At 43.5% G+C, this 142,734-nt stretch overlaps 8 protein-coding genes and 1 long non-coding RNA gene across 18 annotated transcripts; 5 read left to right on the top strand and 4 right to left on the bottom strand.

Annotated features, from left to right (window-relative positions):
- Positions 1-43,113: 43,113 nt before the first annotated feature.
- LOC125540056 (uncharacterized) lies at positions 43,114-46,542 on the bottom strand. 3 transcript variants are annotated; one of them, XR_015617527.1, is made up of 3 exons: positions 45,960-46,529; positions 43,634-45,862; positions 43,114-43,375 (listed from the first exon to the last, which is right to left on the bottom strand). It is a non-coding gene; the product is annotated as an uncharacterized LOC125540056 (long non-coding RNA). The 3 variants fall into 3 exon arrangements; XR_015617528.1 differs by having other exon boundaries at positions 43,114-43,633; positions 44,674-45,862; XR_015617526.1 differs by having other exon boundaries at positions 43,114-45,862; positions 45,960-46,542.
- Positions 46,543-86,119: 39,577 nt separating this feature from the next.
- MOT2 (sulfate transmembrane transporter) lies at positions 86,120-87,849 on the top strand. The gene has a single exon (XM_048703630.2). It carries the CDS (start codon positions 86,198-86,200, stop codon positions 87,560-87,562), a length of 1,365 nt encoding a protein of 454 aa, XP_048559587.2. The 5' UTR covers positions 86,120-86,197; the 3' UTR covers positions 87,563-87,849.
- Positions 87,850-88,266: 417 nt separating this feature from the next.
- Positions 88,267-95,673, bottom strand: LOC125540053 (uncharacterized). 4 transcript variants are annotated; one of them, XM_048703625.2, is made up of 14 exons: positions 95,245-95,673; positions 94,550-94,592; positions 93,720-93,974; positions 93,544-93,636; positions 92,521-92,855; positions 92,305-92,454; positions 92,023-92,217; positions 91,341-91,415; positions 91,154-91,220; positions 90,812-91,087; positions 89,946-90,711; positions 89,790-89,846; positions 89,276-89,344; positions 88,267-88,713 (listed from the first exon to the last, which is right to left on the bottom strand). In XM_048703625.2, the coding sequence occupies exons 1-14, from the start codon at positions 95,584-95,586 to the stop codon at positions 88,671-88,673; spliced, it is 2,766 nt and encodes a 921-aa protein (XP_048559582.1). In that variant the 5' UTR covers positions 95,587-95,673; the 3' UTR covers positions 88,267-88,670. The 4 variants fall into 4 exon arrangements, with proteins under 4 accessions (XP_048559582.1, XP_048559583.1, XP_048559585.1 ...); XM_048703626.2 differs by having other exon boundaries at positions 90,875-91,087; XM_048703628.2 differs by lacking the exon at positions 93,720-93,974.
- A 2,503-nt stretch (positions 95,674-98,176) lies between these two features.
- LOC125540050 (uncharacterized) lies at positions 98,177-102,734 on the top strand. Of its 2 annotated transcripts, XM_087545053.1 has the most exons (4): positions 98,177-98,320; positions 98,794-98,835; positions 98,927-101,633; positions 101,760-101,928. In XM_087545053.1, the coding sequence occupies exons 3-4, from the start codon at positions 98,954-98,956 to the stop codon at positions 101,774-101,776; spliced, it is 2,697 nt and encodes an 898-aa protein (XP_087401179.1). In that variant the 5' UTR covers positions 98,177-98,320; positions 98,794-98,835; positions 98,927-98,953; the 3' UTR covers positions 101,777-101,928. The 2 variants fall into 2 exon arrangements, with proteins under 2 accessions (XP_087401179.1, XP_087401180.1); XM_087545054.1 differs by lacking the exons at positions 98,177-98,320; positions 98,794-98,835 and adding an exon at positions 102,244-102,734 and having other exon boundaries at positions 98,933-101,638; positions 101,760-102,108.
- A 274-nt stretch (positions 102,735-103,008) lies between these two features.
- On the bottom strand, positions 103,009-105,418 carry LOC125540051 (mediator of RNA polymerase II transcription subunit 7a). Its single transcript, XM_048703623.2, has 6 exons — positions 105,273-105,418; positions 104,974-105,131; positions 104,827-104,896; positions 104,293-104,459; positions 104,138-104,211; positions 103,009-103,376 (listed from the first exon to the last, which is right to left on the bottom strand). Exons 2-6 carry the CDS (start codon positions 105,115-105,117, stop codon positions 103,292-103,294), a joined length of 540 nt encoding a protein of 179 aa, XP_048559580.1. The 5' UTR covers positions 105,118-105,131; positions 105,273-105,418; the 3' UTR covers positions 103,009-103,291.
- A 123-nt stretch (positions 105,419-105,541) lies between these two features.
- On the top strand, positions 105,542-109,990 carry LOC125540052 (26S proteasome non-ATPase regulatory subunit 7 homolog A). The gene is made up of 10 exons (XM_087545055.1): positions 105,542-105,868; positions 106,115-106,207; positions 106,295-106,376; positions 107,273-107,369; positions 107,450-107,525; positions 107,875-107,933; positions 108,009-108,131; positions 109,237-109,294; positions 109,399-109,484; positions 109,638-109,990. The coding sequence occupies exons 1-10, from the start codon at positions 105,682-105,684 to the stop codon at positions 109,707-109,709; spliced, it is 933 nt and encodes a 310-aa protein (XP_087401181.1). The 5' UTR covers positions 105,542-105,681; the 3' UTR covers positions 109,710-109,990.
- A 527-nt stretch (positions 109,991-110,517) lies between these two features.
- Positions 110,518-113,010, top strand: LOC125540049 (uncharacterized). 3 transcript variants are annotated; one of them, XM_048703620.2, is made up of 5 exons: positions 110,587-110,960; positions 111,048-111,124; positions 111,207-111,304; positions 112,197-112,380; positions 112,480-113,010. In XM_048703620.2, the coding sequence occupies exons 1-4, from the start codon at positions 110,783-110,785 to the stop codon at positions 112,354-112,356; spliced, it is 513 nt and encodes a 170-aa protein (XP_048559577.1). In that variant the 5' UTR covers positions 110,587-110,782; the 3' UTR covers positions 112,357-112,380; positions 112,480-113,010. The 3 variants fall into 3 exon arrangements, with proteins under 3 accessions (XP_087401183.1, XP_087401182.1, XP_048559577.1); XM_087545057.1 differs by having other exon boundaries at positions 110,518-111,124; positions 112,458-113,010; XM_087545056.1 differs by having other exon boundaries at positions 110,581-111,124.
- Positions 113,011-114,755: 1,745 nt separating this feature from the next.
- On the top strand, positions 114,756-121,138 carry LOC125540048 (putative disease resistance protein RGA1). Of its 2 annotated transcripts, none has more exons than XM_087545052.1 (4): positions 114,756-114,986; positions 116,521-117,570; positions 118,477-120,603; positions 120,690-121,138. In XM_087545052.1, the coding sequence occupies exons 1-4, from the start codon at positions 114,771-114,773 to the stop codon at positions 120,735-120,737; spliced, it is 3,441 nt and encodes a 1,146-aa protein (XP_087401178.1). In that variant the 5' UTR covers positions 114,756-114,770; the 3' UTR covers positions 120,738-121,138. The 2 variants fall into 2 exon arrangements, with proteins under 2 accessions (XP_087401178.1, XP_087401177.1); XM_087545051.1 differs by having other exon boundaries at positions 116,518-117,570.
- A 793-nt stretch (positions 121,139-121,931) lies between these two features.
- On the bottom strand, positions 121,932-129,097 carry LOC125540047 (Alpha-L RNA-binding motif/Ribosomal protein S4 family protein). The gene is made up of 4 exons (XM_048703618.2): positions 128,789-129,097; positions 128,505-128,612; positions 127,643-127,717; positions 121,932-122,339 (listed from the first exon to the last, which is right to left on the bottom strand). The coding sequence occupies exons 1-4, from the start codon at positions 128,920-128,922 to the stop codon at positions 122,108-122,110; spliced, it is 549 nt and encodes a 182-aa protein (XP_048559575.1). The 5' UTR covers positions 128,923-129,097; the 3' UTR covers positions 121,932-122,107.
- Between the last annotated feature and the right edge of the window lie 13,637 nt (positions 129,098-142,734).

Below are 142,734 nucleotides of genomic sequence, written 5' to 3'. Positions count from 1 at the left end.
ATAAAAAATCAAATAAGACTTTATTTGGTTTTATTTGCTATTTTATTTGAATTTAGGAAAAATGCGCGTTTTTCAAAATTGCATTTAGGGCCCAAATAAATGTTCATCATGTGCGGCTTGATTTTAGAAGCCGGGGAAAATTTATTTCGGGATTTTTGGAGTCCGTTTAGTATTTCTTTTATTTGTTTTTCTGCGCGTTATTATTTTAAAAAACGCGAACCGACTCCGGGCCGAACCCGAGCGGGACTCCGCCCGGGGCAGCCTTTATAAGGCGCCCGCCCGAGCCGGCCAGCCCACCAGCGCCCCAGCCCGCCTCGAGCCCCGCGTCGCTCCCTAACCCTAACCCTAGGCCGCTGCCGCCGCCGCCCCGCGTCGCCCCGCCGCCTCGCCGCCCCGCGCCGCCTCGCCGGAGCCGCCCTGCTGCCCGCCGGACCCGCTGCCGAGATAGGCATCGCCGGCGGTTTTCTTTAGAAAACCGCACGGTTTTTTTTATAAGTCGCGGTTTATTTTTATTAGATTCGCTTTCTTTATTAGATCGGTTTTATTTCGGTTTAGTCTATTTAGCGAACGTTCGCTCGATTCGTTCGTTTTAACGAACGTGTTCATCGTTTAGATCCAGTTAACGAACGTTCGTTCGTTAAACTGTTCGTCGTTCTTCTTTTCCTCGGATTAAATCCGTGATTTTTCTCATCGCGATTTCTGATCCGATTTTCGTTTTAGTATAAATTTTTTCTCGTTTATCGGAATCAGGCGATTCAAGCGCCTGGAGTTTCGTCTCGAAACCCTCTTTCCGTTTAACCTACTCAAACAAGTTTTTGCCACTGTAAAAATTGCCCTAGATCCAGAATAGTAATCGAAGCCTGTTTCTTTTGCCGTTTGTCTTTCGTTGCTTCGTTCGATTTGATTCTTTTTGCCAACCGGAGTTCTTAAGTTGAACTTTCTGGTTAGATCTCTTATTTGAGTTTTACCTGTGCATTAGTTGAGTACTTATTGTATGCTTGTTTGTTTGCGATAGAGTACCCGGAGTGCGCCGCTTGTTACTTCGAATCACTAGGTTTCCCGGATCATCAGCAAGGCAAGTAACACCTTGATCATACCTTCTAATACCCAGTTTTATTGCATTAGATCAACCCTTACACATTGCGTGATTAGGATCTAATTAAATTGTGGGTTTGGGAAGTAGTTGAGGTAGTACCTATTACCTGTTTATTATCAAACCTTTGGAAGTTACTTCTACGTTTGCTTATTATTGCTATGCTATGCTAGTAGACGTGGATTGGGTGAGTGATATCCATGACAGATGTGAGATTTTTAAATCAATGGTTTATCTAAGGTGGCAACTTAAATACACATCTGGGTGGATTGAGGTACCTGGGTATTCCAGGACTGCCTGTTTTCTTTTGGACCGCCACCCAGGATCAAAGGGATCATGAGATTTTCATGCTAGAAACTTCCGTGTGCAGCCACAAGCTATTATGGGCTCTATCATAGTTGACTAAGTCGTGCGAACTCTTACAGTGGTAGACTACCAGATGTAGGGGATGTAGGTGGTACGGTCTACCCATCGTAAGGTGCTAGCGCTTCTGAAAGACTATGTCTCGGTCATCCGTTTCTCAAACACCATGTAGTGCGAGAAACCAAACGGAGGCGATCGAGTCTTGTGGGGAAAAGTGCGTAAACCTCTGCAGAGTGTATAAACTAATCATGATTAGCCGTGTCCCTAGTTATGGACGTCTTGAGTATCTAGTACCTGGATTATCATGTGAATCTCAACATGTTACTAAAAAATTTAATTTGATGGGTTTGTTTAATGATGATGCTTAATTGGGATTGAGGATGCTGTCAACCATTCTCAATGTTCAACAACCACCATAATAGTTAAATAAAATTTATTCCTTTGTAGTAGGGAAAAATTGGCTTTTCACAAAACTGTAACCATAGAGCTTTCCACCAGCCAAATATGCATATAGTATAGTTGTTTCATTCCATTACTCTCTATGTGTTACATTGCCAACATATTCCATGTGCTGACCCGTTTTCGGGCTGCAACGTTAATGTTGCAAACTTTTCAGACGATGATTAAGGAGTTTTAGGTCGTGGTTCTATACTCAGTGATGCCGTTGGAGTTGATGGACTCACTTATCTTCCAAGCCTTCCGCTGTTATCGTTATTAGATGGCCTTAAGCCATATTTATTGTAATAAGATCTCTATTGAGACACTCGATGTAATAAGTGTGTGATTGCTACTCTGTTATAAATCCTTCAAGTACTATGTGGTGTCGGCATTACTGATCCAGGGATGACACCGGAGCACAGAGATTGGACCATTTGAGGTCTGGTCTCTACATATCATGTGGTGAATAAAAATATAGCTCCAAGTAAAGTTACCGATAGAAGTAGACAAAAGAGGGGATGCCTTCCGGGGCATCCCCAAGCTTTGGCTTTTAGGTGTACTTAGATTATCTTGGGGGTGCCATGGGCATCCCCAAGCTTAGGCTCTTGCCACTCCTTGTTCCATAATCCATCAAATCTTTACCCAAAACTTGAAAACTTCACAACACAAAACTCAAAGTAGAAAATCTCGTGAGCTCCGTTAGCGAAAGAAAACAAACGACCACTTCAAGGTACTGTAATGAACTCATTCTTTATTTATATTGGTGTTAAACCTACTGTATTCCAACTTATCTATGATTTATAAACTATTTTACTAGCCATAGATTCATCAAAATAAGCAAACAACACACGAAAACAGAATCTGTCAAAAACAGAACAGTCTGTAGTAATCTGTAGCTAGCGCAAGATATGGAACCCCAAAAATTCTTAAACAAATTTCTGGACGTGAGGAATTTATCTATTAATCATCTTCAAAAATAATTAACTAAATAGCACATTCCAAATAAAAATGGAAGCAGTTCTCGTGAGCGCTAAAGTTTCTGTTTTTTACAGCAAGTGTAACAAGACTTTCCCCAAGTCTTCCCAACGGTTCTACTTGGCACAAACACTAATTAAACACAAAAAAACACAATCTAAACAGAGTCTAGATAAATTATTTATTACTAAACAGGAGCAAAAAGCAAGGAACAAAAATAAAATTGGGTTGCCTCCCAACAAGCGCTATCGTTTAACGCCCCTAGCTAGGCATAACAAGCAAGGATAGATCTAGGTATTGCCATCTTTGGTAGGCAATCCATAAGTGGCTCTCATAATAGATTCATAAGGTAATCTAATTTTCTTTCTAGGAAAGTGTTCCATGCCTTTCCTTAATGGAAATTGGAATCTAATATTTCCTTCCTTCATATCAATAATTGCACCAATCGTTCTAAGGAAAGGTCTACCAAGAATAATAGGACATGAAGGATTGAAATCTATGTCAAGAACAATAAAATCTACGGGCAAGTAATTCCTATTTTCATCAACAATAAGAACATCATTAATTCTTCCCATAGGTTTATTAATAGTGGAATCCGCAAGGTGCAAGTTTAGAGAGCAATCATCAAAATCATGGAAACCTAGCAAATCACACAAAGTCTTTGGAATTGTGGAAACACTAGCACCCAAATCACATAAAGCATAGAATTCATGATCTTTAATTTTAATTTTAATAGTTGGTTCCCACTCATCATAGAGTTTTCTAGGGATAGAAACTTCCAATTCAAGTTTTTCTTCATAAGATTGCATCAAGGCATCAACGATATGTTTAGTAAACGCTTTATTTTGACTATAAGCGTGAGGAGAATTTAGCACGGATTGCAACAAGGAAATACAATCAATCAAAGAGAAATTTTCATAATTAAATTCCTTGAAATCCAAAATAGTGGGTTTAGCAACATCAAGGGTTATCCCACTTTCATCAATTTTAGCATCAAGATCTAAAAACTCTGAATTCTTGGAACGCCTTCTAGGTAAAGGTGGATCATATTCAGTCCCATCATTATTAAGATTCATATTGCAAAACAAAGATTTAATAGGAGACACATCAATAACTTTTAGATCTTCATCTTTATTTTCATAGCAACTAGAAGAACACGCTCTGATAAAGGCATCTTTCTTAGCATGTATCCTAGCGGTTCTTTCTTTGCACTCATAAATGGAAATTCTCATGGCTTTGAGAGACTCATTGATATCATGCTTAGGTGGAATAGATCTAAGTTTCAAAGAATCAACATCAAGAGAAATCATATCAACGTTCCTAGCCAACTCATCAATCTTAAGCAATTTTTCTTCAATCATAGCATTGAAACTCTTTTGCGAAGTAATAAATTCTTTAATATTAGATTCAAAATAAGAGGGCATCTTATTATAATTTACATAAGAATTTTTTTAGGAATTACCATAATTATTAGAGGGATTACTAGGATAAGGCCTAGGATTAAAATTTCCTCTATACGCGTTCTTACCAAAATTGTTCCTACCAACAAAATTCACATCCATAGATTCATTATTATTATCAATAAAAGTAGACAAGGGCATATCATTAGGATCAGAAGAAACACTCTTACTAGCAAATAATTTCATAAGTTCATCCATCTTTCCACTCAAAACATTAATTTCTTCTATCGCATGCACCTTTTTATTAGTAGATCTTTGAGTATGCCATTGAGAATAATTAACCATAATATTATCTAGGAGTTTAGTAGCTTCTCCTAAAGTGATTTCCATAAAAGTGCCTCCCGCGGCCGAATCTAAAAGATTTCTAGAAGAAAAATTCAATCCGGCATAAAAAAATTGTATAATCATCCACAAATTTAAACCATGAGTAGGGCAATTACGTATCATTAGTTTCATTCTCTCCCAACCTTGTGCAACATGTTCATGATCAAGTTTCTTAAAATTCATAATATCGTTTCTAAGAGAGATGATCTTAGCGGGAGGAAAATACTTAGAGATAAAAGCATCTTTGCACTTGTTCCATGAATCAATACTATTTTTAGGCGAAGACGAAAACCAAGCTTTAGCATGATCTCTAAGCGAAAAAGGAAATAGCTTCAATTTAACAATATCATTATCCACATCTTCTTCTTTTGCATATCACACAAATCAACGAAGCGGCATATTCACTAGGAAGGCCGGAAAACGGATCTTTCATGACAAGATTCAGCAAAGCAGTATTAATTTCACAAGATTCAGCATCGGTAAGAGGAGCAATCGGAGTGCTAATAAAATCATTATTGTTGGTATTGGTGAAGTCACACAATTTAGTGTTATCTTGAGCCATCGTGACAAGCAAGCAAACTAACACACAAGCAAACAAAAAGCAAGCGAGCAAAAAGAGGCAAATAGAGAAAGAGAGGGAGGATAGAGAGAGAGGGCAAATAAAACGGCAAGGGTTAAGTGGGGGAGAGGAAACTGAGAGGCAAATGGCAAATAATGTAATGCGGGGGATAAGGGTATGTGATGGGTACTTGGTATATTGACTTTTGCATAGACCTCCCCGGCAACGGTGCCAGAAATGGCTCGTTGTCGGGAGTCAAATCTTGACTTGCGCGAACCTCCCCGGCAATGGCGCCAAAAATCCTTCTTGCTACCTCTTGAGCACTGCGTTGTTTTCCCTGAAGAGGAAGGGATGATGCAGCAAAGTAGCGTAAGTATTTCCCTCTGTTTTTGAGAACGAAGGTATCAATCCAGTAGGAGGCTACGCGCGAGTCCCATGCACCTGCACAAAACAAATAAATTCTCGCAACCAACGCGATAAGGGGTTGTCAATCCCTACACGGCCACTTACGAGAGTGAGATCTGATAGATATGATAAGATAGTATTTTTGGTATTTTTGTGATAAAGATGCAAAGTAAAATAAAAGAAAATTAAAAATCAAAGGAAATAACTAAGTATTGGGAGATTAATATAATGAATATAGACCCGGGGACATAGGTTTCACTTGTGGCTTCTCTCGAGAGCATAAGTATTCTACGGTGGGTGAACAAATTACTATTGAGCAACTTACAGAATTGAGCACAGTTATGAGAATATCTAGGTATGATCATGTATATAGGCATCACGTCCGAGACAAGTAGACCAACTCCTGCCTACATCTACTACTATTACTCCACTCATCGACCGCTATCCAGCATGCATCTAGAGTATTAAGTTAATGAAAACAGCGTAACGCCTTAAGCAAGATGACATGATGTAGAGGGATAAACTCATGCAATATGATGAAAACCCCATCTTGTTATCCTCGATGGCAACAATACAATACGTGCCTTGCTACCCCTACTGTCATTGGGAAAGGACACCGCAAGATTGAACCCAAAGCTAAGCACTTCTCCCATTACAAGAAAGATCAAACTAGTAGGCCAAACCAAACTGATAATTCAAAGAGACTTGCAAAGATAACCAATCATACATAAAAGAATTCAGAGAAGATTCAAATATTGTTCATAGATAGACTTGATCATAAACCCACAATTCATTGGTCTCAACAAACACACCGCAAAAAGAAGATTACATCGAATAGATCTCCACAAGAGAGGGGGGGAACATTGTATTGAGATCCAAAAAGAGAGAAGAAGCCATCAAGCTACTAACTATGGACCCGTAGGTCTGAGGTGAACTACACACACTTCATCGGAGGGGCTATGGTGTTGATGTAGAAGCCCTCTGTGATCGATGCCCCCTTCGGCGGAGCTCCGGAACAGGCCCCAAGATGGGATCTCGTGGATACAGAAAGTTGCGGCGGTGGAATTAGGGTTTTGGTTACGTATCTGATCGTTTGGGGGTACGTAGGTATATATAGGAGGAAGGAGTACGTCGGTAGAGCAACAGGGGGCCCACGAGGGTGGAGGGCGCGCTTGGGGGGTAGGTGCGCCCCCTACCTCGTGGCCTCCTCTTTTGTGTCTTGACATAGGGTCCAAGTCTCTTGGGTCTTGTTCGTTGAGAAAATCACGTTACCGAAGGTTTCATTCCGTTTAGACTCCGTTTGATATTCCTTTTCTTCGAAACCGTAAAACAGGCAAAACACAGCAATTCTGGGTTGGGCCTCCGGTTAATAGGTTAGTCCCAAAAAATAATATAAAAGTGGATAATAAAGCCCAATAATGTCCAAAACAGTAGATAATATAGCATGGAGCAATCAAAAATTATAGATACGTTGGAGAAGTATCAATTGCCTACTTTCAAATTCAAAACATGTGATTTTTAAATTAGGGATTACACTGCACATGGTTTGCGAAAGTGAAACGTCTGCAATAGACGTGGAGATCAGTAAAATTTCTAGGATCCACTACGTGTGGGATAAATCTCCACTGCACACACACGACACCCTCTTGAAAACTGTTTGCTCTAAGCCATCTTGCGCAAACGTTTACCACATAAAAACTCTGTGTGATAGACAGCCTTTGCCACACAGTTTCTTCTATGCACCGTGTGTGATGCATTCAATAATGCAAACGATAAAATTGTTAATATCGTGTGCAATGGCAACACTATCACAAACGATTTAACAGGGAAAATTGTGTGTGATGTACCTGTGAACGGAAACATTTTCCTTGGAGCGACTGTGTGGGATGTACATACGAATGGAAACATATAGCGGGACTGACTGTGTGGGATGTACTTGCGACCGGAAACAATTTTGCCTGTATAATTGTTATTTTTTTAGCTCTACTATACGTATTTCCGTATTTGAGCGCTCGTCGGTCGCACACGACCGCATTTTGCCTAGTGTGTGTGCCAGGAGGGCATATCCCTGATGGTTTCTGGGTCGTGTGCGAAGGACCCCCCTATCGCCATCACTCACTAGGCGACGGTTCCAAATGCCATCGCAGAAAGGGGTTAAAACCGTTTGTATAGCACCAACGCGTACCATGGAAGTAGGAGCCCACCACATCTATGATGATACCGGGTTTTGTCACAATTATCGTCATAGAAGTGTCATAAGCATGACAAAAAAAATTGTTCGGCCCAAAATGTCACAGATGTGTCTTTTTTAGTGAGTTGGATGCAGAAACCGTCTATGATTGGGGACGCAACAGGCACGATTTGTCCAGACTACCCGTGTGCTACGCCCATGCCCCTGCAGTCACTCACATCAGCATAGTAGACTAGGCTCCACAAGGCTAACCTCCCGCTCTCGAAAAAATCTACTGCCTCATAATCTCGAAAATATCTACTTCCTGGAAGGGTTTTATGTTTGATAGCACGCGATTAGTCTGTGTGGACCGTGTGTGAAGTCTGTTACTCCCACTCTGCTTCAATTCCTTGATTAAAAATTTTAGTAGCCCCGTCTTGTTACTCCCGTCTCTACATCCCTCGCAATCTCAAAAATATCTGCGCCCTTGATCCAAATTTTTAGTGGCCTCAGCATTTTACTCCCGCCTCTGCATGCCTCGCAATCTCAAATTTTTAGTAGCCCGGCATTTTACTCTCGCCTAGTAAAATTTTCACTTGCCACGGTATTTCCTCAAAACCTCCTCTCACACATACACACACCACCCCTCCCTCGCTTGAAACCATCACCGCCGCCACCTCCATCCTCAACTTCTGTATGTGTGTCAGGGAGCTCAAGGAGTCAATGGCCCAAAAGAGGTTTATCATGGCCTCTTCGCCCGACACTCGCGAGGGGGGCGCCGAGGTGTCCCCGTCATCCTCCGTGGGCTCTTTATCGATCCACCATCGCCGGTCACCCGATCCACCCGCCGCCACGCCCTACGCTGGTTTGAGGACTTCTCTGTCCTCCCTCGGGCCCGGCTACTGATGAGGTCCTACCTCGGGGTCCGGCAGTGGCGGTGGGGGACGTGGGTCGCCGAGATTACGGATCGGGAGACCCACACCCGCCGGTGGCTCGGTAGTTTCCACACGACCGAGCTTGCGGCCATGGAGTACGACCGCTGGCAGGTCCGGTACCACGGCATGGCAACTAGGCTCAATTTCTCCTTCGGCGCACATTGGGTCAACCTCGTCCCACTGGAGCCAGGGTGGTGAGCTCGGCTATGGTGCAGGAGGACAGCCAGGTGTGGGAGCGCCTCGAGGCCGAGGCCACCGACGAGGCCTACATGCAAGAGCTCCGCCGCAGCACCCGAAGCTCGTGCAGGTGGAGCGGATGATCTTTGCCAGCGCGGAGGGCGGCGAGGTTATCGTGCTCTCCTCTGATGACGAGGTCGAAGGCGGCGAGGAGGGCGGCGCGGAGGGCATCGAGGTGGGCGGCGAGGACGATGATGTCATCGTCGACGAGTGGAGGAGTGTCTTCCCCAACGACCCCGACGAAGGCACTGGCCCAGACCCGGCTCGCGGCACATCGTACCTGATGAGGAAGGATTGGCTCAAACTTCACTTCAATCGAAGTAGTTTAGTTTAGTTTAAATTTATGTTTTATGTTTGGTTATGCAAAACTATTTATGTTTATGTTTAAATGCATGCTACTTTCGGTTGAACTTGATCAAATTGAAGTTTACAATGTTAAGTTTAGGGGATCGACTAGAAACAGCCAAAAATTGATGGAGTATATATATATAGTGTTACTATTCATCACCCAGGATGCAGAATAAGTTATTCTTCACCCGAGGTAATCTTATGATCATTTCATAATTAAATTACGTTTCGAATTCAAATAGTTACATTCCTATTGATTCACTACGTAAAATTTGACATAAGAAAATAAAAATATAGGTCATAAGACAAGAAATTTTGCAGTTTATGTGTATTTTAGACTACGTTTTTACGTTTGTAATTTTACATAACATAAAATATTTTTTACGGCGATTATATATTTTCTTACGGTCCCTTTTTGCATCAGAAATAAGACAAAACTTACGGAACGTAAAATTACGGTGCATTGATGGTAAAATAGAGGGGGGTGAAGAATAACTATTCCTCACCCAGGGTGACGAATAGCGCGACCCTATATATATACACAAAGGGTTTTAGTCTGTTAACTTTTAAAGGATTTGCTAGAGATGGCCTTATGCCTTGTTTATTTTAGTTCTTCACAATGTGATGCTCTATATGTGCAACTATTTGCCGTGCAGTTCAATTTCTTCAATAACAGTTTCAACAATACCACTATGAATTACGATATTTGGTTGTTGTTAAGGATGTTGCAGTTAACATGCCTTTTTGTTTTTTTACAATGAGTAGTGTACTTTAGGCCTGCACAATAGCAGTTTGAATGACTATATTTGCTTCTTTTTAAATGTTATGCCTGTTGCAGTTAACACACCTTTCCACTTCTTGTTTTGCTTAACTAGCATGCTTAAACTTGCACACTGAAGCTATCATTTGTAGATTATGTGTTCTACCATGGATATATTTGGTTGATGTTTAGCCTGTTGTGCTTAACATGCCTTTATATGTACTCATACAGGACAATATTTTGAACAGTGTTGTTTTCCATTGAGGTTAGTTTCATCGCATTGCTTATATGTACTCACTGTTCAGGATATCGGTAGCTGGTACCATGTAGCTTGGGGGCTGATAAGGGATTTATCATCGAATCGGACATTTCACTGAATATATCTGTAACCTATTTGTCGGTAGGTTAACTAGGGTCATATTTAATATATCTGAGGCTACATAGCAACATGCATTGTACTGAATGACTAAATATGCAATCTCAGGCTACATGGCAACAAGGAAGAGTGTTACCTTGATGTTTTGATGATGTCTAGATATACATGTAATAAGATCTTATATAATGGGATGGAGGGAGTGTTGTACTACATTACTTTGCAATTGTTGTTTAGCTTCTAATATTAAATTGGTGCTCTTAGGTACATTCTCATTTCCAAAGATCCATGCTTCGACCCTTTATGCGTATGGGGCAATGAGATATGCATGAACCAGCATCAAGTGAGGACACTGATAAAGATTTTTTTAATGGGTCAAAAGGTGCCAATCGAACTATTTGTTTACACTTTATGCAAGACAATAGTGAACTGTAGAATGGTAAGTAAGAACTCTGTAGCCTTCTTTTTACTTCCTGTAATGAGTTGTGTTAGATGACAATCTCTGAATCTTTTTCCTTTGCAGTGGGTCCTAAAGCAGTTTACTCAAGATTACCTCTCAAACTACATGATTGGCGGTCGGCCATCCCAAGGGGTTGGACTAGAGTTGTGCGTGCCTTCTGCATCAAGGAGAGCACAATAGATGAAGGAAATAGAGGCAATAATAAAGTTGTTATTTATATTTCCTTATATCATGATAAATGTTTATTATTCATGCTAGAATTGTATTAACCGGAAACTTAGTACATGTGTGAATACATAGACAAACAAAGTGTCCCTAGTATGCCTCCACTTGACTAGCTCGTTAATCAAAGATGGTTATGTTTCCTGACCATAGACATGTTGTCATTTGATGGACGAGGTCACATCATTAGAGAATGATGTGATGGACAAGACCCATCCGTTAGCTTAGCATAATGATCGTTCAGTTTTATTGCTACTGCTTTCTTCATGACTTATACATGTTCCTCTGACTATGAGATTATGCAACTCCCGAATACCGGAGGAACACCTTGTGTGCTATCAAACATCACAACGTAACTGGGTGATTATAAAGATGCTCTACAGGTGTCGCCAATGGTGTTCATTGAGTTGGCATAGATCGAGATTGGGATTTGTCACTCCGTCTATCGGAGAGGTATCTCTGGGCCCTCTCGGTAATGCACATCACTATAAGCCTTGCAAGCAATGTGACTAATGAGTTAGTTACGGGATGATGCATTACAGAACGAGTAAAGAGACTTGCCGGTAATGAGATTGAAATAGGTATGAGGATACCGACGATCGAATCTCGGGCAAGTAACATACCGATGACAAAGGGAACAATGTATGTTGTTATGCGGTTTGACCGATAAAGATCTTCATAGAATATGTAGGAACCAATATGAGAATCCAGGTTCCGCTATTGGTTATTGACCGGAGATGAGTCTCGGTCATGTCTACATAGTTCTCAAACCCGTAGGGTCAGCACGCTTAACGTTCTGTGACGATTTGTATTATGAGTTATGTGATTTGATAACCGAAGTTTGTTCGGAGTCCCGGATGAGATCGGGGACATGACGAGGAGTCTCGAAATGGTTGAGATGTAAAGATCAATATATTGGAAGGCTATATTCGGACATCGGAAAGGTTCCGAGTGATTCGGGTATTTCTTGGAGTACCGGAGAGTTATGGGAATTCTTATTGGGCCTTAATGGCCATACGGGAAAGGAGAGAAAGGCCTCAAGGGTGGCCGTGCCCCTTCCCCATGTACTGGTCCGAATTGGACTAGGGAAAGGAGGAGCCCCCTTCCTTCCTTCTCCTTCTCCCTTCCCTTTTTCCTATTCCATGTGGGAGGTGGAATACTACTAGGACTAGGGAGTCCTAGTAGGACTCCACACTTTGGGCGCGCCCTATGAGGGCCGGCCTCCTCCTCCCTCCATCCTTATACACGTGGCCAGGGGCACCCCATAGACACACAAGTTGATCATTGATCTCGTAGCCGTGTGCGGTGCCCCCCTCCACCATAATCCACCTCGGTCATATCGTCATAGTGCTTAGGCGAAGCCCTGCGCCGGTAGCTTCATCATCACCATCATCATGCCGTCGTGTTGACGAAGCTCTCCCTCGACACTCTGCTGGATCATGAGTTCGTGGGATGTCACCGAGCCGAACGTGTGCAGATCGCGGAGGTGCCATACTTCCGGTGCTAGGATCGGTCGATCGTGAAGACGTACGACTACATCAACCGTGTTGTCATAACACTTCCGCTTATGATCTACGAGGGTACGTAGACAACACTCTCCCTCTCGTTGCTATGCATCACCATGATCTTGCGTGTGCGTAGGAAAATTTTGAAATTACTGCGTTCCCCAATAATAGGGCCATTCCGCTTCACCTTGTTCAGCAACCAGAATGTCTCTCGCCTCTTTCTTTACCATCTGTAATAGTAGAAGTATACAATCCTGGTTCATCATTCTTTATTTGGTGCATATGTAATTCTTGAACATATGTATCTATGAATCGAATAATGCATTGGTTGTTTGAACCTAATGGATATGAATAAAGCTATAGCTTACACTGGTGCGCGTTGGTCCTAAACAAATGGTGTTTTACCCCTTTACGCGATGGCATTTGGAACCATCGCCAAGTGAGTGTGGGCGATAGGGGGTCCTTCCCACATGACCCAGAAACCGTCGGGGATAGGGAGCCTTGATGCATACAGTTGTCCCTATATAACCGTTTCCGATATCTCAAATATCCCAAACGCTTCATCCTTGCTATTCGTTTGTGCTCGCATTGCCATCGCAGTCGGAGTTTTGTGGTTCTGCCTAAAACTAGGCAGATTCTAGGCACGGGAGCTTTCTAGGCAGATTCCAGGCATGGGATATTTACAATGTCTGGCAAATCACAAACAGTTCATGATTATAAACCGTGTACGATAGGTAGACAATCACACACATTTAGTTTTCCCGCACCGTATGTGATAGTGTCTGACATCACACACGCTTTGCGAATGGCAACTCTGTGCATGCTTGCACACGTTTCCTCTCTGTGAACCATCTTGGATTATGTTGTATATCGCAAACATTTGTGTTTTACCAACCGTGTGTGCCATAATGACCTGCACAACATAATTTTCCCCTAATTTAATTGCTGCTATTTAAAATTATACCTAATTTAAACTTGAAAGTAGGCTATAGCTTTATTCATATCCATCTGGTTCAAACAACCAATGCATTATTCGATTCACAGGTACATATGTTTAAGAATTACAGAAGCACCAAATAAAGAATGATGTACCATTCTATACTTGTACTATTATAGATGGTAAACAAAGAGGCGACACACATTCCAGTTGCTGAACAAGGTGAAGCGGAATGGCCCTATTGTGCTCTCCTGGATGCAGAAGGCATGCAGGACTCTAGTCCAACCCCTTGTGATGGCCGGCCGCCAATCATGTAGTTTGAGAGGTAATCTTGAGTAAATTGCTTCAGGATCCACTGCAAAAGAAAAAAGATTCAGATATTGTCATCTAACACAACTCACTACGGGCGGTAAAAAGAAGGCTACAGGGCTCTTACTTACCATCCTGCAGTTCACTTTGTCTTGCATAAAGTGTAAACAAATAGTTCGATTGACATCTTTTGACCCATTTTAGTAACAATCTTTATCAGTTTCCTCACTTGATGCTGGTTCATGAATATCTCATTGCCCCATGTGCAGAAAGGGTCAAAGTGTGGATCTTTGGCAATGATATATGTACCTAAAAGCACCAAGTTAATATTAGAAGCTAAACAACAATTGAAAAATGATGTAGTACAACATTCCATCCATCCCATTATATAAGATTGTATTACATGTATATCTAGACACCATCAGAATATTAAGGTAACACTCTTCCTTGTTGCTATGTAGCCTGGGATTGCATATTTAGTCATTCAATACAATGCATGTTGCTAAACAATAATTGGAAAACGAAAAGACATGTTAACTGCAATATCCTTAACAACAACCAAATATCGTAATTCATAGTGGTATTCTTGAAACTGTTATTGATGAAATTGAATTGCATAGCAAATAGTTGCACATATAGAGCATCACATTGTGAAGAACTAAAATAAACAAGTCATAAGGACTTCTCTAGGTGATCCTTAAAAAGTTAAAGGACTAAAACCCTCACCGCCCTCCGCACCGCTGTCCTTGCCGCCTTCGACCTTGTCATCGAAGGAGCGCGTGATAACCTCGCCGCCCTCCGCGCCGACAAAGATCGCCCGCTCCGCCTCCACGAGCTCCGGGTGCTGCCGGCGGAGCTTTTGCATGTAGGCCTCGTCGGCGGCCTCGGCCTCGAGACGCTCCCACGCCTCGCAGTCCTCCCGCGCCATAGTCGAGCTCACCACCCCTGGCTCCGGCGGAACGAGGTGGACCGGACATGTGCCGAAGGGGAGATTGAGCCTAGTCACCGCGCCATGGTAGCGGACCTGCAAACGGTCGTACTCCATGGCCGCGAGCTCGGCCGTGTGGAAGCTACCGAGCCACCGGCGGGTGTGGGTCTCTCGATCTGTAATCTCGACGACCCACGTCCCCCACCGTCGCTGTCGGACCCCGAGGTAGGACTTCTTCGGCTGCCGGATCCGGGGGAAGTCCTCGAACCGGCATAGGGGCGTGGCGACAGGTGGATCGGGGGACCAGCGACAGTGGATCGGGCCAGCGGAGGACGAGGGGACACCTCGGCGGCCACCTCGCCGGCGTCGGGCGAAAAGGCCGCGATAAACCTCTTTTTGGCCATTGTCTACTCGAGCTCCCCGGCACACAGGCAGAGGTTGAGGGTGGAGGCTCCGGCGATGGCGGCGACCTACCGATGGTTTCGAGGGTTGTGTATGTCTGCGTGAGCGAAGGTTGTGTTTGAGGAAACACTGCGGCAACTGAAAATTTTACTAGGCGGGAGTAACAAGGTGGGGCTACTGAAAATTTGGATCAAGGGCGAGCAAATATTTTTGAGATTGCGAGGGATGCAGAGGCGGGAGTGAAATGTCGGGGCTACTGAAAATTTGAATCAAGGGACTGAAGCAGAGAGGGATGCAGAGGCGGGAGTTTTGGGGGAGCGAGCTAGTGTGCTTGACACGCCGGCTGTGGACTGTAGCCGACGCACCTTCTCGCGTAAGCCATAGGCGTACTATACAGCGACGGTGCTCCAAGATATTTTGTACTACATCTCACACGATTGGTGAGAATAAACTGTGTGGGATCTACTTGATTTGAATTACAAAATTGGGTCACAGTGGCAATGGACGGTGTTTGAATTGCTAGACCTTGTATCTACAATGAACATGCAACTGTATGTGTGTCGTAAAAGAATTGGAATTGTTTAGGGTTCGTTTGGACATTTCATACATTAAACTGGTTTTCTAGCCATTTCAGGTGCACAATTGAAAATTAAACTACATGCACATGCTCCGGTGCATACAAATTGGTTGAAAAAACAAATTTGTGTCCTTCGGTGCATGCTTAGGTTGCATGGAAGAAATGGGCATGATTTTTCGGGGTTCGTTTGGCCTTTTTTATACATTAACTGGGTTTTCTAGGCATTTCATGTGCATAATTCGAATTTGAACTACAAGCACATGCTCCAATGCACTAAAGTTGGTTGAACAATCACATGTGTGTCCTTGGGTCAATTTCTAGGTCACATGCAAGAGATGGGAATGAATTTCAAACACCAGGGCACTGTTGATTGCTGGCAAAACATTGAGATACCTGGTTTTTAAATTCTAGTAAATCCAAAACTCGTCTGAAATTCATGAAACTTGGCATGCTATCATGGAGCGGAATCAACATGCCGTGGCGAAAATTTTGTCCCATTTGGGGCAGGTTTGGGTATGAGCTTCTCAAAAATCAGACCTTCTCACAACAAGCATGATGGTTTCAATAGGGAACGTACCGCCTTTGGGGACGAGACGATATTCGCTGCCTCTTATTGCTTTCAAAAAAATTATAGTGTCAACATAGAACAACAGGAGTGTTATGTTCAATCTTGGAATTTTTGGGGGTTCGTTTGGCCTTTTTATACATTAACTGGGTTTTCTAGGCATTTTATGTGCATAATTCAAATTTGAACTACAAGCACATGCTCCAATGCACCAAAGTTGGTTGAAAAATCACATGTGTGTCCTTGGGTGAATTTCTATGTCCCATGCAAGAGATGGGAATGAATTTCAAACACCGGGGCACTGTTGATTGCCGGCAAAACATTGAGATGCCTGGTTTTTAAATTCTAGTAAATCCAAAACTCGTCTGAAATTCATGAAACTTGGCATGCTATCATGGAGCGGCATCAACATGCCGTGGTGAAAATTTTGTCCCATTTGGGGCAGGTTTGGGTATAAGCTTCTCACAAATCAGAGCTTCTCACAACAAGCATGATGGTTTCGATAGGGAACGTACCACCTTTGGGTACGAGTCGATATCCGTTGCCTCTTATTGCTTTTAAAAAAATTCTAGTGTCAACATAGAACAACAGGAGTGTTGTGTTCAATCTTGGAATTTTCCGGGGTTCGTTTGGACTTTTTTTATACATTAACTGGGTTTTCTAGGAATTTTATGTGCATAATTCAAATTTGAACTACAAGCACATGCTCCAATGCACCAAAGTTGGTTAAAAAAATCACATGTGTGTCCTTGGGTGAATTTCTAGGTCTGATGCAAGAGATGGGAATGAAATTCAAACACCATGGCACTGTTGATTGCTGGCAAAACGTTGAGATGCCTAGTTTTTAAATTCTAGTAAATCCAAAACTCGTCAGAAATTCATGAAAGTTGGCATGCTATCATGGAGTGGCATTAACATGCCGTGGTAAAAATTTTGTCCCATTTGGGGCAGGTTCGGGTATAAGCTTCTCACAAACCAGAGCTTCTCACAACAAGCATGATGGTTTCGATAGGGAATGTACCACCTTTGGTGACGGGACGGTACCCGTTGCCTCTTATTGCTTTCAAAAAATTTCTAGTGTCAACATAAAACAACATGAGTGTTGTATTCAATCTTGGAATTTTTCGGGGTTCGTTTGCCCTTTTTATACATTAACTGGGTTTTCTAGGCATTTTATGTGCATAATTCAAATTTGAACTACAAGCACATGCTCGAATGCACTAAAGTTGGTTGAAAAATCACATATGTGTCCTTGGGTGAATTTCTTGGTCCCATGCAAGAGATGGGAATGAAATTCAAACACCGGGGCACTGTTGATTGCCGGCAAAACATTGAGATGCGTGGTTTTTAAATTCTAGTAAATCCAAAACTCATCTGAAATTCATGAAACTTGGCATGCTATCATGGAGCGGCATCAACCTGCCATGGTGAAAATTTGTCCCGTTTGGGGCAGGTTCGGGTATAAGCTTCTCACAAATCAGAGCTTCTCACAACAAGCATGATGGTTTCGATAGGGAACGTCCCACCTTTGGGGACGAAACGATATCCATTGCCTCTTATTGCTTTCAAATATTTTCTAGTGTCAACATAGAACAACAGGAGTGTTGTGTCAATTTCTGTTATTTTTCGGGGTTCGTTTGGACATTTTTATGCATTAAGTGGGTTTTCTAGGCATTTTATGTGCATAATTCAAATTTGAACTACAAGCACATGCTCCAACGCACTAAGGTTGGTTGAAAAATCTAATATGTGTCCTTGGGTGAATTTCTAGGTCCCATGCAAGAGATGGGAATGAAATTCACACACCATGGCACTGTTGATTGCCGACACAACATTGAGATACCTGGTTTTTAAATTCTAGTAATCCAAAACTCGTCTAAAGTTCATGAAACTTGGCATGCTGTCATGGAGCGGCATCAACATGCCATGTTAAAAAAATTGTCCCATTTGGGGCAGGTTCGGGTATATGCTTCTCACAAACCAGAGCTTCTCACAACAAGCATGATGGTTTCGGTAGGAAACATCCCACCTTTGGGGACGAAACGATATCCATTGCCTCTTATTGCTTTCAAAAAAATTCTCGTGTCAACATAGAACAACAGGAGTGTTGTGTCAATTTTTGGGATTTTTGGGGGTTCGTTTGGACATTTTTATGCATTAACTGAGTTTTCAATGCATTTATGTGCATAATTATAATTTAAACTACATGCACATGCTCCAGTGCATATAAATTGGTTGAAAAAACAAATTTAGTGAAGTTGACTCCGAGCCAGAGGAGATAGAAAATAAGGAGGAATGGGGCCTCATGGACATGGCCTAGAACGAGCTGGCCGCGGCAGTTGCTGCCCTAGCTCCCGTCCCAGCGACCATCCCCATAGCATTGACGGGCTGGCCGTCTAGCACTATCGCAGAGCTGGAAGCCGCGGGCGTCAGCGAGATCTCCGCGGACCCGCGCGAGCTCGTGTACATGCCAGCGGCAGCGCCCGTGCTCATGCTCGTGTGCGTCCCTCCACCCATCGTGTCGCCGGCCCCCATATGTTTGGTTGCATCCACCGCGCCCGTGCGTGCCCCTCCACCCACCGCGGCACCGGTCCCCGTGCGTTTGCATTTGGCTGCACCCGCCGCGCCCGTGCCCGTGCCGCCCCTCCCCCCCCCCCCCCCCCGCGGCGGCATGGGACGCTGCCGTCGACCGCTACCTCTCAGTGGCGCCAGTTGCCGTCCTCCCGCGTCCCGCCCATTGATCGCGTGATGACATGATGTTTGATTTACAAGTGAAGAACATTTTATGCTGCCTTGAAGACTTCAACAACGGTGTCCTGGAGGACGACAACGACAACGATGGCGCAGCACGCCGCCTCCGCCGCTGTCGAAAATAGTTTTTTGGGGGCTTAATACTGTATCTCGAATTCTCGATCATATGAATATAAATTCGCAGTGTGACTAAATGAAAGATATGGTTTGAACGAACTTGTGTTTTTCTCTCTTAATGTACAGACTTATCAAATGGTTTTCTTTTGAAAAAAGTGTCGGCGGTTTTTATATATAAAACACTCATCGCAAACATTTTAGTTAGAACACCCGTATGCAAACCGACAGCTTCCCCAGGAAGCCAAGGGAAAATGTGCCGAGCAGGATTTCTGCATCCCTTCAACGCAAACGGTTGTTTTGCATGACCTGTGTGCAACCACGTACAAACAATTGGGTAAGATTTGCATATCTGTCATTTTATGTATGTTGCCATTTCTCAAACTGAAAAGATTGACATTTTTTATCTAGTAATATTGCCATTTGTCAACCTTGTAACACTGCGATTTGTCAAAATATGCAGCTACAAATCACTAGCACTATCTAATTTTTGCAACTAAAATCACTAGCACTATTCATATGGACACCACTAGCAGGCGTGAGTTCATGGACGCATATGCAAATGTACCATTGATTACATACAACAAGTCATCAACCCACAACGACAACGAGGATACACGTTGGATTATAGATCATTTCCAACAAAACATTCTAGTAAAGTTTTTCTCACACAAAAAATAACAAAGCGATGAAATGAACTTCAGCTCAACCACTCGTCGGCGTTGGAAACACTTGCTTTGAACCAGAAGTGATTCTCTGGGAAGGGCCAGCTACTGTCAATCTTGAGACCAACGCAGGACTGATCATCCAGGCTGAAGCGGCCTATTTCAATACCCATATTGGGACGGTAGGGAAGCATAGTAATGTCCAAGGTATAGATAAAGTTGCTTCTCATAAATGGTAGTAACGTTGTGTCAACAGCAGCTGGATCGCCTTCCACCATCATTGGATAGTTTTGTCCAAGGAAAAGCGAGTTTCCTCCAAGATTTTCAATACTGAACCAGGGAGAAGGTGTTGGCGCTAGTACACCAGTATCCATCTCGAATACCCTGCAATGGATGTTGGAATAGGTCCGGAGAGTGCGACCATACGAGACAACACCTACTTCCTTGTAACATCAGCAGTGCTACATATGTAGACAAGAAGAGGTGATCCATCGGAATAAGTTGCCAGGTGCCACTGAGTATATGGGTCCTGCTCGTCCTCATGCTCGTGAATAAAATTTTCAAGTATAGGTGGTGGAATGTTCACAGGACCTGGGAAACACAAGAAGGTTAATTAGTAAAGGGAAACTAGCTAACCCGCATGCATGTGGATGAAACAATTATAATTACGGTGGAAGAAAACGTACCGAAATCATGAGGATTCCATGCAAAAACAGTGCCATGAGTGGTGGCAGCAAACACAAGACCCTCGTATTGAATTGCATCACAATACTCATACGTGTATAGAAACTGATTTTTGAGCAATATCCATTGAGTCGAACCATGAAGGACAGCAACAAGCTTGTCGAAGATAGTGACAACATAAGCATTCCTATAACCCCAAGAGCGGTTGGGAACTCGACAAATTGCTATCTTCCATAGACGACAATCAGCATGATTGTATTTGAGCTCACGTAGAATACCGGTGTACTCAACCTCTGGGCAGTCGTCTGAGATTTTTTTGAAGTGGAACCCGGTGACGAGTGTACACATTCACAAGTTCCCACTCGCAGTTATACCCAATATAAACAACCCAATCTCCATTTGCGCCTACCCAAGCCTTGCCCTCAAGCGATGGCATCTTAACATCATATGTATCATTATCAAGCGGCATCAACTTACACAAGGCGAGGCTTCCCTCGTCCCCGCGCCAGTAAGCAAGGTCACGACGAATAAGATAGGGGAGATCAAACCGCTCCTGAACCCTTGGGTTCCTTGTAATGATGTTATTAGTTGAGTCGAGAATGGTCTTGAACGAACCTGCCATGCTAGCCGAGGTGATGACATCGCACCGACCAATGAGTTCCTCCACTGTGTCATCATTTAGATGGGGGCAAGAATAACGGGGTCATTTCTGGCTTGTTCCCTCCATGGAGAAGATGATCAAATAATGGCAGAAGGAAGGGTGAAGGCAAATGGAGGAGGGAGGAAGAGCTAGCGTGCGACAATAGTTCCAAATCAAGAGGGAAAGGCGAAGAGTCGGTGGACGGTTGCCACGGTACACGAAGAGGTGCCTGGGGAGCGAACGGTTGCCACAGAGGTCACACACTGACGACAAGGGCCGAGTGAACCGCATGCAATCCCATTGCACAACACACACGTCTTGTTAAGTTGAACCATTTATGTACTCTTGTGTCAATGCAAACAGTTCATCCGAGTGAACCGCATGCCGTATATCACACACACCTTGATCTGGCTGACCGTTTCTTTTGTGTTGCCTAATCACAAACAGTTCATCCGAGTGAACCGTATGTTGTATATCGCACACACCTTCATCTGGCTGCCTGTTTCTTTTGTGTTGCCTAATCACAAACAGTTCATCCGAGTGAACCGTATGTTATGTATTGCACACGCCTTCATCTGGCTGCCCGTTTCTTTTGTTCTTCCTCATTGCAAATAGTTAATTGAACTAAACCGTATGCCCTTCATCGCATACGCAACTAAAACCTGAACCGTGTTTGATGCATCCGTCATCGCAAACGTTTTATACATTTCTGACGGTCTTCATACAGCACTGTTTGCGATTATGGCATCGCACACAGTTTCTCGAAGGGTCTCTGATTGTAGTGTCGCGTTAGCAACATCCTGCAGTAGTGTTACTTTCAAATTTAAATTAGCTACAATTTTAAATAGCAGAAATTAAATTAGGGTTAAATTACGGTCTATAGGTCATTACGGCGCACACCGTCTATAAAGTACAGCGTGTGCGATATACATCATAATCCAACATGGTTCACGGAGAGAAAACATGTGTAACTATACACACAATTGCCATTTGCAAAGTGTGTGATGTCAGACAATATAACAAACGGTGCGGGAAAACTAAATGTGTGTGATTGTCGACCTATTGTACACGGTTTACAATCATGAACTGTTTGTGATGTGCCAGGCATCGTAAACGTAGAGCCAGTTTGGTACGTGCCTGGAATGCGCCTGGACTGCGTCTGGTTTTAGGTAAAACCACAGAACTCCGACTGCGATGGCAATGCGAGCACAAACGAGTAGCAAGGATGAAGCGTTTGGGATATTCGAGATATCAGAAACAGTTTTATAGGGAATACTGTATGCATCAAGGCTCCCTATCCCCGACAGTTTCTGGGTCGTGTGGGAAGGACCCCCCCCCTATCGCAGTCACTCACTTGGCGACGGTTCAATACGCCATCACGAAATGGGGTTAAAAACCGTTTGTATAGCACCTCGTTGTACCAGTGTGAATGTCTCCCTCTCGACTACAACTAGCTTGGTGTTTTTGTTGGAGGGCGGTGGGAGAAGGGGGTAATTGTATGTTGTCCGACAATGGGCTTGCAACTGCAAGTGTCGCCCTCGAGTGCAACTGCATGTCCATACATCCCGACCGCAACAAACCTTTTATTATGGTGGGCGGCGGGACAGGCGGGTAGTTGGATGTCCGGCACTAGGCTTGCAACAGCAAGCCTCGCCCTCGACTGCAACTGCATGCCTACACACTCGACTGCAACTGACCCCTTTTTTGCAAATAAGCGGCGAGAGAGGTGGGAAATTGCATGTCCAACACTAGGCATACAACTGCAAGTGTCACCCGACTACAACTTCATGCCTCCCAACATGGCTGCACCTGCAAGTATCGCCCTCAAATGCAATTTCATGCCTCCGTCCTGACTACAATTGGCCTTGCGTTTTTGTTTGAGGGTGGAGGGAGAGAGGGGCAGTTGCATGCCAGACACTAGGCTTGTAACTCAAATGTTTCCCTCAACTGCAACCGCATGTTCACACACCCAACTGCAACCAACCTTTTGTTTAGTCGATGGGCGGCGCGAGGGGGCAGTTGTATGTCCGGCACTAGGCTTGCAACTCCATGTGTTGCCCTCGAATGCAATTGCATGCCTCCCTCCGAACTGCAACTGTCCTTTGTGTTTTTGTTGGAGAGAAGAGGAGGGGGTAGTTGCATCCCGACACTAGGCATGCAATTGCAAGTGTTGCCCCACACTGCAATTGCATGTCTTCGGCGCAATTGCAACTTTGTGTTGTTTTGTTGGGGAGGGAGAAGTTGCATGTCTGACACTTGGCATGCAACTGCATGTGTCGCCCATGACTGCAACTCCATGGTATTTTGTCGGGAGATGGACAATTGCATGCCTGCCATTAGACCTGCAACTGAAAGTGTCGCCTCAGGCTACAACTACATGCCGCCATGATGCCAGCTGACTAAGAGCTATTTTTAAGTCTCAATCGACCGAGCCATATCCACATCCTATTATTAGTTTATTTATTTTATATTTAATATTTTAGTTTTTTGGTGTTTTTCTCTGAAAAGAGATGTTTGGATGTTTTTTAAAACATGCCATGCCAACCTAGTTGCACGTCCGCATCGCATGTGAAACAACATACGATGACCTCTCTTATTTTTGTTAGTGCCATTTTTCAATTTGTGGATGGTAGAGAAATTACAAACAAACAAGTAAACAATGCCCAACTCAACCCAATGCAATAAAGAAAATGCAAGAAAAAACCAGCGCTAATTAATGTTGAACATTTTTCTAATAGCATGATGAATATTTGTAAATAATATTGAACATTTTCTAGTGGCATGTTAGATATTTTTCAAATACACGATGAGTATTTATGGAAATGCACGAACACATTTTATAAAAAAATAGTGACTAATGCTTACAATTTTTAGAAACAAAATATGAAAATGTAAATAAAAATGAAAAAGAAATCTGGACAACACGAAAGAAATAGCATGTTAAGAAAATTGTAGGAACAACAACTAATATAGCTGGCTGGTGCACCACACAGGTAATATATTCGAACAATAGCTAAAAGTTTCGGTAAAAATGCTCGAACAATAGCTAAAGCTTACATCTATACTACTATTAAACAATCAAACAAGAACTTCTTTAAGCACACCCCACAAAGTGTACACAGATCCAATACCACCGCACGATTAGGCCCACTAAAATCAATCTAACGGTTAGCCTTAACCTAAACCATTTTCTGTGTGCACTTAGCAATTTACATTGACTGACCGTACTCCACCGTGGAGGAAAATATGAAACTCCACGCCTGAGCAATTAGGAAACTAATAATCACGGGTGCATCCATCCTATTAGGAAACTAATCTCAGACAAATCCATCCTATTAAAAAACTTATCTCGGACACATCCATCCTATTAGGAAGCTAATCGCGAGCCTCCTGCCGCCATCATGCACGCTAGCCACGATGGGGGAAGCGCGAGGAGCTTCGTCTTCCTCTGGGAACACATGTGCTATCGCCGCCATCGTCTTCTGTTTGGAGGCCAGACGCTCTTCTGCCGCTACTGCGACGACTCCATCCACGTCCAGGGCATGCTCTCTGGCAACCATCGGCATCCGCGTTGACTTCAGCTCTGTTCGCAGCACCCACGCCGACAAAGTGTCTGTTCAGTGGGTGCACATGCATTACATATTAAATAAGAATCGTGTGGCTTCAAGCAATCTAGAATTATAGATTTGGGATTATCTTAGGTTGCCGATTTTTGTACTGAAAATGTGTAATTATATATTGCACGTACATAAGAATGCAGCAATCTTGTCTTACAAAGTAGGATCGGGAGGGATACTGAAGAAGTCAAGATGCAGAGTCTATTTCCCATGATTACTTCTCATGTTCATGTCGGCTTCTTTGGGCTTTACTTCGTACCGCCATATGCATTAAACTGGACCATATCAAGAGGTAACGTCATCCCCTTGATTAGAATTGCCTTATTTGTGCTATTTGATCAGTGTGTGTTTTACGTATGATGTTGCTTTACCTGGAATTAAGGTGGGTTGCACCTGCCTAGGCACTATCTCTAGGGATAGGTTGGAAATCAGAATATATGATTCATTCTTAGAGAAAATTTTACACGCGTCACTTTAACATAATTGCATAGCAATTCTGTAAATTATGTAAGATTCAGTAGGAGGCAAGATATTGAAGATGTACTACTATTTCAGTTACACTAGTAGAAAAGGGGGCTTTGGTCCAGGCCGGGTAAGCCCATTAGTCCCGGTTCAGTCCAGAACCGGAACCAATGGGTGCATTTATCCCGGTTCGTGCGGCTAAAGCATTAGTCCCGGTTCACCTGGGCCCTTTAGTCCCGGTTCATGCCACGAACCGGGACTAAAGGGTGCGATGCCCATTAGTCCCGGTTGGTGGCACCAACCAGTACTAAAGGTTAGACCTTTAGTCCCGATTGGTGCCACCAACCGGGACTAATAGGCTTTGAGGCATTAGTACCGGTTCATGGCACGGACCGGTACTAAAGGTCCCATTTTCAAACTCCCCCCCCCCCTAGTGGACCGCCTTTTTAGTTTTAGAAAAAACAAAAGAAAATGATGGAAATGTCAAAAAAATAAAATAAAATAAGTTTTCCATGTGATATGTGGTCTAGTTATTGCGAAAATTTACAAATATGAATTTCGACTTTATTTACAAAATCTCTCTGGAATTTGTAAAATGGGTATAACTTTTGCATACGAACTCGGATTAAAAAGTTTTTTATATGAAAAATCATCTACTCGAAAAGTTACATCCGATGGAGACGGCCTATGGCCTGTTTGCAAATTTGTAGAATCCTCAAATTCCAAAAGGAAAAAAAGTTATGCTCAAATTTCAGTTTTTTTAAATTTTCATTAAATCTGGTCAAGCTATGGTCAAACTACTTATTCAAGAAGTATTAGTGTTACTAAATAATTATTAAAGAATATTAGTGTTACTAAATAATTATTTCAATTTTTTTGAATTTTGGTCAAATCTGGTCAAACTATGGTCAAACAGTGGTCAAACTACTTATTTAAGAAATATTAGTGTTACTAAAAAATTATTGTTTTTTAGAACAATAGTTTCAAACTCAAACAGTGAAATGTGTGACTTCATGCTCAAGCTAAACTCCTTAGGGTTAATAGGATTGACATCACTATTGTCAGGAAAACAACGAGTGCAGACTTGGAAACGAGGGAGAATAGAACCCGGAAGTTAAGCGTGCTCAGGCTGGGGGAGTGGGAGGATGGGTGACCGTCCGGGAAGTTAGATGATTTGGAATGATGAGGGGTGATTAGAGATTAAATTGAGCAGTGATGAGGGGTGATTAGAAATTAGAGGTTAAAATAATTCAAAATTTTGAAGAAAAAAATTTGGAAAAAAATTCAAAAAAATTTCAAAAAAAATCAGAAAATTTCCTTTAGTCCCGACCCTTTAGTCCCGGTTCAAGAACCGGAACTAAAGGCCCTTACGAACCGGGACAATGGGCCCTTTTTCTACCAGTGTTACATGATTCTATACATCTAAAACGGGTCACATGCTGTTTAAGGCCTTATTTGCACCGCCTCTCTTTCTTTGTCTGCGCGCCTCTTTCCTCCAATAATAATAATGAACAACTTTTCCGGATCAGGTATTACACAGTTACAAATGTATGCTGAAGCTACTCCTTACAACAAGGAAAAAGAGGATAAATGCTTTCTATCTTCACCAGTTTTGTAGCATGTTGCAAATTGTTGGCTTTTTCTTATTTGAGGATTCATCATTTTTTTGTAATTTAGAAGCTGACCTGAAAGCTTGATAAGGTTAAGCTTGACAAATACTCTAGAATACTTTTCTTTCCATCTTTATTTTTCTTCATAACTCATTTCAGTTTCTATACGTATAAAGCGCCTTACATCATTGTAAGTTAGTATGGTTGCCAACGCATAAACACATACAAAACCGGATAAATATTTTCTATCATGATAATTATTGGATTTCTTTTAGCTCTTTTACATTTCAATTAGTTCTTGTAAATCATCTTTATTTCATATAGAAGTCGTTGTAGTCACATATCATCTTCTATTTCCTATTATCCATAGTAGGTAGCTATATAATTTTGGCAGTCCACACAACCAAAAAATATATATAATTTGATCCAAATTAGTACAAATATATATTTTGCTATGCAGATTAGTAGAATAAAATAAGATTCGAGAATTAAGCATCTTCAACAACATAATTGCACCGTAAGGCAGTTTATACTTTTTTTCCTGGCTACACTCGAAGAGAAGACTATACTACATGCCTATATTACTACATTAATAAATAATTGTTGATTTTATTTAAATGAGAATATTTTCCTGCTATTACTCTATGCAGCAACATAACCACTATTGTGTCTCGCTTTTGAAAATACAATTTGAGCGACATCAAACATTGTGTATCCATTTGATTTATATTTTGAAAAATGTTTATTTTTTATATATTATGTGAATTCATATGTTTTACATTTGAGACGTGCGTTGCACGTGCATGTTTACTACTAATCAACAAGCAGCAGCACCGAGCAGAAAAACTGCCCAAAATATCTGACCCAGCACTACTCAGAAAACGCACAATGCAAAGACAAAAGAAGGGCCAGCCCAGAAAGCCACAAGAGGCAACGACGGGGATATGGGCTGGACATAAACAAACAAAAAAGTAAACAGGTGGCGTCAGCCGACTGAGGCTCTCAGTCGACTGAGATCTAGAGAGACCCTTGTACTAATTATTGCTCTTCTATCAATAAAAAGATACGCAAACTTTGCATATTCGTGAAAAAAAATGAAGACTATGCAACCACATGTTGAATAGGTATTATTATAGTTATACTTTACATATATTACATTGCTATATGTAAGGTATTATTATCTATATATTATTGTACTCCCTCTGTTCACTTTTATAAGACCTTGAAGACATTTCAGACAATGTGCAAAACAGTCCATTTTGAGCTGTCTGAAACGACTTACAAAAGTGGATGAAGGGAGTAGTTCTAATTATGTAATTTATTTTATTTTAATATGCAAGATATTATTATCTACATATTATTATAGTTCTATTTAATATAATTTTATAATGAGATATGCCCATTTTAGAGTTTGGCACATGGGCTCGAATTTTGCCGGCTCGACCGTGCTTTGCACGTACGTACTCCCTCCGTCTGAAAATACTTGTCATAGAAATGGATACAAATGGATGTATTTAAAATTAAAATACATCTAGATACATCCATTTCTCGGACAAGTATTTTCGGATGGAGGGAGTACATGTGTATAACACACTGAGAATCAAACTTTGAATGTTGTCACAAATATCAAAGATTTGTTTTCCTTCGAGGGAGTCACAAATATCTTAGATAGTGTCACACGTGAGATCAAACAAGTGGATTTGTTTTGGATCTAGTTTTTGTTCGTCTTCGTTCGTGCGCTGATAAGTTGGATTCTTTTGATCTATACTTCTTTTCATCGGCGATGATTTGTGTTCTGATACGCTGATCCTATGAAGTCTTAGTACAAATGATTTCTAACTGTCTACTACAACAAGTTTGATCGGCTCCGGTGAGGGAGGGGTGAAGATGGCAGCATGCATTCGGGTTGCTCCAGTGCTTGTAGTCGCCGTTTTGTGGTCTGTCAATACGGATGTAATTTTTGTGTTCTTTGTTTGAAGGGCAGCACTCTACGTCGGCGCACCGGCCGAAAGTTTTGGCCGGTCTGGCCAGATCCGTTCGATCTACACGCGCAACCGTTAGATCTCTCTCTCCCGCCTTCTCCAGCACCCATCGTCAACCTCCCGCACGGGGAAAAGGAGAAGGAAGGAGAGCGCCGCCCCCGCACCCGACAGCGAGCCGCACCACTAGCCTTCCCGCACTGCGCTTGCAACCTCGTCGCCGCCGTTCGCATCCCTCATCACCGTCCGTCGTGTTCTTTGCAGATCCTCGCCATGGCGGGTCGCTGCTTCGACATCACGCCTATGTAGCACCGGCCAATGGTGGTTGCACCTCGCCGCCCCCATGGTTGCAACACCAGGTGCGCGCCCAGGCGCCCTCGCCGACCCTCGCCGCCAGGTGCATGCCGCTCGCATCGGCGCTGTATCCCTGGTCGCCACTTCCATCTGTCGCCATTGAAGCAAAAAAACTCACAGGTGGAAGCTTTGCAGGTTGCCGGTTGCAACAAAATCAGAGCTACGGGGGTTGGTTGAAGCAAAATCGACAAACGCTTCCAGCAAAATTGAACACCCGTTCCAGCTTTTGTTTGGTCGGTTGTAACATTTTACAGCATCGCCGGCGAGGGTGTCAAGAGCTCCGGGAGGTGGTTGAAGCAAAATCGAAAAACGCTTCCAGCAAACGTGAATGCCCGTTCCAGCTTTTGTTTTCGCCGGTTGCAACATTTTACACTTGAAAACATCTGGTTGTAGCAAAAGTCGGGCGCCATCGCCGCCGGCGACGCTCGTCGTCGTCCTGGTTGCAACAAAATCGAGCGTCGGTGCTAGCTTCCTCAAGACCAGTTGCAACAAAAACGCAGCATCGTTGTCGGCGGAGGAGCGGGGTGGGGGTGGGGACGGAGCGCGGGGAGGCGGCGGTGGAGGCACGCAGCTTGGCAGTGGCGAACGGAGGGTGAGCTCGCGGCATTGAGGTGAAAAGGGGGAGATTGGATCAGGGGAGGAGGAAGGATGGTTACATGGGCCCACAAAAAAAGGAGGTGTGGCCCACTACGCTCGCTGGGCGCGTGATGAGGCGTGCGACCGGCTGAAGATTCCCTTGTTTGAATGGATCGGAAGTTTTTTTTTTCTTTTGAAAGAAGATGAATTGTTGCCCGTGTGCGTGTATAGTGCCAATTTCTATTACTTTTGCAGGAAGGAATCCCACATCGATGCCGACAGAAACAATCCTGTCACCCAACAAACAAGTGTCACGCAGTCCCCTGGTCACTCCCAACAGCCACTTGACCCTGTCCTGACGTCCACGTCGACGCAGAATCGTTATCCTTGGATGTGCAGTTCGCCACGCAACTTCAAAAGTCCTTGCGCCACGCAACTTCAAAAGTCCTTGCGCATACGTGCAACGAAACGATATTCTGATATCGACCCCGGGAGCACCAGCATATAGGCTGTCTATTTTCGTTCATGTTCTCGCCTGGATATTTCAGATACTTTTTTAATAACTCTCCTAGAGAATCTGTGAGTTTGTTTCGTCCCTACATCGCCCGAAAGGTCAAACCAGCATACCCTGCTAGCCCCGATTTTATTCATGTTGCGTTTTATGGTATGTTTTTTTCTCAAAGGCCAAATATTACTCGCTCCGTTCAAAATTATTTGTCATGGAAATATATAAGAATGAATATATCTAAAATTAAAATACATCTTTGATAAATAATTTCAGACGGAGAAAGTATATTTTTTTGGCGGGTAAGTATGTACTTCCTCCATTCTATAATATAAAAGCATTTTTAACACTAGTAATGTAGTGTCAAAAACGCTCTTATATTATAGAAAGAAGAGAGTAGTATGTACCCTTAAAGAAACTTAAAGAACATTTCCAAAATTAAAAATACATTTAAATTATTGAAAGTGTGGAAGTCTTGCTCCGGCTGCATCGATCGGCGGCATGCCGTGAATAAAGCTCGTTATCTCCTCTGAAACTTCATCTCGACGGAGCAAACTTATTGTGGCCGAAAAGTTGTGGATGTATATTAGTAGAAAATAACGATTTTGTAAATCTCAAGATGATATGTCAGCTCAGTCTTTTGAAGGTGCTCATAGGAATGTTGGAATTTTGCTAGTAGGCCTTTGGCCCAAAGCCAAAATAAAATTCTGAAATTCTCTTGGCCCATTCATGCACACATGTGAGTGGAGTGAGTGAGGCTAAAGTTTAGTCCCACCCCGAAAGTTGGAAGAGAGTTGCACCTCTTTATAAGGTGAGCTCTTCTACCACTTGTATGAGCATGAGAAGAGAAGACCTACACGCGCGCTCCTCCTCCTCGCTCGCCACGCCACGCCTCGCCTCGCCTCGCCTCGCCTCGCCTCGTCACGACGCGCCGCGGGTTGCGGGATTGAGCCGAGGACAGAGCTATGCACGTTGTCTATATTTTTACTGCTCGGGAAAATTAATGAGTCATTAATTAATAATTAACGGACGCGTTAATTACTGAACCGTTTCCGATTCTTTTGGATTGTGACGACTCGGACGTGGGGTTTATTCCCACGACCTACCCGGCCCACACTATATAGTCAGGCAGACGTCTACCCTAGCCATCGCTGCTTCGTATGGTTTCTCACCACCATTCCAGATCATTGGGCCGCCAAGCAAGTCTTCTCCATCCCTCCTTTCGGCGTGCACCGGGAGAAGGGACAGCAGGCCTCCGGAACCCCGCCTCTCGTGATCCTGTACGGGAGAGGGGCGATCAGATTTTTGGGGAGCGCACTCGCGCGACTGCTGGCAGCGACGACTTCGCGAACGACGACTTCTTCCCCGACCTCGGCAACCTCGTCCTCGACGACATGGGTGACAACGTCAACGCCGGCGGTGTTGCTCCCGCTGCACCGTATGTGATTCTATCCTTCCTGTTCGAGATCGTGGTAGAATTCATGTTTCTAGTATGTGCCCTGGATGTGATCTGTTCATCTGCTATGCTAGTTCACATGATTAGTTTAATCTATGTTGCTGTAGTCATGATTTATCTTCTGTTTATTCGGATTAAATCTCGTAGTAATTTTCTCATATTTCCAACAATCCAAAAACCTGATTATAGGCAATTTAATCCGAGTGGTTTTGCTGCGCATCTGAAGCCGCCTGCCTTTAAGGGGGCGCAATATAAGAGGTGGCGCACGAGAGCAGTCTACTGGTTTCACACCATGGGCTGCTATGACGCCACCAAGGGCAAGCCTGAGGGCGATCTTAATCCAGCACAGCTGGAAGCTTTTGAGAAGATCGATACCCTCTTTAAAGGCGCTCTTCTGAGTGTTCTTGATGACTCAATTGTGGATTCGTATATGTCCTTTGACAACGGCAAGGACATGTGGGCTACGCTCGAGGCCAAGTTTGGTGCCTCGGACGCCGGCAGCGAGTTGTATGTCATGGAGCAATTCTATGACTACAAGATGACTGATGAGCACGCTGTTGTACAGCAGGCTCATGAGATACAGTCGCTCGCAAAAGAACTTGAGTACTTCAAGTGTGTGTTGCCGGACAAATTTGTTGCCGGGGGCATCATTGCCAAGCTTCCACCTTCGTGGAACAATTTTGCTACTTCCCTGAAACACAAGAGACAGGAGTTTTCCGTTGCGGATCTCATTGGTACTCTTGATGTTGAAGAGAAGGCGAGAGCAAAGGACACACGTGCTCGAGTTGCTGAGGGAGGTTCTAGTGCCCACATGGTACAGAAGAAGAACTTCCAGCCCAACAAGTTCAAAAACAACAAGAACAAAACTCAGGGCAAAGGCAAGTTTGATACAAAGAACAAGCCATCACATTCTACCAACTTCAAGAAGAATTCTCATAAGAAGGGGAAGGGACTTTGCCATATCTATGGTGATCCTAATCACTGGGCTCCGAAGTGTCCTAACCGCTTTGAGGAGCGCGAACATGAGAAGAGCGGCAAGTCCGCTAATGTCGTCATCGGTGATACTGATATGAAGGAATCAGGGTACGGTATTTTTCCTACCATCCTTTCAGTATTTCAATCCCCTGATTGGTTAATTGACACCAGTGCCAACGTACATGTTTGTGCTGACGCCTTCATGTTTTCTTCTTACCAGGCCACTAGGACTTCTCCCGTGCTGATGGGGAATGGGTCACATGCCATCGTTCGAGGTGTTGGTACGGTCGATCTGAAGTTTACTTCGGGGAAGACCTGAAGGAAATATGCCCTAGAGGCAATAATAAAGTTATTATTTATTTCCTTATATCATGATAAAAGTTTATTATTCATGCTAGAATTGTATTAACCGGAAACATAATACATGTGTGAATACATAGACAAACAGAATGTCACTAGTATGCCTCTACTTGACTAGCTCATTAATCAAAGATGGTTATGTTTCCTAACCATTGACAAAGATTTGTCATTTGATTAACGGGATCACATCATTAGTTGAATGATCTGATTGACATGACCCATTCCATTAGCTTAGCATCCGATCGTTTAGTATGTTGCTATTGCTTTCTTCATGACTTATACATGTTCCTATGACTATGAGATTATGTAACTCCCGTGTGCCGGAGGAACACTTTGTGTGCTACCAAACGTCACAACGTAACCGGGTGATTATAAAGGTACTCTACAGGTGTCTCCAAAGGTACATGTTGGGTTGACGTATTTCGAGATTAGGATTTGTCACTCCGATCGTCGGAGAGGTATCTCTGGGCCATCTCGGTAATGCACATCACTTAAGCCTTGCAAGCAATGCAACTAATGAGTTAGTTGCGAGATGATGTATTACAGAACGAGTAGAGAGACTTGCCGGTAACGAGATTGAACTAGGTATTGGATACCGACGATCGAATCTCGGGCAAGTAACATACCGATGACAAAGGGAACAACGTATGTTGTTATGCGGTCTGACCGATAAAGATCTTCGTAGAGTATGTGGGAGCCAATATGGGCATCCAGGTCCCGCTATTGGTTATTGACCGGAGACATGTCTCGGTCATGTCTACATTGTTCTCGAACCCGTAGGGTCCGCACGCTTAAGGTTTCGATGACAGTTATATTATGAGTTTATACGTTTTGATGTACCGAAGGTTGTTCGGAGTCCCGGATGTGATCACGGACATGACGAGGAGGCTCGAAATGGTCGAGACATAAAGATTGATATATTGGACGGCTATATTCGGACACCGGAAGTGTTCTGGGTGATTTCGGAGAAAACCGGAAAGCCGGAGGGTTACCGGAACCCCCCCGGGAGAAGTAATGGGCCATATGGGCCTTAGTGGAGAGAGAGAGGGGCAGCCAAAGGTGGGCCGCGCGCCTCCTCCTCCCTGGTCTGAATTGGACTAGGAGGGGGGCGGCACCCCCCTTTCCTTCTCCCTCCCCACTTCTTTCCCCCTCCTAGTAGGAGTCCTACTCCTACTAGGAGGAGGACTCCTCCTTGGCGCGCCATAGGGGCCGGCCGGCCTCCTCCTCTCTTGAACCTTTATATACGGAGGCAGGGGCACCCCAGAAACAGACAAGTTGATCCACGTGATCATATTCTTAGCCGTGTGCGGTGCCCCCTTCCACCATAATCCTCGATAATATTGTAGCGGTGCTTAGGCGAAGCCCTGCGACGGTAGTACATCAAGATCGTCACCACGCCGTCGTGCTGACGGAACTCTTCCCCGAAACTTTGCTGGATCGGAGTCCGGGGATCGTCATCGAGCTGAACGTGTGCTAAAACTCGGAGGTGCCGTAGTTTCGGTGCTTGATCGGTCGGGCCGTGAAGACGTACGACTACATCAACCGCGTTGTGCTAACGCTTCCGCTGTCGATTTACAAGGGTACGTAGATCACACTCTCCCCTCTCGTTGCTATGCATCACCATGATCTTGCGTGTGCGTAGGAAATTTTTTGAAATTACTACGTTCCCCAACAGTGGCATCCGAGCCTAGGTTTTATGTGTTGATGTTATATGCACGAGTAGAACACAAGTGAGTTGTGGGCAATATAAGTCATACTTCTTACCAGCATGTCATACTTTGGTTCGGCGGTATTGTTGGACGAAGCGGCCCGGACCGACATTACGCGTACGCTTACGCGAGACTGGTTCTCCCGACGTGCTTTGCACATAGGTGGCTTGCGGGTGACAGTTTCTCCAACTTTAGTTGAACCGAGTGTGGCTACGCCCGGTCCTTGCGAAGGTTAAAACAGCACCAACTTGACAAACTATCGTTGTGGTTTTGATGCGTAGGTAAGATTGGTTCTTGCTTAAGCCCGTAGCAGCCACGTAAAACTTGCAACAACAAAGTAGAGGACGTCTAACTTGTTTTTGCAGGGCATGTTGTGATGTGATATGGTCAAGACATGATGCTGAATTTTATTGTATGAGATGATCATGTTTTGTAACCGAGTTATCGGCAACTGGCAGGAGCCATATGGTTGTCGCTTTATTGTATGCAATGCAATCGTGCTGTAATGCTTTACTTTATCACTAAGCGGTAGCGATAGTCGTGGAAGCATAAGGTTGGCAAGACGACAACGATGCTACGATGGAGATCAAGGTGTCACGCTGGTGACGATGGTGATCATGACGGTGCTTCGGAGATGGAGATCACAGGCACAAGATGATGATGGCCATATCATATCACTTATATTGATTGCATGTGATGTTTATCTTTTATGCATCTTATCTTGCTTTGATTGACGGTAGCATTATAAGATGATCTCTCACTAAATTATCAAGAAGTGTTCTCCCTGAGTATGCACCGTTGCGAAAGTTCTTCGTGCTGAGACACCACGTGATGATCGGGTGTGATAGGCTCTACGTTCAAATACAACGGGTGCAAAACAGTTGCACACGCGGAATACTCAGGTTATACTTGACGAGCCAAGCATATGCAGATATGGCCTCGGAACACAGAGACCGAAAGGTCGAGCTTGAATCATATAGTAGATATGATCAACATAGTGATGTTCACCAATGAAACTACTCCATCTCACGTGATGATCGGACATGGTTTAGTTGATTTGGATCACGTAATCACTTAGAGGATTAGAGGGATGTCTATCTAAGTGGGAGTTCTTAAGTAATATGATTAATTGAACTTAAATTTATCATGAACTAAGTCCTGGTAGTATTTTGCATATTATGTTGTAGATCAATAGCTCGCGTTGTTGCTTCCCTGTGTTTATTTTGATATGTTCCTAGAGAAAATTGTGTTGAAAGATGTTAGTAGCAATGATGCGGATTGGATCCGTGATCTGAGGTTTATCCTCATTGCTGCACAGAAGAATTATGTCCTTGATGCACCGCTAGGTGACAGACCTATTGCAGGAGCAGATGCAGACGTTATGAACGTTTGGCTAGCTCAATATGATGACTACTTGATAGATTAAGTGCACCATGCTTAATGGCTTAGAATCGGGACTTCAAAGACGTTTTGAACGTCATGGACCATATGAGATGTTCGAGGAGTTGAAGTTAATATTTCAAGAAAATACCCGAGTTGAGAGATATGAAGTCTCCAACAAGTTCTATAGCTAAAAGATGGAGGAGAATCGCTCAACTATTGAGCATGTGCTCAGACTGTCTGGGTACTACAATCGCTTGAATCAAGTGGGAGTTAATCTTCCAGATAAGATAGTGATTGACAGAATTCTCTAGTCACCATCACCAAGTTAGTAGAACTTCGTGATGAACTATAATATGCAAGGGATAACGGAAACAACTCCCAAGCTCTTCGTGATGCTGAAATCAACGAAGGTAGAAATCAAGAAAAACATCAAGTGTTGATGGTTAACAAGACCACTAGTTTCAAGAAAAGGGCAAAGGGAAGAAGGGGAACTTCAAGAAGAACGGCAAGCAAGTTGCTGCTCAAGTGAAGAAGCCCAAGTCTGATCCTAAGCCTGAGACTAAGTGCTTCTACTGCAAAGGGACTGGTCACTGGAAGCAGAACTACCCCAAGTGATTGGCGGATAAGAAGGATGGCAAAGTGAACATAAGTATATTTGATATACATGTTATTGATGTGTACTTTACAAGTGTTTATAGCAACCCCTCAGTATTTGATACTAGTTCAGTTGCTAAGATTAGTAACTCGAAACGGGAGTTGCAGAATAAACAGAGACTAGTTAAGGGTGAAGTGACGATGTGTGTTGGAAGTGGTTCCAAGATTGATATGATCATCATTGCACACTCCCTATAATTTCGGGATTAGTGTTGAACCTAAATAAGTGTTATTTGGTGTTTGCGTTGAGCATGAATATGATTTGATCATGTTTATTATAATACGGTTATTCATTTAAGTAAGAGAATAAATTGTTGTTCTGTTTACATGAATAAAACCTTATATGGTTACACACCCAATGAAAAATAGTTCATTGGATCTTGATCGTAGTGATACACATATTCATAATATTGAAATAATACTGATAGTGCAACTTATTTGTGGCACTGCCATTTAGGTCATATTGGTGTAAAGCGCATGAAGAAACTCCATGCTGATGGGATTTTGGATCACTTGATTATGAATCACTTGATGCTTGCAAACCATGCCTTATAGGCAAGATGACTAAAGACTCCGTTCTCCGGAACAATGGAGCGAGCAACTGACTTATTGGAAATAATACATACTGATGTATGCGATCCGATGAGTGTTGAAGCTTGCGGCGGATATCGTTATTTTCTGGCCTTCACATATGATTTGAGCAGATATGGGTATATCTGCTTGATGAAACATAAGTCTGAAACATTTGAAAAGTTCAAAGAATTTCAGAGTGAAGTGGAAAATCATCGTAACAAGAAAAATAAGGTTTCTACGATCTGATCGCGGAGACAAATATTTGATTTACGAGTTTGGTCTTCAATTAAAACAATGTGAAATAGTTTCACTACTCACGCCAACTGGAACACCATAGTGTAATGGTGTGTCCGAACGTCATAACCGTACTTTATTAGATATAGTGCGATCTATGATGTCTCTTACTGATCTGCCACTATCGTTTTGGGGTTATGCATTAGAGATAGCTGCATTCACGTTTAAAAGGGCACCATCTAAGTCCGTTGAGAGGACACAATCTGAACTGTGGTTTGGCAAGAAACCAAAGTTGTCGTTTCTTAAAGTTTGGGATTGTGATGCTTATATGAAAAGGTTTCATCCTGATAAGCTCAAAACCAAATCGGAGAAATATGTCTTCATAGGATACCCAAAGAAAACTGTTGGGTACACCTCCTATCACAGATATGAAGGCAAGACATTCGTTGCTAAGAATGGATCCTTTCCAGAGAAGGAGTTTCTCTCGAAAGAAGTGAGTGGGAGGAAAGTAGAAAACTTGATAAGGTAATAGTACCTTCTTCCTTATTGGAAAGTAGTTCATCACAAAAATCTGTTCTTGTGACTACTACACCAATTAATGAGGAAGCTAATGATGATGATCATGTAACTTCAGATCAAGTTACTATCGAATCTCGTAGGTTAACCAGAGTGAGATCCGCACCAAAGTGGTACGGTAATCCTGTTCTAGAAGTCATGTTACTAGACCATGACGAACTTGCGAACTATGAGGAAGCGATGATGAGCCCAGATTCCGCGAAATGGTTTGAGGCCATGAAATCTGAGATATGATCCATGTATGAGAACAAAGTATGGACTTTGATGGATTTGCCCGATGATCGGCAAGCCATAGAAAGTAAATGGATCTTCAAGAGAAAGACGGACGCTGATAGTAGTGTTACTATCTACAAAGCTAGAATTGTCGCAAAAGTTTTTCAACAAGTTCAAGGTGTTGACTACGATGAGATTTTCTCACTCGTATCTATGCTTAAAGTCTGTCCGAATCATGTTAGCAATTGCCGCATTTTATGAAATCTGGCAAATGGATAAACAAAACTGCATTCCTTAATGGATTTATTAAAGAAGAGTTGTATGTGATGCAACAAGATGGTTTTGTCAATCCTAAAGGTGCTAACAAAATATGCAAGCTCCAGCGATCCATTTATGGACTGGTGCAAGCATCTCGGAGTTGGAATATACGCTTTGATAAGTTGATCAAAGCATATAATTTTATACAGACTTGCGGTGAAGCCTGTATTTACAAGAAAGTGAGTGGGAGCACTACAACATTTCTGATAAGTATATGTGGATGACATATTATTGATCGGAAATAATGTAGAATTATTCTGCAAAGCATAAAAAGGAGTGTTTGAAAGGAGTTTTTCAAAGAAAGACCTCGGTGAAGCTGCTTACATATTGAGTATCAAGATCTATAGAGATAGATCAAGACGCTTGATAAGTTTTTCAATGAGTACATACCTTGACAAGATTTTGAAGTAGTTCAAAATGGAACAGTCAAAGAAAAAGTTTCTTGCCTATGTTACAAGGTGTGAAGTTGAGTAAGACTCAAAGCCCGACCACGGCAGAAGATAGAAAGAGAATGAAAGTCATTCCCTATGCCTCAGTCATAGGTTCTATAAAGTATGCCATGCTATGTACCAGATCTATTGTATACCATACACTGTGTTAAGAGAGGGAGTACAATAGTGATCTAGGAGTAGATCAATGCACAGCGGTCAAAATTATCCTTAGTGGAATAAGGATATGTTTCTCGATTATGGAGGTGACAAAAGGTTCGTCGTAAAAAGTTACGTCGATGCAAGTTTTGACATAGATTTGGATGACTCTAAGTCTCGATCTAGATACATATTGAAAGTGGGAGAAATTAGCTAGAGTAGCTCCGTGTAGAGCATTGTAGACATAGAATTCGCAAAATATTTACGAATCTGTATGTGACAGACCCGTTGACTAAAATTATCTTACAAGCAAAACATGATCACACCTTAGTACTCTTTGGGTGTTAATCACATAAACAATGTGAACTAGATTACTGACTCTAACCCTATGGGTATAGGTCACATGACGATGTGAACTATGGGTGTTAATCACATGGTGATGTGAACTATTAGTGTTGAATCACATGGCGATGTGAAGTAGATTATTGACTCTAGTGCAAGTGGGAGACTGAAGGAAATATGCCCTAAAGGCAATAATAAAGTTATTATTTATTTCCTTATATCATGATAAAAGTTTATTATTCATGCTAGAATTGTATTAACCGGAAACATAATACATGTGTGAATACATAGACAAACAGAATGTTACTAGTATGCCTCTACTTGACTAGCTTGTTAATCAAAGATGGTTATGTTTCCTAACCATTGACAAAGAGTTGTCATTTGATTAACGGGATCACATCATTAGTTGAATGATCTGATTGACATGACCCATTCCATTAGCTTAGCATCTGATCGTTTAGTATGTTGCTATTGCTTTCTTCATGACTTATACATGTTCCTATGACTATGAGATTATGTAACTCCCGTGTGCCGGAGGAACACTTTGTGTGCTACCAAACGTCACAACGTAACTGGGTGATTATAAAGGTACTCTACAGGTGTCTCCAAAGGTACATGTTGGGTTGACGTATTTCGAGATTAGGATTTGTCACTCTGATCGTCGGAGAGGTATCTCTGGGCCATCTCGGTAATGCACATCACTTAAGCCTTGCAATTTCAGTTACACTAGTAGAAAAGGGGGCTTTGGTCCAGGCCGGGTAAGCCCATTAGTCCCGTTCAGTCCAGAACTGGGACCAATGGGTGCATTTATCCCGGTTCGTGCGCCCTTGATCCAAATTTTTAGTGGCCTCAGCATTTTACTCCCGCCTCTGCATGCCTCGCAATCTTAAATTTTCAGTAGCCCGGCATTTTACTCTCGCCTAGTAAAATTTTCACTTGCCACGGTATTTCCTCAAAACCTCCTCTCACACATACACACACCACCCCTCCCTCGCTTGAAACCATCACCGCTGCCACCTCCATCCTCAACTTCTGTATGTGTGTCAGGGAGCTCAAGGAGTTAATGGCCCAAAAGAGGTTTATCATGGCATCTTCGCCCGACGCTCGCGAGGGGGGCGCCGAGGTGTCCCCGTCATCCTCCGTGGGCTCTTTATCGATCCACCATCGCCGGTCACCCGATCCACCCGCCGCCATGCCCTACACTGGTTTGAGGACTTCTCCGTCCTCCCTCGGGCCCGGCTACCGATGAGGTCCTACCTCGGGGTCTGGCAGTGGCGGTGGGGGACGTGGGTCACCAAGATTACGGATCGGGAGACCCACACCCGCCGGTGGCTCGGTAGTTTTCACACGACCGAGCTTGCGGCCATGGAGTACGACCGCTGGTAGGTCCGGTACCATGGCACGGCAACTAGGCTCAATTTCTCCTTCGGCGCACATTGGGTCAACCTCGTCCCACTGGAGCCAGGGTGGTGAGCTCGGCTATGGTGCAGGAGGACAGCCAGGTGTGGGAGCGCCTCGAGGCCGAGGCCACCGACGAGGCCTACATGCAAGAGCTCCGCCGCAGCACCCGAAGCTCGTGGAGGTGGAGCGGATGATCTTTGCCAGCACGGAGGGCGGCGAGGTTATCGTGCTCTCCTCTGATGACGAGGTCGAAGGCGGCGAGGAGGGCGGCGCGGAGGGCATCGAGGTGTCGTCCATCAATAAGAATCTCGTTAGCGGTTCCCATTTATGTCGAGATGGTTTTAAGTTGGTTTTCAAATCCAATAAAGTTGTAATTTCTAAGTGTGGACAATTTGTTGGAAAAGGCTATGAGTGCGGAGGCTTGTTCCGTCTATCTTTGTCAGATATTTGCACTAAAGTTATTAATAATGTTTGCCACAATAATGAGTCTGATATTTGGCATTCACGACTTTGTCATATTAACTTTGGATGCATGACGCAGCTAACCAATATGAATTTAATTCCAAAAATCTCTCCTGTCAAGGGCTCTAAGTGCCAAGTATGTGTGCAAGCTAAGCAACCTCGCAAGTCCCATAAGACTGCAGAGGCAAGAGACTTGGCGCCACTAGGGCTTATACATTCTGATCTTTGTGAGATGAATGGCGTGTTGACAAAAGGTGAAAAGAGATACTTCATGATGTTGACTGATGACTCCACTAGATATTGTTATGTGTATCGTCTGAAATCAAAAGATGAGGCTTTGACTTTTTTCAAAAACTATAAAGCTGAGGCAGAGAACCAACTTGATCAAAAAATTAAACGGCTTAGATCCGATCGTGGTGGAGAGTATTTTTCCAATGAATTTGATCTGTTTTGTGCGGAACATGGTATAATCCATGAGACGACGCCTCTCTACTCACCCCGATCAAATGGGGTAGTCAAAAAAAAACCAAACTCTAACTAATATGGTTAACACTATGTTAGACACTTCGGATCTATCCAAGGAATGGTGGGGGAGGCGCTAATGACTGCGTGTCATGTACTAAACCGGGTTTCCACAAAGCATAAGACCATGACTCCATTTAAGGAATGGGAAAGGAAAAGGTTCAAACTCTCTTACCTACGTATTTGGGATTATTTGGCGAAAGTCAATATACCAATTCGCAAAAAGCGCAAGCTTGGACCAAAAACCGTGGATTGTGTTATTCTGGGCTATGTTTTTCATAACATCGGCTATAAATTTTTGATAATAAAATCTAAAATATCCAACATGCATGTTGGTACGATTATGGAGTCAAATGATGCAACTTTCTTTGAGGACATATTAAGGATATGTCGAGTTCATCAAATCAGAAGATACTTACTCCATCTAGTGAGGAACTAACGGGTAGTGCGCGGCGGCACGCCGCACTACATGGATTGATAAGCTATTTGTTTTTTATATAATGCTTGGTAACTCGTCCCAAGACTTAATTCGCTGCCAAGTCATTCATTAGATCTAGTTACACTACACCATAGACGACTCAAGTACAGGCAACTGCAACCAATATAAGAGTCTTCTTAGGGAAACAGTTGTTACATCAATATAAGAGTTTGTATCAGGTTGATATGCTAGAAAGTACGGCTGTCCAACAAGTCATTGAAGATACAATCAGAAACTATACTAAAACTTATGTCCCAACTTAATTATAAAAACTCATGTCTCTGTATTGTGACGTAAACATAAAACTGTAGAAGTTTTCATGGAGGGCTGTTTGTGCTTCTACTGAAACAGGTGCATTAAACAGAGGTGACTCTCCCGTAAGAATTGCGGAAATCACTGTGTACATCGCTAACAGGTGACACACATTGCTAATAAGTGCAGCTATACATCAAGGGAAAACGCCGTGCATGATGGGAGCAGAAGTTAACAACAGCTCCATACACTGAAGCTTATTATCCCATATATATCAGTACATGGCAATGTTGTACTGACGGCAAAAACATCAATATAACCAGAATACCAACACTTGCATTCCTTTACCAGTACAAAGCGAGAACATTAAGATGTTCTCAAATGAAAATAAGATAATTAAATTGAGTAAAATGGCCTGCCAAGAAAACTTAAACTGCATGTATGACCAAAGAAAGACTGCATGTACTTGTGATGAATCAATTATTTCTCTGTATGCTATGTTTATTTGTCCCTCCTACGGGCATCCCATGGTCACCCACAAGCAGTGTTTCAAAACCCTGTCGCGAAGCCACTTGGACCTACATTTGATTTGCCCAGTATAAAGAAGTTGCTCATAAAAGTTGATCATGCCACAGTGGCTGAGTTTACTACTTTGACAACCTTGGTCAACAAACTTAAACGAAAAATGGTACATTTCCTTTTAAAAGGACAATGATATTTAAATAAACAATAAATACATAGATCTGATCCACTGAGATGTTTGAACAGATTTGAAAAGCTCTGCTAAATCTAATCTACTAACCACCCAGGTTACAAAAAGCCATAATTCTGCATACCTGAAACCAAAAAAGTTATAGTCCAGATCCGAGTAAGATAATTATCCCTCTGTAATTCCAAGCCAATTAATCAATCCTATAGGACAAGTAATAGCATCTTGCAGGTGCACAAAATAAATAATCATACTATAATTATTTGTTTATAAGAACCGCCTATGCAAAAGCGTCCATATTTATTTAGTTGGACTATTGTTCCCAATTCAGAGAGAAAACATCAACTCTTGGATGATCACCAAGGGTAAGCAAACCTTACTGTCATATCTTATGTTGTATTCATGCATTGTTGTTTAGTGCTGCGAAAATTCACACACGTATCAAAAGGAAAAACAAAGTAATATCATGATTTGGTCATCAGAAAGGGTGGCTACAGAATAAGTGGGCAAACTATCATGGAATGCCATAACGTAAAATATTAAAATGGCCAAAAAAGGCATCATTTGATGAAGCAAACTTGAAGCAGTAGATTAACCAAAAATAAGCTTAACCCTTCAGAGACTAATCATTTTATCTAGTGTATAGTTTCTTTGTTTCAGATAGAACCAAGTTACATGTGTTCTATGATCTTCCCTTGCAGAAAATGCACATGCCCACTATAATCTTGTGATGAGCCCAAGAATCATATATATATATATATTAGTCACCGGGAAGATTATTGTTGGCCAGAAAGAATAGCAGGTAAATTATGTTTTTCGCAATCTGAATGTTGCCTATCTAGATCCACTGAGATCCACGGGTGATGTGCGTGAAAGAGCGCAACTCTACTTTTATAGGAGGATCTCTCTAGGTGTAATCAGCAACCTTTTAAGAACAACATCTGATGAAGAACACAATTGACAAAATAAATCAAAGATTTTCATATATCTAAAGTGAACATAACTGTAAATAGAGGGAACATTTTTCAGTTTGTCTTCCAACACCGAGAGAAAAGACTTCATACATTAATGCAAATAAAATGAACCGAATGGCCATAATGCAACAGTTTGGTATACCCTACGATTTCAAGTTTCCGATGGGAAATCTTATATATATTAGGATAGTACCTTAGCAGTTGGCACTCAACTCAGAGCAGTCCATGAAGCTTGCAGGCAAATTGAGATCAGTAATTCCTTCACCATCGGCAAAAGAAATAGATAGTTCCATTCAGCATTACTCAATAATGCACAGCTTGTTCAACCAATGTAAGAGAACCATCTCAACAATAAGACTGTAGTAGTACACAATGAATGCCGCAATTGGTGTTCAATCATGCATAGATCAATGATAAATTCTGCTGGACTTGAAAAAAGCTAGCTACCCACTTCTCCCCCTTTCTGGTTGAGGTAGCCGAAGGAAAAGCAAGAATGAAAATATAGAACAAACAATAGAGTGTAGCCAATCTTTTTTGTTGGTTGCAAGGAATCAAACAGAACATAGAATTCTATGTCACTCAAAAAGTTGGAAAATAGTTGCGGTTGTTGAAAGGATGAGTGGGAAACAACTGCTCTTTTTTAGTGTGTATACTGAGACCTGGATACTATGTCGACATCTTGCCGTTAGGATCATTCAGTCTCTGCTATATGATAAGAGTTGAGAGAGGTAATATCTCCAGAGTATAAAGAAAACCAATTTATATTCGAAAATGATGCTTCAAAATGTCTATCTACTGTCTGTTGAATACAGACTTTTTTCTTTGAGACCCTTGCAAAGTATAGCTTCTTATGAAAGAGCAAGAGAGTTGCGAAGAAGATCTGCTACGTGAGATGTAGAAAGGCTCCCTCATAGGAAATAACCACTAATTATTAGGAAAATAGTTGACCCTGTCATATCACTGATGATCATCTGTGTTGAACATGCAGTGTATCTAGTGAACAAAATTTGTACGTTTATGAATCAGTTTGTTGTTTACACATCTCTTTATTCAAAAGAGAAAGGTCAATACACTCGCACATTCTTGACTTACACATCAGTATTAGCAAAGCAAAAACACAGTGCAATGCTCTAGACAGACTGTGCCTAATTAATACTCCCTTTGAGTATACTTATGCTAGGATCAGAATTAGTTGACCCTGGTGCCTCCAAATAAGCATGAAAAGTCTTCTCAAATTCAATGGAACATCCCAAAACAAACCCCCAACCACCCAGCAGAAGAAAAAGAAATATTTGATTACACAAAAGAGTATAAACAGAAATAAATCTTTTCCTACCCTGCTTGATTTTCATCAAACACCTTAAAGTCACATACACAAAAATCTGCACAACCGAAGATGAAAAATTATAGGGGTTAAATCAAAGAAAAGCAGTGGATGCCAGAAGAGCATCTATTCAGGAAGAAGAGAAGTATGAGTACCTGCAATGCATGGACAGGCCTGGGCAACGGATGGCCACCGTGGTACGTACTGGCACAGCATAGAAGAAGAACGGGGGGAGAGAGAGAGATGCTTGCTGGGGCTAGGCGTGGAGGCCGCCGGTGTTGAGCAATGCCGCAGCCTGAAAGTCGCCATCGGCCCTGGGGCTGCTGCCGGTGGCCGGCGGTTGCGGAGGGGGCCCAGCCGTCGAGGCGACAGCGAGGAGCCCATGAGAGGGGTTGGGGGAGAAGATGGACCTGCTTGGGCCGGCGGGAACCGCTGGACGTTGTCGCCGTCATGGATTCAGCCGCCGCCGCCGCACCATACGGGCTGCACTGCATCCGCCGCTCCGGTCGCTGCGTCGACGAAGTCGTGGCTAGGGCCAGCGACGACGTTGCGGTGGGATGGAGCAGCATAGGCGGCGGCCGCGTCGTCCCGGTGCCAGAGGAAAAAGGGGGCTGCCGCGCCATCCCGGTGCCGGTGGAAAAAGGAGGCGGCCGCGTCTGGGCCTCTGGGGTGGAGGAGCTCCCTTGCGATCCGCTGGCTAGTACTGGGCATTTGGGCACATGCGGGGGCCTTTTTATTTGTGTTTACAGCGGCGGAGCGGTGGCAAACGATTTGACCAGAAAGTACGATAGAGAGAAAATTTGAAGGAGACAAAATCCCAGCAAATTCTAGAAGACAACGTGTCATCGATGGAATTGCTGGTCAACTGCATGTGAGGTGGACGTGGCGACATGCAGGGGCGCGTGGCGCGCAACTGACCCACGTAACTCTGGAACGGACACGTACTGTCAAAATTAAAAAACAAGAGGAACTTTCTGGTAGGATGCACACGTGAATAGATAAGGGCACATAGGACAACAAAATCAAACGTGCCTAACAGACCCAAGCAAAAAATATGATAAATCACATTCTAGGAAACTACCGTGCACACGCGTCATTCAAACAACGGCGGTAAAAAAAATTCTAAAAAAACCAGAAAAAAGGACCCTTGCGGGCCTAGTCTTCTTAGTATTCACTGTAATTTCTGAACCCACCATTGCGATGGAACACGTTAAGAATCCTGTTGAGGGTGACAATGGAACTCCTGTGAGGAGTAAGAGACAGAGGATTGCAAAGTCCTTTGGTGATGATTTCATTGTGTACCTCGTGGATGACACACCCAGGACTATTTCAGAAGCCTATGCATCTCCTGATGCTGACTACTGGAAGGAAGTTGTATGTAGCGAGATGGATTCCATCTTAGCTAACGGTACCTGAGAGATCACTGACCGTCCTTATGGGTGCAAACATGTAGGATGTAAGTGGGTGTTCAAGAAGAAGCTTAGACCTGATGGTACGATTGAAAAGTACAAGGCACGGCTTGTGGCCAAGGGTTATACCCAGAAAGAAGGTGAAGACTTCTTTGATACTTACTCACCCGTGGCTAGACTGACCACAATTCAGGTGCTACTATCAATGGCTGCCTCCCATGGTCTTCTCGTTCATCAAATGGACGTTAAGACAGCTTTCCTCAATGGAGAGTTGAAGGAGGAAATTTACATGGATCAGCCAGATGGTTTTGTAGTACCTGGTCAGGAAGGAAAGGTGTGCAAGTTATTAAAGTCTTTATATGGCCTTAAACAAGCTCCTAAGGAGTGGCATGAGAAGTTCGAAAGAACATTAACTGCTGCCGGCTTTGTAGTAAACGATGGTGACAAGTGCGTGTACTATCGCTATGGTAGGGGCGAAGGAGTTATTCTTTGTCTGTATGTCGACGACATATTGATATTTGGAACCAAACTTGATTTAATCAAGGAGGTTAAGGATTTCTTATCTCGTTGTTTTGAGATGAAGGATCTAGGAGTAGCTGATGTTATCTTAAACATCAAGCTGTTGAGAGATGAGAATGGTGGGATCACACTGCTTCAGTCTCACTATGTGGAAAAGGTCTTGAGTCGTTTTGGGTATAGCGACTGCACACCTTCTCCAACCCATATGATGCTAGTGTGTTGCTTCGAAAGAATCGACAGATTGCTAGAGATCAACTGAGGTATTCTCAGATTATTGGTTCGCTTATGTATTTAGCGAGTGCCACGAGGCCTGACATCTCTTTTGCTGTGAGCAAGCTGAGTCGGTTTGTGTCAAAACCGGAAGATGATCATTGGCATGCGCTTGAGAGAGTTATGCGCTATTTGAAAGGCACCGTGAGCTATGGGATTCACTACACCGGGTATCCAAGGGTACTGGAGGGTTATAGTGACTCAAACTGGATTTCTGATGCTGATGAGATAAAGGCCGCAAGTGGTTATGTTTTTACACTTGGTGGTGGCGCTGTTTCCTGGAAGTCTTGCAAGCAAACCATCTTAACGAGGTCAACTATGGAAGCAGAACTCACAGCATTGGACACTGCCACTGTTGAAGCAGAGTGGCTTCGTGAACTCTTGATGGACTTACCTATGGTTGAAAAACCAATACCCCCTATCCTGATGAACTGTGATAATCAAACTGTGATCGTCAAGATAAACAGTTCGAAGAACAATATGAAGTCCTCAAGACATGTGAAGAGGAGACTAAAATCTGTCAGAAAATTGAGGAACTCCGGAGTTATTACGCTGGATTATCTCCAGACGTCGAAAAACTTGGCAGATCCCTTCACAAAGGGTCTATCACGTAATGTGATAGATAATGCATCGATGGAGATGGGTTTGAGACCCACCGCATGAGTTGTCCATAGTGGTAACCCACTCTATGTGATCGGAGATCCCGTGAAGTAGAAGTGGGAGAAAAGCTGTTGGTCAGCTAGGAGGAGAGTATCCCTATATTAACTATCCCACTCCGTGAAGATGCAATACTCTCCTGATCTGCATGGCAAGTTGATACTTATCTTACACTACTAGAAAAAGGCCTACTAATGGCGCACCAGTTTTGCCTACTAATGGCGCATCACTGGTGCACCATTAGTATCACGCCACTAGTATTTATTACTAATGGCGCACCACTGGTGCGCCATTAGTATCTAATGGCGCACCACCCAGTGCGCCATTAGTATATAACACCATGCGCCATTAGTATGCCTCCCAGGGCCATATTTAACCATGTGCTTTGGCACACTAATGGCGCACTGCGGATGGATGCGCCATTAGTATACTTGGCATACTAATGGCGCACTCTGTAGTGATGCGCCATTAGTATGAATATTAGGTTTTTTTACTTTTCTGATTTTTGCACAGGTTACAAAATATATTATTTGACAGAATATAGACAGTAGCACACAGCAACAGCAGATTCATCGAATACAATAGAAGATTAGTCTCCGAATAGAATTCATCATATTAGTCTCCGAATTCAAAAGACCGTACAAAGATAAAACATTACAAGTCTCGAGACCGCGAGTATCGAGTTTGTCGGAAGTAATACTAATCCTAACAAGTCCTACTAATCATCATCATACAACTTCTACTCGTTATTCATAACAATTCATACGATCATCATCTTGATAGTCATCGAACCAACCCTACTTAATTGTTCTTAGCACATGATCATCAGTATTAGGCAGGACCTAAATACCCTATTTAAGCTAAAATTGCATAAAACAATATAGACCCTGACTCTCCATTATGGAGAATGGAGAACATCCTGTCTCCAATTCTTGCGCTTCGCTTCCTTTTGCTTCCAAGAAGCTCCTTACGACTGTCCATACATTTTTTCCATCCTTTGATTTTCATGTCTCCAATTCTTTTAGAAATCTCGTATGGACAGTTGAGATTCGTAGGACGACCTGGCTGTATGTTCAAAACATTAAGACTACCTTTCTGATACATCATATGAGGCACACAATTCTCTGGGATTATCTGTTGAAAAACATAGTAATAATTTCATAGTTAGCAATGATGTACTAGTTTTAGAAGTATGCAAAAGATGCACGGATGTCGTAATAGTAAAAATCTTACCAGGGTATCTCCATGGTAGTTACCGTAGTTGAACACATGCACTAGTGGCACGTATTTACCATAATGTTGAGGAGTTTGATTGTGGATAATGTAATTCTCAATGTCAGTACAAAATCCGACCAGATGATTTTTCTCCTTGTAAGTTGTTAATTCGGAGCCATCGGTGTAGTGGGTTTTGTCTACCATCTCCCGCACATTCTTTGAACAATAAAAATAAGCTGTCAATGGAAATAAGCTGTCAACTATTTCGAAATAAACAATATAAATTAGCTAATAACTATGTTTGAGAAACTCACATAGCGGTAGAACTGGAGGTGTATCAACAAGGACCCAAATGTCCATATTGTCTTGGTTGATGTCAGGATTACCAAGATCCATGGTGATAAGCATACCCTCATCAAAACCATACATCTTGCAAAATGCTTCCCAATTTTTGCAACCAAAATGGGTTACGCTCTCAGAATTATATAGATTTACTTCAAAGTCCACATCGTGATGAGTCCTTAGGTGAATTTTCTTTGTTTCGGAAATTTCATGGTCTTCAAAATCCATCCTCTCCAAGACATAGCGTCTTGCATGGCATGGGATAAGCTATACTCGAATTGTAAAAGATGAAAATTACACGTTGAAATAGTTGAAGTCATGCTTAATTATGAAAATAACACTTGTCGTCGTTGTGTACCGTTTCAACTTCGAAGGTCTCCTCGAGCTTAATGCTGAAGCGCCGATCATCGTCTAGGTGAGGCATGTCGCACAGACCTCGATCGTCGTGGCACCAGTCGCACTCCGCCAGGAGAATTTCGTCGTCCAATGATGATGACGACATATCCTACGTTCATAATTCAAAACTACATCATTTAGGGTTTGTCAACACCGAGGCATCCTAAAAGCTAAGCTTTTATCATTTAGGGTTTGTCGACGCTGAGGCACCCTAAAAGCCTAAGCTTTCATCATTTAGGTTCGTATCGACACCGAGGCACCCTAAAAGCCAAGGTTTTATCATTTAGGGTTTGTCGACGTCGAGGCACCCTAAAAGCCTAAGCTTTCATCATTTAGGTTTTGTCGACGCCAAGGCACCCTAAAAGCCTAAGCGTACATCATTTAGGTTCTCATCGACACCGAGGCACCCTATAGAAGCCAAGTTAAGTTTTCATCATTTAGGGTTTATCGATGCCGAGGCACTCTAGGTTGGGCCTAATCACTTGGCACTAATCACTTGGCTCTATTGCCACCTATGTTGGGTTTATCATCTAGGGTTTATCGATGCTAAGGAGAATTCTAAGTTGGGCCTAATCACTTGGCTCTATTGCCACCTATGGTTTAATGCAGCAAGAATGGCGGGGCAATTGATCCTACTTAACTAAATACTACGATACCACGGCCCATGCATTAGTCGCAAGTACCCCATATGTCCTATTTTTAGCAAAGTCATGCTAAAATTCATGGAAAATTTCAGCATGACCTTTGCTAAAAATAGAACATATGGAGTACCCGAATTTGCCGGAACGGAAGTTAATCGACATTCCGACAGACTCAAGGGCCTCTTGGGGTACCTGCAAATTCATCACGACACAATGGTCGGAGACAAAACCCAGCCACAGACCATATGGTCCTCTGCTTTCATATGGAAAAAAATCAGCTCAACTTATGTGAGCTTCCATTCCAGATATAATAGGTTACCAAACAAAAAATCATCCAGATATAATGGTACAGCAAAGAAACAACTTAATCCATGCCTCAGCTTATGAACAGTCATTACTTCAAATACAGAAGAAGGAACAATTTATTTGTGACATAGTTACAAATGATGACAGAATAAAGCAACACCCTGCACTAGCCTAAAAACAAGTGAAGTTTCACCCATATAAGAACAACTTTATAAAATCAGAGAAGTTGCTAAAATTTTTGTATCCTTCATATACACTGGAGTACAATGCTTTATAATGTTCCATCATCATTACAGAAAATTGATAATTGTCCATAACAGTTAACTGAAATTTTTGCCTCATAGCTTGGGTGGGTTAAGTACTAGGAGACTTTGTAATGTGCAGTACAGGTGCAGTAACAGGCTTCTAAGTTAAGAAAACATTTCTGTTTGATTTTCAAACCACACACTTACTTTCAACTATAAACAAAACCGACTTGCTGTTAATGAAACTCATGGTGGAAGTAACTACTAGCAGCATGTCATTATCATGGCAGTCCACTATATATTTTTATGACAAAATATATCATTATCAGGGCACATTATGGCCATTTTCTTACATGATGCTAATTGTACCTAACTGATTTTTTTGACAGTAGCTCCTAACTGTACCTAACTGAATTTTTTGACAGTAGCTCCTATTAGTAGCTCCTAACTGAATTTTCTGCTTAAAGGGAAGGCTGACTTAAGTGGCAAGATGATACAATTTGCGTAACATAACAATATATGCATCTTAATATAACACCATCTCCTAACAGAAATAGTATCCAGGTCTACTAGGGGGCAAAGTAGAACTGATATTCTTTTGCTGACCTCTAGTACAAGGTATAGAAGAGGAGGTAAGAGAAGAAATAGTGACATTTCTCTTAGCAGGAGACTTTTTCTCTCTTCTAGAAACAACAGTAAATTTCTCCTCCTCTTCCACTACAGTATCATGCCAACTTAGACACAGGGAGGCGACATTTCCATTCGAGTCATGAATATCTAAACAGTGTTCAGTTTTCTTACTAATTTGCTCCCTGGATAATTCCAATTCCTTGAGAACATGAATAAAATAAAAATTATCCAGAGGTATATCAACACCCATCATTGATGCTCTAAACATAATCTCCTTAGCTACTTAATTCCCCCAACCCTAGCTAATTAATTCTCCAACCCCTTTTCTTGTCCAAAATTCTCCAACCCCTAACCCTAGAACACATCAGAAGGAAATCAAGAGGGGGAAGAGGGGGAAGCGGCTCGGGTGCTCACTGGGGAGGTCGAGGGCGACTCGGGGTAGCCGGAGCTAGTCGAGGCGGCGCGAATTCGGCGTCGAGCGGTGGCGATGGTGGCCGAGGCGGAGGAAATCGGCGGGCGTCCGAGGGCGTCCGAGGAGGCGCGGGGGCGGCGACGGAGACGGAGGCGTGGGGGCGGCGGCGGCGTGGGGGCGGTGACGGAGACGGAGGCGCGGGGGCGGCGGAGGCGTGGGGGCGGCGACGGAGACGGAGGCGCGGGGGCGGCGGCGGCATGGGTCGGGGCAGCGGGGGGAATTAGCTAGGGGGCGAGGGAGAGGGAGGAAGGGGATCTGGCGAGAGGGATGGAATTAGCTAGGGGGGAATCTTACTAATGGCGCACCCGCGGTCGGTGCGCCATTAGTAATCCTTCTTTTACATAGCAATGGCGCACCAGGCAGAGGTGCGCCATTAGTAATCTTTTTTTTACATAGCAATGGCGCACCAGGCAGGGGTGCGCCATTAGTAATCTTTTTTTATATATATAGCAATGGCGCACCAGCCAGAGGTGCGCCATAAGTAATTTTTTTTGTTGCATGTAATAATTTTTAGAAAATGAATATGAATATGAAACAGTAATATTTTTATAAAAACAGTAATAATTGTTGTTTAACAACAATTGTAGTCTACAGTTTTTTATTATTATTTTTAAAAAAATGAAGAGGGGAGAGGAGGCGGAGCTCACCGGGGAGCGGGGGAGGGTGCGGGGGGTGCTCGTCGGCGGTGGTGGAGCGGGGGAGGGTGCGGGGGGTGCTTGTCGGCGGTGGTGGAGCGGGGGAGGGTGCGGGGGGTCGGCGGCGGCGGTGGTGGAGCGGGGGAGGGTGCGGGTGGGATCGAGATCGAGATGGAGGGGGAATCGAGATCGAGATGGAGGGGGATCGAGATCGAGTGTCCAAATGAATATTCAATATTTTTATCATATTGAATATGAAAAAATATCATCAAATTTGAAAAAATATTCATGAATTCAAAAAGTGCCCATGAAATTTAAAAATATTCATGATATCAAAAAGTGCCCATGAAATACAACCGAGAAATGAAGACTACGATTTAAATACAGTCGATCTTAGCTAGCTATCTGTTCATAATCTTCTTGCCCTTCTTTTTCGCAAATGGAGTTCTTCTGTGGAACGGACGTCCTTTAGGTAGGATGGTCCTGCTTCCTCTTGTGGTGTATGTTGCTACTTCATCGTCGTCGTCATGTTCGATCTTCGGGTCGCCGTACTTGTCGAAGTCTTGCTCATTGGCTACTCCATCCATTCCGATGATCTTCCTTTTGCCTCTCCTCACGACAACACGACTGGGCTTTGACGGGTCGGTAATGAAGAAGCATTGGTCCACTTGGGAAGCCAGTACCCATGGCTCATTTTTCGCGGTGACGTTTGCGCCCGCGGTCTTGATTTGGCTTCGGGTATAACCATGGTGGTGAAATACCGGTCTTCTTTTAGGACGCTCTTGGCCCATCTGACACGGAACGTCGGGACCTTCTCTCCAGCGTAGCTCAGCTCCTAGATCTCCTCGATCCTTCCGTAGTATCTGTCCTTGTCGTTACCGGTGTAGGATTCCATCATTACCCTGGAGTTCTGATAACCATCGCTCTTCATATCCTTGTCCTCGGTGTAGAATGTGTAGCCGTTGATATCGTACGCCTCATAGGTCATCAGGTTGTGCTCGGCGCCCTGTGACAAGGCGAATATGAGTTGTTCTTCCGCGGAAGAATCCTCATGTAAAGGGTACGACAGAAGCTTCTGCTTGAATTCGGATGTAACTTTTTGAGTAGATGATTTTTCATATAAAAAACTTTTTCATCCGAGTTCGTACGCAAAAGTTATGCCCATTTTACAAATTCTCGAGAGATTTCGCAAATAAAGTCGAAATTCATATTTGTAAATTTTCACAACAACTAGACCACATATCACATGGGAAACTTATTTTCTTTTATTTTTTTGACATTTCCATCATTTTTGTTTATTTTTTTTAAACTGAAAAGGCGGTCCGCAGGGGGGGTGCATTCGGTGGAAGTGGTGGCCAAGTTACTAATGGCGCACCACTCCAACGGTGCGCCATTAGTAGTTTTGAAAAAAAATTAAAAAAAATTCACTAATGGCGCACCGTGGGAGTGGCGCGCCATTACTAGGTCAACTAGTAATGGCGCACCACTCCCACGGTGCGCCATTAGTAGTTTTGAAAAAAATTTAAAAAAGTTTTTTTACTAATGGCGCACCGTGGATGTGGTGCGCCATTAGTATTTGGACACTAATAGCGCACCAACACATGGTCCGCCATTAGTATATAGTAATGGCGCACCACATGTCTGGTGCGCCATTAGTGTCAATTCCATCTATAGCCCTTTTCCTAGTAGTGTTAATGTGTTCCAAGTGGCTTATTCGGGTAAGCAGAGATGTTGTCCTACAGAACATCTTCTGAGGAACACACCTATATGAATTTGACTATTAACGTCGCAGTCTGTGAGAATTGGGTGTTCTCTAATAAATTTATGAAAAGGCCCTGGAGTATGACGTATACGCTCCACCCGCGGGGAAGCCTTGCGGCAGCCAAGTATCGGTCAAGAATTTGTGTGGAACTCGTCTCGCAAAAAACTTGTAGTTCAAGGCATAGTCCACTATTCAAGTTGTGATCTAGTGTAACATAAATCTCTAAGTGGAAGTTCAACTTCAGAGTCTCCACTAAGCACCGGTATATAAACAATATTTTGGAACTAAATGATGAGATGTGCCAATGAGACTTTGTGGGGGATTGTTGGAATTTTTCTAGTAGGCCTTTGGCCCAAAGCCCAACTAAAATTCTGAAATTCTCTTGGACCATTCATGCACACATGTGAGTGGAGTGAGTGAGGCTAAAGTTTAGTCCCACCCCGAAAGTTGGGAGAGAGTTGCACCTCTTTATAAGGTGAGCTCTTCTACCACTTGTATGAGCATGAAAAGAGAAGACCTACACGCGCGCTCCTCCTCCTCGCTCGCCTTGCCACGCCACGCCTCGCCTCGTCACAACGCACCGCGGGTTGCGGGATTGAGCCGAGCCGAGGACAGAGCTATGCACGTTGTCTATATTTTTGTTGCTCGAGAAAATTAATGAGTCATTAATTAATAATTAACGGACACGTTAATTACTGAACTGTTTCCGATTCTTTTGGATCGTGACGACTTGGACGTGGGGTTTATTCCCACGACCTACCCGGCCCACACTATATAGTCAGGCAGACGTCTACCCTAGCCGCCGCCACTTCGTATGGTTTCTCACCACCGTTCGAGATCATTGCGCCGCCAAGAAAGTCTTCTCCATCCCTCCTTTCGGCATGCACCGGGAGAAGGGACAGCAGGCCTCCGGAACCCCGCCTCTCGTGATCCTGTACGGGAGAGGGGCGATCAGGTTTTTGGGGAGCGCACTCGCGTGACTGCTGGCAGCGACGACTTCGCGAACGACGACTTCTTCCCCGACCTCGGCAACCTCGTCCTCGACGACATGGGTGACAACGTCAACGCCGGCGGTGTTGCTCCCGCTGCACCGTATGTGATTCTATCCTTCCTGTTCGAGATCGTGGTAGAATTCATGTTTCTAGTATGTGCCCTAGATGTGATATGTTCATCTGCTATGCTAGTTCACATGATTAGTTTAATCTCTGTTGTTGTAGTCATGATTTATCTTCTGTTTATTCGGATTAAATCTCGTAGTAATTTGCTCATATTTCCAACAATCCAAAAACCTAATTATAGGCAATTTACTCCGAGTGGTTTTGCTGCGCATCTGAAGCCGCCTGCCTTTAAGGGGGCGCAATATAAGAGGTGGCGCACGAGAGCAGTCTACTGGTTTCACACCATGGGCTGCTATGACGCCACCAAGGGCAAGCCTGAGGGCGATCTTAATCCAGCACAGCTGGAAGCTTTTGAGAAGATCGATACCCTCTTTAAAGGCGCTCTTCTGAGTGTTCTTGATGACTCAATTGTGGATTCGTATATGTCGTTTGACAACGGCAAGGACATGTGGGCTGCGCTCGAGGCCAAGTTTGGTGCCTCGAACACCGGCAGCGAGTTGTACATCATGGAGCAATTCTATGACTACAAGATGACTGATGAGCGCGCTGTTGTACAGCAGGATCATGAGATACAGTCGCTCGCAAAAGAACTTGAGTACTTCAAGTGTGTGTTGCCGGACAAATTTGTTGCCGGCGGCATCATTGCCAAGCTTCCACCTTCGTGGAACAATTTTGCTACTTCCCTGAAACACAAGAGACAGGAGTTTTCCGTTGCGGATCTCATTGGTACTCTTGATGTTGAAGAGAAGGCGAGAGCAAAGGACACACGTGCTCGAGTTGCTGAGGGAGGTTCTAGTGCCCACATGGTACAGAAGAAGAACTTCCAGCCCAACAAGTTCAAAAACAACAAGAACAAAACTCGGGGCAAAGGCAAGTTTGATACAAAGAACAAGCCATCACATTCTACCAACTTCAAGAAGAATTCTCATAAGAAGGGGAAGGGACTTTGCCATGTCTGCGGTGATCCTAATCACTGGGCTCCGAAGTGTCCTAACCGCTTTGAGGAGCACGAACATGAGAAGAGCGGCAAGTCCGCTAATGTCGTCATCGATGATACTGATATGAAGGAATCAGGGTACGGTATTTTTCCTACCATCCTTTCAGTATTTCAATCCCCTGATTGGTTAATTGACACCGGTGCCAATGTACATGTTTGTGCTGACGCCTCCATGTTTTCTTCTTACCAGGCCACTAGGACTTCTCCCGTGCTGATGGGGAATGGGTCACATGCCATCGTTCGAGGTGTTGGTACGGTCGATCTGAAGTTTACTTCGGGGAAGACCGTGCGTCTGAAGAACGTTCAGCATGTGTCGTCCATCAATAAAAATCTCGTTAGCGGTTCCCATTTATGTCGAGATGGTTTTAAGTTGGTTTTCGAATCCAATAAAGTTGTAATTTCTAAGTGTGGACAATTTGTTGGAAAAGGCTATGAGTGCGGAGGCTTGTTCCGTCTATCTTTGTCAGATATTTGCACTAAAGTTATTAATAATGTTTGCCACAATAATGAGTCTGATATTTGGCATTCACGACTTTGTCATATTAACTTTGGATGCATGAAGCGGCTAGCCAATATGAATTTAATTCCGAAAATCTCTCCTGTCAAGGGCTCTAAGTGCCAAGTATGTGTGCAAGCTAAGCAACCTCGCAAGTCCCATAAGACTGCAGAGGCAAGAGACTTGGCGCCACTAGAGCTTATACATTCTGATCTTTGTGAGATGAATGGCGTGTTGACAAAAGGTGGAAAGAGATACTTCATGACGTTGACTGATGACTCCACTAGATATTGTTATGTGTATCTTCTGAAATCAAAAGATGAGGCTTTGACTTTCTTCAAAAACTATAAAGCTGAGGCAGAGAACCAACTTGATCAAAAAATTAAACGGCTTAGGTCCGATCGTGGTGGAGAGTATTTTTCCAATGAATTTGATTTGTTTTGTGCGGAACATGGTATAATCCATGAGAGGACGCCTCCCTACTCACCCCAGTCAAATGGGGTAGCCGAAAGAAAGAACCGAACTCTAACTGATATGGTTAACACCATGTTAGACACTTCGGGTCTATCCAAGGAATGGTGGGGGGAGGCGCTAATGACTGTGTGTCATGTCCTAAATCGGGTTCCCACAAAGCATAAGACCATGACTCCATTTGAGGAATGGGAAAGGAAAAGGTTGAAACTCTCTTACCTACGTACTTGGGGTTGTTTGGCGAAAGTCAATATACCAATTCCCAAGAAGCGCAAGCTTGGACCAAAAACCGTGGATTGTGTTATTCTGGGCTATGTTTTTCATAGCATCGGCTATAGATTTTTGATAATAAAATCTGAGGTGTCCGACATGCATGTTGGTACGATTATGGAGTCAAATGATGCAACTTTCTTTGAGGACATATTTCCTATGAAGGATATGTCGAGTTCATCAAATCAGGAGATACCTACTCCATCTAGTGACGAATTCACTGTAATTCCTGAACCCACCATTGCGATGGAACACGTTGAGAATCCTGTTGAGGTGACAATGGAACTCCTGTGAGGAGTAAGAGACAGAGGATTGCAAAGTCCTTTGGTGATGATTTCATTGTGTACCTCGTGGATGACACACCCAGGACTATTTCAGAAGCCTATGCATCTCCTGATGCTGACTACTGGAAGGAAGTTGTATGTAGCGAGATGGATTCCATCTTAGCTAACGGTACCTGAGAGATCACTGACCGTCCTTATGGGTGCAAACCTGTAGGATGTAAGTGGGTGTTCAAGAAGAAGCTTAGACCTGATGGTACGATTGAAAAGTACAAGGCACGGCTTGTGGCCAAGGGTTATACCCAGAAAGAAGGTGAAGACTTCTTTGATACTTACTCACCCGTGGCTAGACTGACCACAATTCAGGTGCTACTATCAATGGCTGCCTCCCATGGTCTTCTCGTTCATCAAATGGACGTTAAGACAGCTTTCCTCAATGGAGAGTTGAAGGAGGAAATTTACATGGATCAGCCAGATGGTTTTGTACTACCTGGTCAGGAAGGAAAGGTGTGCAAGTTATTAAAGTCTTTATATGGCCTTAAACAAGCTCCTAAGGAGTGGCATGAGAAGTTCGAAAGAACATTAACTGCTGCCGGCTTTGTAGTAAACGATGGTGACAAGTGCGTGTACTATCGCTATGGTAGGGGCGAAGGAGTTATTCTTTGTCTGTATGTCGACGACATATTGATATTTGGAACCAAACTTGATTTAATCAAGGAGGTTAAGGATTTCTTATCTCGTTGTTTTGAGATGAAGGATCTAGGAGTAGCTGATGTTATCTTAAACATCAAGCTGTTGAGAGATGAGAATGGTGGGATCACACTGCTTCAGTCTCACTATGTGGAAAAGGTCTTGAGTCGTTTTGGGTATAGCGACTGCACACCTTCTCCAACCCATATGATGCTAGTGTGTTGCTTCGAAAGAATCGACAGATTGCTAGAGATCAACTGAGGTATTCTCAGATTATTGGTTCGCTTATGTATTTAGCGAGTGCCACGAGGCCTGACATCTCTTTTGCTGTGAGCAAGCTGAGTCGGTTTGTGTCAAAACCGGAAGATGATCATTGGCATGCGCTTGAGAGAGTTATGCGCTATTTGAAAGGCACCGTGAGCTATGGGATTCACTACACCGGGTATCCAAGGGTACTGGAGGGTTATAGTGACTCAAACTGGATTTCTGATGCTGATGAGATAAAGGCCGCAAGTGGTTATGTTTTTACACTTGGTGGTGGCGCTGTTTCCTGGAAGTCTTGCAAGCAAACCATCTTAACGAGGTCAACTATGGAAGCAGAACTCACAGCATTGGACACTGCCACTGTTGAAGCAGAGTGGCTTCGTGAACTCTTGATGGACTTACCTATGGTTGAAAAACCAATACCCCCTATCCTGATGAACTGTGATAATCAAACTGTGATCGTCAAGATAAACAGTTCGAAGAACAATATGAAGTCCTCAAGACATGTGAAGAGGAGACTAAAATCTGTCAGAAAATTGAGGAACTCCGGAGTTATTACGCTGGATTATCTCCAGACGTCGAAAAACTTGGCAGATCCCTTCACAAAGGGTCTATCACGTAATGTGATAGATAATGCATCGATGGAGATGGGTTTGAGACCCACCGCATGAGTTGTCCATAGTGGTAACCCACTCTATGTGATCGGAGATCCCGTGAAGTAGAAGTGGGAGAAAAGCTGTTGGTCAGCTAGGAGGAGAGTATCCCTATATTAACTATCCCACTCCGTGAAGATGCAATACTCTCCTGATCTGCATGGCAAGTTGATACTTATCTTACACTACTAGGAAAAGGCCTACTAATGGCGCACCAGTTTTGCCTACTAATGGCGCATCACTGGTGCACCATTAGTATCACGCCACTAGTATTTATTACTAATGGCGCACCACTGGTGCGCCATTAGTATCTGGTATACTAATGGCGCACCACCCAGTGCGCCATTAGTATATAACACCATGCGCCATTAGTATGCCTCCCAGGGCCATATTTAACCATGTGCTTTGGCACACTAATGGCGCACTGCGGATGGATGCGCCATTAGTATACTTGGCATACTAATGGCGCACTCTGTAGTGATGCGCCATTAGTATGAATATTAGGTTTTTTTTACTTTTCTGATTTTTGCACAGGTTACAAAATATATTATTTGACAGAATATAGACAGTAGCACACAGCAACAGCAGATTCATCGAATACAATAGAAGATTAGTCTCCGAATAGAATTCATCATATTAGTCTCTGAATTCAAAAGACCGTACAAAGATAAAACATTACAAGTCTCGAGACCGCGAGTATCGAGTTTGTCGGAAGTAATAGTAATCCTAACAAGTCCTACTAATCATCATCATACAACTTCTACTCGTTATTCATAACAATTCATACGATCATCATCTTGATAGTCATCGAACCAACCCTACTTAATTGTTCTTAGCACATGATCATCAGTATTAGGCAGGACCTAAATACCCTATTTAAGCTAAAATTGCATAAAACAATATAGACCCTGACTCTCCATTATGGAGAATGGAGAACATCCTGTCTCCAATTCTTGCGCTTCGCTTCCTTTTGCTTCCAAGAAGCTCCTTACGACTGTCCATACATTTTTTCCATCCTTTGATTTTCATGTCTCCAATTCTTTTAGAAATCTCGTATGGACAGTTGAGATTCGTAGGACGACCTGGCTGTATGTTCAAAACATTAAGACTACCTTTCTGATACATCATATGAGGCACACAATTCTCTGGGATTATCTGTTGAAAAACATAGTAATAATTTCATAGTTAGCAATGATGTACTAGTTTTAGAAGTATGCAAAAGATGCACGGATGTCGTAATAGTAAAAATCTTACCAGGGTATCTCCATGGTAGTTACCGTAGTTGAACACATGCACTAGTGGCACGTATTTACCATAATGTTGAGGAGTTTGATTGTGGATAATGTAATTCTCAATGTCAGTACAAAATCCGACCAGATGATTTTTCTCCTTGTAAGTTGTTAATTCGGAGCCATCGGTGTAGTGGGTTTTGTCTACCATCTCCTGCACATTCTTTGAACAATAAAAATAAGCTGTCAATGGAAATAAGCTGTCAACTATTTTGAAATAAACAATATAAATTAGCTAATAACTATGTTTGAGAAACTCACATAGCGGTAGAACTGGAGGTGTATCAACAAGGACCCAAATGTCCATATTGTCTTGGTTGATGTCAGGATTACCAAGATCCATGGTGATAAGCATACCCTCATCAAAACCATACATCTTGCAAAATGCTTCCCAATTTTTGCAACCAAAATGGGTTACGCTCTCAGAATTATATAGATTTACTTCAAAGTCCACATCGTGATGAGTCCTTAGGTGAATTTTCTTTGTTTCGGAAATTTCATGGTCTTCAAAATCCATCCTCTCCAAGACATAGCGTCTTGCATGGCATGGGATAAGCTATACTCGAATTGTAAAAGATGAAAATTACACGTTGAAATAGTTGAAGTCATGCTTAATTATGAAAATAACACTTGTCGTCGTTGTGTACCGTTTCAACTTCGAAGGTCTCCTTGAGCTTAATGCTGAAGCGCCGATCATCGTCTAGGTGAGGCATGTCGCACAGACCTCGATCGTCGTGGCACCAGTCGCACTCCGCCAGGAGACTTTCGTCGTCCAATGATGATGACGACATATCCTACGTTCATAATTCAAAACTACATCATTTAGGGTTTGTCAACACCGAGGCATCCTAAAAGCTAAGCTTTTATCATTTAGGGTTTGTCGACGCTGAGGCACCCTAAAAGCCTAAACTTTCATCATTTAGGTTCGTATCGACACCGAGGCACCCTAAAAGCCAAGGTTTTATCATTTAGGGTTTGTCGACGTCGAGGCACCCTAAAAGCCTAAGCTTTCATCATTTAGGTTTTGTCGACGCCGAGGCACCCTAAAAGCCTAAGCGTACATCATTTAGGTTCTCATCGACACCGAGGCACCCTATAGAAGCCAAGTTAAGTTTTCATCATTTAGGGTTTATCGATGCCGAGGCACCCTAGGTTGGGCCTAATCACTTGGCACTAATCACTTGGCTCTATTGCCACCTATGTTGGGTTTATCATCTAGGGTTTATCGATGCTAAGGAGAATTCTAAGTTGGGCCTAATCACTTGGCTCTATTGCCACCTATGGTTTAATGCAGCAAGAATGGCGGGGCAATTGATCCTACTTAACTAAATACTACGATACCACGGCCCATGCATTAGTCGCAAGTACCCCATATGTCCTATTTTTAGCAAAGTCATGCTAAAATTCATGGAAAATTTCAGCATGACCTTTGCTAAAAATAGAACATATGGAGTACCCGAATTTGCCGGAACGGAAGTTAATCGACATTCCGACAGACTCAAGGGCCTCTTGGGGTACCTGCAAATTCATCACGACACAATGGTCGGAGACAAAACCCAGCCACAGACCATATGGTCCTCTACTTTCATATGGAAAAAAATCAGCTCAACTTATGTGAGCTTCCATTCCAGATATAATAGGTTACCAAACAAAAAATCATCCAGATATAATGGTACAGCAAAGAAACAACTTAATCCATGCCTCAGCTTATGAACAGTCATTACTTCAAATACAGAAGAAGGAACAATTTATTTGTGACATAGTTACAAATGATGACAGAATAAAGCAACACCCTGCACTAGCCTAAAAACAAGTGAAGTTTCACCCATATAAGAACAACTTTATAAAATCAGAGAAGTTGCTAAAATTTTTGTATCCTTCATATACACTGGAGTACAATGCTTTATAATGTTCCATCATCACTACAGAAAATTGATAATTGTCCATAACAGTTAACTGAAATTTTTGCCTCATAGCTTGGGTGGGTTAAGTACTAGGAGACTTTGTAATGTGCAGTACAGGTGCAGTAACAGGCTTCTAAGTTAAGAAAACATTTCTGTTTGATTTTCAAACCACACACTTACTTTCAACTATAAACAAAACCGACTTGCTATTAATGAAACTCATGGTGGAAGTAACTACTAGCAGCATGTCATTATCATGGCAGTCCACTATATATTTTTATGACAAAATACATCATCATCAGGGCACATTATGGCCATTTTCTTACATGATGCTAATTGTACCTAACTGATTTTTTTGACAGTAGCTCCTAACTGTACCTAACTGAATTTTTTGACAGTAGCTCCTAACAGTAGCTCCTAACTGAATTTTCTGCTTAAAGGGAAGGCTGACTTAAGTGGCAAGATGATACAATTTGCGTAACATAACAATATATGCATCTTAATATAACACCATCTCCTAACAGAAATAGTATCCAGGTCTACTAGGGGGCAAAGTAGAACTGATATTCTTTTGCTGACCTCTAGTACAAGGTATAGAAGAGGAGGTAAGAGAAGAAATAGTGACATTTCTCTTAGCAGGAGACTTTTTCTCTCTTCTAGAAACAATAGTAAATTTCTCCTCCTCTTCCACTACAGTATCATGCCAACTTAGACACAGGGAGGCGACATTTCCATTCGAGTCATGAATATCTAAACAGTGTTCAGTTTTCTTACTAATTTGCTCCCTGGATAATTCCAATTCCTTGAGAACATGAATAAAATCAAAATTATCCAGAGGTATATCAACACCCATCATTGATGCTCTAAACATAATCTCCTTAGCTACTTAATTCCCCCAACCCTAGCTACTTAATTCTCCAACCCCTTTTCTTGTCCAAAATTCTCCAACCCCTAACCCTAGAACACATCAGAAGGAAATCAAGAGGGGGAAGAGGGGGAAGCGGCTCGGGTGCTCACTGGGGAGGTCGAGGGCGACTCGGGGTAGCCGGAGCTAGTCGAGGCGGCGCGAATTCGGCGTCGAGCGGTGGCGATGGTGGCCGAGGCGGAGGAAATCGGCGGGCGTCCGAGGGCATCCGAGGAGGCGCGGGGGCGGCGACGGAGACGGAGGCGCGGGGGCGGCGGCGGCGTGGGGGCGGTGACGGAGACGGAGGCGCGGGGGCGGCGGAGGCGTGGGGGCGGCGACGGAGACGGAGGCGCGGGGGTGGCGGCGGCATGGGTCGGGGCAGCGGGGGGAATTAGCTAGGGGGCGAGGGAGAGGGAGGAAGGGGATCTGGCGAGAGGGATGGAATTAGCTAGGGGGGAATCTTACTAATGGCGCACCCGCGGTCGGTGCGCCATTAGTAATCCTTCTTTTACATAGCAATGGCGCACCAGGCAGAGGTGCGCCATTAGTAATCTTTTTTTTACATAGCAATGGCGCACCAGGCAGGGGTGCGCCATTAGTAATCTTTTTTTATATATATAGCAATGGCGCACCAGCCAGAGGTGCGCCATAAGTAATTTTTTTTGTTGCATGTAATAATTTTTAGAAAATGAATATGAATATGAAACAGTAATATTTTTATAAAAACAGTAATAATTGTTGTTTAACAACAATTGTAGTCTACAGTTTTTTATTATTATTTTTAAAAAAATGAAGAGGGGAGAGGAGGCGGAGCTCACCGGGGAGCGGGGGAGGGTGCGGGGGGTGCTCGTCGGCGGTGGTGGAGCGGGGGAGGGTGCGGGGGGTGCTTGTCGGCGGTGGTGGAGCGGGGGAGGGTGCGGGGGGTCGGCGGCGGCGGTGGTGGAGCGGGGGAGGGTGCGGGTGGGATCGAGATCGAGATGGAGGGGGAATCGAGATCGAGATGGAGGGGGATCGAGATCGAGTGTCCTCATGAATATTCAATATTTTTTATCATATTGAATATGAAAAAATATCATCAAATTTGAAAAAATATTCATGAATTCAAAAAGTGCCCATGAAATTTAAAAATATTCATGATATCAAAAAGTGCCCATGAAATACAACCGAGAAATGAAGACTACGATTTAAATACAGTCGATCTTAGCTAGCTATCTGTTCATAATCTTCTTGCCCTTCTTTTTCGCAAATGGAGTTCTTCTGTGGAACGGACGTCCTTTAGGTAGGATGGTCCTGCTTCCTCTTGTGGTGTATGTTGCTACTTCATCGTCGTCGTCATGTTCGATCTTCGGGTCGCCGTACTTGTCGAAGTCTTGCTCATTGGCTACTCCATCCATTCCAATGATCTTCCTTTTGCCTCTCCTCACGACAACACGACTGGGCTTTGACGGGTCGGTAATGAAGAAGCATTGGTCCACTTGGGAAGCCAGTACCCATGGCTCATTTTTCGCGGTGACGTTTGCGCCCGCGGTCTTGATTTGGCTTCGGGTATAACCATGGTGGTGAAATACCGGTCTTCTTTTAGGACGCTCTTGGCCCATCTGACACGGAACGTCGGGACCTTCTCTCCAGCGTAGCTCAGCTCCTAGATCTCCTCGATCCTTCCGTAGTATCTGTCCTTGTCGTTACCGGTGTAGGATTCCATCACTACCCTGGAGTTCTGATAACCATCGCTCTTCATGTCCTTGTCCTCGGTGTAGAATGTGTAGCCGTTGATATCGTACGCCTCATAGGTCATCAGGTTGTGCTCGGCGCCCTGTGACAAGGCGAATATGAGTTGTTCTTCCGCGGAAGAATCCTCATGTAAAGGGTACGACAGAAGCTTCTGCTTGAATTCGGATGTAACTTTTTGAGTAGATGATTTTTCATATAAAAAACTTTTTCATCCGAGTTCGTACGCAAAAGTTATGCCCATTTTACAAATTCTCGAGAGATTTCGCAAATAAAGTCGAAATTCATATTTGTAAATTTTCACAACAACTAGACCACATATCACATGGGAAACTTATTTTCTTTTATTTTTTTGACATTTCCATCATTTTTGTTTATTTTTTTTAAACTGAAAAGGCGGTCCGCGGAGGGGGGGGGTGCATTCGGTGGAAGTGGTGGCCAAGTTACTAATGGCGCACCACTCCAACGGTGCGCCATTAGTAGTTTTGAAAAAAAATTAAAAAAAAATTCACTAATGGCGCACCGTGGGAGTGGCGCGCCATTACTAGGTCAACTAGTAATGGCGCACCACTCCCACGGTGCGCCATTAGTAGTTTTGAAAAAAATTTAAAAAAGTTTTTTTACTAATGGCGCACCGTGGATGTGGTGCGCCATTAGTATTTGGACACTAATAGCGCACCAACACATGGTCCGCCATTAGTATATAGTAATGGCGCACCACATGTCTGGTGCGCCATTAGTGTCAATTCCATCTATAGCCCTTTTCCTAGTAGTGTTAATGTGTTCCAAGTGGCTTATTCGGGTAAGCAGAGATGTTGTCCTACAGAACATCTTCTGAGGAACACACCTATATGAATTTGACTATTAACGTCGCAGTCTGTGAGAATTGGGTGTTCTCTAATAAATTTATGAAAAGGCCCTGGAGTATGACGTATACGCTCCACCCGCGGGGAAGCCTTGCGGCAGCCAAGTATCGGTCAAGAATTTGTGTGGAACTCGTCTCGCAAAAAACTTGTAGTTCAAGGCATAGTCCACTATTCAAGTTGTGATCTAGTGTAACATAAATCTCTAAGTGGAAGTTCAACTTCAGAGTCTCCACTAAGCACCGGTATATAAACAATATTTTGGAACTAAATGATGAGATGTGCCAATGAGACTTTGTGGGGGATTGTTGGAATTTTTCTAGTAGGCCTTTGGCCCAAAGCCCAACTAAAATTCTGAAATTCTCTTGGACCATTCATGCACACATGTGAGTGGAGTGAGTGAGGCTAAAGTTTAGTCCCACCCCGAAAGTTGGGAGAGAGTTGCACCTCTTTATAAGGTGAGCTCTTCTACCACTTGTATGAGCATGAAAAGAGAAGACCTACACGCGCGCTCCTCCTCCTTGCTCGCCTTGCCACGCCACGCCTCGCCTCGTCACAACGCACCGCGGGTTGCGGGATTGAGCCGAGCCGAGGACAGAGCTATGCACGTTGTCTATATTTTTGTTGCTCGAGAAAATTAATGAGTCATTAATTAATAATTAACGGACACGTTAATTACTGAACTGTTTCCGATTCTTTTGGATCGTGACGACTTGGACGTGGGGTTTATTCCCACGACCTACCCGGCCCACACTATATAGTCAGGCAGACGTCTACCCTAGCCGCCGCCACTTCGTATGGTTTCTCACCACCGTTCGAGATCATTGCGCCGCCAAGAAAGTCTTCTCCATCCCTCCTTTCGGCATGCACTGGGAGAAGGGACAGCAAGCCTCCGGAACCCCGCCTCTCGTGATCCTGTACGGGAGAGGGGCAATCAGGTTTTTGGGGAGCGCACTCGCGTGACTGCTGGCAGCGACGACTTCGCGAACGACGACTTCTTCCCCGACCTCGGCAACCTCGTCCTCGACGACATGGGTGACAACGTCAACGCCGGCGGTGTTGCTCCCGCTGCACCGTATGTGATTCTATCCTTCCTGTTCGAGATCGTGGTAGAATTCATGTTTCTAGTATGTGCCCTAGATGTGATATGTTCATCTGCTATGCTAGTTCACATGATTAGTTTAATCTCTGTTGTTGTAGTCATGATTTATCTTCTGTTTATTCGGATTAAATCTCGTAGTAATTTGCTCATATTTCCAACAATCCAAAAACCTGATTATAGGCAATTTACTCCGAGTGGTTTTGCTGCGCATCTGAAACCGCCTGCCTTTAAGGGGGCGCAATATAAGAGGTGGCGCACGAGAGCAGTCTACTGGTTTCACACCATGGGCTGCTATGACGCCACCAAGGGCAAGCCTGAGGGCGATCTTAATCCAGCACAGCTGGAAGCTTTTGAGAAGATCGATACCCTCTTTAAAGGCGCTCTTCTGAGTGTTCTTGATGACTCAATTGTGGATTCGTATATGTCGTTTGACAACGGCAAGGACATGTGGGCTGCGCTCGAGGCCAAGTTTGGTGCCTCGAACACCGGCAGCGAGTTGTACGTCATGGAGCAATTCTATGACTACAAGATGACTGATGAGCGCGCTGTTGTACAGCAGGATCATGAGATACAGTCGCTCGCAAAAGAACTTGAGTACTTCAAGTGTGTGTTGCCGGACAAATTTGTTGCCGGGGGCATCATTGCCAAGCTTCCACCTTCGTGGAACAATTTTGCTACTTCCCTGAAACACAAGAGACAGGAGTTTTCCGTTGCGGATCTCATTGGTACTCTTGATGTTGAAGAGAAGGCGAGAGCAAAGGACACACGTGCTCGAGTTGCTGAGGGAGGTTCTAGTGCCCACATGGTACAGAAGAAGAACTTCCAGCCCAACAAGTTCAAAAACAACAAGAACAAAACTCAGGGCAAAGGCAAGTTTGATACAAAGAACAAGCCATCACATTCTACCAACTTCAAGAAGAATTCTCATAAGAAGGGGAAGGGACTTTGCCATGTCTGCGGTGATCCTAATCACTGGGCTCCGAAGTGTCCTAACCGCTTTGAGGAGCACGAACATGAGAAGAGCGGCAAGTCCGCTAATGTCGTCATCGATGATACTGATATGAAGGAATCAGGGTACGGTATTTTTCCTACCATCCTTTCAGTATTTCAATCCCCTGATTGGTTAATTGACACCGGTGCCAATGTACATGTTTGTGCTGACGCCTCCATGTTTTCTTCTTACCAGGCCACTAGGACTTCTCCCGTGCTGATGGGGAATGGGTCACATGCCATCGTTCGAGGTGTTGGTACGGTCGATCTGAAGTTTACTTCGGGGAAGACCATGCATCTGAAGAACGTTCAGCATGTGTCGTCCATCAATAAAAATCTCGTTAGCGGTTCCCATTTATGTCGAGATGGTTTTAAGTTGGTTTTCGAATCCAATAAAGTTGTAATTTCTAAGTGTGGAAAATTTGTTGGAAAAGGCTATGAGTGCGGAGGCTTGTTCCGTCTATCTTTGTCAGATATTTGCACTAAAGTTATTAATAATGTTTGCCACAATAATGAGTCTGATATTTGGCATTCACGACTTTGTCATATTAACTTTGGATGCATGACGCGGCTAGCCAATATGAATTTAATTCCGAAAATCTCTCCTGTCAAGGGCTCTAAGTGCCAAGTATGTGTGCAAGCTAAGCAACCCCGCAAGTCCCATAAGACTGCAGAGGCAAGAGACTTGGCGCCACTAGAGCTTATACATTCTGATCTTTGTGAGATGAATGGCGTGTTGACAAAAGGTGGAAAGAGATACTTCATGACGTTGACTGATGACTCCACTAGATATTGTTATGTGTATCTTCTGAAATCAAAAGATGAGGCTTTGACTTTCTTCAAAAACTATAAAGCTGAGGCAGAGAACCAACTTGATCAAAAAATTAAACGGCTTAGGTCCGATCGTGGTGGAGAGTATTTTTCCAATGAATTTGATTTGTTTTGTGCGGAACATGGTATAATCCATGAGAGGACGCCTCCCTACTCACCCCAGTCAAATGGGGTAGCCGAAAGAAAGAACCGAACTCTAACTGATATGGTTAACACCATGTTAGACACTTCGGGTCTATCCAAGGAATGGTGGGGGGAGGCGCTAATGACTGTGTGTCATGTCCTAAATCGGGTTCCCACAAAGCATAAGACCATGACTCCATTTGAGGAATGGGAAAGGAAAAGGTTGAAACTCTCTTACCTACGTACTTGGGGTTGTTTGGCGAAAGTCAATATACCAATTCCCAAGAAGCGCAAGCTTGGACCAAAAACCGTGGATTGTGTTATTCTGGGCTATGTTTTTCATAGCATCGGCTATAGATTTTTGATAATAAAATCTGAGGTGTCCGACATGCATGTTGGTACGATTATGGAGTCAAATGATGCAACTTTCTTTGAGGACATATTTCCTATGAAGGATATGTCGAGTTCATCAAATCAGGAGATACCTACTCCATCTAGTGACGAATTCACTGTAATTCCTGAACCCACCATTGCGATGGAACACGTTGAGAATCCTGTTGAGGTGACAATGGAACTCCTGTGAGGAGTAAGAGACAGAGGATTGCAAAGTCCTTTGGTGATGATTTCATTGTGTACCTCGTGGATGACACACCCAGGACTATTTCAGAAGCCTATGCATCTCCTGATGCTGACTACTGGAAGGAAGCTGTATGTAGCGAGATGGATTCCATCTTAGCTAACGGTACCTGGGGGATCACTGACCGTCCTTATGGGTGCAAACCTGTAGGATGTAAGTGGGTGTTCAAGAAGAAGCTTAGACCTGATGGTACGATTGAAAAGTACAAGGCACGGCTTGTGGCCAAGGGTTATACCCAGAAAGAAGGTGAAGACTTCTTTGATACTTACTCACCCGTGGCTAGACTGACCACAATTCAGGTGCTACTATCACTGGATGCCTCACATGGTCTTCTCGTTCATCAAATGGACGTTAAGACAGCTTTCCTCAATGGAGAGTTGAAGGAGGAAATTTACATGGATCAGCCAGATGGTTTTGTAGTACCTGGTCAGGAAGGAAAGGTGTGCAAGTTATTAAAGTCTTTATATGGCCTTAAACAAGCTCCTAAGGAGTGGCATGAGAAGTTCAAAAGAACATTAACTGCTGCCGGCTTTGTAGTAAACGATGGTGACAAGTGTGTGTACTATCGCTATGGTGGGGGCGAAGAAGTTATTCTTTGTCTGTATGTCGACGACATATTGATATTTAGAACCAAACTTGATTTAATCAAGGAGGTTAAGGATTTCTTATCTCGCTGTTTTGAGATAAAGGATCTAGGAGTAGCTGATGTTATCTTAAACATCAAGCTGTTGAGAGATGAGAATGGTGGGATCACACTGCTTCAGTCTCACTATGTGGAAAAGGTCTTGAGTCGTTTTGGGTATAGCGACTGCACACCTTCTCCAACTCCATATGATGCTAGTGTGTTGCTTCGAAAGAATCGACAGATTGCTAGAGATCAACTGAGGTATTCTCAGATTATTGGTTCGCTTGTGTATTTGGCGAGTGCCACGAGGCCTGACATCTCTTTTGCTGTGAGCAAGCTGAGTCGGTTTGTGTCAAAACCGGGAGATGATCATTGGCATGCGCTTGAGAGAGTTATGCGCTATTTGAAAGGCACCGCGAGCTATGGGATTCACTACACCGGGTATCCAAGGGTACTGGAGGGTTATAGTGACTCAAACTGGATTTCTGATGCTGATGAGATAAAGGCCACAAGTGGTTATGTTTTTACACTTGGTGGTGGCGCTGTTTCCTGGAAGTCTTGCAAGCAGACCATCTTAACGAGGTCAACTATGGAAGCAAAACTCACAGCATTGGACACTGCCACTGTTGAAGCAGAGTGGCTTCGTGAACTCTTGATGGACTTACCTATGGTTGAAAAACCAATACCCCCTATCCTGATGAACTGTGATAATCAAACTGTGATCGTCAAGATAAACAGTTCGAAGGACAATATGAAGTCCTCAAGACATGTGAAGAGGAGACTAAAATCTGTCAGAAAATTAAGGAACTCCGGAGTTATTACGTTGGATTATATCCAGACGTCAAAAAACTTGGCAGATACCTTCACAAAGGGTCTATCACGTAATGTGATAGATAATGCATCGATGGAGATGGGTTTGAGACCCACCGCATGAGTTGTCCATAGTGGTAACCCACTCTATGTGATCGGAGATCCCGTGAAGTAGAAGTGGGAAACAAGTTGTTGGTCAGCTGGAAGGAGAGTATTCCTATATTAACTATCCCACTCCGTGAAGATGCAATACTCTCCTGATCTGCATGGCAAGTTGATACTTATCTTACACTACTAGGAAAAGGCCTACTAATGGCGCACCAGTTTTGCCTACTAATGGCGCATCACTGGTGCACCATTAGTATCACGCCACTAGTATTTATTACTAATGGCGCACCACTGGTGCGCCATTAGTATCTAATGGCGCACCACCCAGTGCGCCATTAGTATATAACACCATGCGCCATTAGTATGCCTCCCAGGGCCATATTTAACCATGTGCTTTGGCACACTAATGGCGCACTGCGGATGGATGCGCCATTAGTATACTTGGCATACTAATGGCGCACTCTGTAGTGATGCGCCATTAGTATGAATATTAGGTTTTTTTTACTTTTCTGATTTTTGCACAGGTTACAAAATATATTATTTGACAGAATATAGACAGTAGCACACAGCAACAGCAGATTCATCGAATACAATAGAAGATTAGTCTCCGAATAGAATTCATCATATTAGTCTCCGAATTCAAAAGACCGTACAAAGATAAAACATTACAAGTCTCGAGACCGCGAGTATCGAGTTTGTCGGAAGTAATACTAATCCTAACAAGTCCTACTAATCATCATCATACAACTTCTACTCGTTATTCATAACAATTCATACGATCATCATCTTGATAGTCATCGAACCAACCCTACTTAATTGTTCTTAGCACATGATCATCAGTATTAGGCAGGACCTAAATACCCTATTTAAGCTAAAATTGCATAAAACAATATAGACCCTGACTCTCCATTATGGAGAATGGAGAACATCCTGTCTCCAATTCTTGCGCTTCGCTTCCTTTTGCTTCCAAGAAGCTCCTTACGACTGTCCATACATTTTTTCCATCCTTTGATTTTCATGTCTCCAATTCTTTTAGAAATCTCGTATGGACAGTTGAGATTCGTAGGACGACCTGGCTGTATGTTCAAAACATTAAGACTACCTTTCTGATACATCATATGAGGCACACAATTCTCTGGGATTATCTGTTGAAAAACATAGTAATAATTTCATAGTTAGCAATGATGTACTAGTTTTAGAAGTATGCAAAAGATGCACGGATGTCGTAATAGTAAAAATCTTACCAGGGTATCTCCATGGTAGTTACCGTAGTTGAACACATGCACTAGTGGCACGTATTTACCATAATGTTGAGGAGTTTGATTGTGGATAATGTAATTCTCAATGTCAGTACAAAATCCGACCAGATGATTTTTCTCCTTGTAAGTTGTTAATTCGGAGCCATCGGTGTAGTGGGTTTTGTCTACCATCTCCCGCACATTCTTTGAACAATAAAAATAAGCTGTCAATGGAAATAAGCTGTCAACTATTTCGAAATAAACAATATAAATTAGCTAATAACTATGTTTGAGAAACTCACATAGCGGTAGAACTGGAGGTGTATCAACAAGGACCCAAATGTCCATATTGTCTTGGTTGATGTCAGGATTACCAAGATCCATGGTGATAAGCATACCCTCATCAAAACCATACATCTTGCAAAATGCTTCCCAATTTTTGCAACCAAAATGGGTTACGCTCTCAGAATTATATAGATTTACTTCAAAGTCCACATCGTGATGAGTCCTTAGGTGAATTTTCTTTGTTTCGGAAATTTCATGGTCTTCAAAATCCATCCTCTCCAAGACATAGCGTCTTGCATGGCATGGGATAAGCTATACTCGAATTGTAAAAGATGAAAATTACACGTTGAAATAGTTGAAGTCATGCTTAATTATGAAAATAACACTTGTCGTCGTTGTGTACCGTTTCAACTTCGAAGGTCTCCTCGAGCTTAATGCTGAAGCGCCGATCATCGTCTAGGTGAGGCATGTCGCACAGACCTCGATCGTCGTGGCACCAGTCGCACTCCGCCAGGAGACTTTCGTCGTCCAATGATGATGACGACATATCCTACGTTCATAATTCAAAACTACATCATTTAGGGTTTGTCAACACCGAGGCATCCTAAAAGCTAAGTTTTTATCATTTAGGGTTTGTCGACGCTGAGGCACCCTAAAAGCCTAAGCTTTCATCATTTAGGTTCGTATCGACACCGAGGCACCCTAAAAGCCAAGGTTTTATCATTTAGGGTTTGTCGACGTCGAGGCACCCTAAAAGCCTAAGCTTTCATCATTTAGGTTTTGTCGACGCCGAGGCACCCTAAAAGCCTAAGCGTACATCATTTAGGTTCTCATCGACACCGAGGCACCCTATAGAAGCCAAGTTAAGTTTTCATCATTTAGGGTTTATCGATGCCGAGGCACCCTAGGTTGGGCCTAATCACTTGGCACTAATCACTTGGCTCTATTGCCACCTATGTTGGGTTTATCATCTAGGGTTTATCGATGCTAAGGAGAATTCTAAGTTGGGCCTAATCACTTGGCTCTATTGCCACCTATGGTTTAATGCAGCAAGAATGGCGGGGCAATTGATCCTACTTAACTAAATACTACGATACCACGGCCCATGCATTAGTCGCAAGTACCCCATATGTCCTATTTTTAGCAAAGTCATGCTAAAATTCATGGAAAATTTCAGCATGACCTTTGCTAAAAATAGAACATATGGAGTACCCGAATTTGCCGGAACGGAAGTTAATCGACATTCCGACAGACTCAAGGGCCTCTTGGGGTACCTACAAATTCATCACGACACAATGGTCGGAGACAAAACCCAGCCACAGACCATATGGTCCTCTGCTTTCATATGGAAAAAAATCAGCTCAACTTATGTGAGCTTCCATTCCAGACATAATAGGTTACCAAACAAAAAATCATCCAGATATAATGGTACAGCAAAGAAACAACTTAATCCATGCCTCAGCTTATGAACAGTCATTACTTCAAATACAGAAGAAGGAACAATTTATTTGTGACATAGTTACAAATGATGACAGAATAAAGCAACACCCTGCACTAGCCTAAAAACAAGTGAAGTTTCACCCATATAAGAACAACTTTATAAAATCAGAGAAGTTGCTAAAATTTTTGTATCCTTCATATACACTGGAGTACAATGCTTTATAATGTTCCATCATCACTACAGAAAATTGATAATTGTCCATAACAGTTAACTGAAATTTTTGCCTCATAGCTTGGGTGGGTTAAGTACTAGGAGACTTTGTAATGTGCAGTACAGGTGCAGTAACAGGCTTCTAAGTTAAGAAAACATTTCTGTTTGATTTTCAAACCACACACTTACTTTCAACTATAAACAAAACCGACTTGCTATTAATGAAACTCATGGTGGAAGTAACTACTAGCAGCATGTCATTATCATGGCAGTCCACTATATATTTTTATGACAAAATACATCATCATCAGGGCACATTATGGCCATTTTCTTACATGATGCTAATTGTACCTAACTGATTTTTTTGACAGTAGCTCCTAACTGTACCTAACTGAATTTTTTGACAGTAGCTCCTAACAGTAGCTCCTAACTGAATTTTCTGCTTAAAGGGAAGGCTGACTTAAGTGGCAAGATGATACAATTTGCGTAACATAACAATATATGCATCTTAATATAACACCATCTCCTAACAGAAATAGTATCCAGGTCTACTAGGGGGCAAAGTAGAACTGATATTCTTTTGCTGACCTCTAGTACAAGGTATAGAAGAGGAGGTAAGAGAAGAAATAGTGACATTTCTCTTAGCAGGAGACTTTTTCTCTCTTCTAGAAACAACAGTAAATTTCTCCTCCTCTTCCACTACAGTATCATGCCAACTTAGACACAGGGAGGCGACATTTCCATTCGAGTCATGAATATCTAAACAGTGTTCAGTTTTCTTACTAATTTGCTCCCTGGATAATTCCAATTCCTTGAGAACATGAATAAAATCAAAATTATCCAGAGGTATATCAACACCCATCATTGATGCTCTAAACATAATCTCCTTAGCTACTTAATTCCCCCAACCCTAGCTACTTAATTCTCCAACCCCTTTTCTTGTCCAAAATTCTCCAACCCCTAACCCTAGAACACATCAGAAGGAAATCAAGAGGGGGAAGAGGGGGAAGCGGCTCGGGTGCTCACTGGGGAGGTCGAGGGCGACTCGGGGTAGCCGGAGCTAGTCGAGGCGGCGCGAATTCGGCGTCGAGCGGTGGCGATGGTGGCCGAGGCGGAGGAAATCGGCGGGCGTCCGAGGGCATCCGAGGAGGCGCGGGGGCGGCGACGGAGACGGAGGCGCGGGGGCGGCGGCGGCGTGGGGGCGGTGACGGAGACGGAGGCACGGGGGCGGCGGAGGCGTGGGGGCGGCGACGGAGACGGAGGCGCGGGGGCGGCGGCGGCATGGGTCGGGGCAGCGGGGGGAATTAGCTAGGGGGCGAGGGAGAGGGAGGAAGGGGATCTGGCGAGAGGGATGGAATTAGCTAGGGGGGAATCTTACTAATGGCGCACCCGCGGTCGGTGCGCCATTAGTAATCCTTCTTTTACATAGCAATGGCGCACCAGGCAGAGGTGCGCCATTAGTAATCTTTTTTTTACATAGCAATGGCGCACCAGGCAGGGGTGCGCCATTAGTAATCTTTTTTTATATATATAGCAATGGCGCACCAGCCAGAGGTGCGCCATAAGTAATTTTTTTTGTTGCATGTAATAATTTTTAGAAAATGAATATGAATATGAAACAGTAATATTTTTATAAAAACAGTAATAATTGTTGTTTAACAACAATTGTAGTCTACAGTTTTTTATTATTATTTTTAAAAAAATGAAGAGGGGAGAGGAGGCGGAGCTCACCGGGGAGCGGGGGAGGGTGCGGGGGGTGCTCGTCGGCGGTGGTGGAGCGGGGGAGGGTGCGGGGGGTGCTTGTCGGCGGTGGTGGAGCGGGGGAGGGTGCGGGGGGTCGGCGGCGGCAGTGGTGGAGCGGGGGAGGGTGCGGGTGGGATCGAGATCGAGATGGAGGGGGAATCGAGATCGAGATGGAGGGGGATCGAGATCGAGTGTCCTCATGAATATTCAATATTTTTTATCATATTGAATATGAAAAAATATCATCAAATTTGAAAAAATATTCATGAATTCAAAAAGTGCCCATGAAATTTAAAAATATTCATGATATCAAAAAGTGCCCATGAAATACAACCGAGAAATGAAGACTACGATTTAAATACAGTCGATCTTAGCTAGCTATCTGTTCATAATCTTCTTGCCCTTCTTTTTCGCAAATGGAGTTCTTCTGTGGAACGGACGTCCTTTAGGTAGGATGGTCCTGCTTCCTCTTGTGGTGTATGTTGCTACTTCATCGTCGTCGTCATGTTCGATCTTCGGGTCGCCGTACTTGTCGAAGTCTTGCTCATTGGCTACTCCATCCATTCCAATGATCTTCCTTTTGCCTCTCCTCACGACAACACGACTGGGCTTTGACGGGTCGGTAATGAAGAAGCATTGGTCCACTTGGGAAGCCAGTACCCATGGCTCATTTTTCGCGGTGACGTTTGCGCCCGCGGTCTTGATTTGGCTTCGGGTATAACCATGGTGGTGAAATACCGGTCTTCTTTTAGGACGCTCTTGGCCCATCTGACACGGAACGTCGGGACCTTCTCTCCAGCGTAGCTCAGCTCCTAGATCTCCTCGATCCTTCCGTAGTATCTGTCCTTGTCGTTACCGGTGTAGGATTCCATCACTACCCTGGAGTTCTGATAACCATCGCTCTTCATGTCCTTGTCCTCGGTGTAGAATGTGTAGCCGTTGATATCGTACGCCTCATAGGTCATCAGGTTGTGCTCGGCGCCCTGTGACAAGGCGAATATGAGTTGTTCTTCCGCGGAAGAATCCTCATGTAAAGGGTACGACAGAAGCTTCTGCTTGAATTCGGATGTAACTTTTTGAGTAGATGATTTTTCATATAAAAAACTTTTTCATCCGAGTTCGTACGCAAAAGTTATGCCCATTTTACAAATTCTCGAGAGATTTCGCAAATAAAGTCGAAATTCATATTTGTAAATTTTCACAACAACTAGACCACATATCACATGGGAAACTTATTTTCTTTTATTTTTTTGACATTTCCATCATTTTTGTTTATTTTTTTTAAACTGAAAAGGCGGTCCGCGGAGGGGGGGGGTGCATTCGGTGGAAGTGGTGGCCAAGTTACTAATGGCGCACCACTCCAACGGTGCGCCATTAGTAGTTTTGAAAAAAAATTAAAAAAAAATTCACTAATGGCGCACCGTGGGAGTGGCGCGCCATTACTAGGTCAACTAGTAATGGCGCACCACTCCCACGGTGCGCCATTAGTAGTTTTGAAAAAAATTTAAAAAAGTTTTTTTACTAATGGCGCACCGTGGATGTGGTGCGCCATTAGTATTTGGACACTAATAGCGCACCAACACATGGTCCGCCATTAGTATATAGTAATGGCGCACCACATGTCTGGTGCGCCATTAGTGTCAATTCCATCTATAGCCCTTTTCCTAGTAGTGTTAATGTGTTCCAAGTGGCTTATTCGGGTAAGCAGAGATGTTGTCCTACAGAACATCTTCTGAGGAACACACCTATATGAATTTGACTATTAACGTCGCAGTCTGTGAGAATTGGGTGTTCTCTAATAAATTTATGAAAAGGCCCTGGAGTATGACGTATACGCTCCACCCGCGGGGAAGCCTTGCGGCAGCCAAGTATCGGTCAAGAATTTGTGTGGAACTCGTCTCGCAAAAAACTTGTAGTTCAAGGCATAGTCCACTATTCAAGTTGTGATCTAGTGTAACATAAATCTCTAAGTGGAAGTTCAACTTCAGAGTCTCCACTAAGCACCAGTATATAAACAATATTTTGGAACTAAATGATGAGATGTGCCAATGAGACTTTGTGGGGGATTGTTGGAATTTTTCTAGTAGGCCTTTGGCCCAAAGCCCAACTAAAATTCTGAAATTCTCTTGGACCATTCATGCACACATGTGAGTGGAGTGAGTGAGGCTAAAGTTTAGTCCCACCCCGAAAGTTGGGAGAGAGTTGCACCTCTTTATAAGGTGAGCTCTTCTACCACTTGTATGAGCATGAAAAGAGAAGACCTACACGCGCGCTCCTCCTCCTCGCTCGCCTTGCCACGCCACGCCTCGCCTCGTCACAACGCACCGCGGGTTGCGGGATTGAGCCGAGCCGAGGACAGAGCTATGCACGTTGTCTATATTTTTGTTGCTCGAGAAAATTAATGAGTCATTAATTAATAATTAACGGACACGTTAATTACTGAACTGTTTCCGATTCTTTTGGATCGTGACGACTTGGACGTGGGGTTTATTCCCACGACCTACCCGGCCCACACTATATAGTCAGGCAGACGTCTATCCTAGCCGCCGCCACTTCGTATGGTTTCTCACCACCGTTCGAGATCATTGCGCCGCCAAGAAAGTCTTCTCCATCCCTCCTTTCGGCATGCACTGGGAGAAGGGACAGCAAGCCTCCGGAACCCCGCCTCTCGTGATCCTGTACGGGAGAGGGGCGATCAGGTTTTTGGGGAGCGCACTCGCGTGACTGCTGGCAGCGACGACTTCGCGAACGACGACTTCTTCCCCGACCTCGGCAACCTCGTCCTCGACGACATGGGTGACAACGTCAACGCCGGCGGTGTTGCTCCCGCTGCACCGTATGTGATTCTATCCTTCCTGTTCGAGATCGTGGTAGAATTCATGTTTCTAGTATGTGCCCTAGATGTGATATGTTCATCTGCTATGCTAGTTCACATGATTAGTTTAATCTCTGTTGTTGTAGTCATGATTTATCTTCTGTTTATTCGGATTAAATCTCGTAGTAATTTGCTCATATTTCCAACAATCCAAAAACCTGATTATAGGCAATTTACTCCGAGTGGTTTTGCTGCGCATCTGAAACCGCCTGCCTTTAAGGGGGCGCAATATAAGAGGTGGCGCACGAGAGCAGTCTACTGGTTTCACACCATGGGCTGCTATGACGCCACCAAGGGCAAGCCTGAGGGCGATCTTAATCCAGCACAGCTGGAAGCTTTTGAGAAGATCGATACCCTCTTTAAAGGCGCTCTTCTGAGTGTTCTTGATGACTCAATTGTGGATTCGTATATGTCGTTTGACAACGGCAAGGACATGTGGGCTGCGCTCGAGGCCAAGTTTGGTGCCTCGAACACCGGCAGCGAGTTGTACGTCATGGAGCAATTCTATGACTACAAGATGACTGATGAGCGCGCTGTTGTACAGCAGGATCATGAGATACAGTCGCTCGCAAAAGAACTTGAGTACTTCAAGTGTGTGTTGCCGGACAAATTTGTTGCCGGGGGCATCATTGCCAAGCTTCCACCTTCGTGGAACAATTTTGCTACTTCCCTGAAACACAAGAGACAGGAGTTTTCCGTTGCGGATCTCATTGGTACTCTTGATGTTGAAGAGAAGGCGAGAGCAAAGGACACACGTGCTCGAGTTGCTGAGGGAGGTTCTAGTGCCCACATGGTACAGAAGAAGAACTTCCAGCCCAACAAGTTCAAAAACAACAAGAACAAAACTCAGGGCAAAGGCAAGTTTGATACAAAGAACAAGCCATCACATTCTACCAACTTCAAGAAGAATTCTCATAAGAAGGGGAAGGGACTTTGCCATGTCTGCGGTGATCCTAATCACTGGGCTCCGAAGTGTCCTAACCGCTTTGAGGAGCACGAACATGAGAAGAGCGGCAAGTCCGCTAATGTCGTCATCGATGATACTGATATGAAGGAATCAGGGTACGGTATTTTTCCTACCATCCTTTCAGTATTTCAATCCCCTGATTGGTTAATTGACACCGGTGCCAATGTACATGTTTGTGCTGACGCCTCCATGTTTTCTTCTTACCAGGCCACTAGGACTTCTCCCGTGCTGATGGGGAATGGGTCACATGCCATCGTTCGAGGTGTTGGTACGGTCGATCTGAAGTTTACTTCGGGGAAGACCATGCATCTGAAGAACGTTCAGCATGTGTCGTCCATCAATAAAAATCTCGTTAGCGGTTCCCATTTATGTCGAGATGGTTTTAAGTTGGTTTTCGAATCCAATAAAGTTGTAATTTCTAAGTGTGGACAATTTGTTGGAAAAGGCTATGAGTGCGGAGGCTTGTTCCGTCTATCTTTGTCAGATATTTGCACTAAAGTTATTAATAATGTTTGCCACAATAATGAGTCTGATATTTGGCATTCACGACTTTGTCATATTAACTTTGGATGCATGACGCGGCTAGCCAATATGAATTTAATTCCGAAAATCTCTCCTGTCAAGGGCTCTAAGTGCCAAGTATGTGTGCAAGCTAAGCAACCTCGCAAGTCCCATAAGACTGCAGAGGCAAGAGACTTGGCGCCACTAGAGCTTATACATTCTGATCTTTGTGAGATGAATGGCGTGTTGACAAAAGGTGGAAAGAGATACTTCATGACGTTGACTGATGACTCCACTAGATATTGTTATGTGTATCTTCTGAAATCAAAAGATGAGGCTTTGACTTTCTTCAAAAACTATAAAGCTGAGGCAGAGAACCAACTTGATCAAAAAATTAAACGGCTTAGGTCCGATCGTGGTGGAGAGTATTTTTCCAATGAATTTGATTTGTTTTGTGCGGAACATGGTATAATCCATGAGAGGACGCCTCCCTACTCACCCCAGTCAAATGGGGTAGCCGAAAGAAAGAACCGAACTCTAACTGATATGGTTAACACCATGTTAGACACTTCGGGTCTATCCAAGGAATGATGGGGGGAGGCGCTAATGACTGTGTGTCATGTCCTAAATCGGGTTCCCACAAAGCATAAGACCATGACTCCATTTGAGGAATGGGAAAGGAAAAGGTTGAAACTCTCTTACCTACGTACTTGGGGTTGTTTGGCGAAAGTCAATATACCAATTCCCAAGAAGCGCAAGCTTGGACCAAAAACCGTGGATTGTGTTATTCTGGGCTATGTTTTTCATAGCATCGGCTATAGATTTTTGATAATAAAATCTGAGGTGTCCGACATGCATGTTGGTACGATTATGGAGTCAAATGATGCAACTTTCTTTGAGGACATATTTCCTATGAAGGATATGTCGAGTTCATCAAATCAGGAGATACCTACTCCATCTAGTGACGAATTCACTGTAATTCCTGAACCCACCATTGCGATGGAACACGTTGAGAATCCTGTTGAGGTGACAATGGAACTCCTGTGAGGAGTAAGAGACAGAGGATTGCAAAGTCCTTTGGTGATGATTTCATTGTGTACCTCGTGGATGACACACCCAGGACTATTTCAGAAGCCTATGCATCTCCTGATGCTGACTACTGGAAGGAAGCTGTATGTAGCGAGATGGATTCCATCTTAGCTAACGGTACCTGGGGGATCACTGACCGTCCTTATGGGTGCAAACCTGTAGGATGTAAGTGGGTGTTCAAGAAGAAGCTTAGACCTGATGGTACGATTGAAAAGTACAAGGCACGGCTTGTGGCCAAGGGTTATACCCAGAAAGAAGGTGAAGACTTCTTTGATACTTACTCACCCGTGGCTAGACTGACCACAATTCAGGTGCTACTATCACTGGATGCCTCACATGGTCTTCTCGTTCATCAAATGGACGTTAAGACAGCTTTCCTCAATGGAGAGTTGAAGGAGGAAATTTACATGGATCAGCCAGATGGTTTTGTAGTACCTGGTCAGGAAGGAAAGGTGTGCAAGTTATTAAAGTCTTTATATGGCCTTAAACAAGCTCCTAAGGAGTGGCATGAGAAGTTCAAAAGAACATTAACTGCTGCCGGCTTTGTAGTAAACGATGGTGACAAGTGTGTGTACTATCGCTATGGTGGGGGCGAAGAAGTTATTCTTTGTCTGTATGTCGACGACATATTGATATTTAGAACCAAACTTGATTTAATCAAGGAGGTTAAGGATTTCTTATCTCGCTGTTTTGAGATAAAGGATCTAGGAGTAGCTGATGTTATCTTAAACATCAAGCTGTTGAGAGATGAGAATGGTGGGATCACACTGCTTCAGTCTCACTATGTGGAAAAGGTCTTGAGTCGTTTTGGGTATAGCGACTGCACACCTTCTCCAACTCCATATGATGCTAGTGTGTTGCTTCGAAAGAATCGACAGATTGCTAGAGATCAACTGAGGTATTCTCAGATTATTGGTTCGCTTGTGTATTTGGCGAGTGCCACGAGGCCTGACATCTCTTTTGCTGTGAGCAAGCTGAGTCGGTTTGTGTCAAAACCGGGAGATGATCATTGGCATGCGCTTGAGAGAGTTATGCGCTATTTGAAAGGCACCGCGAGCTATGGGATTCACTACACCGGGTATCCAAGGGTACTGGAGGGTTATAGTGACTCAAACTGGATTTCTGATGCTGATGAGATAAAGGCCACAAGTGGTTATGTTTTTACACTTGGTGGTGGCGCTGTTTCCTGGAAGTCTTGCAAGCAGACCATCTTAACGAGGTCAACTATGGAAGCAAAACTCACAGCATTGGACACTGCCACTGTTGAAGCAGAGTGGCTTCGTGAACTCTTGATGGACTTACCTATGGTTGAAAAACCAATACCCCCTATCCTGATGAACTGTGATAATCAAACTGTGATCGTCAAGATAAACAATTCGAAGGACAATATGAAGTCCTCAAGACATGTGAAGAGGAGACTAAAATCTGTCAGAAAATTAAGGAACTCCGGAGTTATTACGTTGGATTATATCCAGACGTCAAAAAACTTGGCAGATACCTTCACAAAGGGTCTATCACGTAATGTGATAGATAATGCATCGATGGAGATGGGTTTGTGACCCACCGCATGAGTTGTCCATAGTGGTAACCCACTCTATGTGATCGGAGATCCCGTGAAGTAGAAGTGGGAAACAAGTTGTTGGTCAGCTGGAAGGAGAGTATTCCTATATTAACTATCCCACTCCGTGAAGATGCAATACTCTCCTGATCTGCATGGCAGGTTGATACTTATCTTAATGTGTTCCAAGTGACTTATTCGGGTAAGCAGAGATGTTGTCCTGCAGAACATCTTCTGAGGAACACACCTATATGAATTTGACTGTTAACGTCGCAGTCTGTGAGAATTGGGTGTTCTCTAATAAATTTATGAAAAGGCCCTGGAGTATGACGTATACGCTCCACCCGCAGAAAAGCCTTGCGGCAGCCAAGTGTCGGTCAAGAATTTGTGTGAAACTAGTCTCGCAAAAAACTTGTAGTTCAAGGCATAGTCCACTATTCAAGTTGTGATCTAGTGTAACATAAATCTCTAAGTGGAAGTTCAACTTCACAGTCTCCACTAAACACCGGTATATAAACAATATTTTGGAACTAAATGATGAGATGTGCCAATGAGACTTTGTGGGGAATTGTTGGAATTTTGCTAGTAGGCCTTTGTCCCAAAGCCCAACTAAAATTCTGAAATTCTCTTGGCTCATTCATGCACACATGTGAGTGGAGTGAGTGAGGCTAAAGTTTAGTCCCACCCCGGAAGTTGAGAGAGAGTTGTACCTCTTTATAGGGTGAGCTCTTCTACCACTTGTATGAGCATGAGAAGAGAAGACCTACACGCGCGCTCCTCCTCCTCGCTCGCCTCGTCACGACGCGCCGCGCCGCGGGTTGCGGGATTGAGCCAAGCCGAGGACAGAGCTATGCACGTTGTCTATATTTTTGCTGTTCGGGAAAATTAATGAGTCATTAATTAATAATTAACGGACGCGTTAATTACTGAACCGTTTCCCACGACCTACCCGGCCCGCACTATATAGTCAGGCAGACGTCTATCCTAGCCGCCGCCACTTCGTGTGGTTTCTCACCACCGTTCCAGATCATTGCGCCACCAAGCAAGTCTTCTCCATCCCTCCTTTCGGCGTGAGGGACAGCAGGCCTCCGGAACCCCGCCTCTCGTGATCCTGTACGGGAGAGGGGCGATCAGGTTTTTGGGGAGCGCACTCGCGCGACTGCTGGCAGCGACGACTTCGCGAACGACGACTTCTTCCCCGACCTTGGCAACCTCGTCCTCGACGACATGGGTGACAACGTCAACGCCAGCGGTGTTGCTCCCGCTGCACCGTATGTGATTCTATCCTTCCCGTTCGAGATCGTGGTAGAATTCATGTTTCTAGTATGTGCCCTAGATGTGATCTGTTCATCTGCTATGCTAGTTCACATGATTAGTTTAATCTCTATTGCTGTAGTCATGATTTATCTTCTGTTTATTCGGATTAAATCTCGTAGTAATTTGCTCATATTTCCAACAAGGAATAGGGTGTGTGGTATTTATAGAGATGAATGTATGCGTGTATGTATGAGCGCTTGCGTTTGTACGTGTTAAAAAAAAGACGGTGATGAAGCCACCGTGTAGAAACACCTTGGTAAAAATTGAATAAGCAAAAATCCAATGCCTCGAAAACCCAGTGTGTGCTCCATATCTGACAAAGTTGCGTTTAGAAACATGAAGCGTTCACCGAGTATATATAAACCACGCACGTCGCCATCGCGCTAAACAACAATCGGAGTCCGGATGCCATCGCCATCTATAATCACTGCAAATCTCGCACGCCACCTGCCCATTTCTATACTCAGCCCCCACCCACAGCAGTAGTGCTCTGCGGTCGTGCAGCTGCAGCCGGCCATGGCATCCTCCGCCGGCGACCCGCTGCTCCCGGCCGAGCGGCCACACCGCCGGCGGTTCCTCCCGCCGTCCATCCGGCTCAAGACGTCCGTCTGGTCGGAGCTGGGCGGCGCGGTGGGGGACCTGGGCACCTACATCCCCATCGTGCTGGCGCTGTCGCTGGCCTCCCACCTCGACCTGGGCACCACGCTCATCTTCACCGCGCTCTACAACTTCGCCAGCGGCGTGCTCTTCGGGATCCCCATGCCCGTGCAGCCCATGAAGTCCATCGCCGCCGTCGCGCTCTCCTCGGCGCACCTCACCGTCCCGCAGATCATGGGCGCCGGCATCGCCGTCGCCGCCATCCTCCTCTTCCTCGGCGCCACGGGGCTCATGACCTGCCTCTACCGCGTGCTCCCGCTCCCCGTCGTCCGCGGCGTGCAGCTCTCCCAGGGCCTCTCCTTCGCCTTCACCGCCGTCAAGTACATCCGCTACGACCAGGACTTCTCCCGCTCCTCCTCCGCCTCCACCTCCGCGGAGCGCCCCCTGCTCGGCCTCGACGGGCTGCTGCTCGCGCTCGCCGCGCTGCTCTTCATCCTGCTCACCACCGGCGCCGGGGACGACGACGATTCAGCCATCAACGCAGCCGACGGCCGCGCCGCCACGCGCCGTCGCTCCTGCGGCCGCGTCCCGGCGGCGCTGATCGTGTTCGCGATCGGGCTGGTGCTCTGCTTCGTGCGTGACCCCTCCATCTTCCGCGGCCTCCGCTTCGGGCCGGCGCCGCTGGGGCTGGTGAAGATAACATGGGACGACTTCAAGATCGGGTTCTGGCAGGCGGCCGTGCCGCAGCTCCCGCTGTCGGTGCTCAACTCGGTGATCGCCGTGTGCAAGCTGTCGTCGGACCTGTTCCCGGAGCAGGCGGAGCTGTCGCCGGCGAGGGTGTCCGTCAGCGTGGGGCTGATGAACCTGGTGGGGTGCTGGTTCGGCGCCATGCCGTGCTGCCACGGCGCGGGCGGGCTGGCGGGGCAGTACCGGTTCGGCGGCCGGAGCGGCGCGTCCGTGGTGTTCCTGGCCATGGGCAAGCTGGCGCTGGGGCTGGTGTTCGGCAACTCGTTCGTGACGATCCTGGGGGAGTTCCCCATCGGCATCCTGGGCGTGATGCTGCTCTTCTCGGGCGTGGAGCTGGCCATGGCGTCGCGCGACATGGGGAGCAAGGAGGAGTCGTTCGTGATGCTGGTCTGCGCCGGCGTGTCGCTCACCGGCTCCAGCGCCGCGCTGGGGTTCATCGCAGGCGTCGTGCTGCACCTGCTGCTGCGCCTCAGGGAGGTGGATTGCGGGGAGCTCGTCGGCCGGCTGAGGGCCAGGCGGTATCCCTGGTTGCTGTAAATTACTGAATTGAATGCTTCCTGCGTTGCATCCCGGTATAGGGATTATCCAGTTGTATCTATATCTGTAGGAAAGAAGATCACATCTGTAGTGATTTCTATCAGGCAAATACCCTGCTGGCTGCTGCGGTAGGAAAATTTGACTGCATAAACAGGTGACTGTCCTGATGACTACTTTGGTAGAACAATGTTTCGAATGCTGCAGAGCAGAGGCTACTCCAAACAGTGGTCATGCTCACAGACACATGGTCCATCTCTAACGGAATAAGAATAGATGGTGCTGAAGTATCAGTGATGAGGCAGTTGGACATGCCTGGGCTTGTATGTGTTCTGATACTGAAGTAGCATTCACTCAGCAGGTTGCACATCAGCATCATTCATCTACCATCCCAACTACTGACCCACCCGGTAATTCAGTTCAAAACGTAATTCAGTAGAAATATTCACAACATCATGCTGCAACCAATCTGCCTTCCCTTCGTCCATTTGAGGCCAACACAACGGGCATGTCTGGCACATTGCCTCAAATACACTTTTCCTGATTTTACAGTGTGTTTTCTATTTCGTCCACAATAAACCAAGGTAGAAAAAATATAATAGGATTCTTTAGTTTCTGCAAATGAATTCTAAATAAATTCCAGCATGTCCATCCATAGGATAATACAAATTACATGTGGAGGCCTGCAACACACTTTCCCGACCTAATTATGATTCAGGGATAGGCGATGAGCATATATAACAATACAAAATTACATCGCAGCATGTCCCAACGAAACTCGGCCAGTCTCCTCTCCTTGCATACTAGTACTAAATGTCCTCAAGAGAAAATACAAGTAATAAAATAGTTAAAGGGACGCTAGAGCTACAAATTATGAAGTCCCCTGCTTGTACAAAACATTACATATCCTAATATTGGCAAACCGGACATATCTTCCGCTGGGCACCGTGCATCATCCTTCGAACAACATCCATCACGTGAGTCGTCGAGTCGTCTCCTCTGTTGGAGGCTAGATCCAGCATCTTGTTTCGTGGGCGTGCAAATGTTGTTTCCTCATCGGAAGGGCAAAGGGCAAGCATCCCTAGTGGAAACAAACAAAACCACCTAGCTTCTACCTCCTCTTGACCGGAGTTCTAGATCTGGACCGCTTCTTCCTGCAATGATTAGAAATAGTTTAACAAATGGAGTGTGATTACGGTGCAGGTGCTGTAGCACACACAGAGCTCCAGATTAACATGGGTCCGCATTCCTGAAAAGGTCTAGGATGAAGCACGGCTGGAATGCCGACCCTGCCATTGCACTCCACGACAAAATACAATTCAGAAAGTTATGGACTTGATAACCTCATAGGGGCTTGAATGCTTGTTCTAATTTCTCAAGTTACAATTCAAAGAAGTTCCAGGTGAAATTATTTTCAAAATTCTTAAGTTGACACAACATCACACTATGGCAAACTATGCAAATTTACGATCTAATAAAGGTATCTTACAAAATCCAAAACACAATTTTTTCATGACACCTAAAGGTTCACCCTTTTTATCCTGAAAATCCTTGATATCTCCTCTTTTTTGGCCCTGTTGTACTAACCCATTTCCCAGAAATCAGCTACATCAAGTTTTGAATATATAACAACTTGAATCTATAAATTGCTGAAAATTCACACCAAAATATCACCTGGCAATGTAATGAAAAATAAAGAACCAATTAAGCGCTTACCTTTCAGCAGATGAATAAGGTGAATGCCTGCGGTGAGAATGCTTGCTATGTGGAGACCGCGAAACTCGTCTAGAGATGAAACATAATACTAAATGGGTAAGTTTAAGGATAAGCGATATATGAACCTGATGTTGCTTCACTCAGAGGTGTCCTGCTCAGTGCTTATTCATATCATATCAAATTGACAAATAATAGAAGTAAAACAGTTCCAACATTATCCAGCTTTGAGGCACTCTTGCAGAGAGAATTATTATGAAGAGATGTAGTGCAACACAGTTCTACTAAACATAACATTAAAATCCCACTGATGTTTCAGAGCCACCTTATCATAAATGCCCTACCCCTTCATGGTGAGAAATGAGATTGATGTCTATAGCATGATTCTGAGCATTCATGATCAGCAAAACTATCAATGTCAAACTTACATAGTTATGTGAACATGTTGGAGCTAACTAGCAAAAACTTCCCACTGTTAACATATATTACATAGAAGGGAGGAATATTGTTGATATACCTGCTCCTAGATTTTGGAGGTGAGGGAGACATGCTGTTTTTACGAGAATGACTCTTTCTGCAGTAGAAAATGGAGTATGGAGTAATCAGTAAACAAGAGAAAGGGCAACTCATAAACTGAGACATGCTAAACATCAAAATGTAAGAATAACACTACCTCCTTTTTGCATTATCAGAAGGCTCGTCGCTTGAAACACTCCCTCGAACACGTGAAGAACTCTCATTCCTAGCACGGCTTCTCCCACTTGGTGACCGTGACCGTGACCTTCTGCTGCTGTGGCTAGCTGAGCTCTTAGTAATTTGCCTTGATCTATCGTCATTCCCATCTTTTCCTATGTCTCTTCTATCAGCAGAATCCCTCTTTCTCTCTCTTGCATCCTTTGGAAGGTCCTTTCGATCTCTTTTGGCATCATCCCATCTATCCAATCCATGTTTTGCATACCTGCCAGAACCCTTTTCCTCTTTGTAGGTGCCTTTTTTATCAATATTTTCAGGCATGCTATGCTTGTCACCATCTCTAAACTTGTCAGTTCTAGAAGGCTCAGAGTCTTTTCCATTGACAACCTTCACCTCTTTAAGATCTTTCTCATGACCGTTCCTTTCAAAATGCCTGTGAGTGCTCTCCGCATTATTATTATTACTTTCAGTATGATGGCCGGAAGAGGTTTTTCCATTTTGGAAATCCACCTCTGCATGTCCATGTACCTTCTCATTCGTTTTATGAATCACACCAATTGGCTGAATAGAAGTTTTGGCTTCTCCATTCTGTGTGTCATGAATACTTGGCTTTCGTTCAGATTCTGCAGTTGGCCAACTCTGAGATCTTCTGTCACTGGATTTATGATCATCTCCAGATGGAACACTTTGGACTGAAGCAATACTTCTGTTACTATTATTGTGCAGTTCGCCATCAACGTTCTCACCTACATGGTGATTATGTATCAAAGTTAACAATAAGCTCTTCCTTCTTTAGAAAATAAATTCACGGAAACCATGTCTGCTTTGTGTTTTTCAAGAACTTACTTTCTTTAGGATGAGCTGCACCAACTTTAATTTCAGATGATAAATTTGAAATTAAATCCTTACCATCACCGTCACCCTCATCATCCTCGTCATCTGAATCATAACTAGCAAGACCAAGAAGAGCACCTTTAGGAGAACTTAGCCCATTACCATCAGAATGACCAGTAGAGCTAACATTGTTTGGCTTAGCAGGGACTACAACTTTAGCTGTGGTCTTGACTTTTGCTTCTCCCAGACCAAGGTCCTTTGAGCTAGAGACGCCAGTGGTCTCATTTGCTGCAACACAGAGGCGATAATCAGCAATGTCCTATTTACATTAAGTTTTAAGTACAATTCACTCACTTTCAGCTGATGAATCATCTTCATTCATAACTTTGGTTGCGATCTCGTTAAAAAGATCATCAGTAACCTTGAAATTAAAAAAGGACAAAAGTAAGAAATGGCAGTCTTGCTGTATTTCTTAGGACAGAAGTACATGCTCTGCTAAACCTAGCTAAATAAGTAAATAACTTCCATGCAATGAACAAACCTTTAGAAGAACTTCTGTCAACACACGTTTAATTTCCTTGTTGATTGCTGCCGTCCGTGCCGCTTCAACTTCATCCTGCAAACAATTCAAGTCCAGTACATCGATTTGAAATGAGGGTCATGTTAATATCCAAGTCGAATATGAACAGGAACAAAAAGGATCAACTTTTCAGTAACTAGCATCCGATGTTTCCACCGGATCCAAAAGAAGCGAACATGCGCACAGATGAAAAAAGGCGCTGCTCCAGAAAACTGATTATACGAACTTAGGGGATTTGCCAATACCGTATGACAAGCAACCTCAAGTGTTTTACTGACAAATCAAATCTGGAAAAGATTGACACATAGCCGTGCCATTTCTTTCACCATTATGAAATCACTGTTCTTCAGAAATTACCATATAAAACATCAAAAAAAAATATAAGAAAGTAAGTAAATTATTTAGTTTCTCAAAGCCACTGATTTAATTAGTTCACTTTGATTTATAAAAGTTGTCCAAAAATCATTATGCATTTAAAGTCCTCCACAATACTATTTAGCTTTAAACCCATTAACTTGGACATGGTACTACTCGTACTGAAATAAATCATTAGGGACAGACTTTTGCATGCAAGTGAATCACATTAGGGCAGTTTAATAGCATAATATGTACTGCACTAATGATTAAAAATAAAGAAGAGCACCTCATCAGCTTCATCAGCTATGATTGATTTTGCTGAACTAATGCTTCTACTATCAGTTTGGTCAGCTCTTTTTGGTGGTTCCACAGCATCTTCAGAATCCATGGAATCATAATTTGTCGAATGCTGCACTGAAGCACTGACTGGAGTGGATTTTTTCTTTAGAAGCTCTTCTCGAAGCCAGTTCGGTACTGGAGGCTGGTACATAATCGAGCACAAGAATCAGTTAAAAGTTAAACGGCTATGGTGATAAGCAAGTGAAATGAATGGAACCACAAAACCTACTTTCTTTGACCGTTCTGCAACATTGAAAAGAGCGTTTGCATCTGTAGGGAATGCTTCAGTTACACTACCAACACCAAATGCTGCAGGTGGAATATAGTTCGAACCAGAGAGAGCTCCAAAGAGTGGTCCAGCATGCAAAGAAGGATCCATCTGTAACAGAATAAAAATAAGCACAACTGTATCAATGACGCAAGAAATTATAACAGAGTACTAAACCTGTGATGCTTGTGGTGGTACTGCAGCTGGATGAAAATAGCCAACTGTAGCAGATGGGCCCCATGATTGAGTTGATGTTGGAACTGTGCCATGTTCAGACACTGCTGTTGGAGCACTAGATCTGATATTTATCGTCTCATGTACTGCCATATCAGGAGCTTTTCTGTCATTGAACTCCAATGGTTGGTCACTGGGATCAGCCATCATCCTATAAGACTGTACACCATGCCCAGGCACACCAGGAGTCCCACGAGGAAATCCGTCTTGAACTGACGAGGCACTCAGAGATGGCTGAGCTTGTGGGCTTGGATATTGAATAGTAGCATTCCCATTACCTGTTATTACATGGCATAGTCAAAATCTACCAGTATCAAACCCTGAGCAGAATACATATCAGCATCAACCATATATATAGTTATATACAGTGACCCATCTAGTAATTAAGGAAGAAAAACATGAGTGTTTGCAAAAGACACAAATATTCCACCCCTTCAAAGTGAAAAGTACAATGGATCAACTACATGCCACAGGAATTAAGAACAACTTGGAAAAGCTACTCCCTCCGATCCATATTACTTGTCGCTCAAACGGATGTATCTAGCACTAAAATACGTCTAGATACATTCATTTGAGCAAAAAGTAATATGGATCGGAGGGAGCACATACATTCTACCATTTGTACTGTAATTTTGGTAACACCAAAAACGTGATGGAATCAGAGTCATTGGTAAAGAAAATCACAAGCATCATAGTGCATGCAACCAATAATTTGGATCGGCATCTGCCTTCTCCATTTGAGGCCAACACAATAGTGAAATCGCATGAATTGCCTCAAAATACAACAGGGATGATGTAGCTACAATATCAGAAGATAGATGAAGTGATATGCCCCCTCTGTTCTAAAATAAGTGATGCTTTAGACTTTTCAGTCTTTCTGCAATTGAACGGAATACATATGCAGCAGGATACACCTAATTCTGACTCAGGCCACACAAGCAAACTAAATTGCCAAGCAAGGCATACCTTGAGCAGAAGAATAATTATAAGGTACCTCCTGCTCATAGGTGGATGGAAATGGACCAAAATTCTTCGGTGGTGGCACCATTGGACCTCTATCTGCAATATCATCTTCAGATCTGTTCTGAAACTTACATATCCATATGTAACATATAATGAGCAAGAGTAACAAGACATGTTACCGTGCAAATAGTTTGTTTCCCTCTGTTGACCTGACATTCGAAACATCAACTGATCGCTACTTGATTGTGGAATTGGTGGGTGTAAAGGTTCTGTCGGCTGACCAGCTGGTTGCTGATACTGATCATTGTGGCCATAATGGTGAACCTCTGTTCTACTTGGAATGGTGTGCTGCTGAATCTGGTGATTCTCTGTAACAGATTTAGCAGAAGCCCATTCCTTTGCCTTTGTGGCCCAATCGTCCTCATTGGCAAGCCCTTCGAGTTTATTTGTTTTAGGAAATTATATCGTCAAACAAGCTAGCCATTTATCATTAGAAGTGATTTTTCTGCTCCAAGGAGCCTTTTTTAAGTTGGATGCTGAACTAAAATTCCATTATAAGTCGTTTAACTAACAAAGTAACTAGGCAATGCATTTGTTACATCACAACACAACTTGGGAAGTACTGATTGTGTACAGAAGTACGAATCAAAGATCAGAAGCAAGGTCTACGTAGGAAGGGACATGCATTAATAGTAACAGTCAAAAGAAAAACAGTGTAAGCACCTATCAACCAACCCAAATAACAGTGACGCACAGGATAAATAATTGAATAAATGTAGTCTGAAACTTGAGTTGCATGCACAGTTCATAGTTATGTGACAAACATCCGTATTCATAGGGTTTTAAAAAAAAATTGACACAACTATTGTATTACAATACCCACATATCATAACGATGCTCCAAATCAGTATCAACACAAGCTATGAAGTCTAGTTTGGATTACCTCGCTGTTTTCTTTGCCAGTAAAATTATACATATAATAACATAGGCTTGGATGGTATTGACAAACCTGGGTATCCATGATTTTGAGGCCATGAACGATTCGCCCATGCCTGCAAAATAAGAAATGTCTAATTGTCAAGTCACAAAACTTCATTTCCAATGGAAGAACATAACAAATAAGCAACTTAAACAAGAAGCCATAGGTAAAATTGTGTCACTATGGCTTAAAACTTGAAACAAACAAAAACATGCCGCCATTTGGCAGAACATTTGATACCACTGAAGAAACCTCACTCAAAACCAGGATAAGTAAATCATAAAACTGCTGCCCAGTTGTACAGAGCGGAGGAGACAAAATGTTTAGCTATTTCACGAAGCCATGAGTGATTTCCGGAGAAAAATTACAGAATAAAGTCCACAAGTTACACCAGTTTGCCAAAACAGTTCCTCGCCAATCGTCCATCAGCAAGACAGCAACCAAGCTACAGATTGCACAATGTCACATAACCACCCCCATTATATAACCCATCCTCATTCCACCATGATACCAACATCATACTACACCAAGCACAAGCCGCAGTAAATAGAGTGGAATCACAGAACCAATATAAGCATATAACATTGCTTCCCCTAAACCCTAGGACCAACAACGGGCCTACGCTCCGAATCCTAACACAAAATCAGCTACAGATGCTCCTTCCTAACAGTATACCGATCACCAATCTTCTGTCACAGAGACGAAACCAGGTGACGCCGACATACCTGTCCCGGCGGCGGAGGCGGGTAGCTCTGCGGCGGGGGCTGGGCCGCAGCGTGGTGGGGAGGCCAGGGGTTCCCGGGCGCGGGGGGCGGGGGCTGCATCTGCTGCTGCATCGGCGGGGGAGGGGGCTGGTACGCGTACTGCGGCGGCGGGGGGCGGTGCTGGTGCTGGAGGTCGGGGGGCGGGTGGCCCCACTGGTGGTGCGGGGGAGGGTACGGGTGGTTGGGGTGGGGCGGGTGGTACGGCGGCGCGGGGATGGGATACCAGTTGGAGGGCGGAGGGGGCTGCGGCGGCGGCGCGTCGCCGGAGCCGTCGAAGCGGCGCTGGTGGTGGTACGCGTCCATGGAGGCGGGGCGGAGAGGAAGGCGACCGGACGGACGGGGGCACGAGCTGCAGCCTGGGTTTGTCCTGGTCTGGTCTGGTCGGGTCGGGTCGGGTGGGGTGGTCGCGTTTTGTTTTGCCGTGAACGAACGAGGCCGGGTTGGCGCCGGACTGGAGGACCACGGGCTGGGCCCGCGTGGTCTGCCAGGCAGGCCGTGGCAAATCGGCGCATCTGTAAAATGAAGGAGGATTTGGGAGGGCCAATGTGAGCAGTAAATTTCACTAAAGAGTGACCATGCCCTTAGAAAAACTAAAGAGTGACCATTTTTTTGTTTAAAGGAACAATTTTGTTATCGGCATGAAAAGCAATAATTTAACTGAAAAACACAAACTTATTTTTCTTATGCGATGTGCATCTATGGAAAAGAGGAAGGAGAAGGGCATCTCCAATGGCAGACGCTTAAGTCAATGCTTAAAAAATAAAAAATTTAGACTACAGGGCGATTTGTGATACAACGGTGGATGCTAGTTCCGGGTACTCTGAGTACACAGCGTTTTACCTGGTCGGGGTAGAAAAGAGGCAAGCGCTACGGGGACTACCATGAGAAGGCTGGACCAACTAACTTCTACAAGGTCATCCTTGCCCTGAAGTTTTAGTGCATACCAATGCCCTTGGACTTCACGAAGCATTCCCGGCCGTGCCGACAAAGTCAAGCTGAAGACGAACACCGCTTGCTTGTGGAGGGTCACTGTGAAGCTGATAGACGGCAGGGTCGCCCTCGATTAGGGTTGGGCTCCCTTCGCCGCCGTCCATGAGATCAAGATCGGGTACATGGTGACCTTCAAGTTGCTAACTCCCGACACACTCAAGGTCATTGTCCTCAACAACAACGGCACTGAAGTGGTGACCAGGTGCTAGAGGCACGACGACATGTTCGCTATGAACATCTAGGAGAGCTCTGGTTTGATTATTATTCAATCCCGTACTAGTTTGGTTCAGAAGTGCTTGGTTTAAATGTCATACTATCGTCAAAATTACTAGGTTTAGTTTAAAACTATGTTTATATGCTATGTATTTGCGTGTCTTTGATTTTTTTCTGCTTAACCTTACCACGACGACGAGGAGGCTATTAGACAACATGCGTTCATGTGACCAAATGCCATGCCTTGTGTTTTCCGTCTAAATAACTGACCAACTAAACAGCCAATTTTCCGTTTCGTCCTAGTCAGGCTAGAGAGTATGCACGTAACTAAACAACACGTAGATGTTTTTTTTAACTGTGTTTTGCAATGCATGAAAAAGTTGCTACGGCAACCAAACACGCCTCAAAAAGGACCCAACCAGTTTGCATGCATGGGAGTACGAAGTGAAGTGTTCAATTCGAGCGCTTGGGCTGTCGTTCGGTTTGATCGCTAAAAGTTGGTGGTTCGGTGATTGGCAAAGTCCAATTATTATATAGGCCATTAAAGTCATGAAAATACAAAGATGAACATGGGTGCCCGCGCCCACGTGAATAGTAAATTCATAAAAAAATACTAAAAAATTCTGAAATTTCACAGTATGAAACTTAATCGATCATTCTACTCACGTATGAAGTTTCAATGATGTATTGACATCCAAGGTATTCTTAGTGAAAAAAATACAGATGTGACCATACTATTCATTAAATAGTGTTTTTAATATAGCTTCAATTTTGTCATTTTTGCCCAGATTGCTACGGATGTGATTTCTTCGTGAAACTATATATGCGAGTATACCGGTTGACTATGTATATTACAAAAATAAATTCAGTTTTTTTTTGTTTTTGTTTTTTTCTAGCATTTTTAAAAATTTACTATTCATAAAGGGTGTGCGCGCACCAATGTTCACCAAATCCGCGTCCACTAAAGTCAAGTCTATTCAAGGTTGATTTTCACGAAAAAGGTCATTGTTTTCTCAAATCCAATTATGGAGAGGGGGTCAATAGCAGCCACTACGGGCAGGAAAGTCGTCTTTGACTGATTATATTGATGTGGATTAAGCTGAAGAAAGAAAAATAACCTTTTATAGAATAAACAAGAAACACTTTGACCCTGTCAAAAAACTGACATTAAAGTAAGAGGTTTTCATGATTAAACATTGATCATCAATTTAATCACATGTTATGAAATTTGTGCTATTATTGGGAACTACTCCCTCCATCTCAAAATAAATATCGCTGATTTAGTATAGTACTCCCGCCGTCCGAAAAAGTTTGTCCCTCAAATGGATGTATCTAGTACCAAGTTAGTGCTAGATACATCCATTTGAGGGACAAACTTTTTCAGACAGAGGGAGTATATTTTAATACGAATTGAATGATATAACTTCTGTGACACATACCTCAAAACTTTTTACCAGACTAATGTTCAAAGTGGAACCTCAAAATACATGAATGTCATACAAATAGGGGCGGAGTACGTATTATTATGATTATTATTAATAATAATCACTTTCTTTGTTGAAATTTGGTCAATGCTGCTACTAATCACCGTTGGAAGCCGCCTTTGGCTGGTTCTACGGATAAGGATTGGACTGAAGAAAGAAAAAACAAGTTTTTTAGATAATATAAAGAAAAAACACGTTGACATTATAGCTTGTCAGTGGTAGGTACTTGGTTCGCCTATAATTGAAGCGTGTATGGCTCTAAGCAGCTAGTAAAGAACTTATATTGGCCTATCGCCGGTCTCCAACAAAAGTACGCAGGCTCTCTCTGAAGGAGGTGGTGCAAAGGCATGGTAAGTTACATACTGTTTCAGTGTTTCTACAGTTAAGATGACATGCTTTTGCAGTCTTGCTGCGTACTGTATAACTTCAGATCACTATCTTAATTTTCTAAACGTCCAATAAGTGGTGGGCACAGATGTCTAGCTTATCTTTGAGTTTGTATATAACTTCTTTTCTAGATCAAGAAATTACGAGTTTCTAATCAGCATGAAACACAATTTTATGGGCATTAGCCTGTGTGTTTGGTGATGATTATATATCACGGTGCTTGCTAGTTGATACAAACATGTTTTCCTGATAGATAAGTACATAAAAAGCTTACCATACAATTGTATAAATAAGAGGTCAGCTCTTCGAAGAAAGTTTATGTCCTACACAATATCTGAATGGCAAATTCGATTAGTAAAGCGCACAGTTATACTAGTAATATTCAACATTCAGTGTCTCTAGTTTTGACTTGTGCTTAATCTTGCTGATGGAACAGAGAACAAGTGTTGGCTCCTGATAGTGCAGGGCAGTCTTTCAGGTACTTCACTCACCAACAATTCCATATATTTGCCAGCACTTGTTGCCTGTCTAATTTTTTGCCGCTTGTATTATTTATGCATATAATGAAGCTCTAGATTCGACAAAGAAATCCAGCCATGATGGTTATTGCAGTTGGACAGTTTCTCTTGGCACTTGTGGCTTGCAGTACCCATGTCGTCGTCTGCTCCTCACATGGAAATGCGACAGATCGGTTATCACTGCTTGAATTCAAGGAGGCAATCAGTCTTGATCCCCAGCAAGCACTGATGTCCTGGAATGACAGCACTGACTTCTGTAACTGGGAAGGTGTCTCGTGTAGGCCTAAGAATCGACATCGCGTCACTTCCCTTGACCTCAGCGGTCGAGGCTTACAAGGGTGCATTTCTCTTTCACTTGGAGATCTTACATTTCTAAGAAATCTATCCCTACCAGGCAATCTGTTCATTGGACAAATCCCTGCGTCCCTTGGTCACCTGCAGCACCTCCAAAATCTCTACTTGAGTAATAACACACTCGAGGGTGAGATACCAGACTTCGCAAATTGTTCTAGTCTGCAGATGCTATGGCTGGATCGCAATCACCTAGTTGGACAAATCCCTACACATGCCAATTTTGCTCCTCACCTTCAAAGCCTGCTGATTTCATATAACAATCTTACCAGCAAAATTCCCGTTTCACTTTTTAACGTCACAACACTGACTCGACTTGATATCTCATCAAATCGGATCAGTGGCGAGATCCCAAGTGAAATCGGAAATATGCCCATGCTGCAATTCTTTTTCACCTGGGGAAATAAGCTATCAGGAAGGTTCCAACCAGCCATCCTCAGTGTGTCTTCTCTTGTTGTACTAAGCCTTGCCTCCAACTATCTAAGTGGCCAACTGCCATCCAACCTTGGTAGTTCATCACCCAATCTTCAAAAGTTTGGTTTATTTAACAACTTGTTCGATGGGCCTATCCCAAATTCGCTGGTGAATGCTTCTAAGCTATCCTTGGTTGATTTGTCGAGTAATAATTTCACTGGGGTGGTGCCTAGTTCTATTGGCAAACTTAAAGAGCTCTCCTGGTTGAATCTTGAATACAATCAATTACAAGCACGTGACAAGCAAGACTGGGAGTTTATGAATAGTCTAAGCAATTGCACTGAGCTACAGAAATTGTCGCTGCGTGGGAATCGTCTTGAAGGACGGTTATCAGATTCATTTGCCAACCTTTCTGCCAAACTTGAAATGTTCTTCTTCGGAAGAAACAGACTATCAGGGGTTTTTCCTGCCGGTATAGCTAACCTTCACAGCCTGAAGTTTTTGGCATTGGATGAAAACCAGTTTACCAGTGTCATTCCGGAATGGCTAGGGACTCTGGAGAACTTGCGGGGTATCGTATTAAGGAACAATGCTTTTACAGGATATATTCCATCTTCCCTCTCTAATTTATCTCTACTGGGGCAACTCTTTTTGGATTCTAACCAGTTGTATGGGCATATACCCCCGAGCTTGGGAAACCTCAAAACCCTTGAATCATTGGAACTTTCCAATAACATTCTTGATGGTAGCATTCCAAAGGAGATATTCAGCATTCCTACACTTAGAGAAATTGCGCTATCTTCAAATAGCCTAGGTAGACCACTTCCTACTGAAGTAGGCCGTGCCAAGCAACTACAGTACTTGTATCTTTCATCTAATAACCTGTCCAGTGCCATCCCTGACACACTGGGTAACTGTCACAGTATGGAATACATTGAGTTGGATCAGAATTTTCTTAGTGGAAGCATTCCAGTGTCACTGGGCAGCATCAGAAACTTGCAAGTACTCAATGTATCTCATAACCACTTATCAGGATCCATACCAAAGTCTATTGGCAGCCTGATGTATCTTGAACAACTAGATTTGTCATTCAACCATCTTGAAGGTGAAGTCCCAGAAACAGGTATATTCAAGAATGTGACTGCTTTATGGGTGGATGGGAACAAGGGGCTTTGCGGTGGTGCAGCGAAGCTACACCTACCGGCCTGCCCTGTTATTCCTTCAAATTCAACTAAGCACGTGAGATCAACAGTGCTCAAAGTAGTAATCCCATTAGTCAGCATGGTATCACTTGCTGTGGTCATATCTGTCTTGCTATTCTGGAGGAGAAAACGGAAGAAGGTTTACATGTCTCTTCCTTCTTTTGGTCGAAAGTTTCCCAGGGTTTCTTGCCACGATCTTGATAGAGCAACTGATGGATTCTCCACATCCAACTTGATTGGCAGAGGAGGATACAGTTCTGTGTACAAAGGTAGACTGTTGCAAGATGGAACTACTGTTGCTGTGAAAGTTTTCACCCTAGAGACAAGAGGAGCACAAAAGAGCTTCATTGTGGAATGCAATGCTTTGAGAAATGCGCGGCACCGGAATCTAGTTCCTATCCTAACTGCTTGCTCGAGTATCGATTCTAAAGGGAATGATTTCAAAGCCCTAGTATATGAATTCATGCCAAAGGGTGACTTGCACGCACTACTGTACTCAGCTTTGGGAGATGAAAACACTTCAAATTCAGAGCGCATTACACTAGCACAAAGGTTGAGCATTGTGGTGGATGTAGCAGATGCACTGGAGTACCTCCACCATGACAAGCAAGGAGCTATTGTTCATTGTGATTTGAAGCCTAGCAACATTCTTTTGGATGATAATATGACAGCTCATGTTGGAGATTTTGGCCTTGCGAGATTCAAAGCTGGTCCGACACAGTCATATTTCAGTGACTCGAACTCTGCTTCTTCGACTATAATAAAAGGAACGATCGGATATGTCGCTCCAGGTGATGTCTGTTGTTCATTTTCATGTTGTACCATATATGTTACAGCGTAACTTGAGAATGACTCCTTATTTATGATGCTTATGTTAATATTTTGACTAAACTATCGTTGTACGTGTTGTTACACAGTGGGCAACTGGTGGTGAAGTTTCAGTTGCTGGGGACGTTTATAGCTATGGGATTATTCTGTTCGAAACATTTTTGAGGAAGAGACCGACAGAAGATATGTTCAAGGATGGACTGAGCATCGCAAACTTTGTTGAGATGAATTTTCCTGCTGGGATATCACAGATTGTTGACTCTGAATTGCTACAAGATCGTCCAGCAGCCACGAAGGAAAAAGATTTGGACTGTTTAGTCTCGGTGCTAAACGTTGGACTTTGCTGCACCAAGTTGTCCCCGAATGAGCGCCCCAACATGCATGAAGTGGCTGCAAGCCTTCATGGAGTTAGGGAGGCATATCTTGGAGGAAGATAAGGTAAACACTTATTTAGTCTTTAATGCCGTAGGTGTTGTACATAATTTACATAAGGTTTATCACTAAATGTCTAAATGCATGTGCCATTTCTTTGCAAATAAGACCACAGTAGGCGAACTAACCTGATGCTTGTAGTCCCGCAGGTTGCCTCAAAAACCTGACCACAGGAGGTGGCTGCTGCGAACAACGAGTTTGTGGCTTCTGAATGTATGGTCAGGGTGTTCTACTACAAGTTTATTTTGCTGGAGTACTGTTGTGCAATGCGCTCAGTCTCTGATGTTACTCAAAGCAGAGTCTGAGTGATGGCTCTGGTTGGGATAATTTCGGGTTACATGTATTTTAAGGAATTAAGTAGCTGGTTCCATGCTTTGCATGTTACTAGTAGTATGATGATTGCTTTCGTGGGCATTGTTGCAATATGATTTGCTGGTCTAGACTCTTTTGATGTAGAAGTGGTGACTATTTTCTTACAGCTTGAGCCTACATCCTATATATGTTTTTCTCAATCCATGTAGAGATTAAATTGATCATGCATCTGTACATGTAAGTTGAAGTTTTTAGAAAGATCTCCTTGATATATACACGGAATTTGGTTGGAAAACAGTGAACTATCCAAGTTTCCTGTCTGGAACCCTATGTTGAAGCAAGGAGGGAGAAGGGATGGGGAAGAGGGTCAGCTCGGATGGGTGTGGCCATGTGGCAAAGGGAAAGCACACGCCCTTGGGCGAGGGTGGAGGGGGAGCGGCAAAAGTTGCCTTTTTCGACGGGGCTGGGGATGGCATAGCAAACTCTATCCTAAGTCCTCGACACCTATCATTGCGATCCCGTGACTCCTAAGAATGCTGCCAGTTTGGAGGCCTGGAGCATGCTACAGCTGCGCTCCGGTTGAAAACATGGAAATGGAAAAAAAAAGATTCTAAACATTACAATGGAAGTATCCAACATCGAGCTGACCAGGTTCAGTGCTTAAAAGCTTCACAGCACACACAGATGCATAATTCTTCTTCGAAAGCTAGAAATTTCTCATAATTGTCACTAGGCTATTTCTATGAGCAAACAGCAGAATGCATTCACCTCACGCCAATACTTCATCTTAATCAAGCCAACTTGGCACCAGGAAACCCAGGATACCAGAGGCCTTCACACTGGAGTCATAACCTGAAACCCAGGATATCAGAGGCCTTCACATTGGAGTCATAACCTGCTGCTGGCTCCCCTCAATAATAACCAGTGATTCCCCAAGCAGCCTTTGTGCCTCCTCTCTCCTCCTGAAATTAATAGAAAGAAAATACTTAATAAGGCTGTTAAAATAGCCTAGTTACAATAGTATCAGATGAATTAATGCCATAATTAACATCACTCATTAAAAGAACATTACATGTTGGAAGATCCAAACAAACACACATGTAACATACCATACAGTGCCTGCTCACAAATACTGTACAACAGTGGCAAACCACTTGTGCATACAGCATGTGCTCTTTACAAATCAATAGAAAACACTTGATTCGACATCAACAACATCACCGTTACCAACTTTTGAGCTATATTCAATCGTTTGAACTGCAGCAGCAAGTTCTGGCTGGGAGCAACTTTTGGTCTCCCAAGTTGCAGCAGATAACTAACCCGAGCTTTCTCTACGTCTGACATGCAGTTAGTGGTATGAGCGAAACAGAAAAAACTAATATTATAGAAGTCCTTCCTGATTAACAATTCATACTTGTATAAGGATGATAGGATAACATAATGATGATTATAGAACAGCATGATTATTGACACAATACAGTTCCCCTTGACATTATTACAAACGTACAGATATATGATGGTTGCTTCAGTGTACAGTACATGATTTCCAGGGACCAGGCAATCTAATAAAGCTAATGATAATACACCTGTATTCTGTAAGAGGTATTGACGCATAGCTAGTTGTCTATCCTTGTCTATAAATCATGTCGAATGGAAGATCAACAGTATGCTGAATTGCTGATTTAAACAGCCAAGTCAAACTGAAAAAAGTTTAGTTACTCACTGTTTTATATCCTCAATCGCTTGCTTACGACGCTGTATTTGGCTCTCAAGGAGGTGAATCAATGTTGCTCTTGCCTAAAAGAAAAAAGAAAATGAGTTATGGTAGTGAATTGCAGAAATAAATACACCATATGAAATGGAAACTGGGGCTCATACCTGGTGTGGTCGTAGGGAATTAAGAAGATGGTGCAAGTTCTTGAAAATGAGTGAAATGTCTTCAACCCTGCGGGCATACTGAGATGGTCTCTCCACTAAAATATCCGCTAGCTCCAAGATATGGAGTTGAAGCTCTCTGTTGAGTGTCCTTAGCTCCTTCTTGAAGTCTGAAGGATAATCAGTTTAGCAAATATCGAGCCCACTACATCAAATAAGATAAACAGTACTTTGCGCTCGAAGCATATAAGAAGTCCAATGTTCAGAAATTCAGTAGCTAGTAGCTGCTACGTCGGCTAGCGAGTAGGGATTAATCGGCCGATAAATGAGTTCATCGGCTACTCCGTGACCCACGGAGCAGGGATCAATCGGCCAGTTAACTGATTTATTGGCTGGTATTTTGAACAATAAGAACAACCACTTTGGTTCGTCATAGTTTACGACAGTAGCCTTAAACCATTTAACATATCACAGAGTAACCATTTGAAGTACATTATAGTACATCACTACACAAGTGTTGACAGGAATGAGACGGACCGATATCTGGACCCTTTGGGTAAAGCTGGCGAACACCTTGATCCTCCAGACTTGGCAGCACCACATCCGTCTACAGAGGCAAAACCCGGAGTCAGACTTGACACAGGCACTGAAACATTACGACGAAGAATGTGGTGAGCAACATACTGTGTAGGTAGCACCAAAGAGCTGGTACGACCCCTCGATCGGCGGTGGAGGCTCCGGCGCAGACGAGGGGTCCTGCTCGAAGTCCTTGTACAGCCGGTAGAACGGAGGAGGCGGAGGGTACGCCGACGACGTCGCCATTGCCATCTCGCCTTATTCTTCTGCGCACAAGGAATCGAGACGAGGACCGAGAGGAACTAGGGTTACATTTGAATCGGAGAAAGTGAGTGAAATGGCAGGGCTGGGAACGGGGGGAAGAGGCGCAGTAGGCAGGAGAAGCTGCAAGTAATACAGATTCGTACCTCGAGGAGCGACCACGGGGACGGAGGGCCGCCGGCGAGCGGCGGCGAGCGAGCGGAGACGGGAGACGAGACGAGGCCGATGCGGGAGGCGACTGACCTTGGTTCGAGATGGGACGGTGGTGATGGGCCAGGATCCACGAGGTTCCATCTGAACCGTCCATTTGCCATCGGACGGCGCACGAGTCGCGGGTCGAGTCCTTTTTGCGTCCACGTCCCTAGATTGAATCGTTTTTCTGAAAAGGAGCCCCCGCACCTTCCGCCTCCGCAAGAAAGAAAGGAAAAGAGGGGAAGCAAAGCGCAAACGCGGCCGTCGCAGCAGCCAGCAGAGGAGCAGCCGCACACCCGACCGCAGCCGTACGCCGCAGATCCGCCGCCGCGCTAGGGTTTTCGCGCCGAGGGGAGAGGGGAGATGGACGTGGTGAAGGCGGCGCAGCTGTCGGGGCGGACGCTGGAGAAGGTGGTGGTGCACCCGCTGGTGCTGCTCAGCATCGTCGACCACTACAACCGCGTCGCCCGCGACACCAGGAAGCGCGTCGTCGGCGTGCTCCTCGGCACCTCCTCCCGCGGCGTCGTCGACGTCACCAACTCCTACGCCGGTAAGCGAACGACCGAACCCCTGCCCGCCCGTCTCTGCCCTGCTAGGGTTTGCGCCGTCCGGGTCCGCCCCGCCTGTTTCCGGGGGATCTGCGCCTCTGGCGGGGCCTAGGGTTCGCGGAACCCGCCCTGGCTGTAGCTGCTGTTAGATCCGCTGGCGCGAAACCCTTGCGTGATTAGATCTGCAGAGCTGTTTTACGGTGGTGGCCTACTGAATTTGTGAATTGCGGCGGCGTGTGATCTTGCAGTGCCGTTTGAGGAGGATGACAAGGACCCGAGGATCTGGTTCCTCGACCATAATTACCATGAGTCTATGTTCTCCATGTTCAAGAGGATCAACGGTATGCTGTTTTAGAATTTTTAGATATGCTTGGACTTGGAATGTGTGATTGTTTCTGTTGAATACTGATGAGCTGGTTCGGATGCAGCCAAGGAGCATGTTGTTGGCTGGTACAGCACTGGTCCAAAACTAAAGGAGAACGACTTGGATGTTCATGCATTGTTTACCAAGTATGATTCTGCTCTGCAACCATTTATCCCGCAGTAATTTAGAAGCTCTTCTCAGTTTGTACACAATTGTTTGGTACAATGTTGGAATGCAAGCGTGAACTCTTCAAGGAGGCTAGCTGTCTCTATGAAGTATTTACCATTCAATCATAATCTAGTTTGGTTTCAGTTGCTGTTTAATTTTGTGCATCTAGTTCCACATGTGGCTGCAGAAATTTCGCCTGTGCACAAAACTTTGTTGTACTCATCTGTGAAGAAATATAAGAGCGTTCAGATCACTACTTTAGTGATCTAGTGATCTAAATGCTCTTATATTTCTTTACAAAGGGAGTACAAATTAGTCGCAAAGCTCCCAAAATGCATGGCTATTTTTTATTTTTCCTTCAGTTGTGCTACTGTCCAGAGCGATGGGAAAGTTCTGATGGCCTTATGTAGAGTGTGTAATTTAGATGTCCTGATATATGGTGTTAGTTATGAAAGAATTGGCAATCTTAGGCATTACGGTGAATAGTCAGCCTGATGATATTTACGTTGGATTGGTCTGCTACTGTAATTCCTCTCCCTCCATCAGTAAAACAATCTAATGTTTAATCAACTTGTTTGCTTGAACCGACTCATGACTTCAGTGACATGGTTGCACCTTTATATGATTTCGGAAGATAAAAGAACAGTGTTAAAATTACCGTACATACATACTTTGCGTTCACTACCCTTTATGTATCATTTTTTGGGGGGTGTTGATGGTGGGGACTGGGTTTGGTGCTGGAACTATCCTTTTTTCTGCCACCCTTCTAAACTAATGTTATTCCTATGGGTTAGGTCCCAGGATGCCTTTCTTGTATTCCCTTGTTAGGCGCTTACTCTTATGCAGTTAATTTTTTTTTCTTTACATTGTGCAGCTATGTTCCTAATCCTGTCCTGGTGATTATTGATGTTCAACCCAAGGAGTTGGGAATACCCACCAAAGCATATTATGCTGTAGAAGAGGTTAAAGAGGTGGGTGTATGGTCTAAGATGTTAGAGATTTGATGTTTGCTTATTCGGCTTCACTAACGTGATATGGTTTTCCTTTACAGAATGCTACTCAGAAAAGTCAGAAGGTGTTCGTCCACGTGCCATCAGAAATTGCAGCCCATGAAGTCGAGGAAATTGGTAAGAACTAGTCTGTTTGAAATTGCATGAGGAAAGGGCATCATGTTTGGCACTTTCAAGTTATAGATTCAGTAGTTCAGTCACGCTTTCTGATAACTAGTCACTTTCTGCAAGAAATCAATGTTCAGGATATCTGTAACTGGTACCATATCGGTTGGGTGCTGAGTAGGGATAAATAGGCGAATTTTCCAGTTAATCGGCTATTCAGTGACCCGCTGAGTAGCATTAACTGACCGATATGCCGATTAACTGGCTGATTTTTGGAACAATGCAAGAAATATAATTTTGTTTGAGAGGTTTTGGGTTCACTTCATAACTTTAGCTGATGTATGCTTTATGCTCTCTTCAGGAGTTGAGCACCTTCTGAGGGATGTGAAAGACACAACAATAAGCACACTTGCAACAGAGGTAATGTTTCATAAGAATTAAGATGGCTGGATACAGGTTGCAGCTTGTGCCCCTAATTTTCATTTGCCAATGTAGGTCAGCAGCAAGCTTGCAGCCCTGAAAGGACTCGATGCGAGGCTTACGGAGATCCGGGGTTATCTAGATCTTGTAATTGAAGGGAAGCTCCCACTGAACCACGAGATTCTGTACCACTTGCAGGTGTGGCTCTCGCTATTTGTTACTCCCTCCATCCCAGAATAAGTGTCTCAAGCTTAGTACAACTTTACACTAAAGTTAGTACAAAGTTGAGACACTTATTTTGGGACGGAGAGTATATGTTATGTTAGACACTTCTTTTGGGGGGTAACATTCGATCATTTCTTCTGCTTGTGTCTCAGTAATCCCTATTATACTTGATCCTCACCAGGAAGTTCTGTTGTCCCCATGAACCTTAAATGTTTTAAATGTACATCTATATTCTTAAAGGTTATCTGGGATGAACTAGTTAATTGATGTAGTCTCCGGAAGAAAATTGTGATGCTTTAGTAGTCTCTGGAAGAAAATTGTGATGCTCGAGTACTCCCCGGAAGAAAATTGTGATGCTTTTTAGCGATGGATGTTTTTCCTTAGGAATTATATGAAAGTTGTGCAACCAGTGAGTGGTTGAAAGATACCTACTCTTAGGCCCTTCTCAGTGCCCCACCTTGTACATGTGCTATTGCTATGGCTGCCAAGTAGGGAATTTTTTTGATGTGGCAAGATAATTAAGAAGAGAGAGAGGAGTTTGGTTACCCCAGGAAGAAACGATGCTAGATGCGCATACCTAGATGAAAACTCAATTTTCCATAAAAAAGACGAAAACTCGTCCACAACTAATTAAATGAAGGAAGCTTATCAACAAGAAGCTAAGCACCCATGCAATGGCAGAGGCCTTAGTGCGTGTGGTATCACTAGCAGTTTCCGCCAGAAGTTAAGGCAGATAGGATGCGAAGGGTGCTTTAGAGCCTTCAATACATCACTTTGGTTGGGGGATATACTATATGTGGGTGGTTAAATCATGCTTTTTATATGTCTGTTTTTCTGTCCTCAGAACAGTAATTTGTCTGTTCATGTTGTAGCTTCACCACTTATTAGGTCCCCAGTAGGATAAGAAAAACATGATAATTGATGATATATGCATGCCTTAACACATGAGATAATGCTTGATATTTTTAGCGAGTACTCAGAGTTGAGAACAGTTCAAAATTCATCCAAATTCTGTTACTGAAGCAGTTCTACATTTTTACTCATGGAGTGTAATATATTTGTTCTGTTTTTTTTTCAGGATGTGTTTAATCTGCTCCCCAATCTCAACGTAAATGAGCTCATTAAAGCGTTTGCAGGTAATCATGCATGTCGCCATCAGTTTACCAGAACCGGCTTGTTTTCCCCTTCCATTTTCTGGGTTTGCTTATTGCAGCAACTTTATATCTATCTTTTCATGCAGTGAAAACAAATGATATGATGCTGGTCATTTACCTGTCTTCTCTTATCCGGAGTGTCATTGCTCTCCACAATTTGATCAACAACAAGGTAAGTTGTTTCTGTCCGCTAGTTTAAGCTGTTGCCAATCCTTCCATCCTTAGCTATATTGGTGTCTTCATGTTGATCTTATGAAGTCAAGTTATACCCTTCTTTCTGCAAATTTTGCGATAAGTGTGTAATCTTTTATGTTATTCCTTCCAGATGCTAAACAAGGAACACGAGAAGGCCGAGGATTTGAAGCCAGCCGCCGTACCTACTGCAGCCGGGAGCTGAATGTCCTTGTTTGCCTCAACATGGGGATAGCGATCTATGACCCAGCATGGGGCAAAAGAAACTGTGACATGTTAGCATTGTCTCATTTGTACCAAGTCTCTTGACCTTCAATTTACACTTTGATGTTTACTTCATGTACGACGAGGTCAACGACAAAACCTTACATTCTGTGAGCTCTAGGTCTTTTTGAGGTTTATAATCTAGATCTTATACTGTTTCATCTGCCGTGTCATGGTTTGTGATGCGGATTATCTTAGTAAATGTATGCTTCGTTAGAAACATTACTGCCAGTTTACAATGTTGTCTTGGTGCTTTGGTAGAGTCGTCAGGCTCTTTGGACAGATGGAACATTGAGTCGATTTCCTTGGTAAAATTTTGGCATGGCTTGGTACTGATAAAGGGAATCAAACACCAAACGAAAGAACCTACTTGTACAGTTATATCGATGCTCCAAAATTTGATTGCTTTAGCGCAGAAAAGGCAACCAAGACTAAGAGAAGGGAAATCATACATCTGATTCAGAAAAGTTCCTAGAACATCTTATATTTGTGAACGGAAGTAGTTCATACTACTCCCTCCGTTCTTAAATATTTGTCTTTGTAGACATTTCAAATGACTACTACATACGGATGTATGTAGACATGTTTTAGAGTGTAGATTCATTCATTTTGCTTTGTATGTAATCACTTGTTGAAATGCCTAGAAAGACAAGTATTTAGGAACGGAGGGAGTAGTATTTAACTTTCTGATTCTGAAGCATTGCTATCTCCAGATTAGTTCCAGGTTTGAATTTGTTATCTGCTGTTGAAACCGAATTGGAATTGGAATTTGAATTCGCTGCTGAAATAAGAATATACGGATACAAAAGCTTCAACTGGATGAAGTTTAAAGACGGGGAACGCGCATAGTAGTACTCTCAACTCAACCTCCTCCGCCGTGCCCCCGTGTGTTCTCTCTCGCCGTGCCCAACCCCCCAACCCCCGTGATCGATTCCGATTCCGTGCCCGCGCGTCGAGCGATCAGCCCAGAGAGCTCGTCGACGAATCTCGCTCGTGTCCATCAGATCGCCATCGATGGCCTTCCCCTCTTTCACATGGCCTTTCCGCCGCCGAGCCGGCCCAAGCAAACCCTCCGCCGCGGAGGGGAAGGAGGAGGACGCGGAGGCGCTCGGCGTGACGCCGCAGCTCCTCGACTTCCTCCGGACGCTCTCCCCCGACGCCTTCAAGTCGTCCGCCCTCCAGCTCCACCAAGGCACCCCCTCCTTCCTCCCCTCTCGATTCCGCCCCCCTGCTAGTTCAGTCTCGATTACTGACGGTGATGCGCCATGTTGTCTCGCAGGGGCCTCCGCGGAGGCGGCGGGAGAGCTCTCGGACTGGCAGCAGCGGCACGCCGTCCTCGTGCTCGCCAGAGCCAAGGTAGGTCCCCCGCGGATCTCGTCCTCCACTTCTCTGAAGAGATGGCTCTGAAGTCTCAAACTGTAAATTGCGATCCCTGCAGGAACTCGCTAAGGTCCGCTATGATCTGTGCCCACGCCACATGAAGGACAAGCAGTTCTGGACAATCTACTTCCTGCTCGCCAGGACCTACATCTTGCCGTAAGCTCTTACCTCATTAGCTTTCGCCCATGTGCAACTGCATTGTTCCAGTACAAGTGCTCAATTAGCTTCATGGTGGTGTCGAATTTTTGGATCCTCAGTTAGGAATTCTAGTCCAACCTGTTCCTTAACACCCCATCAAAGTATTCCATATCTAAGCATGATTGTTTCAGTTAAATCTAGTACAACTGTGCTGTCCTTGTACATAAAATCCAGCCAAAAGGGATTGTCATCTGAAGATAATAGACTATGTCAAATGTGAGTACCTGTATATGTGTTGAAATTCCCGTGGATCAAATGTAAAGTGTGGTCTCTGTTTGCTGAAGTACCCTTTGAGGTGTAATGCTTCCACCAGAGATTAGCTACAGTACTGGTGCTCTTAGTTTCATAAAATTTCTGGCATCACACCGGTATCTCAGTAAAGCAACTAGTATTATGGAATGTGGTAGCCATGGAGGTGATTGCTCATTGCTGTACTTCACTAGCTTCGACTTACTGAAAAACTACATTGAAACTGTTAACTGGTTCAAGATTAAACTGAACCACTGCAGCTACCTTGGTTAGATAATCTGGCTGAAATAAGAACTCAAATCCTTGGTTAGTCTGGGAGATGTATCTGTTAAAGGTTGAGCTTACATAATTCAGGCTAACATTATTGGTTATCATGTACGGTGATGAGACCAAATTTTATATGGATGTTCTTCTGCAATTTTGTGCAGAATTTACTATCAGCTACTCTTTTAGCAGCTGTTGAGACTTGAGAACCGAGATGTATTGATGTGTTGTGGTCATCATAGAGACTTAAGCTCCAGCTGATATATTGATACTCTAATTCTGTCCTGCCATGGGTTATCAACAACATCAACATTTAAAACATGTTGTGTTCTTACAGGTACGAGTTACGTGCCATACAAAAAGAAAAGGTAAGAAGGATGGAGACAGAGAACGGAAAGTCAAAAGATGTGATTGCTGTTGAGGTGGAGATGCAGGAATCAAAATGCAGTAGAGAATCTCAAACGTTACCAGATGATTCAGAACCTCAGGGTTCATAGTTGATGTTGCTGATGGCATATTAGGTAAGGTTCGGAAGCAGCAGTATCAAAATTGATATCCAACTTATTTCAGAGCTCATATTCTCAGTTGGATGACCCAGGTTTCAAAACTGTATTTTGCAGAAGCTTCAGATGCATGGGCTGAGTGTTCATTGTGGCTTCTGGATGGATGTAGCAATCTGCTCAGTGTGCCATTGGGGTGCCTGTATATGTAGTAATCAAATTTTGGAGTTTAGGAATTTTGAGGCAGCACGCTGCATCTGCTGATAGCTCAACATAGCAGCTGTTTGTTGGCTGTGCACTGACATGTAAGCTGGTGTGAACTTGGCCGTGATCTTGAATTGAAGTCCATGTACTCCCTCCGCCCCAAAAAGCTTGTCTTAGATTTGCCTAGATACGGATGCATCTAGACACGTAGTGTTAGATACATCCGTACCTAGATAAATCTAAGACAAGCCTTTTGGGACGGAGGTAATACTCCCTCCGTCTGAAAATACTTGTCATCAAAATGACTAGAAGGGGATGTATCTAGATGTATATTAATTCTAGATACATTCTTTTTTATTCATTTTGATGACAAGTATTTTCGGACGGAGGGATTATCTTTTATGTATTCTTGTGCGGGCTTTTCCCCCATATTGTTTGAGGCATTCACAGCTTACTGTTTCGCTGCCCAGCTATTCTGGAACTTTACAGGAAATTCTGCTGCACTGAAACATTTGTTATGCACGTCGAGTTGATTTTACAGGGATTTCTAGTCTCATTTAAGGCAGATTTTCTGCTTAATTTAGTTAGGCATAAGGCATACGAGTCATATCTCAAATTAATTGTGTGTTTCATGACATCTCAAACTGAAATCAAGATCCCAAGACTGAAACTGGACAAATTGATGCGAAATATTTGTTCCATTATAAAGTCAATACCATAGTATGATGCATACAATACTTCCTCCATACGGAATACGCTTAGATACATCCGCTTGAGCGTGAACTAATTCAAGACGGAGGGAGTAGGCAGGAAGACGCAGGGAAATAGCAGAGTGGTAGTATCATGTAGGTCAAATGCTTAGCAGCATGGTTAATTGAATCAACTTGCAGAGAGCAGAATACATGCTGTACACATTACACTCAATATCACAATTGGCATGATACAGTACTGTATATCAGCATGTGCAATGCCAAACAGGATGGGATAAGTATGAACTGATTAGGCATTTGCATGCTATGGCAGTTTAGCTTTCATCACCCAAGTAGCTTTGCAGCAGATTATAAACTACCTCAACATATTGTAGTCTCGGTCTCTCGGATTCAGGTTTTGAAAAATTAATTGCAAACGGGGCATGTTTTTTATAAAAAAAAAATAGTACTGTATTAGACAATCAGTCTTCTCGCAAAAAAAAAATACAACCATAGTTCTCGTCCATCCCCTCGATCCTTTACAGTTGAGTTAATTACACAAAACCACAACTTCAGGATAACTTATAACACTTTACCACAACGTTTGAGTTTTTTAACACAAAACCACAACTTCGGAGCAACTTATAACACTTTACCGCAACTTTTGAGTTTTTTAATACAAAGCCATAACTTCTGAACTAATTCTCAACATTGAGCCAAAATCTATCGGTCAACTACTTTAATAGCCAATCTGAATGATTTGGCCCACATGTCAGGCTCTAGGTAGCAAGTTCCCTCTTACGTGGCGCTGACTGGATATGTGTAACATAGCAGTCTGCATACGACATCATCGTATCCTCGACGATGCGTTCACCTGCAGCTCCCCAAGACCTCTCTGTCTAGTTCGCGTGCCCCGCCTGACCATGCCATAGTCCGGACGGGTGCGGCTTTGCGACACTAGGAACCTCACCTTCAAGGATGCTCGGAGTGATCATCCTGTCGCAGAATTTCGACCACCCCACCAACAACCAGCTCCCTGCTCAATGCGTCGGTGGAGTTGATAGCGCCGGTAAGGGATGGCAAGAGGAGGAAATGGTAGGCCACATAGGAGATGCACACATGCCACCTTTTTCCAACTTAGGTCCTAACATGTGGGCCCAATCAATCAGATTGGCTATTAAAAGAAGTTGATCGATAGATTTGGGCTCAATGTTGAGAATTAGTTCAGAAGTTGTGGTTTTGTGTTAAAGAAACTCAAAAGTTGTGGTAAAGTGTTATAAATTGACTTGAAGTTGTGGTTTTTTATTTAAAAACTCAAAAGTTGTGGTAAAGTGTTATAAGTTAACCTGAAGTTGTGGTTTTGTGTAATTAACTCTTTACAGTTTTCGTTAAGAAAATAGATCAAGATTCATCAAAAGTACGAAGCATCCCAAACATAATAAAATTTATAATATATTTTATTGCAACGCTGAAAGTGGGCATGAGAGCAGCTAGTACTTGCTCCTTAGATTTTTTTTTATGACACCGGCTAGGCAATGGAGGGCACGGGTGTCAAAATGGACGAAAAGTGAGTTTGACACCACATTTGGCCTGGAGCGCCTTTTGAAACAGAGACAGGCAGGGAGGGAGCGGAGAAGAGAGCGGAGGGGAAGAGCGGCTTCGACGCAAGTCACCGGCGTCGATATCCCCAGCCACGGCGACGCGTCGCCCGCTTCTTCGGGCCCTGCGAAGCGGGTGAGTCACCCAGCCGACTGAAGAACAGCGGTCAGCGGCCATGTTTTCTTCCTGTTCGCGCCCAATCCGCATACATGCCGTGAAATTTCTAGGGTTCTACTACTGGTAGTAGCAAATTTGTCCCATACCCCATCTATGAGCGGGGGAGGGGGGAGTGGGGTGCTGGTAGAGGCGTGCTAGCTTTCGAATCGACCAAAATAGGAGCAGCAAGTGACCCGACGACGTTTTCAGATGTGCCCTCCAACTCCTGCTGCGTTTTTACGGCTGCCCCTGATTTGTGGTACTGCGACTGAGTGCGACTCCGGACTTGTTTATTTTGCCTCGTGATTATTTTGCGCGGAATTACTACGCTCATGCACGACGATCTCTGTGGTGCTCTGCTCTGCTGTGATCCTGTGATGTTCAGGTTTCAGCTCTCTGGTTTTTAGAGCTCGACAGTCAACACCCTTTCGTAACTTGTGCCAACATCCACCCAAAATACCTTTCTATTTGTTATTAGGAGAGGGCCATCCGTACCATGGAGTCTTGCTTTTGATGTGATGATCTACTAGAGGGACTTAGATTCACACAGCTAACACGTACCCCTACACCTCCTCCTGTTAGAAAAATCAGAAGAAGAAAAAAAAAGCATCAATCTGAAACTCTTGTTTCAACAAATTTGTGTGATTTGTCCCGGCTAGTTCCTAGAGATATTTCTCCGCACTCCTTTTCTGCAGCTAGTTGATAAATGACAAAACCGTGTCCTCTTTTCTGTTAGGCACTTCTGTTTGTAGCAATCTGGAACCCAAATGCCATTTCAGCGAATTCCGTTTGCTTTTTGCTCCATTCATCAGTTATTATTATTTATTTATTTTTTTTGCTTCGGTACTTTCTTGGAGTTTGGCTGATGTTTGGAATTCTTCAGCTCCCAAACGAGGAAGTGATGTGTTTATCTTGTTTGGGTGGGGGTGACCAAACAGGCCAAAATCAATGTACATGAGTCAGCTGACTGAGCCATAGCCAGGCCCATCTATATTTATTTATTTTTCTAATCATGCGCATGTTCTTTCATCTCCCTCTCTTTGTGAAATTTTGACCAATATAAAGCTTGGCTGTTTCTCAAAAAAAAAAAAATCTATCTTTCAAACATATCTTGTACCTAAATCCCACCGTATATGCAAAGCTGAAAGCCCCATGCCCCCATCCTCTGCTGTTCTACGAGCTAGTTGCTCTAAGCTCTGCTCTCTCCAATTGATTCATGATAATTAATATCAGCTCAACTAGACAATTCTAGCCTTGTGGAGTATCATTGTAGATTATTACTTCTTTATCTAAACTGTTTGGTTTTATTTTGAGTGACCACTGTGATACTCATTCTTGGTCAGATTTTGTGTGCATAGCGTTTGTCTTCTTGTTTGCAAGCCCCTTTGTCCATTAAATTTTTCCTTGTCTCTAGATTATCCCCTTATTTTTCTGTGGTGACAATGAACCAATCTTTTAGCATGGGGTTGTTGGTGTACAAGGCTAATTTTGTTCGACTACATGTTTTCAGCAGCAGCTCAAGCAACTAATGACAGGGGTTCTGAATGCCTTGGCATCTTACGTGACCAAGATGCTCGCCGACATGGCTAGAGAAGAGGTGGCCATGCTGATCGGGATCTCCAGCGCGATCGCCGATCTGACCATCAAGCTTGGGGACCTCAAGAATTTCCTTGCTGACGCCGATAGAAGAAACATCACTGACGAGAGTGTCCGGGGGTGGGTGGAGGAACTGAAGCATGCCATGTACCACGCTACCGACATCATCGATCTGTGTCAGCTCAAGGCCATGGAGCAAAGTCCATCCAAGGACATAGGGTGTCTTAACCCCTTGTTCTCATGCATGCAAAATCCTCTCCATGCACACGACATCGGCAGCCGCATCAAGGCACTGAACAAGGAGTTGGATAACATCAGCAAGAGGGGTCGTAGTTTCAATTTCATCAAGCTCGAAGTCTACCAGGACCAGAAGACAAATCGGCCTCATGGTATTGACCGCAAGACTAATCCTTTGTTGGAGCGGTCGGGCGTGGTTGGGGAGAAGATTGAAGATGACACGAGATCACTTGTTCAGCTGCTCACGAAGGAAGTTGACACGAGTGAAAGCATCATGGTGTTCGCCATCGTTGGTGTTGGCGGGATTGGTAAGACCACCCTTAGCAAGAAAGTCTTTAACGACGAAGCAATACAAGGCAAGTTCACCAAGAAAATATGGTTAAGTATTACACAAGAATTCAGCGAGGTTGACTTATTGAGGACAGCCATCACTACCGCCGAAGGAAATTTGCCAGGACCTGGGGGTGGATCTCAAGACAAAACTTTGCTTGTGCCGGCTCTTGCGAGTGCTATCAAAGATAAGAAGCTATTTCTTGTGTTGGATGACATGTGGGGCACCTATGAATGGACCAACTTGCTTAGGGCTCCCATTAGCCACAGTGCCCCGGGTAGCCGAGTCCTCGTCACCACAAGACATGAAACTGTTGCCCGAGGAATGAAAGCAGTAAATCCATACCACCGCATCAACAAATTAGGGCCCAAAGATGGCTGGTCATTGCTCACGAAGCAAGTGAGTACATAACTACTGGTAGCCTCCATCCTATCTCAAGTAATATGTTCATTTATTGACACGTAGGGGTGCAAATTTGGTACCTTTAGGGTACCCTCCAGCCCTCCTTAGTTCAACCAAATGAATTACATTTTCAAAAATGATGTGAATTCTGAAAATTTAGTTTATTTAGTTGAACCTAGGAGGGTCGGAGGGTACCCTTTATGTTCCAATTTGCATCTCTATTAACACGGGAAGTGGCAATATTTTTTGTTGTACTCTCCGTGCTTGCTGCCTTAAGTACGTGCTTCATCTTTTTGGTGCGTCATTCTATATGACCACTGTTGTTTCATTAACATTACTACTAGTACACTAGTGCTCGTTATGAATAGACACATAGACCAAGCGTCCACACCAACTGCTTGTACGCACTACGATCCACAACTATAAAACTGACGTACTTTTATATTGATCATCACCACATGTTGTAAGCACTGCCTTTAAATGGTACTCCCTCCATCCGAAAAAACTTGTCCCAAGCTTGTTTTTCAAATGAATGTATCCAGCACTAATTTGGTGCTATATACATCCATTTGAGGGACAAGCTTTTTCGGACGGAGGGAGTATGTGCGCTAATTGGTCATTCTAGACTACTGAGACACATGCATATGCTTGTTGGCTTATTGTTTATGTCTGATTCGTAGATTGTGTTGAGAGTAACTAGCTAGGTAATTAGATAATTCGTGTGTCAAATAGAAAGACATGGACATCGATCCATCCAGATGCCTTCATGAGCAAAGCATCAAACTAATTACTGTATTAATGAATGGATTATTCTACACTTACTGACAACTTAATTTATCTAGTAGACTGGACTATAGGTACTCAATTAATGTGTGTACCGTATTAATTCTCAATTGTTTGAAGGTACTCATGACCAAGAAAAGCGAACCTGCAGTGGATATGCTGAAGGATATTGGAATGCAAATTGTAGAAAAATGTGATGGGTTACCACTTGCCATAAAAGTGATGGGAGGACTCCTATGCCATAAGGAAAAAACCCGACGTGATTGGGAGAAGGTATTGAATGATGCTGTATGGTCAATATCTCAAATGCCAGAAGAGCTAAATCATGCCATATATCTTAGCTATGAGGACTTGTCCCCTTGTTTAAAGCAATGCTTTCTGCACTTCTCCCTTAAGCCTAAAAAGATGATTTTAGATGATACACAATTCATCAACATGTGGATTGGTGAAGGATTTGTTCATGGAAACTCGGATATATTGGAAGAAATAGGAACTGAGTACCATACAGAGTTGAGGTTGAGGAACCTTATAGAGTCGGATACATCATATGCCAGTCACTATGTTTGCAAGATGCATGATGTTATTCGTTCATTTGCTCAATTCATGACAAGAAATGAAGCACTAGTAGCTCATAATGGAGAAACTGTTAATAGTAAACTTCATTTGCAAAAGTTTTTCCGGTTGTCTATAGAGACTAATGGATTGGAATCGGATGAATTTGAGTGGAGAAGTTTACAAGAGCAAATATCTCTAAGATCGTTAATGTTAATTGGAAACTTCAAGGTTCAGTCTGGTGATTCCTTGGTTACCTTTTCAAGTCTGCGGACTCTACACGTAGAGTCTGCAGAGTTCGCCACAATGGTTGAATCTCTATATCATCTCAAACACTTGAGGTATTTGTCAATGGATAGATGCGCTGATATAGATTGCTTGCCAGAGAACATTCACAAAATGAAGTTCTTACAACACATTAGTCTTGAAGGTTGTGAGAATCTTGTGAAACTTCCTGATAGCATTGTGAAGTTAACGGAACTAAGATATCTTCAACTTGAAGGCACAGGTATATATAGTATTCCTAGGGGTTTCCATGCTCTAACAAATTTGAGGACACTATCTGGTTTCCAAGTACACATGGATGGTGATTGGTGTAGCTTGGAAGAGCTTGGACCTCTTTCCCAGCTTAGGGGCATTGGATTAGTGGGCCTGGGGAATGTATCTGATGCTTCATTTGTCACAAAGGTTAGGCTTGATCAAAAAGTGCATCTTTCTAGGATGCGCTTATTATCCAGCATTGCATGTAAGAATAATCAAGGAGTGATTGAGGAGGTGTTTAATGAGCTATCTCCTCCTCCGTGCATAGAAATTATTTCCGTTGAAGGATATATCGGGCGCCAGCTGCCAAGATGGATGATGTCGACAGCAACAATGCGCCTCGATAGCTTGAGGACACTAGTGATGGAAGATTTGGCTTGTTGCATCCAACTTCCTGATGGATTATGTCAGCTCCCATTGCTGGACTACCTGCAAGTCAACCGTGCTCCAGCGATCAAGTGCATTGGGCCAGAATTTGTGCGCCCCCAAAGCCACCGTTGCTATCCTTCATCCCACATGGTGACTGCATTTCCGAGGCTGCGTGAGATGGATTTATTAGAATTCGTGGAATTGGAGGAGTGGGAGTGGGAGGAGGAAGTGCAAGCTATGCCAGTCTTGGTTGAGCTTACTTTCACAAGGTGTAATTTGAAGTGTATCCCTCCCGGTCTTGCCTCACATGCAAAGGCTTTGAAAAAGTTAACCTTGTGGAGCATGTGGCGTCTCCATTCGCTAGAGAACTTTGCTTCTGTTGTTGAGCTCGACCTGTATGACTTACCCAAGCTGATTAGTATCTCCAATTTCCCTGAATTGCAAAAGCTTGAGATCAAGTCTTGCCCCGAGCTCACCTCACTAGAGGAAATGAGTGCACTACGGAGACTTGTGCTGACAGTTCCCGGCTACGGTGAAAGATTCCGACTCTCGCCCAACAAGATGGGACTCCCCTTGTACCTTCAAACTGTAAATCCAAGCCATTTGCTGGTGGATTGCGGTCTGGAGATACTTGGTTTCATGGCCGCAGGAAAATCTGGCAGCGAGTGGGACAAGTTTAGCCATATCCAGCATGTTGAGGCTTATGCAGACAGTGATTGCTGGGATGACAAGAAATGGCACGTATTGTACACAAGGGAACCTTTCAGCATTGAAACAAATGTGCAGGTAATAATTAGCATATAGACTCCGGTTTGGTTGCTCTTTCCTAATATATCTGAATTTTAATCTCTTCTTGCTGTTCGATTCCGCAGCCTGCATTTCCGCGCTTGCTTATAGGAGGAGCAAGAACTGCCCGCTGACGGAGAAGAGAAAGAGCCTGAATTTGATCCAACGGAATTGGTACCTATTCTCATGGGAAATAAATAAGCACGGTATGTTGCTACCAAGTTGGAACCAAATGCAACCTCCAGTTCTTCCTCCTCGAGTACCAGCGATTCAGTGTGCATGCGCACATTCACGGGAAACAACTGCAGTGGTTGGGCTCCATAAGCAAGATGATGCAAAGATTAATTTGCTGCCGAGAGAACAAAGGCTTCGTGTATAAAAAGGCTTGCGGTTATGCTATGATTAAATTGTGTTTATAAAGATCTGATGCTATATTGAGGTCGCGAGCACGTCACTCGTTGTTGTTGAAGTATGAGACTGCACTCGTCACCTGTTTACTTTCAGTTTGGATGAATAAACATTTGGCCTTTCAATTTGGTAACGACCCAACGAACTACATAGATGAGCACCTGTCAAGAACCTGCTGTTGTTCAGTTTTCACATCATGCATGACAGCAGCAGATTGTAAAATTTATACCATAAAAACTCAGAGAAAAAGGAAACAATATGGCTGTTCATGTTCAATGAAACCAAGTTGAGTTTAGGCTCCATCAACAACAACAAAACTAGGCTGCTTCTTCATATCGCTAGAAGGACACTGCTCTTGCTGTAATTCAGACATAAGAATTTCCCAGTGATTTGTTTCATCAGCTCCGTGATAACTTTTCTTTACATCAAGCAACGTCTTTTATTAACTTGTGATAAGAATTGCATCATCAAGCAAAAATGGAGCTAATTCTGGGGGTACATCTTCAAACCATAGAGAGCTAAGCAATCCCCGCCATCCTAGCCAATACACATGTACGCTTGTTGTAAAACCAAGCAGTAAATAGGAGAAACTAGCTAGTCTTTTGCGTTAATTTATTCCTGGGTTCCCAGCTTATTGTCCAAATTTGCTTCTTCATTCATCAAAGAGCAGCACCACAACTTATGATACTTCTTATCAGCAATTCATCAGAAGTCCAGCTACATATACCATAGTAATTCATAGACAGGAAGATGCAGGGAATTACACAACGTGCTTTTACCACAGAGCTCAATTTGTTAGCAACAAGCAATTCAATCAACTTGCAGAGTAGAACGCACATTGTACATATTCAGCTGAACATCAAAATTTATGTATGATACTGCATCAGCATGTGCAAGGGAAAGCGGAAGGGGGACAAGTATGAACTGATTATGGCATTTGCATTCTATAGCAGTTTAGCTTTCATCACACAAGTAGCTTTGCAACAGATAACTACCTCAACATATTGTAGCCTCAGATTCAGGTTTAAAAAATATTACAGGAGTAGCTACACTGAATCACTGATGTTCCCAAAATTTCTACTATCAGGACATATCCTTAAATCATGGCATCATAATCATCCAATGCACCATTATACTCCATGATCTTCTTCTTGATCTTTGAGGAATCCACCCAGGTGATGAAGTCCTCCATGTTCCTGGTCACAAGGAAGGCAGGATCGGTGACCGTCTCTGGGCCTACACGCACATGGCCCTGTTCAATGTAGGTGACAGCCTCTTTAAGGTGTTCAGCAAACTTGAGCTTCACCATAATTGTTGCAAGTCTCCGCCTACAATAGTTTAGCAAACAATATGGTAAGTGAAATATGACACATACACAGGTCATTGAGTGATTCATCTACTACCACTATAAAAGGCCGAGAGGGCGGAGAACCAAATCATCCTATCCATCGAAACCTGCAATCTGATGGTCTACATCCCTCAAGTGTACTAAACGCGTTTTATACTTTAATTACCCACCATGCCATTATCCTATAAAAGGAAAAAAAAGGCAGATCCAACTAGAATATTAACCGTCTGATTAGTAATCTAATGGTTCTAAAGCGCACCAACGAAACGCTGTTAACGAAACGATATTGCAATTAGCAATGTGCGTCCCGTCCCACATCTCCCGCTGCGCCCACTCCCCAAAGGAAACCACCCACTCCGCACGCCCCACTCATTGCTCCCACGCCCCACTTTGCCCCCTTCCCCTCCAACGACCCCGCCCGCGCCACCAGCGAACATGGCGCGCCACCGCGGCGCCGCCCTGTTTCTACGGGCGCTCCTCCTCGCCGTCGTCGGCGCCGTCGGGGAGATGGGCGGAGGCGCAGGAAGCATCATCCGATGAGGCCCAGCTGCCGCCGCGCCCTCTCGTCATCCAGCTGCCGACCGCGGAGGAGAAGAGGGCCGATGCCGAGGCGCCCACTACTGCGCGGCTACGGTGCGCGAGCTGGAGGATGGCGGGGAAGGCCACGAGCCCCGCACGACCGTCGCCCCGAGCGCTAATCCGGAGCCACCCACCACACACCATGGCTGCTTCACCACCGAAGGCCGCCACTTCACCGGGCTGCGGCGCCCCCGACGGTCGAGCGGCACCTCCGCTGCAGGGTGGCCGGGCCGCAGCCTGCCATCCGCCCACTCCGGTCGCTCTCTGCGGCGCCCCGCCATCTCCCAATCCAACCCTGTCGTCCCCTCCTTGTCAAGCCCCTCTGGTGGTGGTGGACGGAGACATCTCACCTAGAGATGGGATGGCCAGATCCTGAGCCGTTTGTCCACAGCCATGGCCCTCCTTCGTCCTACTGCTCCACCCTGTTTGCCCGCTTCATCGCCACCCACGCATGTTGGCCAGCAGAGTCCCCCCTTTCCACGGCCCATCTAGATGCTGCAGCCGTCGACCTACTCAATCAACCGGATGTCAGGACGCCATCCCGTCCCCCTGTGAAGGTACTTTGTCCGTTGATGGTGTGTCGATGTCAATATTCATTCCATGTCATGATTTGAATGAAATTGCGCAATTGCAGATTCCAGTGTGACTTTCGCCATTCATCTGCACAACTAGCCTGCTGTGACCCTCCGCCATGGGCACCAGCACAGCAATCACTTCCGTATGTTTTCTGCCCAGTGTTTGTTATAATGCCTACAAGAAGTGAAGCAAAAATTTGTTTCAGGTTTGTACCAATTTTTATGATAGTTTGAGATTAGGGGTAAAAGAGACTCCGTATTTTCTTGCTGGCTAATGATTGTTTCAATTTGTTATGTGTGCATTTTGTTATAGCAAAAACTGAATAGGTCTTCGTCGGCTTCTCATCGTCTCTAGCTGCCTGTCCGCTTCACACGTGCATTTGCTACAACATAGTAATTAGACTCAGTCCCGTTCATGTTTTTGTTGGTTTGAGTGCCTTTTTGCAATGGAGTTTATTTTGTGATGAATCTATTTGACCACATCCTACTAGAACATAAAAAAACTGATGAATCGATCTGGCCACAACCTTCTACGCCTATTGATTGATCTGGGTAACTTGTTTGCAATTTGCTGTGCAAATCAATCTAGCTGATTTTTAGAGTTAATCTGAATAAGTGAAATATTAACCTCACGAGGTCTCTTCACTAATTTTAGAGTTGATTTTTAGATCCAAACAGATTTAGTTCTGATAGTAATTTGTGAATGGTGTACATCCAAAGTGCTTTCGTCCATAGCAACATGCATATACAAGTGCTTGGAAGCAGGCATGTTGATTGATTTTTGGAGACTAGCATGCACGACGAAACTAGCTAGATAAGCTTTCAGCCGTAGCTCACAAATATATTCCAACAAATTTCTTCTCCGTTAAACTATTTACGTCCTATTGCAGATTTCTAATCAGCGAAACAATGAGCAAGAAGGCCATCATTTACAATCTTAACGATTCAGTAATGTTGAAGCTAATCATTGGACTTCACTGTCTTGTCAACATGTAGGGTATTGCACCAATTTTAATTTTTAAGTTTGTTGGACTGATAATTTGGTACCGCAAATAGTCACGTAATGTCTAGGTATTTCTAATTTTCCCAATGAAGCAAAGTTAGGTTCATATGTTCCGAGGAGGCACCCACTGTTAAGGAGGAGGCAGTCGAGCCGCAGACCTCCGTGGCCGCCTGGTCCCCGGATGAGAGCATTTGTTTCGTTTATGTTTCGAGATAAAATTCATTTACATCTAGAGTTCGTGCCGAAGGTGTGGCGTTGGCCTCTGTTTGGGATGTGTTGCCTGTAGGTTGTTCACATGTCTGTGCTGTTATTGTTCTTTGAGCTACTGCTGGTTCTCTTTTATTTCATGTTTGTAATTACTTCCGTTTGCATCTGTGAGAAAGAATTATCTTTGCTTTGTCATGGCAATGGTCAAGATTGACCGGTATATCTGTCACTAAACTTCTCAGATCAATTCATATTTTATTAAAAAAATGACATACTTAACAATTTTGTAGCGTAATTTCAGACTGAAGGTGAGGAACAATTCCCAAACTATGAGCAATCCACCCTTCGTTCTAATGGCAGTAATGTGTTATGAACACTGATCATGCTTATATTTGAATTGCTGTGCATGTAGGGACACATTTGATTACTGAAGAATATGGTTTCAGCAATCATAGCATTGTGTTTCCTTTTCATTTTTAGTATGATCTGTCTTTGATTGCCTTTTCTTTCTCTTAAGCAAGGATAATGATTCATATCTGACTGCGCATTGAAAGTTCTAGCATGTATGTAATGTAATCTACTGGTAGAGATATCGAGACTAAGAGTCAAGCCATTCTATTTAAAACTTTCAAAATCGCTATGAACTCTGATCAGTGATTATAGTCCAGCCAGGTAATGCAATGCAACATCTAATTACTGAATATGCAGTACGCAATCAAAGTATTGTGCCTCGCAGCCTTTGCATATAATGAAGAACGTGCATTATGCAATCAAAACAAACATTGTGTCTCTCAGTTGAGGAGGTGCTCGACGTTTAAAGACGTGTCACTTGGTAAGGTTATATGATCTTTCACTGTCGATAGTCATGTCAAGGTAGACCATTCGGGTTTTAGGCAAGCCAAATAAACATAGATCCCATTAGATTGTTCTCCATTCATGTCAATCTATTTATTATTTTATCATTTTAGGTAATATTTCTCATCTCCTTTTAATGTGATTATTTTTATTTATTTTCTTGATTTCTTTGGATGTTATGAGCCAACTTCAATAGTTTTGTTAAGCTAATATAAAGTAGGGAGCTTTGCTACATAATAATACAAAGAGGTTACTCAAGGATGTTGAAAAAGATGCATGACACAGTTGTATCTTATGAGACAATATAAAAGATTTTGCCTTGATATTTCTATTTGCAGTTTCAAATATTGGATAATCTTCATAATACATATCTTAAGTCAAACCAAGTGGTTGTAGAACACCAATCGGAAAACATTATGGCATTACGGGTTTCCATTCTTCGATACGAATTATTCTTTTGTTTGTTTATGAAATAGATACTGGCAATTCCAGTATTCCTCTTGTTCTCTTCAATGATATGAGAAGATCTGAAATTGTTTTCTAGCTGCCTTTTTGCTGCTTATTTTGAGCAATTGATGATATCCCCTGCTACTTCTTCCAGTATTCACCGTCTGGAATCCAAGGGTCAGAACATTCATCTTGACCTTCAGGTGTAGTATGCTTCCAGCGGCATTTTTTTAGTTTATGAATAGTGGTACACGATTTTTCAAGGGGTTGTAGAGCATTACTTTTTGTCCTTAACTTCTATATACCATGCCATTACTTATTTAGTTTCTCTTTCCTAACGGAAACACCGATCATGATGCTTCAGGTATGATACATTGTGCTTCTATCATAACCATAGAACTTCAGGTGACTGATTTTCCAAGTGGTTGTGGAGCTTCAGGTACGATATGCTGTGCTTCTATCATGATGCTTGATACTAAATTTTGTTTCATGTCTGCAGACATATCTGAGATGCTGATAAATCAGTCACAATTTTTGAAGACCGGTAATGTTGATATGGACAGCAAAGCTTAATGTTGTATTTTGCCCTGACTCTACCTTCTACCATACACCACCGAACTTTTTGCCTCCAGTGCAATGAATTATACACACCGTACACGCTTGAGAATTGTAATGCCCTTTCTGCTACATATACAATATTACACCATAGGCAGACCGAGATGTTTTAGTCTCTTTCCGCTTGTTTTGAAGAGTTGCTACCATAAAACTGTTATATTGTTGATAGGAAAATCAATTTAAACAAACTTTGACATCCCACTCCTAACTACACATTTTAAATTACTAGACTCTACGAGTAAAGAAAATGTCAGCAGAGAGGGTATGGCTGTGGAGCCGAGCGGAAATTTTCTTGAGCCTGAGACATTGTGATGGGGAGTTTGTAGTTAAGAACAATTCTTTTGTGTAATTCTTAGCCATTAGATCTGGGAATTATGGATGGAAAAGATTGGCTGTGTGAAAAACGAGCCGAGTTTTGTATATTGTGTCAAACGTGAGTCATGCATGTGGTCAGTTCGGATTATATTTTTTCATGCAAGTATATCAAAACACATCAACTAATGTTTCATATAATTTTTAATGATTGCTCCAGTTATGATTCCTCTTTGATATTAGTTGGATGCCTTCCATGTGAAAATGTACTAATGCATCCAAAAGAGATAATAACGACGCATTTGGTCCACGGTCAGGTAACGTAATGGGCTTCGGTTTCGGGAAGCGCTGCTTCCGATCTCGTTTTACCAGATAGGAGCTTTGTTTGGTTCATGCGGTTGGGCCTGGTTTCCTAATCACCTGGCGTTCGGCTGTTTTCGACTTATCAGAAAACGTGGTTAGTGAATAGTATGTAGTAGGCGAAACAAACGTTGTCCATCGTTTCCGAAAGCGGGAGTATCAGGAACCGTGCGAAACTAATTGAACCAAACGTGTCGCTGAGATGTGCATTTGCACGTGCAAGCTTACTAGTAGCAATAAACGCTTTCTTTCAAAAATTAAATGGCAAATAAAATGCCCTATTCAGCGATCGAAGGAAATCATTATTATAACCCGGGGAGAGATAGAGACCTGGCGAAGGCGCTCACTGAAAGTTTCTCGCATTTAACCAAGCTCTTCTTTGTTGGAATTACACCCATATTATACCTGAAATTCAAGAAAACTTCTTTAGACTAGACAAATGAGCAGGCCAGTAAAAGTAGCAAGGAACAAGTGGAAGTGGCAAGCAAGAACTGCATGATTTAGCCAAAAGGAAATAGCTTTAGATGATTCTAGTAAGATGGCTCACTCAACCGACACGATATGCACAGGGTATCCCTGTAGCTTTCATAACGGCATGTTTACTGGAGTGCATGCTCAGAGATAAGCAGATGATTATAATGAGAAGCCGATAATCTCAGAGAGGTTTATGCATTCTGGGCAAATAATCAAGTGGTACTAACATATGTCAAAAGTACAATTAATTTACCCAAATGATAAGTGCCACACATCAGGTGCGCGGCACTCTTGCCCTGACGTTTTTCGAAGGCAATTCCAGTCACGCAGTCACGCAAGGATGACAATTTCCAGTGACACACGGCAAGTTTCTGTCAAAAATAAACTGAAGCACAAAAGTTGTCAAGCTTGGCAACTAAAGTTGCCATCCTTGCGTCACTAAACTTGCCGTCGAAAATGTTCGGAGTTGCCATGTGCTCATACATGACGTTCGGTACTTATCAGGGTCCTTAATTTATAGACAACAAGAGCACACATCAAAAGCCTCACACATTTCTAACTATATAACAATCCAAGTGGCAATTGCAGATAAGCCTGGAGCATTCTCACAGGGTTGCGGCGCATGATGGATATACAGTCCTCGTAATATGCAGTCAAAATTTCAAACAAACAAACGCATACAGCATCACACATGCATCGAGGGTCTGCGGCATCTTACAGCTTATCGATCAGCATGTCCGTCATCTCTATTCTGAAAGGGTCCCTGGGATCCATCTGCTTTATGATGTTCACGAGCTTCTGCGCCATCAAGCAAATCCCGTTGTACCTGCAGCGACACCACAACCACAAGACTGATTAGTTACAGGGCACCGCCCGGCAGACGCTGTGATTTCTTGAATCAAAACGCTCAGCGCATCCCAGCCGCGAGATCGAACTGGGTCCGACGGGCAGGAGGAGAGGGAGGAGGGTGGGAGGGGATTGACTGGGTGAGAGAGAGTGTACTTCTTGTAGTCGTCCCTGTCGACGAGGCTGTAGCGCTGCGTGACGGCGGCCTCGCGGTGGCCGCCCTCCCGCTTCCACAGGAGGAAATTGGTCTTCTTCAGCAGCTTCTTCTCGTGGAACTTGAGCTTCCTCATCCTGCCTCACGCTGTGGCTGCGAGCAAGGGGTTGGTGTCGAGGGCGGAGATGGCGGCGGCGGTGCGCGATTCCGGGAGGAGCGCGTGAGGCGGCGGGCGGGCTGGCGCGAGACCGGCGGGGGCCAGGGAGATGAGTGGAGGTGGGCGGCTAGGGTTCCTGGGCACATGAGGCCATGAGTGGGCTTGTAGGTATCGTTTGGGCTCAAACGGCGAAATGCTAGCGGGCCAAGCCAGATGGTGTGCACTCTTCTCTCTTCAAAAAAAAAAACCGATGGTGTGCACTCTTCTCTCTTAAGAAAAGTATGGTGTGATTCTCGAAAAATAAAGTCTGGTGTGCACTCTTCTCTCTTACAAAAAAAAAGGATGGTGTGCACTCTAATTTTCTCTCAATTTTTTCAAATGCTTTAAAAAACAAATTTAAAAATCTCCGGTCGGGTGAGAAAGACCAAGAGAATGTATTTGATGTCGCGAACCGTTCCTATCGCTAGGTGATTAAGGTTTTGCTCCTCCCATTGACTTCTACGGCGTCGAGTTTGGGACACTTTATCGGCTAATGCCCACCGCTCATATTGGGCGCTGATTCCTTTTCACAGCATTGTTAGTCTTTGTGGGTATACACATGGTTATGAAACCATGGTCTTCTTTCATGACATTCCTTGCCCATCTGCCACGAAACATTGCTTCTTGGTACCCCCCCCCCCCAGTAGTCAAGTTCCCAAATTTCTTCGAGCCTCCCGTAGTATCTCCTGTTTGTATCAGCGGTGAAGGCCTGCATCGTCACCTGCGAGTTTTGGTAATTAGTATCTTTGTTGTCTATGTTCTCGGTATAGAATGTGTGTTCATTTATGTCATATGCTTCATAAGTCTTGACGTGGATATTGGGCCATGCACAATGCGTAGAGGATCGTTTTTATATTGTCATTCTCTGGTAATGGATTATTCAGAATGTCATCTTTGAACCAAGTCACAAATTTAGAGTTGTGCTCTCTGATGATTTGTGATACGTCTTCAATGTATCTATAATTTTTTATTATTCCATGCTATTATATTATCTGTTTTGGATGTTAATGGGCTTATTTATACACTTTTATATTATTTTTGGGACTAACCTACTAAGCCAAGGCCCAGTGCAAATTGTTGTTTTTTTGCCTTTTTCAGTGTTTCGCTGAAAAGGAATATCAAACGGAATCCAAACGGAAAGAAACCTTCGGGAGAGTTATTTTTGGAACAAACGTGATCCAGGGGACTTGGTGTAGACGTCAAGAAAGAAACGAGGTGTCCACGAGGCAGGGAGGCGCGTCTGCCCCCCTGGGCGCGCCCCCACCCTCGTGGGCCCCTCGTAGCTCCACCGACCTACTTCTTCCTCCTATATATATCCATATACACCGAAAACATCCAGGAGCACCACGAAACCCTATTTACACCGCCGCGACCTTCTGTACCCAAGAGACCCCATCTTGCGGCCTTTTCCGGAGCTCCACCGGAGGGGGAATCAATCACGGAGGGCTTCTACATCAACACCATAGCCTCTCCGATGATGTGTGAGTAGTTCAGACCTTCGGGTCCATAGTTATTAGCTAGATGACTTCTTCTCTCTCTTTGGATCTCAATACAATGTTCTCCTCGATCTTCTTGGAGATCTATTTGATGTAACTCTTTCTGCGGTGTGTTTGTCGAGATCCGATGAATTGTGGGTTTATAATCAAGTTTATCCATGAACAATATTTGATTCTTCTCTGAAATCTTTTATATATGATTGGTTATCTTTGCAAGTCTCTTCGAATTATCAATTTGGTTTGGCCTACTAGATTGATCTTTCTTGCAATGGGAGAAGTGCTTAGCTTTGGGTTCAATCTTGCGGTGTCCTTTCCCAGTGACAGCAGGGGCAGCAAGGCACGTATTGTATCGTTTCCATCGAGAATAAAAAGATGGGGTTTATATCATATTGCTTGAGTTTGTCCCTGTACATCATGTCATCTTGCTTAATGTGTTACCCTGTTCTTATGAACTTAATACTCTAGATGCATGCTGGATAGCGGTCGATGTGTGGAGTAATAGTAGTAGATGCAGAATCGTTTCGGTCAACTTGTCTCGGACGTGATGCATATATACATGATCATGCCTAGATATTCTCATAATTATGCACTTCTCTATCAATTGCTCGACAGTAATTTGTTCACCCACCGTAATACTTATGCTATCTTGAGAGAAGCCACTAGTGAAAACTATGGCCCCCGGGTCTATCTTTTATCATATAAGTTTTCAATCTATTTTATTTCTCAATCTTTACTTTCAATCTATATCATAAAAATAGCAAAAATATTTATCTTATTATTACCTCTATCAGATCTCACCCTCGTAAGTGACCGTGAAGGGATTGACAACCCCTTTATCGCATTGGTTGTGAGGTTTTTATTTGCTTGTGTAGGTACGAGGGACTTGCATGTAGTCTCCTACTGGATTGATACCTTGATTCTCAAAAACTTAGGGAAATACTTACGCTACTTTGCTGCATCACCCTTTCCTCTTCAAGGGAAAACCAACGCAGTGCTCAAGAGGTAGCAAGAAGGATTTCTGGCGCCGTTGCCGGGGAGATCTACATCAAGTCAAGACACACCAAGTACCCATCACAAACTCTTATCCCTCGCATTGCATTATTTGCCATTTGCCTCTCGTTTTCCTCTCCCCCACTTCATCCTTGCCGTTTTATTCGCCCTCTTTTTTCGTTTCCCTTCTCTTTTCTAATTCGTCTCTTTTCGCTTGCTTCTTGTGTGCTTGTGTGTTGGATTGTTTGCAGCGATGGCCTTACCAAAAAGTTTTGATCCTCACCTGAGAAGGTTGGAAGAAATTGAAAATAACGTTAGAAGTTTTATGTCCTTGCAGTTTGAGCATAATAATTTCTTCAGAAACAAGCTTAAAGAACAAAAAAGTTTTATGGGGTACATGAATAAAGAGCTCGATGATATGTCTAAAGAATTTTATGGTCTGAAACCTCAGTTCGCTCATCTTGAAAACTTAATAGCCCAAATTTCGGATAAGCAGGCCACCTTAGTTAATAAGATGGCCGCCAAACCGGAAGAACTTGATGATAATAAGGATGAAGATCTAAAAGTGATTGATGTGTCCCCTATTAAATCTTTGTTTTGCAATATGAATCTTGATAATGATGGGACTGGAGATGAGTCAACTTTAGTTAAAAGTCGTCCCAATGATTCGGAGTTTTTAGATCTTAATGCTAAAATTGGTAAAAGTGGGATTGAAGAGGTCAAATTTTACATAGCAATGAACCCACTATTTTGGATTTCAAGGAATTTAATTATGATAATTGTTATTTAATAGATTGTACTTCCTTGTTGCAATCCGTGCTAAATTCTCCGCATGCTTATAATAAAAATAAAGCTTTTACTAAACATATCGTTGATGCTTTAATGCAATCTTATGAAGAAAAGCTTGAATTGGAAGTTTCTATCCCTAGAAAACTTTATGATGAGTGGGAACCCACTATTAAAATTAAAATTAAAGATCATGAATGCTATGCTTTATGTGATTTGGGTGCTAGCGTTTCCACGATTCCAAAAACTTTGTGTGATGTGTTAGGTTTCCGTCAATTTGATGATTGTTCTTTAAATTTGCACCTCGCGGATTCCACTATTAAGAAACCTATGGGAAGAAGTAATGATGCTCTTATTGTTGCAAATAGGAATTATGTGCCCGTAGATTTCATTGTTCTTGATATAGATTGCAATCCTACATGTCCCATTACTCTTGGTAGGCCTTTCCTTAGAACGATTGGTGCAATTATTGATATGAAAGAAGGGAATATTAGATTCCAATTTCCGTTAAGGAAAGGCATGGAACACTTTCCTAGAAAGAAAATTAAATTACCTTGTGAATCTATTATGAGATCCACTTATAGATTGCATACCAAAGATGATAACACCTAGATCTATCCTTGCTTTTATGCCTAACTAGGGGCGTTAAACGATAGCGCTTGTTGGGAGGCAACCCAATTTTATTTTTGTTTCTTGCTTTTTGGTTCTGTTTAGTAATAAATAATTCATATAGACTCTGTTTAGATGTGGTTTTGTGCTTTTAATTAGTTTTTGTGCCAAGTAGAACCTTTGGGAAGACTTGGGGGAAGTTTTTGCGATCTTGCTGTAAAAAATAGAAACTTTAGCGCTCACGAGATTTGCTGCCATTTTTTACTGGAGAGTGTGATTAGGTTGATTCTTTTTTAAGATGATTAATAGAAAAATTCCTCACGTCCAGCAATTTATTTCAGAGTTTTTGGGGTCACAGAAGTATTCGAAACCTACAGACTATTCTGTTTTTGACAGATTCTGTTTTTGTGTGTTGTTTGCTTATTTTGATGAATCTATGCCTAGTATCGGAGGGTATGAACCATAGATAAGTTGGAATAAAGTAGGTTTAACACCAATATAAATAAAGAATTAGTTCATTACAGTACCTTAAGTGGTGGTTTGTTTTCTTATACTAACGGAGCTCATGAGATTTTCTGTTTAAGTTTTGTGTTGTGAAGTTTTCAAGTTTTGGGTAAAGATTTGATGGATTATGGAATAAGGAGTGGAAAGAGCCTAAGATTGGGGATGCCCAAGGTACCCCAAGGTAAAATTAAAGGACAACCAAAATCCTCAGCTTGGGGATGCCCCGGAAGGCATCCCCTCTTTCGTCTTCTTCTATCGGTAACTTTACTTGAGGCTATATTTTTATTCACCACATGATATGTGTTTTGCTTGGAGCGTCTTGTATGATTTGATTCTTTCCTTTTTAGTTTAACACAATCATCCTTGATGTACACACCTTTTGGGAGAGACACACTTGAATTGGAATTTATTAGAATACTCTATGTGCTTCACTTATATCTTTTGAGCTAGGTAATTTTGCTCTAGTGCTTCACTTATATCTTTTAGAGCACGGTGGTAGTTTTATTTTATAGAAATTATTGATCTCTCATGCTTCACTTATATTATTTTGAGAATCCTTTAGAAAAACATGGTAATTTGCTTTGGTTATGAAATTAGTCCTAATATGATAGGCATCCAAGATGGGTATAATAAAAACTATCATAGAAAGTGCATTGAATACTATGAGAAGTTTGATACTTGATAATTGTTTTGAGATATAAAGATGGTGATATTATAGTTGTGCTAGTTGAGTAGTTGTGAATTTGAGAAATACTTGTGTTGAAGATTGCAAGTCCCGTAGCATGCACATATGGTAACGTTTGTGTAACAAATTTGAAACATGAGGTGTTATTTGATTGTCTTCCTTATGAGTGGCGGTCGAGGACGAGCGATGGTCTTTTCCTACCAATCTATCCCCCTAGGAGCATGCATGTAGTGCTTGTTTTTGATGACTTGTAGATTTTTTCAATAAGTATGTGAGTTCTTTATGACTAATGTTGAGTCCATGGATTATACACACTCTCACCTTCCATCATTGCTAGCCTCTTCGGTGCCGTGCATTGCCCTTTCTCACCTTGAGAGTTGGTGCAAACTTCGCCGGTGCATCCAAACCCCGTGATATGATACGCTCTGTCACACATAAGCCTCCTTATATCTTCCTCAAAACAGCCACCATACCTACCTATTATGGCATTTCCATAGCCATTCCGAGATATATTGCCATGCAACTTTCCACCATTTCATTTATGACATGCTTCATCATTGTCATATTGCTTTGCATGATCATGTAGTTGACATCGTATTTGTGGAAAAGCCACCATGCATAATTTATCATACATGTCACTCTTGATTCATTGCCCTTCCCGGTACACCGCCAGAGGCATTCATATAGAGTCATATTTTGTTCTAGTATCGAGTTGTAATCATTGAGTTGTAAATAAATAGAAGTGTGATGATCATCATTAATAGAGCATTGTCCCAAAAAAAGGCCAAAAAAAGAAAGGCCCAAAAAAAGGGGAAAAAGAAATAAAAAGGGACAATGCTACTATCCTCTTTTTCCACACTTGTGCTTCAAAGTATCACCATGATCTTTATGATAGAGAGTCTCTTGTTTTGTCACTTTCATATACTAGTGGGAATTTTTCATTATAGAACTTGGCTTGTATATCCCATCAATGGGCTTCCTCAAATGCCCTAGGTCTTCGTGAGCAAGCAAGTTGGATGCACACCCACTTAGTTTCTTTTGTTGAGCTTTCATACATTTATAGCTCTAGTGCATCTGTTGCATGGCAATCCCTACTCCTTGCATTGACATCAATTGATGGGCATCTCCCTAGTCCGTTGATTAGCCGTGTCGATGTGAGACTTTCTCCTTTTTTTCTCCACATAACCTCCATCATCATATTCTATTCCACCCATAGTGATATATCCATGGCTCACGCTCATGTATTGCGTGAAAGTTGAAAAAAGTTTGAGATTACTAAAGTATGAAACAATTACTTGGCTTGTCATCGGGGTTGTGCATGATGAGAGCATTCTTGTGTGACGAAAATGGAGCATGACCAAACTATATGATTTTGTAGGGATGAAGTTTCTTTTGCCATGTTATTTTGAGAAGACATGATTGCTTAGTTAGTATGCTTGAAGTATTGTTATTTTTATGTCAATATTAAACTTTTTTCTTGAATCTTTCAGATCTGAACATTCATGCCACAATAAAGAAAATTACATTGAGAATTATGCTAGCTAGCATTCCACATCAAAAATTCTGTTTTTATCATTTACCTACTCGAGGACGAGCAGGAATTAAGCTTGGGGATGCTTGATACATCTCCAACGTATCTATAATTTTTGATTGTTCCATGCTATTATATTATCTGTTTTGGATGTTAATGGGCTTATTTATACACTTTTGTATTATTTTGGGGACTAACCTACTAACCCAAGGCCCAGTGCAAATTGCTGTTTTTTGCCTATTTCAGTGTTTTGGCAGAAAAAGGACTATCAAACGGGATCCAAACGGAATGAAACCTTCGGGAGAGTTATTTTTGGAACAAACGTGATCTAGGGGACTTGGTGTAGACGTCAAGAAAGAAACGAGGTGGCCACGAGGCAGGGAGGCTCGCCTGCCCCCTAGGCGCGCCCCCACCCTCGTGGGCCCCTCGTAGATCCACCGACCTACTTCTTCCTACTATATATATCCATATACCCTGAAAACATCTAAGAGCACCACGAAACCCTATTTCCACCGCCGCAACCTTCTATACCCAAGAGATCCCATCTTGGGGCCTTTTGGAGCTCCGCTGGAGGGGGAATCAATCACGGAGGGCATCTACATCAACACCATAGCCTCTCTGATGATGTGTGAGTAGTTTACTTCAGACCTTCGGGTCCATAGTTATTAGCTAGATGGCTTCTTCTCTCTCTTTGGATCTCAATACAATGTTCTCCTTGATCTTCTTGGAGATCTATTTGATGTAACTCTTTTTGCGGTGTGTTTGTCGAGATCCGATGAATTGTGGGTTTATGATCTAGTTTATCTATGAACAATATTTGATTCTTCTCTGAAATCTTTTATGTATGATTGGTTATCTTTGCAAGTCTCTTCGAATTATCAGTTTGGTTTGGCCTACTAGATTGATCTTTCTTGCAATGGGAGAAGTGCTTAGCTTTGGGTTCAATCTTGCGGTGTCCTTTCCCAGTGAGAGCAGGGGCAGCAAGGCACGTATTGTATTGTTGCCATCGAGGATAAAAAGATGGGGTTTATTGTTGGGGAACGTAGTAATTTCAAAAAATTCCTACGCACACGCAAGATCATGGTGATGCATAGCAACGAGAGGGGAGAGTGTGATCTACGTACCCTTGTAGACCGACAGCGGAAGCGTTAGCACAACGCGGTTGATGTAGTCGTACGTCTTCATGGCCCGACCGATCAAGCACCGAAACTACGGCACCTCCGAGTTTTAGCACACGTTTAGCTCGATGACGATCCCCGGACTCCGATCCAGCAAAGTGTCGGGGAAGAGTTCCGTCAGCACGACGGTGTGGTGACGATATTGGTGTACTACCGTCGCAGGGCTTCGCCTAAGCACCGCTACAATATTATCGAGGATTATGGTGGAAGGGGGCACCGCACACGGCTAAGAATATGATCACGTGGATCAACTTGTATCTCTAGGGGTTCTCCCTGCCTCCGTATATAAAGGTTCAAAGGGGGGGGGTGCGGCCGGCCAGGAGGTGGCGCGCCAGGAGGAGTCCTACTCCCTCCGGGAGTAGGATTCCTCCCTTTCCTAGTTGGAATAGGATTCGGTAAGGGGGGAAAGAGGAGAGAGAGAAGGAAGGGGGGCGCCGGCCCCCTCTCTCCTTGTCCTATTTGGACTAAGGGGGGAGGGGCGCGCGGCCCAGCCCTGGCCACCTCTCCTCTCTTCCACTAAGGCCCACTAAGGCCCATATACCTCCCGGGGGGTTCCGGTAACCTCCCGGTACTCCGATAAAATCCTGATTTCACCCGGAACACTTCCGATATCCAAACATAGGCTTCCAATATATCAATCTTTATGTCTCGACCATTTCGAGACTCCTCATCATGTCCGTGATCACATCCGGGACTCCGAACAAACTTCGGTACATCAAAATGCATAAACTCATAATATAATTGTCATCGAAACCTTAAGCGTGCGGACCCTACGGGTTCGAGAACAATGTAGACATGACCGAGACACGTCTCCGGTCAATAACCAATAGCGGAACCTGGATGCTCATATTGGCTCCTACATATTCTACGAAGATCTTTTATCGGTCAGACCGCATAACAACATACGTTGTTCCTTTTGTCATCGGTATGTTACTTGCCCGAGATTCGATCATCGATATCTCAATACCTAGTTCAATCTCGTTACTGGCAAGTCTCTTTACTCGTTCCATAATACATCATCTCACAACTAACTCATTAGTTGCAATGCTTGCAAGGCTTATGTGATGTGCATTACGGAGAGGGCCCAGAGATACCTCTCCGACAATCGGAGTGACAAATCCTAATCTTGAAATACGCCAACCCAACATGTACCTTTGGAGACACCTGTAGAGCACCTTTATAATCACCCATTTACGTTGTGACGTTTGGTAGCACACAAAGTGTTCCTCCGGCAAACGGGAGTTGCATAATCTCATAGTCATAGGAACATGTATAAGTCATGAAGAAAGCAATAGCAACATACTAAATGATCGGGTGCTAAGCTAATGGAATGGGTCATGTCAATCAGATCATTCACCTAATGATGTGATCCCGTTAATCAAATAACAACTCTTTGTCCATGGTTAGGAAACATAACCATCTTTGATTAACGAGCTAGTCTAGTAGAGGCATACTAGTGACACTCTGTTTGTCTATGTATTCACACATGTATTATGTTTCCGGTTAATACAATTCTAGCATGAATAATATGAAGGAAATATGCCCTAGAGGCAATAATAAAGTTATTATTTATTTCCTTATATCATGATAAATGTTTATTATTCATGCTAGAATTGTATTAACCAGAAACATAATACATGTGTGAATACATAGACAAACAGAGTGTCACTAGTATGCCTCTACTTGACTAGCTCATTAATGAAAGATCGTTATGTTTCCTAACCATGGACAAAGAGTTTTCATTTGATTAACGGGATCACATCATTAGTTGAATGATCTGATTGACATGACCCATTCCATTAGCTTAGCACCCGATCGTTTAGTATGTTGCTATTGCTTTCTTCACGACTTATACATGTTCCTATGACTATGAGATTATGCAACTCCCGTTTGCCGGAGGAACACTTTGTGTGCTACCAAACGTCACAACGTAACTGGGTGATTATAAAGGAGCTCTACAGGTGTCTCCAAAGGTACATGTTAGGTTGGCGTATTTTGAGATTAGGATTTGTCACTCCGATTGTCGGAGAGGTATCTCTGGGCCCTCTCGGTAATGCACATCACTGAAGCCTTGCAAGCATTGCAACTAATGAGTTAGTTGCGGGATGATGTATTACGGAACGAGTAAAGAGACTTGCCGGTAACGAGATTGAACTAGGTATGGGATACCGACGATCGAATCTCGGGCAAGTAACATACCGATGACAAAGGGAACAACGTATGTTGTTATGTGGTCTGACCGATAAAAGATCTTCGTAGAATATGTAGGAGCCAATATGAGCATCCAGGTTCCGCTATTGGTTATTGACCGGAGACGTGTCTCGGTCATGTCTACATTGTTCTCGAACCCGTAGGGTCTGCACGCTTAAGGTTACGATGACAGTTATATTATGAGTTTATACATTTTGATGTACCGAAGTTTGTTCGGAGTCCCGGATGTGATCACGGACATGACGAGGAGTCTCGAAATGGTTGAGACATAAAGATTGATATATTGGAAGCCTATGTTTGGATATTGGAAGTGTTCCGGGTGAAATCGGGATTTTACCGGAGTACCGGGAGGTTACCGGAACCCCCCGGGAGGTATATGGGCCTTAGTGGGCCTTAGTGGAAGAGAAGAGAGGTGGCCAGAGATGGGCCGCGCGCCCCTCCCCCCTTTGGTCCGAATAGGACAAGGAGAGGGGGCCGGCCCCCCCTTCCTCCTCTCTCTCTCTCCTCTTTTCCCCCTCCGCGAATCCTATTCCAACTAGGAAAGGGGGGGAGTCCTACTCCCGGAGGGAGTAGGACTCCTCCTGGCGCGCCTCCTCTTGGCCGACCAGCCCCCCCTTTGAGCCTTTATATACGGAGGCAAGGGGCACCCCTAGAGACACAAGTTGATCCACGTGATCATATTCTTAGCCGTGTGCGGTGCCCCCTTCCACCATAGTCCTCGATAATATTGTAGCGGTGCTTAGGCGAAGCCCTGCGACGGTAGAACATCAAGATCGTCACCACGCCGTCGTGCTGACGGAACTCTTCCCCGACACTTTGCTGGATCGGAGTCCGGGGATCGTCATCGAGCTGAACGTGTGCTAGAACTCGGAGGTGCCGTAGTTTCGGTGCTTGATCGGTCGGGCCGTGGAGACGTACGACTACATCAACCAAGTTAGCGCTTCCGTTGTCGATCTACAAGGGTACGTAGATCACACTCTCCCCCTCTCGTTGCTATACATCACCATGATCTTGCGTGTGCGTAGGAATTTTTTTGAAATTACTACGAAACCCAACAGTGGCATCCGAGCCTAGGTTTTATGTGTTGATGTTATATGCACGAGTAGAACCCAAGTGAGTTGTGGGCGATATAAGTCATACTGCTTACCAGCATGTCATACTTTGGTTCGGCGGTATTGTTGGACGAAGCGGCCCGGACCGACATTACGCGTACGCTTACGCGAGAACGGTTCTCCCGACGTGCTTTGCACAAAGGTGGCTAGCGGGTGACAGTTTCTCTAACTTTAGTTGAACCGAGTGTGGCTACGCCCGGTCCTTGCGAAGGTTAAAACAACACCAACTTGACAAACTATCGTTGTGGTTTTGATGCGTAGGTAAGATTGGTTCTTGCTTAAGCCCGTAGCAGCCACGTAAAACTTGCAACAACAAAGTAGAGGACGTCTAACTTGTTTTTGCAGGGCATGTTGTGATGTGATATGGTCAAGACATGATGCTAAATTTTATCGTATGAGATGATCATGTTTTGTAACCGAGTTATCGGCAACTGGCAGGAGCCATATGGTTGTCGCTTTATTGTATGCAATGCAATCGCGCTGTAATGCTTTACTTTATCACTAAGCGGTAGCGATAGTCGTGGAAGCATAAGATTGGCGAGACGACAACGATGCTACGATGGAGATCAAGGTGTCGAGCCGGTGACGATGGTGATCATGACGGTGCTTCGGAGATGGAGATCACAAGCACAAGATGATGATGGCCATATCATATCACTTATATTGATTGCATGTGATGTTTATCTTTTATGCATCTTATCTTGCTTTGATTGACGGTAGCATTATAAGATGATCTCTCACTAATTATCAAGAAGTGTTCTCCCTGAGTATGCACCGTTGCGAAAGTTCTTCGTGCTGAGACACCACGTGATGATCGGGTGTGATAGGCTCTACGTTCAAATACAACGGGTGCAAAACAGTTGCACACGCAGAATACTCAGGTTATACTTGACGAGCCAAGCATATACAGATATGGCCTCGGAACACGGAGATCGAAAGGTCGAGCGTGAATCATATAGTAGATATGATCAACATAGTGATGTTCACCAATGAAACTACTCCATCTCACATGATGATCAGACATGGTTTAGTTGACTTGGATCACGTAATCACTTAGAGGATTAGAGGGATGTCTATCTAAGTGGGAGTTCTTTAAGTAATATGATTAATTGAACCTAAATTTATCATGAACTTAGTACCTGATAGTATCTTGCTTATGTATGTTTGATTGTAGATAGATGGCCCATGCTGTTGTTCCATTGAATTTTAATGCGTTCCTTGAGAAAGCAAAGTTGAAAGATGATGGTAGCAATTACACGGACTGGGTCCGTAACTTGAGGATTATCCTCATTGCTGCACAGAAGAATTACGTCCTGGAAGCACCGCTGGGTGCCAGGCATGCTGCTGGAGCAACACCAGATGTTATGAACGTCTGGCAGAGCAAAGCTGATGACTACTTGATAGTTTAGTGCACCATGCTTAACGGCTTAGAATCGGGACTTCAAAGACGTTTTGAACGTCATGGACCATATGAGATGTTCCAGGAGTTGAAGTTAATATTTCAAGCAAATACCCGAGTTGAGAGATATGAAGTCTCCACCAAGTTCTATAGCTAAAAGATGGAGGAGAATCGCTCAACTAGTGAGCATGTGCTTAGATTGTCTGGGTACTACAATCGCTTGAATCAAGTGGGAGTTAATCTTCCAGATAAGATAGTGATTGGCAGAATTCTCTAGTCACCATCACCAAGTTAGTAGAACTTCGTGATGAACTATAATATGCAAGGGATAACGGAAACGATTCCCAAGCTCTTCGTGATGATGAAATCGAGGAAGGTAGAAATCAAGAAAAACGTCAAGTGTTGATGGTTGACAAGACCACTAGTTTCAAAAAAAAGGGCAAAGGGAAAAAGAAGGGGAACTTCAAGAAAAACAACAAACAAGTTGCTCAAGAAGCCCAAGTCTGGTCCTAAGCCTGAGACTAAGTGCTTCTACTGCAAAGGAACTGGTCACTGGAAGTGGAACTGCCCCAAGTATTTGGCGGATAAGAAGGATGGCAAAGTGAACAAAGGTATATTTGATATACATGTTATTGATGTGTACTTTACTAGTGTTCATAGCAACCCCTCAGTATTTGGTACTAGTTCAGTTGCTAAGATTAGTAACTCGAAACGGGAGTTGCAGAATGAATAGAGACTAGTTAAGGGTGAAGTGACGATGAGAGTTGGAAGTGGTTCCAAGGTTGATATGATCATCATCGCACACTCCCTATACTTTCGGGATTAGTGTTGAAACTAAATAAGTGTTATTTGGTGTTTGCGTTGAGCATGAATATGATTTGATCATGATTATTGCAATACGGTTATTCATTTAAGTTAGAGAACAATTGTTGTTCTGTTTACATGAATAAAACCTTCTATGGTCATACACACCAACAAAAATGGTTTGTTAGATCTCGATCGTAGTGATACACATATTCATAATATTGAAGCCAAAAAGATGCAAAGTTAATAATGATAGTGCAACTTATTTGTGGCACTGCCGTTTAGGTCATATCAGTGTAAAGCGCATGAAGAAACTCCATACTGATGGACTTTTGGAACCACTTGATTATGAATCACTTGGTACTTGCGAACCGTGCCTCATGGGCAAGATGACTAAAACGCCATTCTCCGGTACTATGGAGAGAGCAACAGATTTATTGGAAATCA

This window comes from Triticum urartu, chromosome 2A (assembly GCF_056163025.1).
Source record: "Triticum urartu cultivar PI428250 chromosome 2A, HENAU_Tu73, whole genome shotgun sequence".
NCBI lineage: Eukaryota > Viridiplantae > Streptophyta > Magnoliopsida > Poales > Poaceae > Triticum > Triticum urartu.
This window is presented reverse-complemented; position numbering and strand designations above follow the sequence as displayed.

What these genes read in the sequence shown, in the direction of transcription:
- MOT2 (XM_048703630.2), top strand. Translation starts at nt 86,198, where the DNA reads ATGGCATCCTCCGCCGGCGACCCGCTGCTCCCGGCCGAGCGGCCACAC.
- LOC125540049 (XM_087545057.1), top strand. Translation starts at nt 110,783, where the DNA reads ATGGCCTTCCCCTCTTTCACATGGCCTTTCCGCCGCCGAGCCGGCCCA. An exon ending in TCGTGCTCGCCAGAGCCAAG is followed by an intron (nt 111,125 to 111,206) that starts GTAGGTCCCCCG and finishes CGATCCCTGCAG; the next exon opens with GAACTCGCTAAGGTCCGCTA. An exon ending in GCCAGGACCTACATCTTGCC is followed by an intron (nt 111,305 to 112,196) that starts GTAAGCTCTTAC and finishes GTGTTCTTACAG; the next exon opens with GTACGAGTTACGTGCCATAC.
- LOC125540047 (XM_048703618.2), bottom strand. Translation starts at nt 128,922, where the DNA reads ATGAGGAAGCTCAAGTTCCACGAGAAGAAGCTGCTGAAGAAGACCAAT. An exon ending in GACATGCTGATCGATAAGCT is followed by an intron (nt 127,718 to 128,504) that starts GTAAGATGCCGC and finishes CTTGAATTTCAG; the next exon opens with GTATAATATGGGTGTAATTC. An exon ending in TCAGTGAGCGCCTTCGCCAG is followed by an intron (nt 122,340 to 127,642) that starts GTCTCTATCTCT and finishes AAACTATTGTAG; the next exon opens with GCGGAGACTTGCAACAATTA.
- LOC125540052 (XM_087545055.1), top strand. Translation starts at nt 105,682, where the DNA reads ATGGACGTGGTGAAGGCGGCGCAGCTGTCGGGGCGGACGCTGGAGAAG. An exon ending in CGTCACCAACTCCTACGCCG is followed by an intron (nt 105,869 to 106,114) that starts GTAAGCGAACGA and finishes GTGATCTTGCAG; the next exon opens with TGCCGTTTGAGGAGGATGAC. An exon ending in GTTCATGCATTGTTTACCAA is followed by an intron (nt 106,377 to 107,272) that starts GTATGATTCTGC and finishes TACATTGTGCAG; the next exon opens with CTATGTTCCTAATCCTGTCC.
- LOC125540053 (XM_048703625.2), bottom strand. Translation starts at nt 95,586, where the DNA reads ATGGACGCGTACCACCACCAGCGCCGCTTCGACGGCTCCGGCGACGCG. An exon ending in CGCCTCCGCCGCCGGGACAG is followed by an intron (nt 94,593 to 95,244) that starts GTATGTCGGCGT and finishes CTTATTTTGCAG; the next exon opens with GCATGGGCGAATCGTTCATG. An exon ending in TGCAGCTCATCCTAAAGAAA is followed by an intron (nt 90,712 to 90,811) that starts GTAAGTTCTTGA and finishes ATCACCATGTAG; the next exon opens with GTGAGAACGTTGATGGCGAA.
- LOC125540048 (XM_087545051.1), top strand. Translation starts at nt 114,771, where the DNA reads ATGACACCGGCTAGGCAATGGAGGGCACGGGTGTCAAAATGGACGAAA. An exon ending in CTTCGGGCCCTGCGAAGCGG is followed by an intron (nt 114,987 to 116,517) that starts GTGAGTCACCCA and finishes ACATGTTTTCAG; the next exon opens with CAGCAGCTCAAGCAACTAAT. An exon ending in GCATTGAAACAAATGTGCAG is followed by an intron (nt 120,604 to 120,689) that starts GTAATAATTAGC and finishes TCGATTCCGCAG; the next exon opens with CCTGCATTTCCGCGCTTGCT.
- LOC125540050 (XM_087545054.1), top strand. Translation starts at nt 98,954, where the DNA reads ATGATGGTTATTGCAGTTGGACAGTTTCTCTTGGCACTTGTGGCTTGC. An exon ending in GATATGTCGCTCCAGGTGAT is followed by an intron (nt 101,639 to 101,759) that starts GTCTGTTGTTCA and finishes GTTGTTACACAG; the next exon opens with TGGGCAACTGGTGGTGAAGT.
- LOC125540051 (XM_048703623.2), bottom strand. Translation starts at nt 105,117, where the DNA reads ATGGCAATGGCGACGTCGTCGGCGTACCCTCCGCCTCCTCCGTTCTAC. An exon ending in TCTTTGGTGCTACCTACACA is followed by an intron (nt 104,897 to 104,973) that starts GTATGTTGCTCA and finishes TTGCCTCTGTAG; the next exon opens with ACGGATGTGGTGCTGCCAAG. An exon ending in ATTCCCTACGACCACACCAG is followed by an intron (nt 104,212 to 104,292) that starts GTATGAGCCCCA and finishes TTTTTCTTTTAG; the next exon opens with GCAAGAGCAACATTGATTCA.